At 41.2% G+C, this 112,055-nt stretch overlaps 10 protein-coding genes and 6 pseudogenes across 17 annotated transcripts; 9 read left to right on the top strand and 7 right to left on the bottom strand.

The window, feature by feature from the left end:
- The first annotated feature begins 1,217 nt into the window (after positions 1 to 1,217).
- On the top strand, positions 1,218 to 3,392 carry LOC115681278 (ras-related protein RABA1f). The gene is made up of 2 exons (XM_030605177.2): positions 1,218 to 1,589; positions 2,551 to 3,392. The coding sequence occupies exons 1-2, from the start codon at positions 1,366 to 1,368 to the stop codon at positions 2,981 to 2,983; spliced, it is 657 nt and encodes a 218-aa protein (XP_030461037.1). The 5' UTR covers positions 1,218 to 1,365; the 3' UTR covers positions 2,984 to 3,392.
- Positions 3,393 to 4,162: 770 nt separating this feature from the next.
- LOC115681271 (probable E3 ubiquitin-protein ligase ZFP1) lies at positions 4,163 to 8,969 on the bottom strand. Of its 2 annotated transcripts, none has more exons than XM_030605159.2 (6): positions 8,766 to 8,969; positions 6,034 to 6,856; positions 5,248 to 5,633; positions 5,066 to 5,164; positions 4,759 to 4,926; positions 4,163 to 4,633 (listed from the first exon to the last, which is right to left on the bottom strand). In XM_030605159.2, the coding sequence occupies exons 2-6, from the start codon at positions 6,827 to 6,829 to the stop codon at positions 4,487 to 4,489; spliced, it is 1,596 nt and encodes a 531-aa protein (XP_030461019.1). In that variant the 5' UTR covers positions 6,830 to 6,856; positions 8,766 to 8,969; the 3' UTR covers positions 4,163 to 4,486. The 2 variants fall into 2 exon arrangements, with proteins under 2 accessions (XP_030461019.1, XP_056172970.1); XM_056316995.1 differs by having other exon boundaries at positions 8,707 to 8,969.
- Positions 8,970 to 13,724: 4,755 nt separating this feature from the next.
- LOC115681243 (protein SAWADEE HOMEODOMAIN HOMOLOG 2) lies at positions 13,725 to 18,960 on the top strand. Of its 4 annotated transcripts, none has more exons than XM_056317356.1 (10): positions 13,725 to 13,907; positions 15,771 to 15,856; positions 15,947 to 15,989; positions 16,062 to 16,227; positions 16,733 to 16,762; positions 17,108 to 17,180; positions 17,308 to 17,359; positions 17,485 to 17,628; positions 17,730 to 17,849; positions 18,453 to 18,960. In XM_056317356.1, exons 1-10 carry the CDS (start codon positions 13,854 to 13,856, stop codon positions 18,825 to 18,827), a joined length of 1,143 nt encoding a protein of 380 aa, XP_056173331.1. In that variant the 5' UTR covers positions 13,725 to 13,853; the 3' UTR covers positions 18,828 to 18,960. The 4 variants fall into 4 exon arrangements, with proteins under 4 accessions (XP_056173331.1, XP_056173332.1, XP_030460974.1 ...); XM_056317357.1 differs by having other exon boundaries at positions 17,120 to 17,180; XM_030605114.2 differs by lacking the exon at positions 16,733 to 16,762 and having other exon boundaries at positions 13,726 to 13,907.
- A 5,063-nt stretch (positions 18,961 to 24,023) lies between these two features.
- LOC115681244 (uncharacterized) lies at positions 24,024 to 24,495 on the top strand (annotated as a pseudogene).
- Positions 24,496 to 25,435: 940 nt separating this feature from the next.
- On the bottom strand, positions 25,436 to 28,876 carry LOC115681160 (putative pentatricopeptide repeat-containing protein At1g09680; annotated as a pseudogene).
- Positions 28,877 to 30,068: 1,192 nt separating this feature from the next.
- Positions 30,069 to 30,687, bottom strand: LOC115681159 (uncharacterized; annotated as a pseudogene).
- A 5,538-nt stretch (positions 30,688 to 36,225) lies between these two features.
- Positions 36,226 to 41,016, top strand: LOC115681147 (uncharacterized). The gene is made up of 6 exons (XM_056317084.1): positions 36,226 to 36,416; positions 38,340 to 38,444; positions 38,790 to 38,853; positions 39,748 to 39,813; positions 40,619 to 40,895; positions 40,987 to 41,016. Exons 1-5 carry the CDS (start codon positions 36,301 to 36,303, stop codon positions 40,736 to 40,738), a joined length of 471 nt encoding a protein of 156 aa, XP_056173059.1. The 5' UTR covers positions 36,226 to 36,300; the 3' UTR covers positions 40,739 to 40,895; positions 40,987 to 41,016.
- A 63-nt stretch (positions 41,017 to 41,079) lies between these two features.
- Positions 41,080 to 44,443, bottom strand: LOC130139651 (uncharacterized). Of its 2 annotated transcripts, none has more exons than XM_056317086.1 (6): positions 44,337 to 44,443; positions 44,066 to 44,166; positions 43,715 to 43,793; positions 42,401 to 42,466; positions 41,618 to 41,686; positions 41,080 to 41,255 (listed from the first exon to the last, which is right to left on the bottom strand). In XM_056317086.1, exons 1-6 carry the CDS (start codon positions 44,370 to 44,372, stop codon positions 41,217 to 41,219), a joined length of 390 nt encoding a protein of 129 aa, XP_056173061.1. In that variant the 5' UTR covers positions 44,373 to 44,443; the 3' UTR covers positions 41,080 to 41,216. The 2 variants fall into 2 exon arrangements, with proteins under 2 accessions (XP_056173061.1, XP_056173060.1); XM_056317085.1 differs by having other exon boundaries at positions 41,080 to 41,547; positions 41,614 to 41,686.
- LOC130139650 (glutamine synthetase-like) lies at positions 44,174 to 51,860 on the bottom strand. 2 transcript variants are annotated; one of them, XR_008817754.1, is made up of 10 exons: positions 50,482 to 51,860; positions 49,825 to 49,864; positions 49,199 to 49,716; positions 49,007 to 49,080; positions 48,446 to 48,574; positions 48,255 to 48,329; positions 48,128 to 48,181; positions 44,914 to 45,104; positions 44,724 to 44,827; positions 44,174 to 44,443 (listed from the first exon to the last, which is right to left on the bottom strand). XR_008817754.1 is itself a non-coding variant. In XM_056317083.1 (9 exons), the coding sequence occupies exons 3-9, from the start codon at positions 49,293 to 49,295 to the stop codon at positions 44,776 to 44,778; spliced, it is 672 nt and encodes a 223-aa protein (XP_056173058.1). In that variant the 5' UTR covers positions 49,296 to 49,716; positions 49,825 to 49,864; positions 50,482 to 51,860; the 3' UTR covers positions 44,505 to 44,775. The 2 variants fall into 2 exon arrangements, 1 of the variants encoding a protein (XP_056173058.1); XM_056317083.1 differs by lacking the exon at positions 44,174 to 44,443 and having other exon boundaries at positions 44,505 to 44,827.
- LOC130139678 (dehydrogenase orf1-like) lies at positions 51,139 to 52,636 on the top strand. Its single transcript, XM_056317204.1, has 5 exons — positions 51,139 to 51,390; positions 51,890 to 51,963; positions 52,066 to 52,225; positions 52,295 to 52,447; positions 52,526 to 52,636. The coding sequence occupies exons 1-5, from the start codon at positions 51,139 to 51,141 to the stop codon at positions 52,634 to 52,636; spliced, it is 750 nt and encodes a 249-aa protein (XP_056173179.1).
- A 7,925-nt stretch (positions 52,637 to 60,561) lies between these two features.
- Positions 60,562 to 62,865, top strand: LOC115665212 (protein CUP-SHAPED COTYLEDON 2-like; annotated as a pseudogene).
- Positions 62,866 to 67,555: 4,690 nt separating this feature from the next.
- On the bottom strand, positions 67,556 to 68,272 carry LOC130139679 (uncharacterized). Its single transcript, XM_056317206.1, has 4 exons — positions 68,226 to 68,272; positions 67,967 to 68,126; positions 67,745 to 67,897; positions 67,556 to 67,666 (listed from the first exon to the last, which is right to left on the bottom strand). The coding sequence occupies exons 1-4, from the start codon at positions 68,270 to 68,272 to the stop codon at positions 67,556 to 67,558; spliced, it is 471 nt and encodes a 156-aa protein (XP_056173181.1).
- A 633-nt stretch (positions 68,273 to 68,905) lies between these two features.
- On the top strand, positions 68,906 to 69,867 carry LOC130139680 (uncharacterized). Its single transcript, XM_056317207.1, has 5 exons — positions 68,906 to 68,952; positions 69,052 to 69,211; positions 69,281 to 69,433; positions 69,512 to 69,605; positions 69,686 to 69,867. The coding sequence occupies exons 1-5, from the start codon at positions 68,906 to 68,908 to the stop codon at positions 69,865 to 69,867; spliced, it is 636 nt and encodes a 211-aa protein (XP_056173182.1).
- A 621-nt stretch (positions 69,868 to 70,488) lies between these two features.
- LOC130139681 (protein CUP-SHAPED COTYLEDON 2-like) lies at positions 70,489 to 77,094 on the bottom strand (annotated as a pseudogene).
- A 16,010-nt stretch (positions 77,095 to 93,104) lies between these two features.
- On the top strand, positions 93,105 to 99,860 carry LOC115666772 (uncharacterized; annotated as a pseudogene).
- A 5,405-nt stretch (positions 99,861 to 105,265) lies between these two features.
- On the top strand, positions 105,266 to 109,343 carry LOC115681298 (uncharacterized). 2 transcript variants are annotated; one of them, XM_030605207.2, is made up of 7 exons: positions 105,266 to 105,527; positions 106,074 to 106,301; positions 106,459 to 106,532; positions 107,058 to 107,217; positions 107,536 to 107,655; positions 107,735 to 107,843; positions 109,070 to 109,343. In XM_030605207.2, exons 1-7 carry the CDS (start codon positions 105,267 to 105,269, stop codon positions 109,249 to 109,251), a joined length of 1,134 nt encoding a protein of 377 aa, XP_030461067.1. In that variant the 5' UTR covers position 105,266; the 3' UTR covers positions 109,252 to 109,343. The 2 variants fall into 2 exon arrangements, with proteins under 2 accessions (XP_030461067.1, XP_056173057.1); XM_056317082.1 differs by having other exon boundaries at positions 108,641 to 109,168.
- Positions 109,344 to 112,055: the final 2,712 nt, after the last annotated feature.

The raw sequence follows: 112,055 nt of genomic DNA on the forward strand, positions 1-112,055 counted from the left end.
CAAGTTAACCACTTTTATTTGGAAGTTTTCGAATTGTATTCGTCTTTTATCCCCCTAAGTTGAGCCAACTTTTGTTCCCTCTCCTTATTTTCTCGTTCCATGTGTTCAAGCATCCTTCTCAAAAAAGATGTTGTCAAGGTCACTCATTTTTACTCGACTACCTTTCTCTCTCCACGACAAAACAAGCCCGCTCGGCCACCAGGCCCGATGGGCTCAAGGAAATTTGGGCAAGCCTGAACGAACAAGATTTAGCCCAGCCCGCCTAGCCCGTCAATTTCATATAGTAAGGCTGCGTTTGGTCGACCGGATAAAAGCCAGGATATGATATGTTTTATCCTATCCTGTGTTTGGTGGTGGTCCATGATAGGATAAGGTCGGATATAGACCGGATATAGCCCGGATAAAAAAATCCAAGGGAGGGTGGGATAGATTTGGATAGGATTTCTAATGCCTATTTTTCCAAAAACCCTACGCTCCACTCGCCGTCATCTTCATCTCCACAACTTGTGCGCTTTCACCAAAAAAATTTCTCAGCTTTTTTTCCTTCACCGACTCCTCCGGACCTGTGAATAGCCAAAAAAAAAAATTATCCTATCCGACTTTAAATCCGTAGTCCACCAAACAGTGGATAGGATATGAAGAAATCCAATGATTTCTTATCCTATCCTATCCAGTCCTATCCTGTTTAGAAATACGGACAACCAAACGCAGCCTAAGAGTATAACGATGGGAAAATGACACAAACAGTCCATGAACATTGGCCCAATGTTCAATGTGGTCCTTGAACTTTTAATTTGTTTAATGTGGTTCATAAACATTAACCTAATATGTAATGTGATCCCTGAATTTTCAATTTGTTCGATGTCATCTCTAAACTTTTGGTACATATTCAATTTAGTCCCTGAACTATATGAAAATGTTCAATATAGTCCTTTCATTAATTCAAATTCAAGAACTAAATTGAACATATACCGAAAATCCAGAGACCACATTGAAAAAATTAAAAGTTCATGAATCACATTGAGCATTAGGCTAAATTTTAAGAACCACATTAAACAAATTAAAATTTCAAGAATCATATTACACATTAGACCAAAATTCAGGAACTGTTTTTGTCATTATCTCTATAACAACCGATTATTATGGGCTGAGAAAAGCCCTAAGAAGCGAAAGAGATTGGGCCTGAATCGAGATAAACTGGCAATAACTTCGTGCTTTGGTCATCTTCTCCATTGTTTTTAATCCTCTCTCCCCCGTCTTCGAGCATCACGATTTTGATTCAATCGAAGCTGAAAGCCTGACAAAATCCTGTGCCCGGTCTCCGTTTTTGAGCTCCGATCCGCAGGGAAGGGGAAGCTCGGAGCAATGGCGGGCGGCTACAGAGCGGACGACGACTACGACTACTTGTTCAAGGTGGTGCTGATCGGCGACTCCGGCGTCGGCAAATCCAACCTCCTGTCCAGATTCACGCGGAACGAGTTCAGCTTGGAGTCCAAGTCCACCATCGGAGTCGAGTTCGCCACCCGGAGTATCCGCGTCGACGACAAGGTCGTCAAGGCCCAGATTTGGGACACCGCCGGCCAAGAGAGGTTCGCATTTCCCTGTCCTCGTTCTCTTCGTGTCGATGTCTCGCAATTTAGCGGCTCAGAATGAGATCTCGAATGAGACAAATTGTAGCAGTTTAATGAATAGCATGTCGAATCGGTCGTAAATTGAGATCTGAGACGGTTTCGATCTTCTTCTGAGGATTGGATTGGATTCTATAGGCTTGGAAGATTTGAATATTCATGGGTTCTACACTGGGTTTGGAAAATGCGGATCTGGGAGCAAACGAGAGAAAGTAGTGAAATTGAGGTTTCAGGACTAACTCTGCGTTGGTGTATGAGCTCAAGTTTCTCGATTTCCGAGTTTGCATATATAAGATCCAGCCACTATGGACGTTCAGTGTCAGTGCGTTATTGTGTTCTGTGTGGATCATACTCCGTATGACGGCAGATGCTATGTCTTTTACAGTGGATGGTTTGTGTCATCAACTGTTAAGGTCTCTGTCCCCAAGGATTCTGGGATTATAGAGTGCTACTCTAGTTTTGACTATTCCAAGACAATATCTCGCGTGTCGTTCACCACGAATTAAGAACCTAAAACATGGGTATTGACACTTGATCTACTGGTTATAGGGATGATAAATTTGCTTCATATCATTGCCACTTCGCGTATCTAATCTTCTTTCAATAGAATCAAGAGTATATGGATAGTTTTTATGCTTTAGATGATGAGGTAAGGGTTTAGACTGATAGAATATAAAATTGCCGGCTTTCTTTTTGTTTATTTACTACGACATGTAATGTCTAGTAGCATAAACCTGAGGGTTGGCCTGTTGCGGATGTAGTTCCTCCTAAAAGATCAGCAATACTAGGCAGGGAGAGTAATAGCAATTGGCAGTCTTTCGAAGTTTAAGACTAGCTATTATTTATTTTCTCTGAAGCTTTCGATATTCAACATGACATTTTCTCTTTAAGTCTTGAATTTTCCTTTTTCTTCTTGATGAAGATATCGTGCAATCACAAGCGCCTATTACAGAGGAGCGGTTGGTGCATTGCTTGTTTATGATGTCACAAGACATGTCACCTTTGAGAATGTCGAAAGATGGTTGAAGGAGCTGCGGGACCACACGGACTCTAATATCGTGATAATGCTGGTAGGAAACAAGGCAGATCTGAGGCACTTGCGTGCCGTTTCTACAGAGGACGCCAAGGCCTTTGCAGAAAGAGAGAGCACTTACTTCATGGAGACTTCTGCCCTCGAGTCTATGAATGTAGAGAATGCATTCACCGAAGTGCTCACACAAATATACCATGTCGTGAGTCGAAAAGCACTTGATGTTGGGGACGATCCAGCGGCCCTTCCCAAGGGACAAACTATCAATGTCGGCTCAAAGGATGACGTGTCCGCAGTCAAGAAAGTTGGCTGTTGCTCCACTTGAAGTCAAGAGTAACAGTTTAAAGATTTTGGGGAATTCTTATTGAATCCTAATCTGCTGCCTGGAGAATTGGAAGATGTTACGCGGGAAGTGAAGACCTTCTATCTGACCTTGCACCACCATCTCCATGCATGGCGATGCTTAAGCTTTTGCCGGATCAGTTTAAGTTTGAAGTCCAAGGAAACTGGATGTTAGGGTTTCGTATCTATCATTTGTTTCAGTTCCAGATGCTTAATTTTCTATTCCCATCCTGTATTGATTTGTTTGTTGGGCTCTCTAGTTTTTAAGCTGAATAGGTCATGTCACACAGGGAACTGTCTTCGGGCGAGTTTAATCATGTATCTGTTTTACGATTGTTGTTATGAATGTCGGATCCTGAGAAGATACAAGGAAACTTTCATTTTGAACGACAGGAACGGTGAGAGACTGATGTCACTCCATTGAAGACGCACCTTCATGCTCTCAAGATGTTCATACTCTTCTCACGAATACTGTGCATGCGATCTCATTTGATGTCACTCCGAAGGAAACAACCATTGCCGGGATGACGAGGGTAAGAATTGCTTTTGCACGTCATTGGTAGAGTAATGCCACGTTCTTAAAACTGCTCTTCGCCTCCTTGGTCGATGTCGAATTTTTGGATCATGGTTGGTATAATTTAGTATCATATAAATTTGACTAAGTAATCTTGTGGAAATGTATGACAATATTGGTATAATTTGGTAGAATAAATTTGATTAAGTAATCTTGTGGAGATGTATGACAAGATTTTGAACGGCCATTTTTCCTTCTAATTGCAGGCTTCCTTGACTTGTTTTTAGGTACCCTAAAAACTCTACACTCAACTCAATCCCCGACGAATCAATCACCCCCTGAAAGTTAACGAAATTCATAATATTTAACAAGCATTGGTCGGCTTGTTGAATTGCTTGAGGGCCAATGAGTACTGAAAAGAGGAAACGCCACTTGCTAAAAAAAAACCTAATTAATTCCACTAAGAAGCTGGTTATTTTTTAATTAATGGCTAATCAAGCTAGTGTAGAGACAGAAAATCTCCTCAATGTGATTAAATTAGCATCCATCACAAACCATTGTCACGCTTCTGATGATGAAGCTACCAAATTGAAGGAAAATCATGCATCATGCTTCAGCCACTACCTGGTCAGACCTCCAAAATATCGGTTTGCAACGAAAAGTAGCTACCATATATTCCAAACATTATCAACGAACACAAAAGCAAAAAACACATACACATTTTTAAAGTCTGTACAAGTCATTAACAGGGCAGAAGCATCCATCACGAGGATGCAAAAAATTAGTTTGGGGACGGGGGGATCGCTAGATCATCCGGAACACAACAAATATCGTTACCGGAATATCTACAAGTACACAAATGAATTACACGACCGACATCCGAATTATGAATTAGTACTTTTCCTCTCTTATGGAGGCAGAAAATGGCAAGTTTTGCCGAATCTTAAGGCGATATCGATGTTGCCCATCCACCTACAATCCCGTTTTCGCCATGGGCACCGCTTCAGATTTGCATACAGGGCAAACATTCTTCACAAGGAGCCACTTCTTCAAGCAATCAGCATGATACTCGTGCCCACAATTGAGAGTGCCTATTTCATCTTGGTGCTCATAAGTATCCTGCAACATTTCAGCAATGGAGCAATCAGATCTACATAGATCATAATTTGTTTGGGATTGGTACGTGTGATGCGTGCGCAACCGGTCAAAATTCCATGAATCCAAAACCATGAACAGGAAAGTACCTGGCATATGATGCAAGAAGCTGCTTCCTTTTCCAAACTCGGCACCTCTTCTAGATTAATAGAGAATGACAGCAACAAATGTCTTCTTGTTTTTAGCTGACTGCTTATTGTTTCCTCAGACAACCCGGTTTTTACATTGCCAATCCGCTCCCCCAATGCAAGGAGTTCCTGCAGTAGAACAGGACAGTCCGTTTGACATGAATCAGCTACACTCATTTAAAGAAAATAATTATGCCATCATTCTCTCTATGTGAGACACGGAAATATATTACCACACTAATACTATACCAACATTTTGTGCACTTACCTCATAAGACATATCCTCTATATCCATGCGCATATCCCTGTGATGGTCAATGTGATTACCCACTCTGTAGTAATCAGGAAGATCCAGTATTGCAACTTCCTGCACATATCAAACAGTAAGCACATCACAATCCGTTCGCATAAAGAAAAAGAGAAGCAAAGGTCGTCTAGATAGATGTTTACATCAGCGGGCAACATTCTCGGTTGGGGAACATTGCAATGTATCGGGTTTGTCTCAGGAGCTATTCCCTCGACGAGAGGTTGGTACATCCTGAATCCGGGCAATGCAAAAGATCCCACATGTCTAGGGCCCCTAACACCGTCTACAGGGATGTTCATGGTACCATGTGGAACCGGAAATGAAGCTGCTGGAACTTGAGGGGAAAATGGGGCATTAAGGTCTCTGATTCCATGCACATGAGGCACTTGGTGGTGAATGTTATTATAGCCCATGTGGCCAAAGTGTGAAGAATGCAGGAAATTTGGCGCCCTTCTTTCTCTGTCTGTCTCATGAGATCCTCGCACACCCATGTTGCCAACTTCTACAGGAATTCCATCCACAGGGCCCGCTGAGAGAGAGAGAGAGAGAGAGAGAGAGAGAGAGAGGTCTCCATTAGTCACAAAGATATAAACTTAAGCATAAAAGCTCTTCATCAAAGGATAAATATTTTATATTTCAGGTTTTTACTCATGCAAGAATGGCATGAAAAATGGCAACAATACATTGCTTAAACTTAATGGAGTTGAGATGTTTCAAACATGACCATGAACACATGGAAACTACTCTCTACTGAACCTCATTGCCACTATTCTTCTTATAAAGAATAACATAAATCACCAGTAAGTCCTTATAGATGTCGCCACGTCACAGAGACCAGATGAATTTGAACTTGCGTAAAGAGGCACTAGGAACTTTTATGACATAGTTGATCAATTTAATGTGCAATATCAACAAAATCAGGAACTCACCATGCATATAAGAAATTACAGGCGCCTGATTCCAAGCCAGAACACCTCCAGCAAGGGCATTACTTCTCGATGGTTGGTCAAATGAAAATGCACCTGTTGGCTGAATAGACCGTGCAACAAAACTTCCTGGCATCAGATTGCTACCATTATGTGGATAAATAGAGTTTATCCCGAGAGCACCTGATCTAACTCTCACGCTCCTGTCAAATCCATCGTCCATGACTGAAGGACCATCATTTTCTCTATACCCAGGCAATGCGTGAGGTGGAGGATCCATGATGGTCGCACCATCAGTGCTCATATCTACAGGAGCAGTGAAAGAAGTGCTCGTGCTTTCGGCGTTCTTTCTCTTAAATGAACCTCCGAAATGATCCTTATAGTGTATCCTTCCATACTCGTCAGATGAACCTCCAATAAACCCAGAATTGCTGAAGGATATCACCTGATCGGGCGACCCATAATTCATGGGAACAGCGGATACTCTGGGAACAGCTAAAGGGGCTACATATGGATAATAGACAATTGAAGACATTGAAGCGCCCATATCAAATCTTGCGGCATGATTTTGAACACCATCATATGGCAGCATCTGATACAACGCAGAACTGTCATGTCCTTCCGCTAAATGATTGAGATTTATGCTACTTCTGACCCCTGAAGCTGTCGCAGAGTGCATGTTAGATTGCCAGGCACCCCCCATGAGAATGCTGGGTTCTGGATGTGCTGCATAGCTTGAGACTCCTCGCTCCATTTGCAAGTCGACAATCTGACTTGTATAAGGCATTCTTTGGCTCATGTTTTATATTTTAGCAGAAATATTTCCCTTCAAATGTAGCAAAGATAATTGAATACAGTCAGAATTACATGGAGCAGCAAAACAAAATTGGAAGAAGTATAGTATCAGAAGCAAAATCTCTAGGTCTTTAACACTAAGTTGGCAGACTCTTTCGAAAGAGAAATCCCAAAAAAAAAAAAAACAAATCAAACTGCAAATTCGTTGCCGATCCAACATTTGCACCTGCTCAATTAGGAAGTTACATAAACAAGCCATTGTTAACATCGAGCTGAAGAGATGTAGCAGAAATGAGACAAAGATGGAATCAAAGATGATAGGCACTGCTAAGAAACAACATTTCCATCTTGACATGCAATTTACTTATCCAATCACCTGACAACATAAATTATACCCTCCGGTCTGCATTATCTCAGGAAAAAGATGTACGGCAGGCATTTTTCACCTAAGCAACTACATCCGCGGGCAATAAATCATGGTGACAATATCCCCAATCTCGAAATGAAGCATTCCTTGCCAATAAATGACTAATGATCCGATAAAACTAGCTCGCTTAATCAGAAAATCTCTCAGCAGTCAGGACAAATCTTACTTCCCAATGGCAATTAAAATGCTATCAATCCTCATTTCAACAAAGAATTGCCACTCTCTGCACATACTTACCTCCTTACTTCTGTTGGCTTAGTAGCAAACATGAAGCTGTCTAAATACAGAAGCTTTTTAGGGTAAGGGTAAGGATAGGCTGATATTTTTCCCTTTTGCTCAGATTTAAGAGGTCTCCATGAATCCAAAGGAGCACTTACCCCGCAGCACTAGATTGACATAAAGCAACTCTCTTTATATACTTCTTGAATTCAAGCAACCATCCCAAGAGATGCCTCAAGTAACCTCTACTCTTGAAGTTCCAGAAGACAAAGATCTTAAAAATTAACTTGTAGAAACTAGGCACAAGTTCACACTTCTCACCCGTTGATTGCAAGAAAAACTGCAAGGCGAAAACTTTTCTATCCTAAACATTTGGGTCTCACCCCTTCTTTCTCTCTCTAATTTGGGATGACACCATCTTCTCGCGTTTCACTTTCTGCTCACTAGCTTTGAATTAAACTGCTTAGGCCGGTGCAGATGTTGTTTTAAACTAGCAGTTTGGATCATCAACTATCAAGACACGATGAACTTTTTAAACTGATAGAGTATTCATCCTCCTAACTGAAATCACATGAATCCGAAAAAACAAAAAGCCCATGATCTTATCAAACTTTAAAATACCCCAAAGTGGCAGAATGCATCCACAGAACACGAGAATTAGACATCTTTGGAGAAAGAAGTGGGACAAGTTTGTTTTACCAAACAAACTTGTTTTACCGACCAAACTTGGCAGCTATAACATCAAACTTGTGACTATATGCTCGGATTAAAAATCAAAACTTGACCATGAGATCTACAGATAAAGTCTCCAATTATACGGGGAAAAAATACAGACTCAAGACACTGAAAATAAATTCTTCAGACAGAGCTAAATTGAGAAACTGATGATATTTACGCGCATCAAAACCACTTTCTTGGAAATCCACAAAAGCATCGGATGAAAAATCAAAACTTGAAATCATCTTCCAAACGTTTCCCACACAATATTCACAACATGCGGCTACCCATAAGTCATTGATTCAGAGCATGCATGTTACGCGGACCAGAACAGGTCGAAACGAAAAAAGGGAGCGAACTACAAGCGTTCAAGAAAATTTCTCATAAAAAGGTCGAGGGAAAAAAGAAAAAGAACAAAAAAAACCCAGAAGCGAAACGGCGACAGCATCGATGATCGCGTAGTGGGTATGCCGGAATCGCAAGCAAACAACAACAAAATCCTCAAAGGAACACCGTACCACGAAATTCAACGGATTACAGAGTCGGAAAAATCGAAGGATACCCCGCAAAAACTGACCCGTTAAAGAGTGACGAAGAATCCGTCGATCGTTGTGGGTCCTGAAGAATTTCGCAGACTGGAGATAAGGAGAGAGCGAGAGCTCATAATGCAAGAGAAAAATCTCTTGTTCCTCCTCGATGCTGCCGGAGAGATGGAAATTCTTTCTTCTTTTTAGGTTCTTGAAAACAGAGAGCTTTCTTTAACCGCTCATGGAGTTTTCTCCTCTTTATTAATAGCAGTAAGTCCCACCCCCCCACCTCCTTGAGACAGGGGAAGTTACCAGTACGCAGATAATAAATCAAATAAAAATTAATTTCTTTTTTTTATTTCCTATCTCATCAACTTTCCTATTTTGAAATTCCCCCAATTTTGTTATTTCTTATTTACGCACCTCCCTTTCTTTTTGTCTAATTTCACGATTATTTCTCATGGGGGGCTAACGTACTTTCCTTTTGCTAGAACAGGTGAAATACAGGAAAGTCTTGGTTATTTCCTATTTAATCCATCAAGTTCTATTTCTTATCTCATCAAAAGAGAATGACCCGTAAAATTTTTTTTTCGAAAAAAGGCCCGATTTATTACAATCATTTAAAGAAGTCCAACCGACTGTTGGGTGAATTTCCTGCTCAATCATGAGCTCTACATATGACTATCTATGCATATTAATGGAGGTAATGAGTTAGATAAAACAATAAATAAATTATTCTGCCCGCTCTTAATTACAGGAAAAAGAAGGCCTTCTCGAAGCTCACCCACGAAAAAAGAAAATCCCATCGAAAATCGAAAAACGAAGAAATTCTAAAAAATTTCAACCTGGGCCATTAGGTTCCTAAAACCATCACACCACTTGGGTTTGACAACCACCCACTATCTTATTACCACCTTAGAATTCGGAGGCAGGTGAATCTTGTTGACCCTTCAGGGCAAAAAACAAGAGGAAAAAAGAGAGAAAGAACGAAAAAGTTGACCCTATAAAAGAAATTACTCCCTTTTTTTTTTCTAATTTTATTTTATAAATATTTGGAGAATTGAATGGAATATAGAATCTAAGTTTTTTGTTTTTGTTTTTTTTTTGGTCGAAAGAAGCTAAGTTAAAACGGTCAGCATTCGCAGCAGAGAATATACCTAAATTCATCGATGAATACTTCGACCCAGCTTTTTTATTGCATAAGCAAAGGTTGATTTTCGGTATATAAACATTACGTAATGCGAAGAGCGAGGACAGGAAGAGGGGAGACCATGAAAAATGCTGAAAGCATATTCCCCTAATGCAGAAAATACCTCTCTTTCTTCAGATGGGTCCTCGGCCTTCAGCCACAAATTTAAGGTTCACGACCATCCCGTGTTTGATTCGATCGTTCGATCCTCTAAAAATCGGTGGCTTTTTTTTTTTTTTTTTTAAGTTTTGACTTGCGTGGTGGTACTAAAATAACGCGGGAGCTCACGAATTTTGCAATTTAAGTCCAATGCGAGAAGAAGGAATTACCGGGGAAATCGATGAGGTCACTGGAGATTCGCGTGGCGCGGTCCGAGGATCGATGCTAACTCCACGGGGAGAGCTGGGCTGCCAAGAAACCCACGATGAATGAGAGCTCACTCGGAAAACCCACCGAAATAATATCGTAACACTTCTCTTGTTTACTCTTGTATATGATAGCCGAGTAGAGTTCGATCACTTATAATATATGTGCCCAAAATAAAGAACCCCTTTTAAGACACCGGCTAAAACTTGGAAACCTACTTAAACAAGGAAATTACTCAAAATAGGAAAACTACTCACATAAATTTATCTACTTCGATTAAGTTTTCTTCATGAGTTCAGATTCAAGACATATCTCAACACTACAAGTCACCGGAAATTCTTCCATCTTATAATTTGCGAGGTGAACAATTTTAAATGTACCCATCGGGCCGTTAAACATGGGTAGCAATTACGCCGCGGTAAACAAGTGAATCTCAACATTAGCCATGCTTATTCAATTCGGTTTAATGTCGATTATACAGGCGATTCCATAGATGACGCCAACATAGTAATGCGCACGAGCGCACAACAGGAATCAATCAGATCAATCGTCGATCGCTTCGTAAATGGGTTTCGGCTTCACGTGCTGATTTTCACGTCGGTCATGATAACGATTTCTTTATATCAATTGGAAAGGGAGAAATATATATAAACGAATTCAATATCCTAACTCATTGCTGACTAAATCAGCAAAGCCACATGAATGGGCAGTGGTTTAGGTTAATTTGCTGCAATGGAGACCAAGGTCAACACGTTTTGTGCCGGGGAAGAACATGGTCAATGAATAACCGCTAACCGCTAACTACATCCGCTTTCCTGGGGATTTCCGAATTCAATCACGAGCTCAATACGAAGTTTATCGAACTGTCGGCGTCGTGTTTTCTTGTACGCTCATAAACGAGCTCGTTTCTTCCACCCCTTTGGACGCGGTAAAAGAAACGAACGACGAGGATCTTCGATTGGCTCGAATGAATTCTAATTGACACGTGAAAAACGACCTCAGCATGTTCAGCTCGCGCATTCCTTGTCGCTTCTTTTACTCCATTATCGGCATTCTAGTCGGGCTGTTTCGAACGAACTACCGTGACCGTATTGAACTGTTTTTCGCTGCCCTTCTAATTAGAGGTGAAAGCATAAGGAATGCCCTTGTCGGGACTCGACTCCAAGAGATTATGCGCGAGAATAATGAGATGTTCTCGCACTTTTTCAACCAAAGGAACTCAAATTGCTCTTTTCGATAACGATAACGCTTGAACTAATCCATTCAAATATATGAGAAGGGTCCTTTTTTTTAAACACCGTAGAGATAATTTCTTAGGAACTAGGCACCCATTACAAGTCTGGTTATTCGACCGACCAACCAATCGAAAACCTACCATCCGATCGAATTTGGTTCGCTTCCTGTATCACTCGAAAGCCAGAGTGAAATATCTCGCGAGTAAGTAATTTACCTACTCGAAGCGTGCGCATGTCGCTTTGTAACAAAAAAGAATAATTATATAAGTGGCAATGTCTAGTCTCGATTAACGCTTAAATCTATTAAAATAATACCAAGACAACAAAATTCACGGACAAGCATAGCTGGTCACCTCATTGCAATTCATGACCAAGTGACGAGAATTGGCCACCTAATCATCATTCGAAGGTACCTTCCGTTTCCCTTACCTTTTCTATCTATTATGCTTTTCTTCTTCTCTTTTTTGGGGGAATTTCGGAGCTCGTCAGTTTTAGCTTGAACAGGAGGTGACGAATGAAGGATCAGATTCTCTCGTTCTCTTCTTTATCCTTATCCCACACCAAAAGACAAATGAACGTGGCCGGTTCTGTTCTGGTTTTGGGAGGTTGACCCTTACCTAGGCCACCACTGCCACCACTCCATCTTCCCACATGAAAATTTGATGCTGGGCCTTTGGCCTTTCTTCACTTGAGCCCGGCCCCGCTTGCCCACCTCTCTCGCGAAGCCGCCTGCCCGCCCGCCCGCCCGTAGATGGGGATGGGCTCGACGGGCCAAGCACAAAAGATTTTGAAAAATATACAAAAAAAAGTTAATACTACGAAAAATCCTAAATCGGTTCACCTATAATAAATTTATCCCCAAATTAATTTTTTGATTACAAAAAATTCCAAAATAATATACCTTTGATAAATTTACTCTAAATTGATTTTTTGAACACCAAAAACCAGACTAGTATAGTTGTGACAAATTTACTCTCCGTTAATTTCCGTTAAATTGGATTAATATCACGAAAAATCTCAAACTGGTACATTTGTGACAAACGAAGATTAAAACCCCAAATCAGTACACCCGTCAATTGCCACGTATTATCAAACTCAGCAAATTGACAATAAGATTTAAAGGAAACTAACGGAGGGTAAATTTATCATATGTGTATCGGTTTAGGATTTTTGGTGGTCAAAAAATTAGTTTATGGTAAATTTATTATAGACATACCAATTTGGAGTTTTTCGTGGTATTAATAAAAAAAAATAAAAAATACCACCCTTCAAATGCATTTCCTTATTTCAGTTTGGAAACTAGTAGTTAGATCTCCATCGAGGAATAGACTAGTTGGTGGAGACGAGTTAGCGACAATGGTGATACGACAAAATGCAGATACCGATGGTAACATCTTACTCTTGCTACTAATCAAAAGTTCTAAATGCCCGTGCCTATTAGAAGACCCTAAAACTAAAATGGTCGTGCTCGTTGGTTTTTTGTTTTAGACAAATGTAAATACAAGACATTTCGCTTTAGGTGATCGACAACTGTTATCATGATTTTTGCACCAATGGAAGGCCTAGTTTACAGCTAAATGAACCATCTTTCTGTCGCCATTTTGTGTTGGCTATCAATTACAGATGTGCGCACGAGACATGCTTTAGGTGATCAACAACTGTTATCCGGGTATTTGCACTAAGGGGAAGACCTATTGATGAACCATCTTTCGGTCGTCATTTTCGTGTAGGCCATCACTTTCAATTTAGTACCGTGCAAAACATTTGCGTCTACTCATCTAAATGTAAGTCGCGCGCACGAAGAGTGAGAGAAACGATGGGAGTCAAATTATCATTTTACGAAGGTCTTTTTGTGGAATATCATGGTAAACTTTGAGAATAACACTTTTTTTCTTTTGTTCTATCTCTAACTTTCCTTTCTTGGTTTGATTTTTGCGTAGCCTCTTACCGAGCGTGGGAGTCCCCACCCACCAATCCCTTTACCAGCAGACCTGCATGCATATTGGCCGAGAATGAAACTTGCCTCCTAATTAATTGCGTCAGACCTCTTAACGGGCCTTGGGCCCAAAACCTCTTAATGGGCCGTAGTAACGGGGCAAACGTTGCCATGAAACGGGCCGAATCTTCAAGGCCCATTTTCCCCCGCCCTTCGTCTCCCTCCTCCCCCATTTTTTTTTTAGGATTTTTAACCTGCAAAAAATGTAAAGCCAACGTGTTCCCGTCTCTCCCAGCTTCACGTGAAGCAGAAGCACTTTCACATACGAAATCGAGCGCCCGAGCACCGTCGTGAGCGTCTCTTGGCTGCGCTCTCTCTCTCTCGCTCGCTCTCTTCTTCGGCTCTCTTCACCATGGGAAGACCTCCCAGCAATGGCGGCCCTGCCTTTCGTTTCTCGCCTCCCGAGGTAACAGATTTCGCGTACTTCGTTTCTCCTCTCTCTCTCTCTCTCTTCTTTGCCTGTCCTTTCTCCCGCTCGTTATCCGTCAATTCTTTGTCCGTCTGGGCACGGCGAGGTTGATTTCACATCCTTTGATTTACGCTGGTCGCGCTCTTGAGTTGAATTTATGTGGAGAGTCCTGTGGGATTCGTCGACCCTATTCTTGTTTCTCCTTTTGGAATGTAATTTCGATGTGCGCGTCTCTTTTTTATGCCTTCTCGATCGACGATGATCGGCGTATCGTGTGCAATGCTGGATTACAACGGCTGACGCTGATTGTTTTGATAAGGAAATTTCTGCATCGTTATCCTGAAACTGAACCTGGGATTGCTTTGTTTAGCTATTACGTTGCTGAAAGATTTGCTCTTGATGGGAAGTTCGAGCTATTGATGATCCCGTGGCGCGTCTTCTTTTTGTTATAATTATTAGGGAAAACTCCAAATCCCGTGAAGTGGTGCATGTTTAATAGCTTATGATGATCCGTGGCGCCCGTTTCGTAGAGTTTCCCCAGATCTGACTTTGTTCTAAAATTCTTGATCAATTTTACCTAATAATGTCTGAGCTCATCGTCGTGGAAATAATGGCCGGTTTACAAACAAGTGCTCGTCATGCACATTTCGAGCCTTACCAATACCCTAAAACCCTCAACTGAAATAGGGACAAAAACCCTCGATTGACCTTGCCCCGTACTTCTCGCTTGCAAGAAAGAACCTAGCTAGTTTCACTTCAGTCCACAATATTCTCGTTACAACTCTTCACCAAGTTGAAGTGATCATCCATCTCCAGATTTTCAATCTATGCTCGAGAAGTGCTAGCCATTTCATTCGGATTTGTAAAGCTGGGGCAAATTTGGGGCCTTTTTAACGTTTGTCATACGCACGTGAGTGGCAGGGGAGAAATGTGTTTTTTCCGATTAACATGCCCCTTTAAAAGGCGCAAATAATGCACATGACGAGCGCATATTCATTGGCCAACCATTATTATCAACGGTGATAAGCTCCAGGGGTTATTGGATGAATAGACCAAGTCTAGGGGTGTTTTGAAACAAAATCAAGTCTGGGTTAACTTTAAGAAACAAGAGCCCCTTCAGGGGGATTTTTGGAATTTTTCCTTTTTGTTATTGTTGTTGCTTTTTAACTTTGTTGGAATTACATGTTTGAAATCTGTGAAGGGAATTCATTTTACCGAGAGCGACATAGTCAAGTTTCGATTGACAAGTCCCTTTGATCGTTCGCATTTGTAGACGTAGTGTGATCCATTTTGCAGTTTGGCTTCAATGCTGGGGAATTAAGTAAATTTAAGCTTTCTTTTAGCTGTAATTACGGGGCAGGAATGACCGTTTGGCTCCACCAGGAAATCTGTAACGGCCTAGAATCATCTAGTTAGATCAGCCTTTTTATTACTCTTCACTGGTCAATTTTTGAATGCTTAATCTATATAATGACCTTACAGTAACATAATATGGAAGTGTGGACATAGGATATATTGTAGTGGCCCGAAAAAAAGAAAAGGACATGTAGTTCCCCATGGCCCTGCTATATATGCATGGCTCTCTCTAGTAGACTTGGAAGGGATGGTTAGCTTCTGTTAGCCTTTATTTTGTATCCATTTTTGAACTTTTCCACAAGTAATGATGGTCCTTGGCCATATTTTTGCTAAACACGTAAGGCAATAGGATGTCCAGAACAGGGCAGCTGTTTGATAATATTATGCATTACCAATATGCAGTTGGAAGAATCTTCACCCAATCGTTGTGGAATCAATTGGTTTTCTTATAGCTTTTTACTGGAGTTTGAAAATTCCGCTAATGTAATGGCATTCTTCGTCAAGGTTACTGAGATGGAAGCTATTTTACAACAACACAACAATACCATGCCGGCACGTGAAGTTCTTGTAGCTCTTGCGGAGAGGTTTAGGTATGTCCCATTTTAAGAATTGATTTCTGGATGATTAGTTCTTCTCTGTTAACTGCAGTTGGAACTCAGAGCCCTTCTTATATTATGCAGTAATGCACCCGAACGGAAAGGGTTAGCTGTGCAGATGAAGCAAGTAAGAATTGCACTTTCAGGTCATGGCATTATAGTGTGGTTTTACCACTGTTGTTCTTTATGCTTTGTGTAGGTCTGGAATTGGTTCCAGAATAAACGGTATTCAATCAGGGCAAAAACAACTAAGGTTCCTGGAAAGTTAAATGTTTCTCCTTTTACTCGGGATGACTCGATTCCAGTGAGGAATGTCATGCAACCTATGGCTGCTCCAGTTTCTGCACCTATTCCTGCTCCAACTGGTAGGACTTTATGAATTGATACGAAGATGTGCCGTTTAAAGCTTTTGTAAATGCTGATGATGAGCATGATGTGGCCCTCTTGCTATTCCTAAGTCAGTTGCATTGATTGATATTTTGAAAGTGGGCCGTTGCTTTTAACTGTTTTCATGAATTTTTTCCCAAAGGCTTGATCCATTCATCTAGATAATTCTACAAGCTGATAAATTGGTCCTCTGATAGTGATAGTTGATTGTTTTCAGCCAGTTTGTGGTGACTGTAAAGGCCAGGATGAGACGTAATCTGAAAAATACGATTCTACTATAAAGATAGGTTCTCTGATACTCCTCTTCACAGACGGCAAGCTTTACAAAGCTTCCCAAAGAGTCTATTGTTTCATCACTCCCTTTATCTCGTTATTCTCTTCAAACATGGCTAACTGAAATTACACAATTTGATGATTGCCACCGATTAGTAGTTGTGCTATCATTTATTCGGAACACTCTGGAACTTATTTATGAAACAATAGGTAGGCCCCGGCATGTTTCAGGATGGATCAGTACATGTTACCGTATTACTTTGCGGTCTACTCTATATTCTAAGCCTTGCGTCTTGTGATGCTACAAACTGTCTTTGAAGTACCACCCCTTCGTCTAACATTAGTTGCCTCTTCAAATGGAATGCATTTAGTTGGTGCTTTCAATGAATATGCTTTATGAAGGAATCTTAAAGAGTTTTGTAATCAATTTTATGGGTAGTCTGCTCCCATATGTTGTTTCATGATCTGTGAAACTAACCACACTAGACATGATAAAGAAAAAAAGGATAATAGTTTTGTCTTCTTAACTTTTTGTTCTGTAGTTTTAAGGCACTTTGAAATCTAGTCGTCTCATTTTTTAGCCAGTTCCAAGTGCAGGAAGGGCTGCTTCGGATAATGTTATGGAGTTTGAAGCTAAGTCAGCTAGGGATGGTGCATGGTTGGTATTTATAGTTTTTGAGATCTAGAATTTTATGTGCTTCGTTTATTGTGCTTTCTTGGTTGCTTGTTCTTTTATCACATCCGCTTCTTTTGCGTGTTGTTTGTAATTGGTTGGTTGTCCCCAGGTATGATGTTTCGACCTTTTTGGCACACAGGAATTTGGAGACTGGTGACCCGGTAAATTTGCTGCTCTGCGTCTTGATTTCATGAAGATCTGCTCCAGTGTCTGGAAGCACGTTAACTTGCTTTTCTGCCTTCTTTCTTTATATTCTAGTGCGGTAAACTTCGGAAGCTTTTTTCAGGAAGTATTAGTAAGATTTTCTGGTTTTGGAGCTGAAGAGGATGAGTGGGTTAATATTCGTAAGCATGTCAGGATGCGCTCTCTCCCTTGTGAAGCATCGGAATGTGTTGCTGTTCTTCCGGGAGATCTCATACTTTGTTTTCAGGTATCTCAATATACACCCTGTATGCTGTATTGCTTATTTTTGAAGGACAAAAGAATTTGGTTGTTAATAAATGTCCTGGAAACTTTTGATTGATGTTTCAGGAAGGTAAAGATCAGGCACTGTACTTCGATGCTCATGTCCTTGATGCACAAAGACGAAGGCATGACGTAAGAGGTTGTCGATGTCGATTTTTGGTGCGTTATGACCATGATGAATCAGAGGTAAGAGTCTATCTCATCCAACTGGCCAAAAAAGATTATGCATTGATGCTCTATTTTCCTCAATGAAATTCTGCTTAGACAACCATGGATTTGTAATTTGTCTCTAGTTGTTTCTGGAATAGAAAATTAAGCGTCCTCACTGATTGTCATTGGAACTGTTGTCTTGTTAGTTTCTTTTACCTCTTATTTTATATTTCTGATTTAAATAAACAGTTTTCTCTATGAATAAATTTGTATCTTATAGGAACAAAAGAAAAGTCATCTTGTTAGTCTTCATCCATGAGAATTGAACCATACGATCGTGTATATACTTTAGGCTGCTCATCAAGACATTGTGATGGCTTAATACCGTATGTCCGTGAGAAACATAGAAGTTGTTGGCCTTGAGGTTTATAATGTTTTTGTTTCCACTCTTATAGAATTAGTTAACTATGACTAGACCTATTTAGACGCAGATGCTTCTGAGGTAACTTTTTAATAGTAATGAATTGCTCAAGGACTTAATCATGTGTTGCTTGAGGATTTAGTCACCTGCAGTATAGTTGAGAGGGGCTGAGAAGATGATCTTTGTGTTTCTGACAATTACTTTGTCCTATATATCAGGAAATCGTGCCCTTAAGAAAGGTGTGCCGGCGGCCTGAAACTGACTACAGGCTGCAGCAGCTGCATGCAACTGATTCGGCCACTGCAGACCAGCCGAAAACTGGCGTAGGCTCATCAACTGGCTTGACCCCTCGAACTGTCAGTTCTTCTGCTGAAATGCCACAAAAGCAGCAAGTGACAGGCGCATCTCCCATAACCCCTATTTCGCACGAAAGTGTGCCATCAGCTATTGTAGCAGCTAATGTGGAAAGAAAAGCTACTCCCGAAGCCAGCAGCATAATCCAAGCCGGAAGTCCTAACATGCCTGCCAGCGTTGTTACGGTTAGCAGCGCCGCTCCTGCCGTCTCTGCTGACCAAGCACAGGAAGGGAAATAGGTCTTTTGTCATACAAATTCTCGCACAAAAAAAGAAATTCTTCCTCTTCTTTTTGCGCTTTCATTTCTGTGGATAGCAGCGATACTCTTGAACTCTTTTGGTGGCCGAGTGATCATTCTGCTGGTGGCCTTCAGCTTGTGGATCATCGTGGATCTCTATGTTCACAAGAATTTGTACATCTGCCTTTAGGAGCCAAAGTTAGGTCCTTTCTTGCCTGAGATGTTCTTACGAGTCGAAAGACAAAGGCTAACTGTATGAACGTGCCGATGCGTTTTCGAGCATTGTCTCATCTGTCTTGCTTTAACAGAATCCCATCAAACTGAAGAATCTTTGTATGGAATCCAGTGACTGCGACCGGTTATGAGATGAGAAAATCAACAAACAATTGTAATTACCTTTGAGAAGTCTGCTGGCAAATATAGATTGCCCAAGCCCTTTTCTTTTATTTTTTTTTTACTTTAACTTTGAAATCATTTTTTTTTTGTAAAGAAAAGGTTCCAAAAATATCAAAAGAACTTTAAATTTATAAATTGCAATATTGAAGAGCAATTGCACTCTTGGGCCATCACAAGTGTCCCTACATGACCCTGTTGACAGCAGTTTGCACTCTTGTGCCGTAACAAACGTCCCTTTTCCTTGTTCAGGTCATACGCAAAATTGTGCATCCATCGTTTGCACACTGCACGACAGCTCAGGTCTGACCTTTCTTTACAATCGAACAGTTTCCAAGTGTCGATGCCTCTTTACTCTGTCGATTACTCAACCCGTGTACATTGACGTTTAAACGGGCTACCTGTTGTTTTGTTTGGTTGCTAACGTGAAGAGCGTAAAGTTTCTCGACTTTTGAATGTTGATTTAGGTGTTTCTTCACTTGCCTCTTCCTTTGGTTTCAGTGCTCAAAACATAGGCAGATTGGGTTGGTATTTTTATTTGTAGCGGTTGGTCAACAGCTATATTTGTGCCTTTTAATTTAAAAAATTAATTCGGTGTCTTCGATGCTATGACCGTCCCTATGATTGGGACAATTGTTGCCCTCTTCTTCGTGTTCAGCTGGAGACAATTCTTGCGATAGCCAATCATGTCCACGGACAATTATTTCTAGATTTTTCGCAGTCATATACAAGTAGTGTTAGAAGGTCACGAGCCATGGTGGAAAGCATTGGAGAACGTGAAGCTCTGCTCGTTCACTACATAAGAATGTTGACGTTGTCTTCCTTAACTCTTTTAATGTACTCGAAGTAGCTCATTCTCAAGTACGTATCAACTGCATTGGTAGATTACAACTAAGAGCTACCTTGGTCGGAGGGGTATTCTTCTTCTTATAAAAGAAAACGAAAAAAAAATCGCACCTAGGTCGAGCCACTGGGCCACAAACCCACTAGTCAACTGGGCGCATGATTGCTGGGTGGCTAGCCCTAGTTTTTTTATATACTAATTATCCATTTATTTCGCGAAAAATGAATAATTTAAAAAATATTTATCTAAAATTAATTACATGTATCTCTTATAAAAATGAATGAATGAAAAATATTGTCATTATCCATGAAAATGTTTAGATATAAATTATTGTCGATTATGAAAACATAAGTGTGGAGCGAATAATTAGTAAAAGCATCTAAGTAGTAAGCCCACCCCAAGATGAGTGCTCTCCTATTCTGACTAGGGGTGTGCAAAAAACCTGATACCCGCCCAACCCGCCCAGGACCGCCCGGAACCGGACCAGGACCGGTGGGTTCTAAGGGTTTCGGTCTGGTTCCCGGTTCCAATTTTTTCGAACCAGGTGGGTACCGGTCCGGTTCCCGGTTCCGGGTGTGGAACCGCCCACCCGCCCACCCGGATCGGACCGGTATAATATATATAATATAATATTTTTTAGTTTTTCGTTCGAGTTCGCATCTCGAAGAATTTTCGTCGTCCGCTTCGAAAAATTTCGCTTCACGCATCCGCTTCGAAAATTTCTCCGTCGGCGTCGAATAATTTCAAACAGAACTTAGATTATGTGGGTCTTCAATAATGTATTTACCAGCTTGTAAAGTTTGAAAAACTTCCTTCTGAGCTTCCAGAATATACATACCTGGAATAAATTAGTTCAGAATAAGTATCAGATTTACAATAACATGGAAGGTTTTGTCAACTTCAAAATCAATAGGAGTTTTCCTCAACAGCCACTCACTGCGCTCGGTCCGGTCCGAACCCATTGGGTCGGTTGGTCTCGGGTTAAACCTGGTACAAAAAATGAAATAAAAAAATTATCGGTTGGTCCGGGTTGACCCTGGACCGGACCGAACCCATTGGGTCGGTTCGGTCCTCGGTCCTAGGCTCAATAGGATCGGTCCTCGGTCCCAAAAATTGAGGACCAACACTGTGCGGGTTGGTCCTAGGGTTAGGGGGTGGACCGGCCCAATCCGGACCATGCTCACCACTAATTCTGACTTCCCTAGAGCCTCCGGTAGCACAGCTTAGATAGTGATGGGTTTTCTGCCCTTGCGGGGATGGAGCAATAAAAGTTTGAAAATTCAAGAGAAGGTCATGGCGAGACGAACTATTTATCAAAGTAGATTTACCAATGAATCATATTTTATTGGCTAATCATTTCAATTGATACAAGTAATAATTTTCAAAAAAATATTTTTTAATTAATTTATTTTTCATGAAATAAATGGAGTCTAAGCTGAAAAAGTTGATATTGATAGCACATTGGAATTTTGAGTTACCCGACCAAAAAAAATAAAAAATTCTGAGTTGACATGCCCGTTGCCTCTATATGTGGACACATGGTTGGGTCGGGTTTCCCTCCTACCCAAACCATATTTGTGTTCTCTCTTAACCGAACCCAACCCAAATCGCATAGGACCCAAACTGATAATCTAGATAGGGTTGGTCCAGGTCGGATTTCAGGTTTTTGTTTTTTCTTTTTAAGGTTAAGATGAACATTTTTTTTTTCAAATCGTTCATGGGTCTAACCATCACACATCATAGTGAAGCCAACAGAACATAAACGATGATGCCTCACCCATACATGCTTCTGTATATTTTCAAAGAACAAGATCTTGTCCAGCTCCTTCACTGCTAAAACAGACATCAGTGGAGGACTAACGATTTCGAGAACTAGCTGCTTCACTGCTAAAATGCCTTGTTCCCCATTAATGACAGAGGACACAGGAATTAGAAGGATCAAGGTAAGGCTCTTGTGCTGATAAGCACAGAGATGTATTTTCTCTTCAGTCTGCTGGAGCCAAATTGATGGAGTGACAGAAACTAAGCTTCCAGGCTCAGCTTGCCAGATATCTGTGATAAGAAAACCATCCTTTCCTTTGGACCATCTGTCATGCTGCAGAGGTCTCATGGCATGACTGCGATCGTCACCTGTGGACGTACCACATGAACCATGGAAAGGTTCTGAAAGAGAAGTTGCGCTTCCCACGGCAGGCCCTGTCACGGCAGCGGATGCAGACATCCCTTGCGTAGATAGGACAAGGAACTTGACCCCAATCGAGAGAGCACGAGGAATCAATCATAGAACAGCATATGTATATAGATTGATGGTGTCATCCTGAGAAAAAGGAAAATGATGACAGCTAGGTTAAGATAGAAATTTACTGTAAACCATCATGTCAAATTTAAGACAAAAAACCCGCACAAAAATGGATTATGGAAAAACAGAAAATTGAAATATGCTTTACAACTATAACATACCGGAGAAAGTGTCGTACAAACTAGAAGGTCCCGAAACAAGAGCAACGAGTGGCATGTTGGGTTTCCAGTGCGCGATTCTACAACCCTGACAAGCGACTGACAAAACAGCAGTATAACTGTTTGAGAGAATCCAACATCGGGAATGTAAGCATAGCAAAAATTGCAGATATAACGAAGCATTACAGGAGATGCCCGATTTGTCAGTGCATTGAGAAGGCCCTTTAATTCCCACCCGTGTTTAATTCCCACCCGTGCATCGTGGTTGGCAATGAAAAAGTATCGGTGCGCAATGTCAATAAAAATCAAGTCAACTGGCTTCTACATTCCCCAGAGAATCGTGCAATAAGAAAATTATACAGCTCTTACTTTCTTGGTCTTTTGAATGTGTTTCTTGAGTTCTCCAGCTCTTAATCATTATGAGTTGTGTAAGGTAATGAATTGCGTAGCTGGGTAAACGTGCAAAAATTTCTTGATGTTTTTGACACGACATTTCTAGATGGCCGCCGGGCTCAGAACACAGCTTTATCATGTGAGGACTGTCCTTGCATATGCCAAAACGGTTCTTTTCCATAAACAAGGACCTGAAGTGGACTACGTGTCAAATAAGAGTCTAAAGTAGATTTTATGCCAAATAAAGGTCTAAAGTGGCTATTTCTATTTTAAAGAAGGGCCTAACTTTCTTAATGGTGGGGGCATTTACTTTTTTTTTTTTTTTACTTTTTTTGAATTTTTCCTTTTTTTTCTTTTTTCCATTTTTCTTTCTTTTTCTAGTTACTCTTTGTTCTTCACCGGTGGCCGGCCAATGACAAAGCCCAAAAAGGGCTGGGCAAGGGACCCTCACTCGATCTGGCGAGGGCCACCCTCACTGGCAAGAAGTCGTCGACCATGGGCAAGTCGGCCCTCACCAGATCTGAGCGAGGGTCATCCTCACCGGCTGTTGGCGAGGCGACCCCCACCCTGGGTGAGGCCACCCTCGAAAGCCACAAGTGAGGGTTGGCCTCGCCTGGGCGACGGCAAGACCCTCGCCCGAGTGAGGCCGGCCCACACCTGTGGCTTTCGAGGGCGGTCTCATCCAAGTGAGGCCATCCCTCGCCGGCAGCTAGCGAGGTGACCCTCACCCAGCCCGGCCACCGACAAAACAAAGAGAAGATCAGAAAAGGAAAAAAAGAAAAGAAAGGAAAAACAAAAAAAAGAAAAGATAAAATTATTTAAAATTATTTTTGGACAAAAATGCCCTTGACCTTGCTAGTTGCCGGCCGGAATATTTCGCCGTCCAATGACCAGCAAATTTAGGCTCTTATTTGAAACTGTCATGATCATTTCAGGCCCTTATTTGGAATTTTCCCGATATATCTTGTTTCTGTAATGAGATGCTACTTCCTTTCCCATAGAGTATTTATAAATCAAATTGCAACTTATCTTTATATATTGACTGTAGTGAAGATCGACCTAGATCCTTGCACTGGCCATTGCACCTCCGGTGAAATAGAACATGCGGTTATGGAATCTGAGCTGCTACTTCATAACGGTGGATGCCATTGCAGGAGAGTAAGGTGGAAGTCCAAGCACCGACTAGCGTAGTTGCTTGGAAATGCAATTGTTCAAATTGCTCCATGAGAGGCAATATCCACTTCATTGTTCCTTTTGAAAGATTCATACTTTTGGGAAATTCAGACCAATACCTTACAGCCTAAACTTTCGGCACTCACATGGCAAAGCATACTTTTTGCAAAAATTGCGGTATAACGTCATTTTACATGCACGCCAAGATCAAATCCAGATGGAATCGCTGTTACTTATAGGCGCATGGACCCCAGGACTCTGGCTCATGTCGAGATCAAGCAATATGATGGGAAGAACTGGGAAAGCTCAAATGATTTAACTGGCATTTCTTCATGTTCTAAAGTGGATACCGAAAAGGCAAATCTAGGCTCCAGTTGAAAATTGCTCTGATGCTACTAATGTCAAGTATATACTCAATATCTCCGAGTAATCCGTGCGTTTAAAAACAGGCACGAGGTTCCAAAAGTGTACCATTATGTAATACTTTGGTTGGTTCACAGTGAATCATACATGGTAGGCCGTTGAGTTGAATAGGAACAAGATACTTGACATGGTATTTCATGAAAGTCTAATCTCTTTCCCAAATGGTTGAGACAATCAAACCCCCTTGGCACTGAGACTGGAGAATGACTAGGACTAAATCTTGCTAAGAGTTACAAAACCATTCTGCTCGAATCTGTGCTGGATCCTATTCAATGGACTATTTATATTGATATTGGTGCAACGTTCTTTCTAGATATTTACTTGAGTAACTGCTGTTCTTAAATTGTCTGCATATCTCGCCAGATGTACCCAACCAACTTGCAATGTCTATGCATTATGAAGGGTAGGAAATATGACTACTTAGATTTCTCATGTCTAAGTGTGTCAAGTACTATCACGAAGTGTTATGATTGGAAGCTGAAATTTGGTCAAGATCTCTCGATTTCTTGCTAGTATACCGTTCGCCATTTGGGACAGACAGAGACATGACCATTGAAGTTGCAGCCAGAGGACTACATTCCACCATATATAACAGATGGTTTCTGCTGCAAACAGAGTCAAACAAATTCACATTGCAAATTTAATTATGAATTTCTCTCATGCCTTTTTTTTTTATTAGGATCTCTTTGTTATGTTTTAACTACCTATAACTGGCGTAAACTCCTATATTGGAGTAAAAATCTTATGAAGTTATAGGCCTTCTTTAGTGGATACCACTGCCTAACTTTCACTGTTCGACAATCGCCGCTCATTGACAAGCCCAAAGAGTGAACTTGAGTCTTGAAGCATCCACAATGCCCCCAAGACCCCAGAAGCATTACTATCCCAAGGAACTATACTAAAATGACTCCAACAAAAATCATCAAGAAATCTGAGAACTACCTCTGCTTAGTTCATTTTCAGGTTCCACAGGCAATTGCCTCAGCCACTCCTTGAACAAGTATAGTTGATCCCCTGATATTACATTGCCAAGCTGCTTTAAGGGGCAAATGGAATGAAAAAAAACAGTTCATGTAGTCTGATGATCCAAGAACTAGAACAAAGAAAATACAAGATGGAACTGCCAGAAAGCTTTCAAAATCCACCACCATCGTTAGAACTTCCATCTAAAGCCTGAATTTGCTCGTGATGATCAGTCCATTGAATGCGCAAGAGTCTCTCGTCATCAAGCAAAAGTTTCCGTAAACACTTTGATCTGTAGGAGACTTCAGCACATGAGTCTGCAATAAAGTGGACTAAGCAGCTTGAAATAACACCTTTATCATTACCAAATTCTAGAGGAGAACCAAAAATGCAGCTTTGAAGACGAGCTCCAACAAGAGAGTGATTCTGCCCTATGCAAGCCATATTTAATAGGAACCAATAATATTTAAGCATATTAAAAGCATCATGAAGTTCATTGTAGATGTTTTCAAAAAGTCATTGCCCTAACAAAGCCCTAAAGCACAAAGAGCATGTACACCGAGATGCTTAGTATATCCATGGCTATCAAGTGATAATACTTCATGTGATAACATAATGACTTGAACACGGGTCAGTGTGGATTCTGAATGTTATTCATGGAATATGAACTTGACAGATGACCATATAAATTCAAAGCCATCTTTCTTTTCATATTGTTCTCAAACCAATGAATGATAACCTCATTGATGGTTTTTACAGCTTGAGCTATCCAAATTCAAACTTAACGCTATAATTGCAAGCAAGAACATAAAAGCCTGAAGATATGGGCTCCCATAGGGACAAGACCCTCCAAATTATCTACAAAATAAACTTGACTTGGCGGATAAAGCAATAGGACACAAGCAGGCCCAATTTTGCCACCATATAAGGATTAAAAATCCTATAAATCACGTGTATGGTTTTAACACACTGGAAAACGATTTGAAGAGAAATTTCACGCCGAGACATCCTATATTTGATTGCTATGCAAGCAAATTCAGAGTGATCTGTTTCACTTGTACCGTGTGTGCACTCATTCAATCAAATGTCATCATTCCTCTGGTAAGGGTCTTACCTATGGGATTTGCTCCCAGATTAAGTGAAATGGAGCAACATGAAGCCTTCACTTCCAATCAAACTTGCAATGGTAAATTACAGCACCATCGGGGCAATAGCAGCAGTACAGACTGCATCCCAGCCAGTCCGTGCCTCGAGCACCTAGATCATGTTTTACGATTTTTTAACTTAACTGACCTATTTCAGCGGAAAGATCAAATTGCATCCTTGATCTGTGGAGTAGCTGACATTCTGATGCTTTTATAAAACAGGGAAGCAGGAATTCACTGCGCATCATAGTCCATTACTGACATAATGAGAGGTTTTCCATTTTCTTCAATCAAGAATAGGCACATGCTTTTGATTGTCATTGCCGAACCAGCTTCGTGTTTATCCAAAGCTTTAGAAAAAGCTGGGCTCGATACAACAAATTATTTAGCTGTCTATTCTGTTTTGCCCGTTGAACAGAGAGATCAAATATAGTTCAGAGAAGTTGCAGTCATCCATTTTGGGGAGATTTTGAAGCTTTAGTCAATTCGTTAACCAATTAAGTATACGAGGCATAATGTTGAACAAGCCCTTTTTCATCTCTTATTTTACCAAAATTTACAAAGTTTCCATGCTTGCAATGCCCATCCAACAAAACGTTGCAGGTAATGTCATCTGGAACCACACCCAAATTCATCATTGCATCTAAGAGCATCTTGGCATTTTTCATCTGACCTTGTTTACATAGTCCATTCATAAGCACATCGTATGTCACAACACCTGGTACATGACCATTGCTTTGCATCTCCTTAAGCAATTTAAAGCCCATCTTTGAGTAACCCTTCTTACAAAATCCATCCATGATCATAGTATATGTTGCGTCATCTGGTCTAATTCCCACTTTTAACATCTCTCTCAGTACTCTTTCTGCATCTACAGTGCGTCCTGCCTTGCAGAGCCCTGATATTAACGCAGTAAATGCAACGTTATTAAGCTCAATTCCCTTCTCAACCATTTCCTTCCTAATATCTAAAGCAGATTCTATGTCTCCCTCTTTGCATATTCCATCAATGAGCGTAGTGTATGTGATCTGTCAGGATTTAATCCTATCAATTTCATTTCTTCCAAGCTTCCTTGCTTTATTTAAGTCTCCCACCCTACAATGGCCATTGATGAGTGTGTTATATGTAACCAAATCAGGTCTTACACCAGTGCTCAACATTTTTTGATAAATATCTGTCATATCGATCTTCCCATTCTTGCACTGCCAGTCAATTAAGGTAGTGAAAATAACATCATTTGGAACAATACCTCTCTCCGACATTTCCTTCAGCAAGAGATTTGCATCCTCTATCCTGCTCTCCTTACACAAGCCATTTATCAAAGTACCGTCAGTGAACACATCAGCATGAAATCCACTCTTCTCCATGACTCTCTTTAACCCAAGCCCCTCCTCTATTTCGCCAACCTTACAATATCCACTGAACAATGTATTGAAACTAACGACACTAGGGGCCAAACCACGCTTTGGCATTTCATTGAACAATAACCGTGCAGACTTAACTTTACCCACTTTACAAAATCTGCTCATTAAAATGTTAAAACTATATATATTAGCAGGGTATCGAGCATTCAAAATCTCCATATAAAACCCCCAAAGCCACCTCCGGCAAGCTATTTTTCAACATTCTATTGAGCAAATGCCCACAACCACGAAATGGGACAGGAAAATTACGCTTACTCATCAGCCTAAAGCACTGAATCGCATCAGGCACGTAATTGGCATCCGCATAAGCGATGATCAAAGCATCAAATACGAAAACGGATTGATCGGCACTTCTAGTTTCGAGAAGCAAGTGAAAGAGCGAGGAAGAGGAGTCCTTCCCTTACGAGAGGTGACGAGATTAATCACGGACTGGGCCTCAGGGAACATTTTGCGAGAGCAGAGGAAGTGAGCCACGGCGCAGCAGGATCCGACGGCGAGGCGGAAATGGGGCTGCGCGGAGACGAAGTTGAAGAAGGAGAAGAGAGAGGGAGGAGAGAGGTTGTCAGGGTTGCGAGCGATGAGGTCGGTGATGTGGTCGGAGCGGAGGTGAGAGAAGGGTGGAGTTTGCGGAGGGGGGAGGAGTTGGAATGGAGGGGCCTGGTGGGAGAACTGGATATGGCTTTGGATAGGAGAGAAAGGGTCGGGTCGGGTCGTGCGGCTGGCACGGTAGCGGAGGCCTGTACCACATGGCGCCGCTGGACAAGGCGGCGGCGGCGGAGGGAGAGGAGGCGTCACGGCGGAGGCGGCAAATTTTGGAGAGATTGAGGTTGGCCATGATTGCCCCCAAAGCATGGAGACGAAGGACTAACTAATGGTCAAATCAGCAACGTAACCGGCGATCCTTTCATTTGTCTGAAATTCGAAAGTCACCCATTTACTTTTTCTTAATTTCGAAATTACCCTCATATTTTTTGAAATGTTTTGCCTTAGTCCTCTAGGTTAAAATTTTTCTTCTGTCGGTTAACTCTTACGGACATGAATTGCCGGATTGCTCATGTAGACTGTCGAGTAAACATGTGATGTCAGAATTCGCTCAAAACATTGTCCGGGTGGAGCCTTAGCACCACAAGCTCGGTGACAACAAAGATTCGTCGATGATGGGAGTGAAACTCGTCAGTGACAAGCGTTTTCATCGCATCCGCCATAAGCATTCAAACTCGAAACTAATGAGATGATAAATAACTTACGAAATATATTGTCAAGCGACATAAACAACCAACAAGAAGGTGACGAGACGATTGAGAGAGAGAGAGAGAGAGAGAGAGAGAGAGAGAGAGAGAGAGGATCTGGAACCCACAAGACCAAAACATCAGTCCCAGTGGTATGCCATGACGAGGAAACCTCTCTCCACCGCATGGAGACCACGTATACGAGCAGACCCTCTGCATATCATCAACTTTAGCATTGGCTTTTTTCTTATTTGGTGCGTGAAAAATAAGTTGACTCGATTTATACCTTGTGATCATGACTTGTGCTGTGTAAAGATGCATCTCCATCACTAACGGTTTATCAAGGCATGATCTAAGGGCCTAAACCAAGCCAATCGCTTGATGGTGTGTACCGGCTTCTGCATTGTTTTTCATCCGTCGTTTGATGGGTGTCAAAGAACCCTTCTGTGTTAGGAGTTACTTGCTGTTATGGATCGGGTAGCCCCCTTCTTTGACTCGTCCTTAAAGGGATAAGGATAAGGATTCACGGGCGAGGAGGATATTGGATTCACGGAGAAGTCAGGCGACAGAAGGAACTGATTGCATTATCGCATTTGTGGGGGTTGAATCCCCTCTCCTGAGCGATTCCACTTCTAACTCCAGCAATCTAGTTCAGTTTCCAAGTGATGAGAAAGAGAGAATGGGTGAACTCACCTGTTATGCCCACGCTCGTATCACAACCACGCCTTACCCATTCACAGCGCATAGATGCAAACCTCATGATATAACCAAAGATCAGAGGACAAAATACTCTTCTTGATTTGCTAAAGTCACTCATTTTGATTATTGTGCAAAAAGCCCAGTGTGATCATACTCTGGACATCTCATCTAACTACTGGAACGTGCTTGTTGTGCCTTGACCTGGCCTCCCTGAAAACTGATGCCTCCACCACATCTTCTCTTGTCCCACACATCACTCCATGCTTCTGCCAAAACCCCAAACTCTTCTTCTTCTTCTTCTTCCGCGTCTTGCTGCCGCTACTTCTCTTGCTCTCCGGCAATGACACGTCGTATTCCAGTGATTGTGATGAAGCCCGACCTTGGCAGAACCGGCGTAGTTGTTATCATAGATTCGACTAGACTCTATGAATCGATCTAGTTGCCTCGAAATCATGTGCACTTCGTATGGATCCATTAGAGAGTTCTCTTTCTCCTTCTCCTTATCCTTCTCATCCTGAACCTTGGCAAGTTGAGCCAATCTCTTGGCTTCTTGCTTGTATTGCGACGGCCTCAGGGCTCGGGGAGTCCCCATGATGTCGTACTCTCAAATCGGCTTCCTTTCCGACCCCGACCCGCGTTCGTACCACGCCCATGTGGCCGCTTTGGCCAGAGCCAATTCATATGCGCTTCCTCTGCGTCCCGATTTCTTTCTCTCCATGAATGAGCTGGAGGAGAAAGAGGAGGAGCAAGAAGAAGGTGGCACGAGAAAGGTGTATCACAAGAGGGAGTTTGAGATGGAATATTTGGAAATTTGAAGCTCCACGCTTATTCACGATAAAACGTCGGTATTTCGCTGGCATCTTACGCGATGTTTTCTTTCCTTTTCCTGGTGAAAGAAAGAACGACGGCAGCCCAACGAAAGGATCTTTTATCATGTCACTTTTGTGGAGAAACTCTTTCCACACAAGCACTGTTTAATCGCTTTGACTCGTATGAACTATGAAGTCGATCACTGTAACAAAATCATCTAAATATATATATTTTATGAGAAAATTTCTAGTAACGGTGGACCACACATAAATTGAATGAGAAAATAGAGAAGAAAAAAGAGGGGAAATACAGAATTTTTCGTTTCTTTCATTGTTGTTATGTTGTCAGCAATAAATACGATTTTGAGGGTTGGCGAATTGGTTAAGTTTTGAATCTTCATGTTAGGTGGAGAAGTCTGGGGATGGACTCCAGCTATTGAGTTCTCTAGTGAATGAACTCTTCTGACTTGTCTTTATAGTCAGGGAATTGTTTTTCCATGGAAAAAATTGTCCTTATCAGGGGCATTTCCTGGAGGTGAAATAGAAAGCCTGCGGGAAACTTTGAACTTTTTGGCTGGATTTTAGGGAATATGGCGCACGGGATCGACGTGCTTTAGTCGTCGATGTTGCCTTCCTTTTCGCGATCGACAACTAATGTCAAGGTGGACCGCAGATGTTTCCACAAGTTGCAGAGTAGATGGTCCAAATACTCGTAAGACCGGGCAACGTCGAAAGCACATGGCGCTTCGGAATATGGTGACGAATCAACACATTGAGAATGTTACAGACCTTATATTACCGTCTTATGTTGGACGATATTCGCAGACACAAAAAGCTTTCAGAACATGCGCATTACATTTTAGTACATACTAGCGAATTCCACGCGATCCTACTTATCTACTAGTTGAAGTATCTTCTTTTTTAGTGTTTTTGCTTGTCTAGTTCAAGTATCATCACCTGTTATGCGAAATTGCGGCGGTCCGATTTTGAGTGACACGATCGAGAACCGATCAAATGACAAAAATCGGCATTGAACCCTCCCTCATCAACTTGAAGACTGTCGAACGCTGAGAAACTAGGATCATGATTCACACCTCTTGTCAATGTAGAATAGACCTGTCAAAATGGGTCATAAACCTATTTGTTAACCATATATCAATAAATGAGTTAATTATATTCAATAAATGGGTCATAAATGTATATAAACATAATATGAGTGTTAAATAGATCATAAATGGATCGTAATGGGTCATAAATGGGTTTATAGCTTATTTAAACTCGACTTATTTCTCTCAACTTCACTCAATCTCGCACTAACCACTCCCCACTCTCATCTTAGTTTGGACATAAGTTTTCCTAAATTGAGATAAATATAGAAGTATTTTAGCAATATGGACCAGGTCGAGTATAAATTGGGTATGGGTGGGGTCAAATATGGGTCATTAGATTTGTATTACATGAAAATGGATCAAAACGGGTTTAATGGGTTTATTTGGCTTGAACCATTTTCAAATCAACCCAAACCCAGCCCAATCCGGCCCATCCGTTTGACATATCTAATGTGGAACCTCTACTGTTGGGCTTTGTCATGAAAACCAGATGTTGGCCTTTTTTGCTTCCCCAGTCTGAAATTTTATTGTGAGCTACGACTGAACGCGACAAACATTAATCTACGTAATGTATTTGATGAGCGATTGTCACTTTTAAGGAATGTAGAGAAAGCATAGTCTAATGACAGTTCATCGATTGATATTCAAGAATGCTTCACCATTGAGGAGGGGGCTCCTATACCAGAAGGAAGATGTTTATATTGATGGATACGTTAACTTTATAGGAAATTTTGAGCATGTAATCGTTTAGATTTTGTGAATATTAGATTTTTCTGTCACCCCAACTTGTTGACCATGGGATTGACCCAGAAAACTTATTGACCATAGGCACGAACATGTCTGTAGTGTTTATTTTGAGTTTTCAGTTTAAAACTCTGATCTTACATTGTGAATGCTTTCACGGTACAAACTTTTGATTTGGGCACCACTTTTGTGAATTTCTTGGATGACTTGGGTTCAATGAACTTTACAGAAATGATCATACTCTACAAATGATATGAAATACTTATAGGAAATGATATTAATGTATTAGTATAACTTCCACTTTGCCTTTTAGGTGGAATGGAATAATCACAACAAAATCGAAAGCATGACAGGTTCTAGCTAAGTTAAATGACATGACCTTGTGATGTATATGTTTCTTTCACAATAGCTGTAAGTATGTTAGATATATATAGTTCTCTATACTATCACAAAAGGGTGCATTTATCCCAAAAACCAAAACCTAGCGCGTTACGAAACCAAGGACTAAATTTTTTGTACAGTTATTGAGTGCCATCGTCCAATCACAATTCACAAGACACCGTGAAACCTTCTGATATTTGATCTGCTCTTTGGCCTGTACCTTGATTTTTATTTTTATTTTTTATGCTACCTTGATTTTTTATCTTTTGAATAATAAAGTAGTTTGTATCTTTCATCTAAGGAAACATATCATTGCCCTTTGCCTTGTTTAGATGTATTTAAAGTCCATTCGATTTGAGGATGCCGAGAATCTGCAGAGAAAGATTCTTCATATGTTGGAGTTGTCGGGAAAAGTGTCAGAAAAATTTTAAACCCAATGTGTTTGTGATAATTTAGTCATAACCCTTTTGTCTTTGTGCTAATTCAATCTTTCTAGCTAATTTTTAGCTGAATTTTGCTAACGTGAACGCTGGCCGGCCTACGTGACACGGTCGACACTGATGTGGACAACTTTTAATAATATTTTAATATTTTTTGGGATTATCTATTTCTTTTCTTTTCTTTTTTGCTTCCCTTTCTTTTTCCTCTGGTTGGTGAGGCTCGGTAGAGGCTACGACCTTGTAGCCTTTGCCCTCCCCGGATCGGGCGAGGGCTCGAGCCTCGCCCAACCATGGCAAGGCCGCTCTTGTGGCCATCCGGTGAGGGCGAGCCTAGCCGGCCAGAGGAAAAAGAAATGGAAAAAAAAAAGAAATAAAGAAAAAGAAATAAAAATTTTCAAAAAAATATTAAAATATTATTAAAAGTTATCAACGTCAACGCCGGTCGTGCCACATAGGCCGGCTCAGCGTCCATGTCAGCAAAATCTAGCCAAAATTAGTCGGAAAGATTGAATTGGCACTATATCAAAAGGTTTATGACTAAATTGGCACAAAAAAAAGTTTAGGGCTAAATTGGCATTAATGCAATAAGTTTATGACTTTTCTGACACTTTTCCTAGAGTTGTCCAAGGTTTGATTTTACATGAAACTTTCGTCCTTGATTATGGTATATTAGAATTCGCTATTCAATTTTGAGACATGTGTGATTCAGGTTGTTGTACCTTTCAAATGTTCAATCATGTCATTGAACTTTTGAATTGGCTTCAGTTGAGCGATACGTACATATAAGTACCTACCTACTTGTGGAAAAGACAAGAAAAATGAACATAAGTATCGCATTTCGGATGAAAAATTGCAGACTAGGTCGGGCACAAGTTTTGCAATCATTGAATACTCGTAATATACTTTTGGTGATATGTTAATATGTTTGTCCAGTTGTCAACAATTCATTTTTGCCAAAAAGGAAATAGGTGGCCTAGTCATATAAATGTCTACTAGCTCCACAGCCCATGCATGCGCTCGGACGAAAAAGTCGAAGGAATTTTATTTGTGCAAAAAATGAAAACTAGGGTATAGATATGATGGTATATTAAGTCTGCTATCACGAAATTACTTTTGTGACATCAATTTAATTCAAGAATCCATTGATTAAAGGGAGTGCATTTTTTTCTATTAAACGTCCTTATGATAGATAGTCTCAATATGTAAACTCTTAGTGCAAACATCTTAGTTTAGTTATAGGGTAAATTTAATTTGTTTCAAATGATTATTTTAGAATATACATTACATTGGGTAAGTGCAATCATGGTTTTCATCTTAAATTATTTTCAATAGCAGCATTTGACTTATTTAGGTTCATTCCACATTTCTTGTCTCTTTCTGGAATAGTTCATTTTATGCCTTCTATCGTGGATATTTTATAGTTTTAATTTATATTTAAAACTTGACTTAAAACTTTTGGCTTGATAATTTGTGTCATTTTAATTTTATTTTGGGACTTTTACTTGCTACAAGCTTAAAAAAAGTATATAGTTGGTTTGGATTTTAAATTTTTGGAGCTTGTGCTTGATTTAATATAAACTTAAATTTAATTTAATCTCATTTTAATATAAAATTCTTTCATTATTTTATTTGAAATTTGAAATGAAATTTTGTCCTATTGATATTATTTTGGACCAATGATAATTGGCAATGTGTTCATATACGGCAACCATAAAATTTGCCAATTGTCAAAGTAATGATAAGGCTTAGTCATACACTGCTTTGATACCACCGGAAGCCACCATGGTTCCCTCTATGATGTTCGACATATTCCTCCACTGTCTAATTAATGTACAATGGACTACAAGGCATGGCATTCTGTGGAGACTGTCTTGGCTGCTGAAGGACTTACCCTGACACTACAGAGCTGGAAAGTTGAGCGAAGCACAAAAACTTCTTGAAAGGTGAGTTATCATATCAATATTTGAAAATGACAATTCTCCATAACGTTTTCCAAACAAGTTCCGGAGATATTGTTCCTATAGGTGTCTGGAAGCAAGGAAGACTTTGCTGAAAGAAAGCCACAAACAGTATTTACTATCATCGACTCTCCAAATTTTGACCCAGCATGATTTAGAATTCTCGATTCTTCTCGATACCTGGATCTCTTACTGATGCCTTTTCTCTCCATATTGTTTCTGTAAATGGAGAAATGTATCGTCCATATAAACCTTGCACTTCTACTTGTTTAGTTTGTCTGAGGTGCCACAATTTGAATCCTTCGATGGCTTTGCTGTACATACTTGCAAAATTTTCTACAAGGAGGTACTCTGGTCAAACTTCCGATGTGCGATTGCTGGAAGTGGACATGTCTTCATGATCTCGTTGATATGTTAAGGAACGTCGCTTAATAATCTTTTGTTCCCATATGCGTGATTTTCGAATTGTTGAAGATAATAATGTAGAAGTTGAAGCCCTGCCTTATGTCATTTGTCAGATCTCATTGTTCGTTTGAATTAGACTTGGTGTTCTACATATGGCAACAATTACACCACTTTGCATTGAGCATGGACCATACTTTCCCCTTTTTCCCGGGTTCGGATTTTAAGTTGATTACATAACTATCCCGAAGAAAAAGGTACTAGATCTTCATTTTTTTTTTTTGGTAAGGATACTAGATCTTCATTTATTTATATGTAAAATGTAGAAACGCCAAATTGTTCCCAAAATGAGTTCATTGAGGGCTTGGGTTACATGTACTGATGTAGTTTATTCTCATCGAGTACTATTTTTAAGCTTGGAAGTGGAAAAACGTGTTGCTGTTCGAATAGACAAACTATTTTTGCTCCTTGGGCAGGTTGCAGCCAACATGCTTCGCTTGGCTAGGGTGGGAATGCTAATTTCCAATCAGTTAAGGAAGAGAATTCCAGCAGAAGCAATTGTTGAGCTAGACAAGGCGAAAGGTTTCCTAGACAACTCGATAAGGTCTTAAATTGCTTCTTCGTTAACTCTTCGCTAGTAGCTTGAGCTTCAACATACTCTCTCTCTCTCTCTCTCTCATACACATTGGTTGGAGCCATAAAAGTTATGGGTATCGAGTATCTAACTTATTTTAACTTGTGCCATCTGTTTTATGTATGGCAATGGCGAATAATTTACTAATACAATCATAAGTTGTAATCTTTAATCTTAGGCTCTAACTGTACAGTTGAATTCCATAAAATTAAGTAAAAAAATAGTAAGCCACAACTAAATCAGAATATCTTGTGATCGACCTTGACGCTCTCTGGATGTTCATGATTTTGTCTTTTATGTCCTGAACAGGAATCATGCTCCTCCTGCTGCAGAGGACAATAAATATTATGTTGCTCTTGATGGGAGTATAGAGCTCGGAGGAATTTAACAAGATGGCACGCTGAATGGCTCATGTACTTCTAAGTCAATAGTCAATGATTGTCATACTTTGTCTACTTAACCTTTTAGGGTGCGCATGATAATTATTCCATTTCTTTATTTTTAAATTTGAAACAAAAATCTATTTGATAACGTAATTTCATTTTTTCAATTTCTGTAACAAATTTTTACTCCAAAAATTGATTTGAAATGGAAATCAGAAGTAAATAATTTTTACTTTTCTATTTCCAGAATAGAAATAAGAAATAAAAATTCTTCTCATTGCTCATCCTCGCTATTAGCCGGCCACTCACCGACCGCTCGCTGTTGCCATCACTTGCCTCCTGACGCCTCCCCCCGACGCCGCCCACCTCCTATCGTCGCCCGCCAGCCACCGACCACCTCCTTTCGTCAGTCGCCGCTCGTCGATCACCTCCTGTTGCCATCCTCTGTCGCCTGCCAGCCATCGTTCGTCGCCATCCTCCGTCGTTAGTTGCCTCCCCCCGCCATCCGCCTCTCGCCACTATCCACCACCATCGCTTGTTGTCCCGCCGTCTGCCATTTCGTTCTCTACCGCCTAACGCCGATTGCCTCCCACCATTGGCTGCCGCCTCCCACCATCGGCCACCGCCTCCCGCCGTCATCCACCACCATTTGCCACTGCTCGCTAGCCACCTCCTACCGTCCTCCACCGCCACCCACCTCCTGCCTGCTACCACCCACCTCTTATCTCCGCCCACTTGCCAATCGTCCGGGAGGGAGAAATTTTGTGTCGTTATCAAACGAATTTCTATTTCAAGAATAGAAATTTTGTATTGTTATCAAACGCGTATTTTGGCTCAAAAATTCATCCATAAAATAAAAATAGAAAAATAAATTTCTGGCCAGAAATTTATTTCTAGAACAGAATAGTTATTATTCACGCCATTAGGGTCCTACTTGGTAATCTTTTACCAAAATCTCTTCTCTTTCTTAGATTCTCTGTGGTTTGGCCAGGAACTTGATTTTGAAGGCTATGATGCAGTATTTGAAAGTCATATTATAGCTTTGCACTTAGTTTGAGCGTCCGGTAATCTTATTTTCCTTAAATATATACCTACATGAATTTTCATTCTTGAAGGCTGCTGATGTATATTCCATCAATCTTCTATAGGACAATTCCCTCTCTGTCCACCTTGTCAGGGCACCTTTCTTCTTCTCGATCACCAAATATCTTTCCTTCATGCAAGAGACCCTTTCTTTGGAGAGACTACATTACTTGGCTATGTAATGCCTATATTTCCTTTCCATTTCATAATAACAATTTCAAAAAAATTTGTGGGACTTTGGGAAGTCAGGTCACTTAGAAGGTAAAGATCATAAATGTTATTGAAATGTTTGTTTAGAATGGATTGAATAGGGACATACAAAAAACATATGGTTCTTATTTTTATGATGTTTGATTAATTTCCACATTTGACAGGGTCAATTCTGTCTTGCTTCAATGTTTATTAAGATTTTCACTTCCAATGACAGAATAGCGAGGGAAGTACCTATCAAATCAGTGAAGCAGAGAGGTAGATTGAGAAATGGAAATTCGGCAGAGAGTGGAGACAATGGACGCGTAGCAATGACCATACTGGTAAGTCTTCATTATTTCATTCTCTCGATGTCTTGACATTGAAGGAAAAGCTTGGGGTTAGGGAAGTCCACTGACTGTCACCTTCTCAGATTTCTTCATTTTGTCTTAAAAAACGAGACATGTGAAAGAACTTGTTACGTCATTCTATCGTCAAATTGAAATAAATCATTTAATTAGTTGGGTCAAAGTACTCCTGGTTAAAACTTTAAAACTCTAATGTTGGCTTTTGTCAAGTGCACAAGTAAAAAAAATTAAATAATTTTGGGTCCCTTAGGTTCATTGATTCTGGCATTAGCTTAACCTCGTTGATTGAGGCATTTTTCTCTTTCATGGGCTTGTTTCCGGCTGCAGTCGTTTGATTTATTAGGGTTCCTGAGCCTCGCCAAGCAAGAATTGCAAGAGTCACGGGTTAGTATTGCAAAATCAACTTCTTATTTTACTTTTACTTTTCCAAATTACTCAAGTGATGCATCTTCACTTTGCATTAGGCAACTTGATGATTGTTGTGTTATTTCCTTCTAATGGCATGGTGTGGACTTTGGAGCATCAGGTTCAATTCGAACATTCATGTGTTCTGGAATTGGGCTACTTATTGGGAGTATCATGCACTCTTTTTCACTGATCGAAAAGAAAAAAACCACTTACTTCTTTGATTAACTGTATTTTCTCTAGAAGTGGTTAAACTTCACGATTACATTGAACTCAAGAAGATCAGATGCTCAAATTTGACATAGATGTACAATAGAATCACGCAATGCTGCTTTTCAATGATCATAGGTGGCATATGTATCCTGAATTCATTGCATCGTATCTGTTTTGGTTATCTTATTGAGGAACTTAGCCATTATGTTGTCTATAACAGCTACGCCGACTGGTATCCTGGGTGCACACATTCTATACTTGAAGCTCTTGTCCTTCTAACTTAATAACAATGTCGTGATAGACAATCAAACTTCAGGAATAATCGTGAATTCTGGTCCCCGGTGAAAATTGATGTTCTTGTCTTCTTTCACAAAAAAGTTATAATTTTCTTAACATTTGAAATAGAATGCCGCATTACGCCTTAACTTGAAAAGTGGAACAGCCGGTCATCTTCCTATCATACTTTTCTTTAAATCTATTGCAGCCTTCTTCCTTGCAAGTTTGCAAATCAATGGCCAGGCTCTTACCTTTCTGAGACTGATAGCGTTCACTGCATATGCCTATATTATGATTTTGTACGGTACTCCTTCAATTATGCAAGTACCCTGTTGAGCTACTTCACTGCAGTTGACTTGTCATATGTATTGCTCTATTGACCAGGATGAGAACTCACATCTTGTTGAAGCTGAAGACGCCCTTTTAGGATGCATGTCTTCTTACAAAGAGGTTAATCGCTCTACTCTTCAGTGGACTAAGCCTCATCTTTTTCTTTGTATGTTGCTTTGCTGGGTTTTAAAGAAATACATCGTTGGCTTGATGCTTCGTGGTCACTGAGAAAAAGGCTTCCTTGTCCAGGGATGTGTGCTGATGTTATTTTTGTACATATTTCCTTTTCTAATGCATAGCCTAAGTGGGACATTTCTAGGTGATTTGTCCTCGTACGGTTAGAATTGGGATTGTTAGCAACTATCGAGGTAATGGTACTGGTGAAGTGAATCTTCTAATATCCTCATATTACAGCACTCTCATTTGTATTAGCAGCTAGAACGGGAGTAAACTCTTTGCCTCAGATGTATGAGGGCAACAAAAAATGTGGAAAATATGTTACGTGCGGTGCAGAGTATTACTTGACCTCTTGCCACTAGCTCTCTCATTGTCGTGATAATTTAGACCTTTCATTTTTCTTCCTGCCATAAAACTGATTATGGGAGCATAAGCTGTTGATCAATACTAAAAAAAAACAGTCTGTCAATAAAGCAGAGCAACCAAAAAAATTAAGCAGAGAAAACTATTGAGATTTAAACTATATAGAAGAGAAGATTACTCAGAATGTGGGCTAGCTTGGCAATATGGTAGTTCAGTAAAATTAGCGACGCCACTGTTGGTTAAAAGTTCATAAGTGGGGGTAGCCCACTATGATCTTATAACTTTAGATTGATTGTGATATTTTCTCATTATGGGTGAATCATTCTTTTGGTTAGCTAGTGAAGTTTTCTCAAACAAATCAGGTTTATCTTATGTTCACGTGCAGTTCGCTCATGAGAGGTCGGTCTGTGGTTTCATTGAGGCGAAGGTTGAGCATCTTTCATGCTTAAAGCATCCAGCAAGCTTGATTGAGGATATCGCTCGGGCAGGGATGCAGCATTCTTAAAAAGTCAATATGCATGAGCTGAAACACGAGAAATTAGTCAAGTTGAAAAGGAAATTTCTCAAATGAGGAGACATCAGAAGTAGACAGGACCTTCTTAATGCCGGATCTGGAGTTACTCTGTCGAGGTATTAAGGCAAAACAGAACTTTCTTGTGCAGGTTCAATTTAGTAAATGTATTCTACTAAGCACATCCACTATTTTCACCTACATTGTTTAATTAGCTAATTTGCAATGCTCCAAAATAGCAGGTGTGTTCAACACTAACATATTTTAGGGAATGCAGCTAGACGGTCCAACATCAAGATGGAACCCTGCGGATTCTGAGGTTGATCTGGTTCTGATAAAGCAATAAATTGGTGATCATCACAACTGGTGAGCTTCCGCATGATTACTGAAGACATTGCAGAACAAAGTGGTATACACTTAGGAATATCGTGCCATGTTGTCTTGATGATCCTCTCATATTTAGCGGAGAAGTTCATTGATGTACTGAGTCACGAGGGCGCTTGGAAGTTGTCTACAAGGTAAGGCATAGAGATATGTGGAGTCATTGAGATCCTAGAAGGTTCAGGAAGTCTTGGATTTCATGTGCCTGCTATTTAGGTGGCTTTTGAAAGGTTGTACGTCCTAGTTAAACAGAGGCAACAAGGTTTTGTATCTAGTTGCTTAGCTTTTCATTTTCCACATTGCAGAGAGTTTAGTTAGCTACTCATTTAGTCAACAAAAGACCAAGTACAAATGAATGAGACGAGTCATCTGAGCTAGACGACGCAATCTCTTCAAACATACCGTAGATTCTCCTTGACCAGCTTCTGTGTGCTATAATTCCAGTCAGAAAGGAGAACAGAATAAAGAAAATCAGCATGTTTTCCTACGTACCTCCAAAATCCGGATCGAATCGAAGATAAGAACCTCAGATTCCTTTTGTTTTCCTTGTAGATGTAGCACCTGCAGTTCAATCACATAGCCCTTTCCAGATTATGTTGGCTCGAGGAAAAAAATAACATAATCATAGGCACATAGCGCAGTGAGTCTTCCTTCTGGAATGCTACAAACAAGTCAACGAGTCTTCATGTTCTAGAAATGCATCATCATTGCAATTGGAACCGTCAAGCAACATTAGATAAGCGTAAATGACCAGAAAACATAAATTAAGAAACCATAAAGCACCTGAACTTAAATTGCTGACAAATTTAGAGTTCAGGGGTAAAAGACAAAAGTTAATTTGTGCAAAAGAAGTACAGTCAGAAAGAATAGTCACCAATGTACAAAGATCTTAACATGAATCCGTTATGGCCTCATAAGCTTCAGGCGTCTCACAAAAATTGGTGTTTAGTGCTGCTTCAAACAAGTTATTCTCTGTAATTTCAAGTTCATGAATATATGTATGCAGGAGAAACGTGAAAAAAAAAATTGGAAAGCAATTAATAAACCTCTCATGAAATAATTAAAGTGGAGGGGAGAAAGGACACCTTCACCAAATACGACTTTGATAGACTAAGGTCACGCAGCTAATGCACAAATGGAGTAAAGAACAGGATATAAATGCGGCATACTTGTGCTTGAGAACTACCAAGAACAACATATTGCAGACATAGGCAATTTAAGAAGCGGAATTATCAAAACAAGCAGAAGAATGGTACTAGAAAACTGCGAGTTTACCATTCCCAGATGATACATGGTGTCTGCGTAATCCGGATGACCATATCCCAAGACTCTCCCTCTTATCTGAATCATTTCGACATAGCACTGAGCTAACAGTTTCACATAATGGGCAATTGCTTCATCTGCAACTCTAAGCATATGCATATTAAAGAAATGAAACTCTGTTATGCAAACTCTGGTTCTTGCTTCAGATATCATTATCATGACTACTACAGAAGAGCTTAAACTGTAAACAAACATTTCCAAAGAGTGAAATTCAAAAAAAATTTAGGTGCCTGTTATAAGCTTGAGCTGGTCGAGCCACCGACAATGAAGCACGTGACATTGGAAGAGCTCAAATGTTGGAAAAGTGGTAGCTCTCTCACTTCAAGAAAAAGTGATATCCAATTTAGGGAGTTGAGACAATCGACCATGCAAGTAAGTACAGATGAATCCATCAAGTGCTTGCACATGTAACCATGCGAGAATGTATGTATGACTCCTTCAAGTGCTTGGAAACAACATTAAAACGTATGGCTCACATGACATACCTTTTGAACTCTCTGTCCAAATAATCATTCCGGGACCCAGAAGACCAAAAAAAAAAAAAACACACACACACACACACACAATGAAATGAAAAAAAAGAGAAAAGGAAGACAATTTGCGTTTGTGTTGAAAATATTATGTATAAACGGCTCAAGTAAGTAGCAATTAAACATTTGACCAAAAAAGAAGTAGCAATTAAACAGGAATTAGAGGAGCATGTAGCTACTTAGAAAACAACTATCGAATCAATTTAGTAAAAGCCAGACTTTGGCTGACGGTTGCAGCAAAAACATTTCAATGATGAGGAGAAAAGATGCAGCAGACTGACAGTGACTAATCTGATACAAAGATAATAAAATCACCTCCTTCATTATATGGCATTTTTCAACACACTAACAGAGCGGAGAGACACTAACCCCCCCCCCCCCCCCACCCCCCACCCCCCACCCCCCCCCCCCCCCTCTCTCTTGCCCTCCCTCCTTAGAATGACCTACCTTTGATGGAAGCAGACCCATAAAATGTGACAAAAATCTTATAGATAAGAATGACAGTGTCAAACTGTCCAACCAAAAGAATTTTCTTAAACTGACCCAATACAAAGTCAACCTTTCCATTTCCTAGGCTAAGTTACCGAGTAAATTAGTCATAAAAATGAAAAATTCCTTTCTCAGCATTAAATTGCCACAGTCTGAGTTCTCCCTATCAGATATAGGCATAGATTCAATACGCACATCATAGAACAGCCAAGAATCTAATGCCACCATTATTGAATATCTTAATTACCTCATAGTGGATTTGAGCTTCTTCTAACTTACGCTGTGCAAGATAAAACGGGCCAAAATTGTGAAAGGCAACTCCAACTCTGCATTTTACAGGTCCCGGAGAGCAAATCAGTTCATATTACATGCAACAGAGGACCCACTCAATAGACCTCCCAATCAAAGCAAAGCAACTAGCGGAAGCAAAACTGTCGAACAAACAGAGCAAGACAACATGTCATGCATTTTGCACGTATCAGCCAATGCATGATTCTGTCACTTCAATAATATTTACTATCATGGTGCAAAGATGCCACGATAAAAGTTATAATGGTGAGCAATCTACCGCAAGTTTGACATAAGTATCAAGCTATACCGTATATCCTGAGGACCAAATGACTCTTCAAGAATATTGACTGCCTCCAAGTACAGTGGCTCAGCTTTATCAAATGCCTTCATAACCTCATAAAGCTCTGCCTGAACAGAATATTGTAACCAAACAGATTATTATTCTGCACCACAGTTTCACAAGTGACATAGCTTGTCATTGATTACTCAATATAACAATTGCATTCAATTTATTCAATCCACCGTTCCCAGATATGCTAACCAAGAGAGATGGGATAGTTGTAAGGGGACAACATTACATTGATTCGGGGCATTGAACTAAGGGATTCCAACATCCTCTAATAAATGTTCTTAGAAAACCCATATAAGTTCAATCCTTGAGTATCCAAATAGGAGAGATGTAGTCCTGTTTATACACATCAAATTATTAGTATTGAGTGAATGATTTAGATAATGGTTAGAGGAAATGTCACAGGCAAATCTAGCTTTAAACTTCACCAATAAATTCAAAAGATACCATCTAATTTGTCTTCTTTCCATCAGTTAATACAAATGGAACACAAACATGGTTACCGACATTGATGAGTGAAAGCTCCTTCAGCACAATTTCTTATTCAACTTTTCAGAGATTTGGAACAAGGCAAGCATATATATAGGCAAAGGAAGCATCTGATTAGTTGACCCACGAGATTGTTGCATGAGGATGCCACATGCTCGTCCCTCTGTCCAAACCCTTCTTTAGCTTCTTGCAGTGCAGAAAGGAAGAATCTTCAGCTTCCTCCAGTTTACCCTAGCATGTTAAAAAAATGAAAAAGATAAAACAACATCAAAAATACCAGATTCAGAACAATAGAGTATATCACCAAGGAAGCTTGCCTGAAGAAATGAATCTCTCCCATTATCAGTGAATACTCTCCACTTGGCCGTATGGATATTCGATACAACTGAACCGTCATCAATCCTGTGGAGTCCAACAATATCAGCGGCTTCTGCATTATTTTCAGAGTTTGACTTGCCTGAAACCCCATCTGCAACAGCTGGATTTGAACTTGTCCCAAGAAATATTGCTGCGTCAATTATTATGCAGGAGATAATCAATTAGAGTAATACCATCACTACATATAATGACTTATCATTCAATATATCAGGCATATACATTGTTAAGAGAAGCTACGAGATCAACCAAGATTTTCGCCATAGTAGAAGGAAAAATCCACGGTGAGACTCACTTTACTAAGAATTAGAAAGATATGGAACAATTCTATTTTGAAGAGACAATCACATAGAAGATGCAAGATAAATTCAAGGAATAAACAGTTGAAGCATATTGTGTTGGCATCAGTACTGTACTGCATATGCTAAGAGCTAGTCTCAAGGGAAGCAAACAAAAATTAAAATAAGGGAAAATGCCACCAAAAACCCCAAACTTTACCCTCTGTGACACATTTACCCCGAACTTTTTTTTGTGACACCAAAAATCCCAAACTTTCCTATTTGTGACACATTTACCCCAATGTACACTGTCCATAGGCATTTTCGTCTTTTCCGCTTTTTCTTTTTTCTTTTTTACTTTTTTTTTCCTTTCCGGCGAGGGTCGCCCTCGCCAGATCCGGCGAGGGCGAGCCTCGCCGGCGTCGGGCGAGGCTCGCCCTCGCCTGGATTTGGCGAGGCGAGCCTCGCCGGCGTCGGGTGAGGCTCGCCTCGCTCGCCCAGCGAGGGCGAGCCTCGCCCGACGCCGGCGAGGCTAGCCCTTGCCGGCGAGGCTCGCCCTTGCCGGCCCAGGCGAGGGCGAGCTCGCCCAACGCCGGCGAGGCTCGCCCTTGCCGGCGAGGCTCGCCCGACGCCGGCGAGGCTCGCCGACGCCGGCGAGGCTCGCCCGACGCCGGATCTGGCGAGGGCGAGCCTCGCCCGACGCCGGCGAAGGCCGCCCTCGCTCGACGCCGGCGAGGGCCGCCCTCGCTCGACGCCGGTGAGGGTCCCCTCGCCGGAAAGGAAAAAAAAGTAAAAAAGAAAAAGAAAAAGCGGAAAAGACGAAAATGCCTATGGAGAATGTACATTGGGGTAAATGTGTCACAAATAGGAAAATTTGGGGTTTTTGGTGTCATAAAAAAAAGTTCGGGGTAAATGTGTCACAAATAGGAAAGTTTTGGGTTTTTGGTGTCACAAGAAAAAGTTCGGGGTAAATGTGTCACAGAGGGTAAAGTTTGGGGTTTTTTGTGGCATTTTCCCTTAAAATAATGAAATGTAGATTGTATGACCACAACAGAAGTGCATTTTCAAGGACATAGATGTGCTCAGAGGAAGAACAACCTTGAAACTACCAAAAAGCAATAGTAATTTTGTTACTTTCCTTTCCTAGATAGCACATCTAATATTTCGTCTCAGGAAGTATTTGAAAGTTTAAAACAGGGTTTCTAGAGAGTAAATCTGCCAATTTCACAGAGTATCGGCAACAAGACAAGAATATACTACACTAAATGTAAATGCACCAGTTCAATGATAAAGCTTCAGTCTTTGTCCAACTTAAACAAGCATAACAGATACATGGCCCATGGTTGCAAACAGTTAACACAACTCAACAGCAAACAAGAAGCTTAAGAATTGTTTGGGACATGACTACATGAGATGTAAAAAGAAATTCAAAAGAATGGAAAGTGTCTAAGAAAAACAGGAATGCAGGATTCAACTAAGAAATCGTTTTAGCATAACTGAGTGGTAGAAAGATCCCAAGAAAAGTTATCAGCTTGAGCAGCCACAACAACCCACCAAGAGAACTCCTCATGCTCCTTTCTCCATGCATCGCCACCCAATCGGAACATATGCAAACCCTTGTGGGGCCTACCGCATTCTTTAAAAGGCTGACTAGCCAATTGAAAGACAAGATCCACAATTCCTTCATGACAATAGATAGGCAAACAAAAGAAGCAAACCACTAGTACAATTAACAACATAGTATTAGAACATACAGTCCAAAAGACTTAAACCATTGAATTATGGGTGAACTAGGTATTATCAATTGCTTCACTGTACTCCAACCCCCCAATGTGGGATTCTTCTTTATTTCACACCTCACTCGTGCATTCGACAAAAACTTCATAAAATGCAATGTATGTGTCAAACAATGCTTTGCGATGACAGTCCACAATACTGTCAAAAGAATGAGGCCTAACTAAGCAACACACATAATGCAACAGTGAAAAGATTTGAGCAACCGCTCCAATCAATCACAAGCAGCAGCATTCTGCCAAAAGCTGCTCAATTGCTGCTCCAAACTAAAACTTTTGCAGGTAATCACAACCTCAAGAAATCGTCATTCATCAAAATCATTTTCACGCCGGACATCAGTAATAAGCTTTTTCTGGCAGATATCAAAATTTTCAAACTGACAATGCTTGAGGCAACAAAAAAGAATCGTACTTGGAATTGGAAGAGCCCAAGGGTCAGTGAATGGTGATCGGGAAGGAGGAAGACGCAAACTAGAATAACGCCTCTCGCCAGCATCTACTCCACGGTTAGACAACCTTCACATTGACCCCAAGCAACAGATCAAACTTTTTAGCTTTTGCTTCTTGAGTTACTTGTCCATGAAAGTCAAGTCATAGAGTTGTCCCCAAAATTCATCAAAATGGCAGCTAATTTTCTCTGGCGAATTCGTCAAAGAAAATTAGTTGCTTGTCGCCGAAGCATCGCTCTCTTTCCCTCTCTCGATCGAGATTAATTCCGTAAGAAACGAAGCTCCAAAGCTGAATAGAGATGGATTGTAAATGCTCCGGCAGTGAACCGCATGGCGTTGCCCAGAAAGTCAAACCCTTTGACTCTCAGTTTGGAGATTCTGTCCCCCAGGCATTCTTGCGTATCCGTGCCTCTCAAAGATAGGTCGAAGCGGTAGATTAATCCCTTTAAAACCTAATTTACCCATTTAATTTGGTTTAGATAATGTAGTTACTGTGAGCACCAGCTCCATTCCAATCGCCCTAGAACGGATAGGTGCAATAAGAGGAAAACAAATGAGTCCGTACAAAGTTGAAATATTTCCAAAGTAGACATTACCGAGATGAAGACTAAATAACATGAAGGAAGATCGACTATCCTGAATAGGCTTGGGGTCGAAGGAAAGGACCACTCCAGCTATCTCCATTATCCTCTGTTTACAGACAGCATGTCAACATCAACTAAGGAAAAACAAGAAGCAGCAGAATCTTTAAATGTTAAAATACCTCCAAAATGTAACGGGCGATCCACAATTCATCTCCAGCTGAAATTCCCACAGATGAACCAACTTGGAATTCCCACTACATTAAAGGTGATAAATTATTTGCATGTCTAATTAATAAATATAATACAACTGCAAAGTCCCACATAATAAAAGTCATTATGTAAATCTTTTCTCCCTGATCTAGTCTCTTACCTGGCCAGGCATCACTTCCCAATTAATACCACTGATCTTAATACCAGCATACAAGCAAGCCTTATAACGAGCGTCAACAATATCCCTGCCAAATGCTTTATCAGCACCAACACCATAGTAGTAAGGTCCCTGAAGCATCATAGCAGAAGTCCAAAATGACATAGCCAGCACAAGTAACGGGCAAATACCTTTGGTTTTAGCAAAGACAGGAGTGAATGGTAAAAAGGTTACGGTTAAGCCTCCACAATCAAACTCTCCCACTCAAGAAAGGGAATGTGCGCCCCACTCCTTATGGAAAAAAGAAAGGGAAGAAAAGAGCAGATACTTCACAGTCAATTGACCCTGATCATGCTGAAAAATAGATGATTGACAACAACGGGACAGCTATCCTTGCTTCCACTTGGCATTCCATTGATCGTTCTTTAGTTTTAGCATGGACAACTAGTCTGGATCCAAAGCTAATGAAATGGCTAAGGAGAGTGCCAAGCCCAGACCATACACCAACAACCGTGTTCAGTTTTATAGCTGTTGACTTTACAAGCTAAAAAAAAATTGCAGTACCTGGGGACCAGGATAGCCACCAATAGGCCACCCTAGAGGCCAGTTAACACCTTCTACAATAGGGTGTACTCTTGCTCAAGTCCATACATATTTCCACGAGATTGAAATTTGACGATAAGTTTGGATGGATGGAAAAGAGGTAATTGTCAACCAACAAACTAATAAAGAAAAGATTGTGGCTTTGAAACATACCAGGTCTCTTCAGCAACAACGTTAGGATGGTTGAAGATCTTGGCAGCAGCACACCTCTTATCTGTGGGAATTGGTTCTCCCCCAGGAGTGTAGGCATCACAAATTACCTAAAACCCAATTAGGATTTTAGACGGCAATTAAAGGATGCTATGAATGTAATACCCAAGGAAAAAAAAAAGACAACGATGCATCGCATCGTGTATAGATAAGGGGAGAAAACTCCGAAGAATGTTGTTGCCCCCCCGAAAAGATCATTGAAAATTTCTGGAGGACTGTTTGATGAAATTTCCAAAGAATAAGACAATCATGTCAATTCAAGCACCAATAATCGACGAGTTAACAAGCGAAATTGCCAACATATGACCAAGCAAAGCGCTAAAAATTGCTCGTGAAGAAGATAAAGCAAAAAACTCAGTATAAAATCACTTCACTGTCCTCTCCAGGAACCTGGTTTGTGCTGGATCATCGTAGTTCCACTTAGGAAGCTTTGAAGGATCATTAACAGGACCAGAGAGTGTCTATATCATCAAAAGTAGCTAAAGTTAAGCAGAGCATGTGCAGTGAAGATTACCAACAGCAGTAACAACTCGTTCGCTTGTCAACTACTCGCGCACAGAGTTACCTACCCTTGCTTTGCTCCTCATGTCCATCACAGATCCCCCAATCCTATTCAATCAAACAATACACGTGATAGGGATTAGCATAGTAGAATTTGATCTCAGGGTTTAAAACGAGATAGCACGTATCAGTTGAATTATTTTAATGGAAGCTAAAAGTAAACCAAGTAAGATGACAGAATACTCAGATAGATGCGCGAGAAGGATAGAAAACAGAAAACAGTAACTTAGGAAAGACATTAATGTTTGACAAATAATCCCAACAGTTAGAATCTTAAACATATGACCGGAAAGCGTAAACAAATGACAAATCTATGAACTATAAATCAAGCGGAAATGCTATCTTCTATCAGATAGACCCACAAAAGGTGATTACTAAGCCTTGGTCGGATACTTCAGCGATTTCTCTTGATGCTAGTACCTTTTCCGGATTAAAAAAAAAATTAAACTAGCACAACAGAGGAAAGACTCCATTTCCATGCTCATGTTTCGAACAAGAAAACGGAAGAAACAAAAGTTTGAAGAAACGCAATACCTCAAAGAGGGAAAAGAAACAAGCATTCACAAGTGAAGAAACCAAACCAACGACCACAATCTTCAAACCAATAATTTCTTTCCTAGGATCTTACACACATCCTAGCTACCGCTAATAAATTTTGTAGGTACCTGCCGTTTCCCGAGAGCTGTGCTGAAACTCTGACATTTCAGAGGATTTTGCAGCTTCCGGCAGCTTAATCGAATTTTTTTGTTTCCACACTTTCGACCTTTGTCAAGAGGTGCGTTTCCCCATCTGCATAAAGAAAGAGTCAAATGATAATTGCATCCGCCAGATCCCCGAAAAAACACTAGATTAGATCGATAAGATGTTTGGAACATCAGATCATTCGCAGCGAGGAACAAGGACACTGAAACATCACGTTGAGCAAAAAGAGTTCCAACAAACCTATTAGCCTGGGAAAACGGCATTTTATCGATGGCAGATTCTAAATCAACTCCAAGAACTGGTTCCTTCTTCAAAAAGATCATGCCACCGCCGGGCCGAGCTCAGGTCCGTCGCCGATCAGCTCGGCTCAGATCTAGGGTTTCGCGGAGAGAGAGAGGGGGAGATCGGGGCAATCGGGCCGTGCTCTGGGTAGGATCATAACCTAACTTAAACCCGACCCGAACAATACTTACATCTAAAAATCCTGCCGAAAATGCCGGACCCCCACAAACCCGAAATACTCGGGTAAAAATTTCGGATCCCCGTAAAAAAGGCATATAAATCGTTTCGGCTCCTTCTTCGAAGTTCTCCACCACCATCGCAAAAAGAAGTTCGAAACCATGGAGAAAGTGCTCCTTCGTCTTCGTCTCTCTCAAATGCTCGACAGGCGCGTTCCCCGTCGCATGCCTCCGTCGCTTAGGAGGCCTCCTCCGCCTCTCAGGAGGCTCATCGGCGGTTGCAGACAGGTCATGGTGTCGCGGTTCGGCGGCCCCGTGGGGTTGGAGCTCCGAAATGTGGAGTTCCCACCTGTTTTCGAATACGACGTTCTGGTTCGCGTTCGAGCAGTTTCCATCAACACCATCGATTTGGCGGTGAGTTCCATCAATCCGATCGTTAAGTGCTGAAAATACTTGGATGCTTAGCATGTTTTAGGCATTAGATCTGGCGTTCGGTCATTACGTGCTGAAAATGCTTGGATACTTAGCCATTGGATGTGGCGTTCGGTTGTTCAGTGCTGAAAATGCGTGGATGCTTAGTTTGGGTGTGTTGTGTTAACTCTGTTCTGCTTCCAGACATCTTATGGACTTCCTTCCCGAGCACATCTACCATCGCCACCTTTCGTTTTGGGATACGATTTCAGTGGCGAGGTACTAGAAGTTGGACCTGACGTTGAGGGAATAAGAGCCGGAGAAGATGTTTTTGGGGTTCAATATAATCTTCGATGGGGGGCACTTACTCAGAGTACTTGAACTTTGGGGTATTCAACCTCATACAAAAACCAGATAACATTACCCATGAGGTTAGCAGCGAGTTCTTTTGTGAAGTTTTTGATTGAAAGAGCATCGTGGCCTCACATGTATAATCTTGTAGGAAGCGTCAGCGATTCCATATCCTGCCATGACTGCGTGGGCGGCATTACTAGAATTTGCTAAGATGAAAATCGGGTACATTCTGAATTTCTACTGCATGTCCAGTGAAATCAATTTGTTTCCCATTGGGAAATCCATTTAGCTGTCTATTTTGACCTTGTTGTTTCCTTTTGGTAGAGAAAGGGTGCTCATTGTGGGCGGTGACGAAATAATTGGTTATTCAGCAATTCAGCTTGCTGTGGCTCACGGATGCCACATCGTGACCACATGTCGTGGTGAAAACATTGCTCTAGTGTTAGCAGCTGGCGCTAACCAGGCAGTTGACTGCTTGAGCGAGGTATGTCATTGTGTGTTTGCTTTCATCATTGGCAATTAAGGGGAAATTTGATTACTCTTTGCTTGACAGGACATCCAATTGGCAGTTAAAGGGAAATTTGATGTTGTTTTCGATACTATCGGTGCAGTAAGGACCGAGAGAATAGGCCTCGGTCTTCTGAAAAGAGGAGAGAGAATAGGCCTCAGTCTTCTGAAAAGAGGAGGACGCTATGTCAACCTCAAGGTAAAATTAAACGCAATTGTATGATTTCTCTTTTCGCAAAGTGTTTCAAGCTGAAACTTATCTCAACCTCTATTGCAGGAGAATGTTCCACTGGATCATCCTGATAATTTGATTTACCCATTTAGAGATAACTCGGAGTTGATTGCAGATCTCTACAAAAATCTTGGAATAGGTATGGTGTCCAGCTAGTTTGATGATCTTCACTTGACCGTGTCACTTCATAAAAAATATTAATCTTCTGTATGGCGGCAGTATATCACACTATACGCCGGCCGTCCTCCCGCCCTAGTTTAGAGGTGATCAGCAAGCTAGTTGGAGCCGGATGGATGCGCATACCTATTGCTAAAACGTTCCCGATCACACAAATTTCCGGGTACGTCAATCCTAACACTTCCCCTTTATTTCGTTTTAATGAAAAAACTTATAAGGAAGAATTAGGCAAATTTATTTCCGTTGAGCATTTAGCATTTAATTTTGGAGAAAGATTTGGTTTTAATGAATTTGTACAAAAAGCATGTGCTCCACAAGCAAAACGTGTTCCTAGAAATTCAATTAAACGAGTAATTAAAGATCTTTACAAAAATGGAAAAAAAGATTTACAAAAATTTTTTATGCAATTTAATGGATGCGTGCATATAGGTAGTGATATTTGGAGTGATCATTGGCAAAATCATTCTTACATGGGCATAACATGTCATTGGATAGATGACGAGTGGACTATTCAAAAAAGAGTTATTGCATTTAGAGTTTTCGATGATCATCATACGGCAAATAATATTTATAGAATAATTAGGCAAGTTTTAGAAGAATATTATCTGCTTAACAAAATTTTTTCAATTGGTTTTGATAATGCCGCAGGAAATACCGCTTCAATTGCCGAGTTAGAAAATATTTGTAAACCTGCTTTTGGCGGAAAATTTTTTCACATTAGATGTGCTTGTCATGTTTTGAATTTATGTGTACAAGATGGTTTGAAAACTCTTGATATTTTTCTTCAACCAATAAAAACAGCGATTCAATTTTTATGGAAACATCCCCAAAAAATGAAAGAATGGGGTAAATTTTGTAGAGAAAATCGCGTAAAGCCAAAAAAATTTCCAAGAGATATTCCAACTCGTTGAAATTCTACTTTCCATTTGCTTAATGAATGTTTACCATATAAAGATTTATTATGTGCATTCATTTTTAATAATATACCTCAGATTAATTTATACCCACAAGAGTGTCATATTTGCCAAAAATTTTTAGATGTTTTAAAGGTTTTTAATGATGCAACTTATACTTTGTCCGGTGTTTATTATCCTACTACACATTTATTTTTAGTAGAGTGTACTAATATTGTCGGAACTTTTGATGAATATGAAAATGATGTTGAATTACAACATACTATAGTTGCAATGAAAATGAAATGGCTTCATTATTATAGTGAAATTCCCATTATTTATTTAGTTGCTTGTATTTTTTATCCACGTTGCAAATTGGATGGCTTAAATGATTTTTTGCGTGTATATTATCAATGTTTACATTATGATGTGACAAATGTTACAACCATAGTACGTGAGGTTAAAAACTTAGTAATAGAATTATATAATGAATTTTATACTAAATATAATTTAGGTGATATTGGATCTTCTCAATCTAAGGAGATACAAAATGACAATACAGGTAAAATTAGTAGAGGGTACAAACTTTTATTACATAGACAAAAAAAACAAAAGGGAGTAATGGGAAATATTTCTGAATTAGAGAGTTATCTAACCATTTTATTTGAGTTTACTGAAGCCGAAGGTGGTACAGATTTTTTAATTTTGGATTGGTGGAAGAGGCATGCAAGCCAATACCCAATCCTTTCTCTTATTGCAAAACAGATTTTTTCAACCCCTTGTTCCACAGTTGCGGTCGAACAAGCATTCAGTGCCGGAGGTAATATTTTGAACGAACATCGTTCAAGATTAGATCCAGAATCAGTGGAGATGCAAGCTTGTGTTGCTGATTGGACGAAGGCTCAATACCGGCAACAAGAGATAGATCGGAATAATGAATCCGAATTCTTTAACGACGGAGATACTACCGCCACCAGTATCGGTACTGGAACGAGTAGTGACGATTGAGGGTAAAAGAACTATTGGAGTTGGCAAATATTTCGGGAACTCTTGTTTCTCATACCGGGTACGCTCACGTGAGCTTAGAGAAATCGAAATATAATCCGACGATATGTGACCTCTGGTCCCCTGCGCACGGAATGCTTAGGTTTTGGGATAATTTTAGGGTATATATATTGTACTCCTTTTTTTTTTTAAGATCGATGTAACGAATTGTAATGTGTTTAATGATAATTTATTAAGTTGAAGCCCTCTCTTTCTCTCTTGTCTTTTTGTCCCAAAATTTGAGTACAATTTACATTTTAATCACAATTTATATTGAATAATGTTCTATCACAAGAATAGTATTTTTTTTATTTTTTTTATTTTCATTTCTGTTTTTCCTTTTCTGTTTTTCTTCTTTTTCTTTTCCTTTTCTGTTTTTCCTTTTTCTCTTTTGTCTTTTTTCCTTGTTTTGTTTCTGTTTTTTAAAATTATAATTTATATTTTATTTTTTTTTCTTCCTCCGCGGCCGGCCATGGCCGGGGCCGGCGCGGAGGTCGCCGGCCTCAGGCGAGGCGACCCTCGCCGGCGTCGGGCGAGGCCGACCCTCGCCTGGGCTGGGCGAGGCCGACCTCGCCTGGGCTGGGCGAGGCTGGCGAGGCTCGACCTCGCCAGAGGAGGTTCCGGTTCCGGTTCACACTTGGCCACGAACCGGAACCGCCGGTTCCGAACCGTGGCCACCACTAGTTACGGCTCCAATAATTTGAGATTTTTTTGTGTTTTTTACCTTATTAATATCAAGAAAAAATTGGTCATTCCTTTTATTTGCTAGAAAATGTCCAAGTTATTTTATTTTTTGGCCTATTGTGATAAAAAAAATATATTATTTTCAACACTCTTTCCATTCTCAATCTCATCCCCGCGTTTTTAAGCTATTGAAATAAATCCACGCCTTATAAAAGCATATCAAATTTATTCCATGATCGGATTCGCTCCCAACACCATAGTTTAATCATCAATTTCCCCTTTCGGGATCATGTCTTTACAAGATTCCTATCGAGTTCGTACTGTATTTAAATGAGCCTAATCTGTTTACATCATGTTTATGGAAATAATTCAAAAGATTATAGTATATAATCATGCGAAATACAATAAATGAAAGTCGTGGCAAAATTAGAATTGGAAAAGTAATCTAACTGAATATTTCCTTGGAAAAATGGTGCTAGAGGGTCTGAGATGCAATTGAAATAGACTTGAAAGGTGGCTTATTTCCCTAATAGGATTAAAAAGTCGGAATAAAATTGAATACTATCGTAAAGGGCGGCATTTGTTTTGTCGTTTGTCTTCTTTTCTTAGAAAGATGGAGCAATAACCGGTTTCGATAGGATTTTTTTTTTTCTTGCAATCACATTGGTGCGGCGTAAGTCACAAATGCTGCTAATTTGAGTGAACCTACATTGTAGACACCTCCAAATGTGAGTTTAAAGTAGAGCTCGAGCGGTCTCTACAATGAACGCTCGAGCTCTCCGCTATAAATAAATGTGCATCTCGTGAGATCGTTAAGGGCGCGTATGAAATTATTTCTGTTTCTCTATTTTTTTTATTTTTCTATTCTTAGGAACAGATTTGGAACAGAAATCCGTTTGGTAACGTAATTTCATTTTTCCATTTCTAAAATAAATTTATATTCCAGAAATAGGTTTGGAACAGAAATTATAAGTAAAAAAATTTATTTTTCTATTTCTAGAATAGAAATGAAAAATAAAAACTATTTTTATCGCTCTCACTCGCTACTAGCCAGCCACTCTCTTGCCGCTCGCTATAGCTGTCGGCCGCCTCTCGCCATCGCTGGCCGCCTCCCATTGGTGTCCTTCGCTGACCGCCTCCTCCCACCGCCATCCTTTATCGTTCACCGCCGCCCAATGCCGACCGCAACCCGCCCACTGCCGCCAGCTATCGTGCTCCACCACCCGACGCTGGAGGCCACCCGGTGCCGGTGGCCTCCGGCCACTCTTCGCCGCCGGTTGCCTCCCGTCGCCTCCCGCTGCCGATCGCCCCTCGGGTGGCCGGGGGCCACCCGCCACTGACCACCATCCTCCACCGCCGGCTGCCGTGCTCCACTACTCGACACAGGTTGCATCCGGCCGCCATGCTCCACCGCCAGACTCTGGCTACCTCTCGCCGCCGGCCGCTGTCATCCGCAGTTGCCCGACGATCGCCGCCGCCGACCATCGTTCTTCACCCCCTGCTGCCACCTACCATCCACCGCCGACCGTTCGGAAGGAAGAAATTTTGTGTCATTATCAAATGAATTTATATTTCGGAAACAAAAATTGTGTCGTTATTAAACACATATTTTTGCTCAAAAACTCGTCCACGAAATAGAAATAAAAAAATCTATTTCTAGTCAGAAATTGATTTCTGAAACAGAAATGTTACCATGCACGCCCTAAGTAACTTGAGGATTTGAACTAAAATGACACATTTATCCTAAATTTTTCTCAAGGATACAAGTTTAAGGTTTTTTGCGCCAAAAAAAAATATGGGATAAATATGTCGTATGGGTACAAATTTAAGGTTTTTTGTGTCATGATAAAAATGTTAGGATACATGTGTCCCAGTATGTATGATTTAGGGTTTTTTGTAGCTTTTTACATTAAAAAATATAGGTTTATTAAATGAAGTTTTAGACTATTAGTGGACCATGTGCAAATAAGTAGCCCGACACTTCCAGCAATGTACCAATTTTACAAATCAGTCTTGCTAAGCACGACATTTTCCGTGTCTGTACACTGTTCTCGTGTGGACATTCGGGCAAATCTGGGCGAACTTTGAGTACGTGCAATTTGGGGGAAGAGGCGGGAGGGACTTCGTGGGGACAAATAGCGACGACGATGGCCATGATTTCGTCGAAAGCAATAGACCCTTTTTGCCATATTTGATTGGGATGGAAGGGGTCGCATGACAAAGATGTGGCGGAGTGACGTGGTTTGTTTCGTTTCAGCATTAGGAAACCCACCATCGATTTTTTCCCCTTACGACCACGGCCATTTCACCGAGGAATAAATGCAGATGAAATCAATCAGACAAAGCGAGACAACGTGGAGAATCATTCTTGGCTCCCTTGTTTTTTACCCTTTCTCTTCTCTGTTAGCGCTCGAGAGACGATCTCGAGAAGTACCCGATGTCGAATACCCAATGAGATTACAATTTCACGAGTCGTGGAAGGTAAAACGAAACGATCGAAACAGTAAAAGCAAAAGCGAAAGCCGCTCGAGACACATCGAGGCTCGTTACCAGGACTTAGGCAAATTGTGCACATTCAATCTCGCGCGCCATTGATCACGTGGAAGACAATATTAACGATGGAATCGAACTCTTCATCCTCAGCAATAGAACACGTGTGCCTCCTAACATCTCTCTCCAGCGAGACCAAAATTAATATGAGACTATACTTTGTTCGTGCCGCACGGATTTTCACATGCTTGCCGTGAATTGCAGCTTAGCAAAGAAAACAAGTAAAAAGAGGCCAAGCACGGAGCCTACAAAAGCGTAGCGGGTAAATCCTAAGTTTCGATTTTCACCGCCTGCTTTGCTACGGTACAACTCAAGGTGGTCCATGTGCACATTAGGCATTGCAAATTGCGTTTGGGTGCATGATCATTAGAGTAAATAGCAACAGCGCGAGAAAAGAATTGACGTCGCATGTTATGCCAGGGTTTATGATTCATTTGTGTCATTTTTCCGCTCCAAATCTCAAACCATTTGGCCAAAGAAAAAATGATTTTTTTTATTTGGCCAGGAAGATAAGGTCTCGTGTTTCTTTTCTTTTTAAAAATTAAATTTATATATAAAGCCTAAAGTATCGAGAAAACTATCCAATGGACAACGGTTAACAAACAAAATCAACATGTTCATTGGACAATAATACCGCATGGATAATGTCGAAATTATGTGTGGGTTTTTCTATAGAATTGGAACTAAACTTGATTAATATTCGTCCTTTGTTGAGGCACGCCCATACTTAAAAAATGTTATATTTTTCCTTGGGTTAATTCCCTATAAAAAAAATTCCAAATATCAGCTCCAATCCCAATTTTGCCCCAAGTTTTTTTATTTAAATAAAAATCTTCAATTTTCACTCTAATCTTGAATCTGCCTACTTGTCCAAACATCGCCACAGATTTTATCAAGATTATCAACATGAGCCTTTACGGGTTGTTGATGAACGCAAATACTGTTGGTGAACCTCTAATTAGCCATGATGTTGATAATTTTGAAGAAATCAGCGACAAATTTTCCGACATGTCGACAAATTTAAGACTAGAGTGAAAGTTGGTGATTTTTATTAAACAAAAAAAAGTTCAAGGTGGAGTAAGGATTGGACCAGAGTTTTTTTATTTTTATCGAATTATGTCTATTTTTCTTTCTATGAGAAATTTGCTGAGTCTGAGTGTGCCAAGATGAGCGAACCAAGTCGATAAAGGAAATTACTTGCGCAGCCTCGTACGTGTTGCCATTTTATCCACTCGGGCCTAAGTGGCATAGCGAGTTGCCCATTCGTCGATCAAATTTAATTCAACCAAATTATAATTAAGATATAACCTCTATATGTTTATTATGTACAATTAGTTTGTTTTGAATTTCACGAGTTTGTTATACTCACTTAAATAGTGCTATAAGGTAACTAAGTCCAGTTTATGAGTGGATATACATAAATAAGATGTTTAAGTTTATCGAGTGTCAAAAATAGCCTGTCTAATTAAATGAATAATCGCGATTTAATTTTCAAAGTCTACTCAAGTTAAATGCTTGATGCTTATTGAAGCTCCATCGAACTTGACTTCTCGAGCTCAATTTAATTAAGTTTTCAATAAGTTTGAGACCGTTTTCAATAAATTTTACACAGTTGTACTCAAATACTTAAAAGCGGAAAAAGAATGGAAAACAAACTTTTCTCATCTATCTAATTGCTTATAAATGAATTTTTAAGATACAATTACTCGATTCGATTTGTGAGCTTTACGAACAAAATAATTTTTCGAACGTAAGTTTGGAGATACTCGAATTCAACTCGAGCCGGAAACTCGAAAAAGAAGTTGGGAGTCAAAGCAATAAAACTTGCAGAGGTCTAAAATAATTTTCTCATTATTGTCATTATAAATAGCGAAGCTATTGACCTATTTCTTCAATCCATCTCAATAATGCGACAATTTCGCAAAATATTTTTTTGCCACATCTGCCCCGGCTTGATAGTAATGTTTCTTTCCTGAAAATAAAATGCTGTACTGTGCTGACACATTTGAGATACGAAACAGCTTTTATTGATCCATGCACAGAAGGAGGGCGGGGTGAAAATTGAAGTTTTTTCTTGAAAATCAAAGGGAAAAAACAGAAGAACAGGAAGAAAGCTGTGTCTGTTCATCTGGGATTAGGCTCGCTCGCTCGCACGCACGCACGGAAAGACTACTTTCTGTTCCCAACCCAAATTAATACATGAATAAACGAATGATGATTATATTTTTCCTCCTTCCTTCACCGACACAGAAATACCCCCCTCCACACTTCCTCACACCCGCACGCATTCTCTCAGCAAAAACTGGTGTGCCCCACTGCCCACTCCATCTCTCTCTCTCTCTCTCTCTCTCTCTCTCTCTCTCTCTCTCTCTCTCTCTCTCTCTCTCTCTCTCCCTCTCTCTCTCTCTCTTTCAGACACATGCATCATCTCTCTCTCTCTCTGGGGAGAGCTATGGATATGATAAGGGCCGTGTTGGCAGAGAAGTTGCACAGGACAGAAGAGGTCACGGAGCTTAGAGAGCAACAGAGATTTTCTCAACCCTTCCTCTCCCCCTGTTTTTACTCTCTCTGTCACTCTCGATTCATCAAATCCCTCCTCCCCTCATCAGCTTCATATAATAACACCCCCATCCTCTCCCTCCCTCCCTCTTCTTTTAACCAAACCCTAGTCAAGAACCTCTCGCGAGTTCAAAGCACACACCGCAAGCAGTCCACTCAGCAATGCATGTGACCTGTGGTCTTACCCTTCTTCCACGCTTTCTGAGTCGTGGGTCAATCTAGGTCTTTCGTGAAGTCAATTTAGTTTCGGTTTCTTGAACCCTCCGAGTTCACTCAAGAGTCGTTTCGCTGTGTTCGCTCGCTTTTGTCTATCTCGACATGGACAACTACCACCAGTTCAACAGCCACCACCTCGCTAATGGCGATGGGCATTTGCCTCCGGGCTTCCGGTTCCACCCCACCGACGAGGAGCTCATCACGTACTACCTACTCAAGAAGGTCCTGGACAGCAGCTTCACCGCCGAGGTCGACCTCAACTAGTGCGAGCCCTGGGAGCTTTCCGGTAAGACAAATCCTCCGCAGGGCGCCAGCAGCGACGGCAGTTTCATTTCGTACAAGTCTCCTGACTCTGTTTCTTGCAGAGAAGGCGAAGCTGGGGGAGAAGGAGTGGTACTTCTTCAGCCTGCGGGACCGGAAGTAACCCACGGGGCTCCGGACCAACCGGGCGACGGAGAAGGACCGGGAGATCTACAGCGGCAAGACGGGGTCGCTGGTGGGCATGAAGAAGACCCTCGTCTTCTACCGGGGACGAGCCCCGAAGGGCGAGAAGAGCAACTGAGTCATGCACGAGTTCCGCCTCGACGGCAAGTTCGCCTACCCCTTCCTCTCCCGCTCCTCCAAGGTATACTACTCGTTTTCACTTCCAGCGTGGTCTCATCGTATCGTTTGGTCGGGGACATTTCGGTCTCTCTGTCTCTCTCCGTGTCTGCCTCCGAGGTGTGTTTTGATTATGCGGTTTAAGTGGTTTTTCTCTTTGAGTTTAATGCGTGTCAGTGATGATCTTAGTCGCATTTTTCGCTGCGCTTGGAAGCTTTCTCGAACCCTGTTGTCTTGCCCTTTAACTGCTTTCATGAAGATCGCAGATGCTCAGTGTATGGAACAGCTAGTTTGTATGCATGGCATGAGAGACTTCAGTCGAGTTTTGAAGTTTAAAGCGTCGTACTACAAAAAAAAAAAAAAAAAGAAGCTTAACGTGTCGAAGTGGCATTCTTATTTTGCTGCATTTTTTTGGATTTATATGTCCTCTCGGAGTTGTGGGGTTTTTTTCTTTTTGCTGATAGTGATTTGCTTATTCTTAGAATTGTAATTGTTTTTAACTTATAGTGATTAATTTCACTTGATGAACATGAGTACTTAGTGTATAGATTGTAGATCCAAGAGTGATGCCACCGGCGATGAGAACTTCTAAACTGTATTTGACAAGTCCATGTAAGTTGCGAGTCATGTTTGGAAACAGCTTTGTAGGATGACTGAATTGAGCAATTTTATCAACGTATTGTTTTGAGTTAGTGGCTTCTAATCGTTAGAATTGTTAAAGATGTTTCATGCTCGGGTTAATGCTAGGACAATTCGCCGAGCACACTTTGTATGTATAATTTTAACTTTGAAATCATTAACTGCACATCTTATGAACAGGTAAATATTAGGTACAGAAACGAGAACGCAAAAGATTAGTTAACTTTTTGGTTCTTATAAGGCAACATCATCGTCAACTTTGCTGGATTTCCATAAAACCCTAGGTTGATCAGAGTGTTCTTACTACCAGAGGCCGGCTCCAAAGAATGACTATTGCATTTATGCTATGTGTGCTAAGGCGCAAAATGGTACCCAATGCAGTTCCCAAAAAGGATGTCTTTTTTCTCTATGTAAACGGTTTTGGTTTTGCAGGACGAGTGGGTGATCTCCTGCGTTTTCCGGAAGTCCAGCAACGGCTGCGGCGCCACCATCCCTTGTGGTGGCAATAAGACTCGCTTGGCCTCCCACATGAACCTCTACCCAGAAATTGGCTTCCCCTCGGTCTCTGTCCCGCCACTGCTCGATTCCTCTCCTTATACCTCCACCACTGCGGCATTCATCGACCACGTCCTCAGCTCTTATGAGAGCTCAACCCCTAAGGAGCACGTGTCCTGTTTCTCCACGGCTGCTGCCGCCTCCTCGGCAACCCACAATTTCGGCAGCAACCCTAGCTTCCAGTTGGCTCCTCCCACAGCTTCCCTGATCAATACGACTGACCCAATGGCCCGACTCTTCAGGAGCATCAGCGTCTCGGCTTTCCCGAGCCTAAGGTCCCTGCAGGAGAATCTCCAGCTGCCTTCTTCTCAGCTAACCAGCATCTTAGTGGTGGAATCGGCGAATTGGTCGGTTCGATTTCAAGCTCTTTGGGGAATTGGTCATCTCTGGATGATGACCTCGGCAGCGGACCTCGGCAACTGTACGGGATTGGGCTCATCGGAGCTTGACTGCATGTGGAACTTCTGATGTCGCACTGCATGCGTGCTAGGGTTTCTAAGTTAACTTTCTTTATGTGTGTTATGTGTGCTGTCTGTTAAGGTCAAGTTATTATTAGGGAAGTGTGTTTGGTATTGGGGTATTTTTAAATAGCTTAGTGTTAATACCTGAGGGATTGTTGTTGTGCCAGCACGTAAACTGTACTGCGTAAGAGTTCCCAGTATTATATTATGCAAGTTGGAATCCGTATGTATGATGCATGCGCTGGAAAGTGGTCCGCAATCACAGCATTGAATAGGACCGTTTCAAGTGGTTCGCACGACAATGTATTTGAGAAATATAGCAAGTTTCAGATTCATGTGGAGGGAAGTTACGGTTAATGTTGCTCCTCGTAAGATGAATCTTGGGGGACAACCATAGCTGCCATTTTCTTAGAAAAGAATTTATGACTCATAATAAATTTCTGATCATGGACATAATGAGATTCACGTGTCGAGAAGATGCCTTACATCTCTCAGCGAAGAGCTACGGCATTGAATGTCGTTTGTAGATAGCTTCCAAAGCTTCCTCACGATTCGGTGTGCTCATCAATGCACAAAATGTGCGTCACTGTATTCAATCATCTTGCGGTCTCGTATGAGTAAGATAGCAATGCCATAACGTCGACATTGGTATTTATAGGACCTCTTTGAGTTATTGCACCTTTGAGATGTCTCTGTTGCGTTTCAATAATTGGACATGCCAAGAACACTAGTTTGTAACTGTTTTGGCAATAATTCCATTCACCAAGGAGATGCAATGATATGAAATGTTCTATCTAGTCAATCAGGAAAAAGCGTGCTTTCATATGGACAAGTTAAGAACACTAGTTTGTAACCGTTTTGGCAATAATTCCATTCACCAAGGAGATGGAATGATATAAAATGTTCTATCTAGTCAATCAGGAAAAAGTGTGACATTCCGAAATTTCCACCAATTGGGATTTATTGAATAATTGAGTTTTATGAAATGTGCTCGCAGTAAATTCTCGCCCGGAACTGATCATTCCTGGGAATGCTAACCATTAGGGAAAAGCTAATAGGGGAATTAAATTCGCGCGACTAAAGAAAATTCGACCGTGAATGGACTTCGACCATTAAATCGCGTAAGTGATATTTTGACCCACTGTTGGCCGATCCAAGGATAGTTATGGGTCAGTTCGCCACTGTCCTAGTAGTGGATCGCGGGTGATTCCGTTGGACAACGAAACGACTTGACGAATGATTCCGAAATTATACCGAACGATCGTACCCCTCGGATCAAGTGATTGATCTTCGCGATTTTTATGACAACCGAGATCGTCACGCATCGAACGGACTTGCACGTGACTCGATTCAGTATCAGTCATGAGTCGATTCTGCGAGTTTCCCCAGCAAGCCGCCCGTTAGCTTGAGAAACGCTCGAGTTGCGTTTAATAGAATTTAATTATGAAATTTTTGTCCAAATTGGACACCGGAAAATTAGGAAGTCACGCCGGAACATTAGGACGACGTTGTACGTGACACGTGTGAATTTTTGGTGTGCTCAAATTCTTCGGAAAAATTCAATTTGGACAAGAAACGAAGAAGTTGACTGTTTTGCCCTTAAGGATTAACAAAGGGCATGCTTATGGAAGAAGGGGTATTTTAGTCATTTTTGCTTTAGATATTTTTTTTTGGGTCAAAGTTTCTAGATAAGACCCTCTCCTCTCTCTCTCCCTCTCCTTCGTGGACTTCCCCCCCCCCCCCCCCCCTTTTTTCTTTTTTGGCCGTGAGTTTCCCCTCCTCCACCGTGAGTTCTTCCTTGGCCATTTTCTCCACCGCCGGCGCCGCCGCTCTCCGCCACCACACCGGACCACCCTCAAGCCACCGTCCACGCCGCCGTACGCCACCATCACCCCCTCCTGCCGTCCCTCTCTCTCTCTATTTCCCTCCCTCTCTCTCTTGGCCGTGAGGCCCTCGGCCACGCGCAAGCCACGCCATCGCCGTCCAAGCCGATCGCCGCCACCCGGAAGTTGTACGTCGTCACTGTTGTCCCCGATTAAGGGCCGCCGCTTTCCGTTCTAGCCAAGGAAGTCTAGAACGCGGGTAAGTCGCGCCTCAACCTAATTTAGGACTTCGGGTATCGACGGGTAAATTCGGACGAAATCAGTATGAAATTAGGTGCGGAATTACATGGATAGGGGGTGAAAATTTTATGGCGGGCCTTAGGAATTAATTCGGGTAATATTTATTGGAAATTCAGAAAATTAGGGGCTGCGAATACTGTTCATATGCCTCGAATCACTGTTCACTGGCTGTGGATTACTGTTCACCGAGCTGTGATGGTCCGATTGGGACGCAAGTTGAATTTTTGGAACCTAGATATTATGACGAGAAAGTCCCGTGAAGGATCGGAATTAATCCGACGCCGTTTGGTTGGAGAAAAATGGGAATTATCGTATTGGATGCATATTTAAATTATTAGTAAATTGTGGTAATTAAGTTGAGCATGCTGTGGCGTGCTGTTGGGTACGAGAATGATACCGTTGAGTCCGGCTCGGAGTTTCATGTAAGTGTCGGGAAGAGTCGGTGGTGTGATTTTGTGGTTTGAGTGCAAAAATTACTGTTCACGAGCTGTGAGAGTACTGTGCACTATGCTGTGGTGAGTCGTTTGATGCATGTTTGGTACCGTTAGGTCCGTCTTGGAATTTTATGAAAATCCCGTGAAGGGCTGAAAATGATTTGAAAACATTTGAACAAAGAAAAATGTTGTTTTATGCGAAAATGTGCTTTTGTGTGAAAATGGTGATGTGGTGAAGTGTGGGGTGCAAGTGTGCACGGAATTTGAGGCAATGGCATGAGAAAGTGAATGTGGGATCGGACCGAGGCGTGTGATGCTCGGGGCGCGATCGAGGGGCCTGAGGCGTGAACGAGTACGCGGGCCGGATGTGGTGAGTGGTCGCAGTGTACCTGAGGCGTGTACGTTTACGCGGGTCACTGGCGAAGAATGAGAAAGAGGAAATGAGAATGGACGGAATAATGGGATAAGAGTGGTATATGCGCGTGTTTACATCTGACAGGATTGAGCTTGAATGATGTTGTGCGCATGTTTGAGCCTGGCAATATTATTTGTTGTGCCTGCAATGTGATGTTTCAGCGTGTGGTGATATTGAGTGTTTGAATTTAATTAGCGCTCATGGTGCATTGCATTGCATAACATGGACACGCATTGTGTATGCCGAGAGTGAGGTATGTGATGAAATTGTGTGAGAATGCGTGTCTGCCATGAGGATGTGATCACCTAAATTGCCCTGAAGCGTTATACGCTGGGTTCAGATAATAATAAGTTGTGTGATCACCGAAGGACCTTCGGGTCGTGACCTTCGGGTCGATACCGTCCTCATGCACTTGGAAGCAGGACGATGCCCGGTACGTCCGGAAGACGACCATCCTCATGCACTTTGAAGCAGGCTCTGGTTCGTAAGGACATCAGTGTTGCGCCTCATGCACTTTGAAGCAGGCTAGACGCACCGGGCCGTTAATAATGTGGACTCGAGTCGTAATTAATAATAAATTAGGAAATTGCCAGTGTGCCAGTGTGGGCCAGTGGGCCGGAGAATGCGTATGACATGTAGATGACATTTGCATGCATGGAACATGCATAGACTGGCATGCGAATGTATGAGAATCGGTGCATGAACGTGTGATTGACATACGTGTGATTATGCGTGCCACGCATGTGCCGTGACTATTGTATGTTGATCTGCCTAACCTGCAGGGTCAGATAATTGTCTGACTATTGTGGTATTGTGATTTGAATAATTGTTTCCAGTCGGGAGATTGCACGCTAGCCTAGCCTAGGTTGGGTTTAGGGGTGAACTTACTGAGAAGTGTTCTCACGGTTGTTTCAACCAACAATTTCAGAACCCCGACAGGACCCATGAATCTTCCGCCACCGCCACCAGAACGTTTTGGAGTCCTCAGTGGATGGGACGGTATAAAGGGACTCAGACTCAGAAGACAAGGAATCAGACTCAGAATGGGTTTTTGGCGAGCACCATTTTTGGAGTAGTAGTAAACCCAAGTTTTCATCCTTGGAGTATCGGTTTTTGAGAAAGGCGATATGCATGTACATGTATGGGACAGTTTATAAATGTAAATATTATGGTATAAGAAGGAAATGAAAAAGATATGTATATTCTCCCTGATTTTTCTCCCAGTTTTAATTGTCCGGGTTTAATTGTTGATATCCGCTGTGGTAGTAAATCTCTGATGGCGAATTTGAGGTCAGCGATATTCCTGGGACGTCGCTTGAATCGACCAGAGGCGGTGTCGCGTGCCGTAGGGGTTCGGGGCGTGACAAAAAGTGTGCTTTCATATGGACAAGTTCCAAAATGAACGGATATTTTGAATCAACTGAATGATGGTAATCGTGTGACTCCATTAGAGAGCTAGAAGTACCTGCTTCCACGCAATTCAATCGAATGTGAGAACCATTTTACCGAGAGTTCGCAGGTTGTCTGCAGCCTCAAACGCTTCCCTCACTTGTGTGATCGGGAACGTTTTAGCAATAGGTATGCGCATCCATCCGGCTCCAACCAGCTTGCTGATCACCTCTAAACTAGGGCGGGAGGACGGCCGGCGTATAGTGTGATATACTGCCGCCATACTGAAGATTAATATTTTTGATGAAGTGACACGGTCAAGTGAAGATCATCAAACTAGCTGGACACCATACCTATTCCAAGATTTTTGTAGAGATCTGCAATCAACTCCAAGTTATCTCTAAATGGGTAAATCAAATTATCAGGATGATCCAGTGGAACATTCTCCTGCAATAGAGGTTGAGATAAGTTTCAGCTTGAAACATTTTGCGAAAAGAGAAATCATACAATTGCGTTTAATTTTACCTTGAGGTTGACATAGCGTCCTCCTCTTTTCAGAAGACTGAGGCTTATTCTCTCTCCTCTTTTCAGAAGACCGAGGCCTATTCTCTCGGTCCTTGCTACACCGATAGTATCGAAAACAACATCAAATTTCCCTTTAACTGCCAATTGGATGTCCTGTCAAGCAAAGAGTAATCAAATTTCCCCTTAATTGCCAATGATGAAAGCAAACACACAATGACATACCTCGCTCAAGCAGTCAACTGCCTGGTTAGCGCCAGCTGCTAACACTAGAGCAATGTTTTCACCACGACATATGGTCACGATGTGGCATCCGTGAGCCACAGCAAGCTGAATTGCTGAATAACCAATTATTTCGTCACCGCCCACAATGAGCACCCTTTCTCTACCAAAAGGAAACAAGGTCAAAATAGACAGCTAAATGGATTTCCCAATGGGAAACAAATTGATTTCACTGGACATGCAGTAGAAATTCAGAATGTACCCGGTTTTCATCTTAGCAAATTCTAGTAATGCCGCCCACGCAGTCATGGCAGGATATGGAATCGCTGACGCTTCCTACAAGATTATACATGTGAGGCCACGATGCTCTTTCAATCAAAAACTTCACAAAAGAACTCGTTAATGTGTCACAAATAGGAAAGTTTGGGAATACTCTGTTATGCTTGTTTAAGTTGGACAAAGACTGAAGCTTTATCATTGAACTGGTGCATTTACATTTAGTGTAGTATATTCTTGTCTTGTTGCCGATACTCTGTGAAATTGGCAGATTTACTCTCTAGAAACCCTGTTTTAAACTTTCAAATACTTCCTGGGACGAAATATTAGATGTGCTATCTAGGAAAGGAATGTAACAAAATTACTATTGCTTTTTGGTAGTTTCAAGGTTGTTCTTCCTCTGAGCACATCTATGTCCTTGAAAATGCACTTCTGTTGTGGTCATACAATCTACATTTCATTATTTTAAGGGAAAATGCCACAAAAAACCTCAAAATTTACCCTCTGTGACACATTTACCCCGACCTTTTTTTGTGACACCAAAAACCCCAAACTTTCCTATTTGTGACACATTAGCGAGTTCTTTTGTGAAGTTTTTGATTGAAAGAGCATCGTGGCCTCACATGTATAATCTTGTAGGAAGCGTCAGCGATTCCATATCCTGCCATGACTGCGTGGGCGGCATTACTAGAATTTGCTAAGATGAAAATCGGGTACATTCTGAATTTCTACTGCATGTCCAGTGAAATCAATTTGTTTCCCATTGGGAAATCCATTTAGCTGTCTATTTTGACCTTGTTTCCTTTTGGTAGAGAAAGGGTGCTCATTGTGGGCGGTGACGAAATAATTGGTTATTCAGCAATTCAGCTTGCTGTGGCTCACGGATGCCACATCGTGACCACATGTCGTGGTGAAAACATTGCTCTAGTGTTAGCAGCTGGCGCTAACCAGGCAGTTGACTGCTTGAGCGAGGTATGTCATTGTGTGTTTGCTTTCATCATTGGCAATTAAGCGGAAATTTGATTACTCTTTGCTTGACAGGACATCCAATTGGCAGTTAAAGAGAAATTTGATGTTGTTTTCGATACAATCGGTGCAGCAAGGACCGAGAGAATAGGCCTTGGTCTTCTGAAAAGAGGAGAGATAATAGGCCTCAGTCTTCTGAAAAGAGGAGGACGCTATGTCAATCTCAAGGTAAAATTAAACGCAATTGTATGATTTCTCTTTTCGCAAAGTGTTTCAAGCTGAAACTTATGTCAACCTCTATTGCAGGAGAATGTTCCACTGGATCATCCTGATAATTTGATTTACCCATTTAGAGATAACTCGGAGTTGATTGCAGATCTCTACAAAAATCTTAGAATAGGTATGGTGTCCAGCTAGTTTGATGATCTTCACTTGACCGTATCACTTCATCAAAAATATTAATCTTCTGTATGGCGGCAGTATATCACACTATACGCCGGCCGTCCTCCCGCCCTAGTTTAGAGGTGATCAGCAAGCTAGTTGGAGCCGGATGGATGCGCATACCTATTGCTAAAACGTTCCCTATCACACAAGTGAGGGAAGCGTTTGAGGCTGCAGACAACCTGCGAACTCTCGGTAAAATGGTTCTCACATTCGATTGAATTGCGTGGAAGCAGGTACTTCTAGCTCTCTAATGGAGTCACACGATTACCATCATTCAGTTGATTCAAAATATCCGTTCATTTTGGAACTTGTCCATATGAAAGCACACTTTTTGTCACGCCCCGAACCCCTACGGCACGCGACACCGCCTCTAGGCGATTCAAGCGACGTCCCAGGAATATCGCTGACCTCAAATTCGCCATCAGAGATTTACTACCACAGCGGATATCAACAATTAAACCCGGACAATTAAAACTGGGGAGAAAAATCAGGAAGAATATACATATCTTTTTCATTTCCTTCTTATACCATAATATTTACATTTATAAATTGTCCCATACATGTACATGCATATCGCCTTTCTCAAAAACCGATACTCCAAGGATGAAAACTTGGGTTTACTACTACTCCAAAAATGGTGCTCGCCAAAAACCCATTCTGAGTCTGATTCCTTGTCCTCTGAGTCTGAGTCCCTTTATACCGTCCCATCCACTAAGGACTCCAAAACGTTCTGGTGGCGGTGGCGGAAGATTCATGGGTCCTGTCGGGGTTCTGAAATTGTTGGTTGAAACAACCGTGAGAACACTTCTCAGTAAGTTCACCCCTAAACCCAACCTAGGCTAGACTAGCATACAATCTCCTGACTGGAAACAATTATTCAAATCACAATACCACAATATTCAGACAATTATCTGACCATGCAGGTTAGGCAGATCAACATACAATAATCACGGCACATGCGTGGCACGCATAATCACACGTATGTCAATCACACGTTTATGCACCGATTCTCATACATTCGCATGCCAGTCTATGCATGTTCCATGCATGCAAATGTCGTCTACATGTCATACGCATTCTCCGGCCCACTGGCCCACACTGGCACACTGGCAATTTCCTAATTTATTATTAATTACGACTCGAGTCCACATTATTAACGGCCCGGTGCGTCTAGCCTCGCTTCAAAGTGCATGAGGCGCAAAGAATCGATCCGGCCCAGTGTCTCTAGCCTCGCTTCAAAGTGCATGAGGCGCAACACTCGATCTCCTTACGAACCAAAGCCTGCTTCAAAGTGCATGAGGATGGTCGTCTTCCGGACGTACCGGGCATCGTCCTGCTTCCAAGTGCATGAGGACGGTATCGACCCGAAGGTCACGACCCAAAGGTCCTTCGGTGATCACACAACTTATTATTATCTGAACCCAGCGTATAACGCTTCAGGGCAATTTAGGTGATCACATCCTCATGGCAGACACGCATTCTCACACAATTTCATCACATACCTCACTCTCGGCATACACAATGCGTGTCCATGTTATGCAATGCAATGCACCATGAGCGCTAATTAAATTCAAACACTCAATATCACCACACTGAAACATCACATTGCAGGCACAACAAATAATATTGCCAGGCTCAAACATGCGCACAACATCATTCAAACTCAATCCTGTCATATGTAAACACGCGCATATACCACTCTTATCCCATTATTCCGTCCATTCTCATTTCCTCTTTCTCATTCTTCGCCAGTGACCCGCGTAAACGTACACGCCTCAGGTACACTGCGACCACTCACCACATCCGGCCCGCGTACTCGTTCACGCCTCAGGCCCCTCGATCGCACCCCGAGCATCACACGCCTCGGTCCGATCCCACATTCACTTTCTCATGCCATTGCCTCAAATTCCGTGCACACTTGCACCCCACACTTCACCACATCAACATTTTCACACAAAAGCACATTTTCGCATAAAACAACATTTTTCTTTGTTCAAATGTTTTCAAATCATTTTCAGCCCTTCACAGGATTTTCATAAAATTCCAAGACGGACCTAACGGTACCGAACACGCATCAAACGACTCACCACAAAGACAGTGCACAAGTACTCCCACGGCTCGTGAATGTAATTTTTGCACTCAAACCACAAAATCACACCACCGACTCTTCCCGACACTTACATGAAACTCCGAGCCGGACTCAACGGTATCATTCTCGTACCCAACAAAGCACGCCACAGCATGCTCAACTTAATTACCACAATTTACTAATAATTTAAATATGCATCCAATACGATAATTCCCATTTTTCTCCAACCAAACGGCGTCGGATTAATTCCGATCCTTCACGGGACTTTCTCGTCATAATATCTAGGTTCCAAAAATTCAACTTGCGTCCCAATCGGACCATCACAGCTCGGTGAACAGTAATCCACAGCCAGTGAACAGTGATTCGAGGCATATGAACAGTCGTATTGATGAGGGAAGCTGTGGGAGGAGCCAACTGGAAGCTAGGGTTGCTGCCGAAATTGTGGGTTGCCGAGGAGGCGGCAGCTGTCACGCCCCGTACCCTACGAGCACGCGATCATCCCTCGAAGGTCGATCATTAAATGCGACGTCCCAGGCACGTCGCCGACCCAACCCAAACATCAGAGATTAGGCACGCGCGGAAACAAATAGAAACAACCCAGACAATTAATAATGACAAGGGGTAGCAATAGCATGAAATAATAACTGCAATTCCTACACTTGGCAGATACATACGACGTCCACAAAAAGACAATCCCCAAGCTAGGCCACAACAACAAAATCACATTCCTCAAAAGGGGCAATGGTTCGCAAACTTAACTCCTCTACAAAGGGGGGGACTCAAAATACCGAGTACTTGACCCGTCCTCGATCTACGAGATACCCTTGCAGCGTCTCCAGTCACTCATGGTTGCGGATCTGAAATGGTTATATAATAACCGTGAGAACGAGTCTCAATAAGCAACCCCCTATACCCCACGTAGGCCAATGCGTACCCAGACAAGTCGTACATGCAATCTACCCCATAACATATAAAATTCGCATCATTGTACTTACCTCGTCATCAAGCCCATGCCAACTATACACGTTAGTCACAACGTGATAATACAATAATAGTAATTAAATAACACATCACAATCGCTCAAACACCAACCATATTTACACTCAATCAATCCAACTAATTCAACCAGCCAATTCAATCACACGCTCAACCAGCCAATTCAATCACACGCAATTCGCATACGTGGCCGAACATCTTTCTCACGACCCGCGCCACTGCGCCTCAGGTCCATTCTCACTGCCCGCGCCACTGCGCCTCAGACCCACTTGGCACATCGGCCATTCATGCTTTCACACGGACCGCCGTCAACACGTCCCAAGTCCGTAGCCCTCCGATCAATCCGGGCTCAATTCTAATGACCGACGTAAACACGTCCCGGTCCAACACACCTTTAACGGGCCACCGTCAACACGTCTCAAGCCCGCATCCATTTGGCACACCGGCCATTCATGCCTTCACACGGACCGCCGTCAACACGTCCCAAGTCCGTAGCCCTCCGATCAATCCGGGCTTGTCTCATGCACATGCACCACAACACAATTCGAAATTCTCACAAGTCATACCAATCAAACTCAAGGCATGCTCACCACAATATTTCACCAACCCGACATTCAAGTCGGTCACATTCAGTTATCAATTCCACTCACAACCGCCACGATAAGCCAATCATTGACTCACCACAATAGCCACAAATATGCACCCACAATCATCCCAATTTCAAATCACAAGCTCACGATTCCGACATTCAAGTCAACACATTCAATTAATCCAATTCACCCACAAGCGCCACGACAATTCAATCATGCTATTTATCTCAGTCAATCACTAAATTAGCCACACAATTACCGCCACAATAATTCACAAATTGAGCACAATCAGTCAAATTAGCCCACGCCTAATTTAATTCCTAACCCGGTACCAAGCACATCTTAAACAAGTCTAAAAATACCCATAGTCCTAAATAAGGAATAAGAGGTCACTTACTTGGTTTTGGCCCGGAGAAAACCGGCTCGGGCCTAAAATGGTCCGGGTGAACAGTGCCGAACTAGGCGCGGGCGCGGGCCAACGAGCGCGCTGGCCGGCTAACACAGGCACGGTGGCCGAACGGCGTGCCTGGCGCACGGGCGCGGTGGCCGAACGGCGTGCCTGAGGCGCACGGGCGCGGTGGCCGAACGGCGTGCCCGGGGACGCACGTGCGGCTGGACGGGCGACGTGCCTGGGCGACGGGCCGACTGGATGGACGACGTGCCTGGGCAACGGGCCACGGCCGAGCGCGCGGCTGGGATGCGTGGGCAACGGGCCGGCCACGGCTTGGGCAAGCCCAGGCACGGCTGGCAAGCGGCCTGAGCTGGCCTGGGCTACTGGCTGGCTGGCTGGCTGGCTGGCCAGCCGGGTCGAGCGAGCGGCGGGGGCGACGGTGACGCGGCGGCGACGGCGCGGAGGGGGAAGGGAAGTCAGCCGGGGGTGGTGATGACGAGAGAGAGGAAGGAGAGAAGTTGCGGGCTGAGAGGGGGGGCGACGGCCGGGCGGCGAGCTGGGCTGACGGCGCGGCGGCGGTCGGGCGGGGCGAGCGGCGCGGGACGGACGAGCTCGGTCCGGCGAGCTACCAGGCGAGCAGCGAGTTGAGCTCGCGGCGACGAGCGGCTGGGCAAGGCTCACGGCGGCGAGCTGCTGTTGGGCGGCGACAACGACGGCGACGGCGGGGCTCGCGGTGGCGCAAGGCGGACGGCGAGTTGCGGGCAACGGTCGGGCGGAGGGAGAAGCAGAAGCCAGAAGCTGTGGCGTCGGGGGAGGAGAAGGAGGGAGAAGGAAGAAAGAAAAGGGAAGAAAAAGGAAAAGAAAAGAAAAGAGAGAGAGAAGAGTAGGTAGGGGTTGGTCAGCGGGGAATGGGGGTGTCAGGCGCATGGGGGAACCGGCGGAAAAGAGGGGAGGAGAGAGAGAGGAAAAGTCAAATCGTAATAATCGCGATCCAACGATCACGATTCGAATCCAAAAACGATCTAACGGTTCCCGAAAAATCCTAATTAAAATATAGGAAAAAGGCCCAAAATAAAATAACTCAAAACAAACTACGAGAGAGGTCTACTAGTCTAAATTCGCATCCGGTCAAAAATCCACTTTTCACATATTCCTGGCAATAGCGACGCTGGCCACAATAATATCGACACCGTTCAATTTAATTCGTCCCGAAACTCCGAGAAATTCGACACCAAAGTTTGGGTTCTAAATAACGGCCAAATTCGATCGAGTGCGATTATAACGAAATCTCTAATTTAAAAACAATAACCGGGAGTGATCAGTTCCCGGGCGAGATTTTACTACAAGTACACTGACGAATTACACGTTTATTAAATCCCAAAATTGAGTCAAAATCCGGGATGTCACAGTAGCAGCCGTGGAGAAACAGGACACGTGCTCCTTAGGGGTTGAGCTCTCATAAGAGCTGAGGACGTGGTCGATGAATGCCGCAGTGGTGGAGGTATAAGGAGAGGAATCGAGCAGTGGCGGGACAGAGACCGAGGGGAAGCCAATTTCTGGGTAGAGGTTCATGTGGGAGGCCAAGCGAGTCTTATTGCCACCACAAGGGATGGTGGCGCCGCAGCCGTTGCTGGACTTCCGGAAAACGCAGGAGATCACCCACTCGTCCTGCAAAACCGAAACCGTTTACATAGAGAAAAAAGACAACCTTTTTGGGAACTGCATTGGGTACCATTTTGCGCCTTAGCACACATAGCATAAATGCAATAGTCATTCTTTGGAGCCGGCCTCTGGTAGTAAGAACACTCTGATCAACCTAGGGTTTTATGGAAATCCAGCAAAGTTGACGATGATGTTGCCTTATAAGAACCAAAAAGTTAACTAATCTTTTGCGTTCTCGTTTCTGTACCTAATATTTACCTGTTCATAAGATGTGCAGTTAATGATTTCAAAGTTAAAATTATACATACAAAGTGTGCTCGGCGAATTGTCCTAGCATTAACCCGAGCATGAAACATCTTTAACAATTCTAACGATTAGAAGCCACTAACTCAAAACAATACGTTGATAAAATTGCTCAATTCAGTCATCCTACAAAGCTGTTTCCAAGCATGACTCGCAACTTACATGGACTTGTCAAATACAGTTTAGAAGTTCTCATCGCCGGTGGCATCACTCTTGGATCTACAATCTATACACTAAGTACTCATGTTCATCAAGTGAAATTAATCACTATAAGTTAAAAACAATTACAATTCTAAGAATAAGCAAATCACTATCAGCAAAAAGAAAAAAACCCCACAACTCCGAGAGGACATATAAATCCAAAAAAAGGCAGCAAAATAAGAACGCCACTTCGACACGTTAAGCTTCTTTTTTATTTTTTTTGTAGTACGACGCTTTAAACTTCAAAACTCGACTGAAGCCTCTCATGCCATGCATACAAACTAGCTGTTCCATACACTGAGCATCTGCGATCTTCATGAAAGCAGTTAAAGGGCAAGACAACAGGGTTCGAGAAAGCTTCCAAGCGCAGCGAAAAATGCGACTAACATCATCACTGACACGCATTAAACTCAAAGAGAAAAACCACTAAAACCGCATAATCAAAACACACCTCGGAGGCAGACACGGAGAGAGACAGAGAGACCGAAATGTCCCCGACCAAACGATACGATGAGACCACGCTGGAAGTGAAAACGAGTAGTATACCTTGGAGGAGCGGGAGAGGAAGGGGTAGGCGAACTTGCCGTCGAGGCGAAACTCGTGCATGACTCAGTTGCTCTTCTCGCCCTTCGGGGCTCGTCCCCGGTAGAAGACGAGGGTCTTCTTCATGCCCACCAGCGACCCCGTCTTGCCGCTGTAGATCTCCCGGTCCTTCTCCGTCGCCCGGTTGGTCCGGAGCCCCGTGGGTTACTTCCGGTCCCGCAGGCTGGAGAAGTACCACTCCTTCTCCCCCATCTTCGCCTTCTCTGCAAGAAACAGAGTCAGGAGACTTGTACGAAATGAAACTGCCGTCGCTGCTGGCGCCCTGCGGAGGATTTGTCTTACCGGAAAGCTCCCAGGGCTCGCACTAGTTGAGGTCGACCTCGGCGGTGAAGCTGCTGTCCAGGACCTTCTTGAGTAGGTAGTACGTGATGAGCTCCTCGTCGGTGGGGTGGAACCGGAAGCCCGGAGGCAAATGCCCATCGCCATTAGCGAGGTGGTGGCTGTTGAACTGGTGGTAGTTGTCCATGTCGAGATAGACAAAAGCGAGCGAACACAGCGAAACGACTCTTGAGTGAACTCGGAGGGTTCAAGAAACCGAAACTAAATTGACTTCACGAAAGACCTAGATTGACCCACGACTCAGAAAGCGTGGAAGAAGGGTAAGACCACAGGTCACATGCATTGCTGAGTGGACTGCTTGCGGTGTGTGCTTTGAACTCGCGAGAGGTTCTTGACTAGGGTTTGGATAAAAGAAGAGGGAGGGAGGGAGAGGATGGGGGTGTTATTATATGAAGCTGATGAGGGGAGGAGGGATTTGATGAATCGAGAGTGACAGAGAGAGTAAAAACAGGGGGAGAGGAAGGGTTGAGAAAATCTCTGTTGCTCTCTAAGCTGCGTGACCTCTTCTGTCCTGTGCAACTTCTCTGCCAACACGGCCCTTATCATATCCATAGCTCTCCCCAGAGAGAGAGAGAGATGATGCATGTGTCTGAAAGAGAGAGAGAGAGAGAGAGAGAGAGAGAGAGAGAGAGAGAGAGATGGAGTGGGCAGTGGGGCACACCAGTTTTTGCTGAGAGAATGCGTGCGGGTGTGAGGAAGTGTGGAGGGGGGTATTTCTGTGTCGGTGAAGGAAGGAGGAAAAATATAATCATCATTCGTTTATTCATGTATTAATTTGGGTTGGGAACAGAAAGTAGTCTTTCCGTGCGTGCGTGCGAGCGAGCGAGCCTAATCCCAGATGAACAGACACAGCTTTCTTCCTGTTCTTCTGTTTTTTCCCTTTGATTTTCAAGAAAAAACTTCAATTTTCACCCCGCCCTCCTTCTGTGCATGGATCAATAAAAGCTGTTTCGTATCTCAAATGTGTCAGCACAGTACAGCATTTTATTTTCAGGAAAGAAACATTACTATCAAGCCGGGGCAGATGTGGCAAAAAAATATTTTGCGAAATTGTCGCATTATTGAGATGGATTGAAGAAATAGGTCAATAGCTTCGCTATTTATAATGACAATAATGAGAAAATTATTTTAGACCTCTGCAAGTTTTATTGCTTTGACTCCCAACTTCTTTTTCGAGTTTCCGGCTCGAGTTGAATTCGAGTATCTCCAAACTTACGTTCGAAAAATTATTTTGTTCGTAAAGCTCACAAATCGAATCGAGTAATTGTATCTTAAAAATTCATTTATAACCAATTAGATAGATGAGAAAAGTTTGTTTTCCATTCTTTTTCCGCTTTTAAGTATTTGAGTACAACTGTGTAAAATTTATTGAAAACGGTCTCAAACTTATTGAAAACTTAATTAAATTGAGCTCGAGAAGTCAAGTTCGATGGAGCTTCAATAAGCATCAAGCATTTAACTTGAGTAGACTTTGAAAATTAAATCGCGATTATTCATTTAATTAGACAGGCTATTTTTGACACTCGATAAACTTAAACATCTTATTTCTGTATATCCACTCATAAACTGGACTTAGTTACCTTATAGCACTATTTAAGTGAGTATAACAAACTCGTGAAATTCAAAACAAACTAATTGTACATAATAAACATATAGAGGTTATATCTTAATTATAATTTGGTTGAATTAAATTTGATCGATGAATGGGCAACTCGCTATGCCACTTAGGCCCGAGTGGATAAAATGGCAACACGTACGAGGCTGCGCAAGTAATCTCCTTTATCGACTTGGTTCACTCATCTTGGCACACTCAGACTCAGCAAATTTCTCATAGAAAGAAAAATAGACATAATTCGATAAAAATAAAAAAACTCTGGTCCAATCCTTACTCCACCTTGAACTTTTTTTTGTTTAATAAAAATCACCAACTTTCACTCTAGTCTTAAATTTGTCGACATGTCGGAAAATTTGTCGCTGATTTCTTCAAAATTATCAACATCATGGCTAATTAGAGGTTCACCAACAGTATTTGCGTTCATCACAACCCGTAAAGGCTCATGTTGATAATCTTGATAAAATCTGTGGCGATGTTTGGACAAGTAGGCAGATTCAAGATTAGAGTGAAAATTGAAGATTTTTATTTAAATAAAAAAACTTGGGGCAAAATTGGGATTGGAGCTGATATTTGGAATTTTTTTTATAGGGAATTAACCCAAGGAAAAATATAACATTTTTTAAGTATGGGCGTGCCTCAACAAAGGACGAATATTAATCAAGTTTAGTTCCAATTCTATAGAAAAACCCACATATAATTTCGACATTATCCATGCGGTATTATTGTCCAATGAACATGTTGAGTTTGTTTGTTAACCGTTGTCCATTGGATAGTTTTCTCGATACTTTAGGCTTTATATATAAATTTAATTTTTAAAAAGAAAAGAAACACGAGACCTTATCTTCCTGGCCAAATAAAAAAAATCATTTTTTCTTTGGCCAAATGGTTTGAGATTTGGAGCGGAAAAATGACACAAATGAATCATAAACCCTGGCATAACATGCGACGTCAATTCTTTTCTCGCACTGTTGCTATTTACTCTAATGATCATGCACCCAAATGCAATTTGCAATGCCTAATGTGCACATGGACCACCTTGAGTTGTACCGTAGCAAAGCAGGCGGTGAAAATCGAAACTTACGATTTACCCGCTACGCTTTTGTAGGCTCCGTGCTTGGCCTCTTTTTACTTGTTTTCTTTGCTAAGCTGCAATTCACGGCAAGCATGTTAAAATCCGTGCGGCACGAACAAAGTATAGTCTCATATTAATTTTGGTCTCGCTGGAGAGAGATGTTAGGAGGCACACGTGTTCTATTGCTGAGGATGAAGAGTTCGATTCCATCGTTAATATTGTCTTCCACGTGATCAATGGCGCGCGAGATTGAATGTGCACAATTTGCCTAAGTCCTGGTAACGAGCCTCGATGTGTCTCGAGCGGCTTTCGCTTTTGCTTTTACTGTTTCGATCGTTTCGTTTTACCTTCCACGACTCGTGAAATTGTAATCTCATTGGGTATTCGACATCGGGTACTTCTCGAGATCGTCTCTCGAGCGCTAACAGAGAAGAGAAAGGGTAAAAAACAAGGGAGCCAAGAATGATTCTCCACGTTGTCTCGCTTTGTCTGATTGATTTCATCTGCATTTATTCCTCGGTGAAATGGCCGTGGTCGTAAGGGGAAAAAATCGATGGTGGGTTTCCTAATGCTGAAACGAAACAAACCACGTCACTCCGCCACATCTTTGTCATGCGACCCCTTCCATCCCAATCAAATATGGCAAAAAGGGTCTATTGCTTTCGACGAAATCATGGCCATCGTCGTCGCTATTTGTCCCCACGAAGTCCCTCCCGCCTCTTCCCCCAAATTGCACGTACTCAAAGTTCGCCCAGATTTGCCCGAATGTCCACACGAGAACAGTGTACAGACACGGAAAATGTCGTGCTTAGCAAGACTGATTTGTAAAATTGGTACATTGCTGGAAGTGTCGGGCTACTTATTTGCACATGGTCCACTAATAGTCTAAAACTTCATTTAATAAACCTATATTTTTTAATGTAAAAAGCTACAAAAAACCCTAAATCATACATACTGGGACACATGTATCCTAACATTTTTATCATGACACAAAAAACCTTAAATTTGTACCCATACGACATATTTATCCCATATTTTTTTTTGGCGCAAAAAACCTTAAACTTGTATCCTTGAGAAAAATTTAGGATAAATGTGTCATTTTAGTTCAAATCCTCAAGTTACTTAGGGCGTGCATAGTAACATTTCTGTTTCAGAAATCAATTTCTGACTAGAAATAGATTTTTTTATTTCTATTTCGTGGACGAGTTTTTGAGCAAAAATATGTGTTTAATAACGACACAATTTTTGTTTCCGAAATATAAATTCATTTGATAATGACACAAAATTTCTTCCTTCCGAACGGTCGGCGGTGGATGGTAGGTGGCAGCAAGGGGTGAAGAACGATGGTCGGCGGCGGCGGTCGTCGGGCAACTGCGGATGACAGCGGCCGGCGGCGAGAGGTAGCCAGAGTCTGGCGGTGGAGCATGGCGGCCGGATGCAGCCTGTGTCGAGCAGTGGAGCACGGCAGCCGGCGGTGGAGGATGGTGGTCAGTGGCGGGTGGCCGCCGGCCAACCGAGGGGCGATCGGCAGCGGGAGGCGACGGGAGGCAACCGGCGGCGAAGAGTGGCCGGAGGCCACCGGCACCGGGTGGCCTCCAGCGTCAGGTGGTGGAGCACGATAGCTGGCGGCAGTGGGCGGGTTACGGTCGGCATTGGGCGGCGGTGAACGATAAAGGAAGGCGGTGGGAGGAGGCGGTCGGCGAAGGACGCCAATGGGAGGCGGCCAGCGATGGCGAGAGGCGGCCGACAGCTATAGTGAGCGGCAAGAGAGTGGCTGGCTAGAAGCGAGTGAGAGCGATAAAAATAGTTTTTATTTCTCATTTCTATTCTAGAAATAGAAAAATAATTTTTTTTACTTATAATTTATGTTCCAAACCTATTTCTGGAATATAATTTTATTTTAGAAATGGAAAAATGAAATTACGTTACCAAACGGATTTCTGTTCCAAATCTGTTCCTAAGAATAGAAAAATAAAAAAAATAGAGAAACAGAAATAATTTCATACGCGCCCTTAACGATCTCACGAGATGCACATTTATTTATAGCGGAGAGCTCGAGCGTTCATTGTAGAGACCGCTCGAGCTCTACTTTAAACTCACATTTGGAGGTGTCTACAATGTAGGTTCACTCAAATTAGCAGCATTTGTGACTTAAGCCGCACCAATGTGATTGCAAGAAAAAAAAAATCCTATCGAAACCGGTTATTGCTCCATCTTTCTAAGAAAAGAAGACAAACGACAAAACAAATGCCGCCCTTTACGATAGTTTTCAATTTTATTCCGACTTTTTAATCCTATTAGGGAAATAAGCCACCTTTCAAGTCTATTTCAATTGCATCTCAGACCCTCTAGCACCATTTTTCCAAGGAAATATTCAGTTATATTACTTTTCCAATTCTAATTTTGCCATGACTTTCATTTATTGTATTTCGCATGATTATATACTATAATCTTTTGAATTATTTCCATAAACATGATGTAAACAGATTAGGCTCATTTAAATACAGTACGAACTCGATAGGAATCTTGTAAAGACATGATCCCGAAAGGGGAAATTGATGATTAAACTATGGTGTTGGGAGCGAATCCGATCATGGAATAAATTTGATATGCTTTTATAAGGTGTGGATTTATTTCAATAGCTTAAAAACGCGGGGATGAGATTGAGAATGGAAAAAGTGTTGAAAATAATATATTTTTTTTATCACAATAGGCCAAAAAATAAAATAACTTGGACATTTTCTAGCAAATAAAAGGAATGACCAATTTTTTCTTGATATTAATAAGGTAAAAAACACAAAAAAATCTCAAATTATTGGAGCCGTAACTAGTGGTGGCCACGGTTCGGAACCGACCGGTTCCGATTCGGAACCGGCGGTTCCGGTTCGTGGCCAAGTGTGAACCGGAACCGGAACCTCCTCTGGCGGTTTCGGTTCCGGGCCGGTTCCGATTTTTTTTTCTGTTTTTTTTTCTTTTCCTTTTCCTTTTCTTTTTTTTTCTTCCTCTGCGGCCAGCCATGGCCGGGGCCGGCGCGGAGGTCACCGGCCTCAGGCGAGGCGGCCCTCACCGGCGTCGGGCGAGGCCGGCCCTCGCCGGGCCGGGCGAGGCCGACCTCGCCCGGACGCCGGCGAGGTCGAGCCTCGCCCGGCCTCGCCCGGCCCGGGCGAGGGCCGGCCTCGCCCGACGCCGGCGAGGGCCGCCTCGCCTAAGGCCGGCGACCTCCGCGCCGGCCCCGGCCATGGCCGGCCGCGGAGGAAGAAAAAAAAATTATAATATAAATTATAATTTTAAAAAACAGAAACAAAACAAGGAAAAAAGACAAAAGAGAAAAAGGAAAAACAGAAAAGGAAAAGGAAAAGAAAAAGAAGAAAAACAGAAAAGGAAAAACAGAAATGAAAATAAAAAAAATACTATTCTTGTGATAGAACATTATTCAATATAAATTGTGATTAAAATGTAAATTGTACTCAAATTTGGGGACAAAAAGACAAGAGAGAAAGAGAGGGCTTCAACTTAATAAATTATCATTAAACACATTACAATTCGTTACAACGATCTTAAAAAAAAAGGAATACAATATATATACCCTAAAATTATCCCAAAACCTAAGCATTCTGTGCGCAGGGGACCAGAGGTCACATATCGTCGGATTATATTTCGGTTTCCCTAAGCTCACGTGAGCGTACCCGGTATGAGAAACAAGAGTTCCCGAAATAGAGGAAAATATGATTTTTCATACCAAACAGTGGAAAATATTTTCTAGTTCATTTCTAGATTTCAGCCAAATATCGAAAAATAAAGTCATTTTCCTGAAAATATTTTTCAGAAATGTCATATTTTCCGCAAAACATATGGAGCCTCAATTTTTTAAAAAGATTTGTATTGCATGAAGATTTTGTAGCAATATAATTTTTTAAAATAATTATCAGAAATAAGATTTCCTAGATTTAGTTAAATGGGTCGGGTCGGGTATGAGTTAGGTATGGGTCGAGAAATTTGCCTTGCGATAAATGGGTCATAAACGGTTAAATGAGTCAAGTTGGGTCGAACCATTTATGATCCAACTCGACCCATCCGTTTAACAGGTCTACATGCTGGGCCGACATAGCCCGATGGCTAGCCCTAGTTTTTTCTATATATTAAGCCAAAAAAGTTGATATTATGCTCCGTTTAATTGTGAAAAATAAATTATTTGAAAAATATTTTTCTAAAAATAATTGCACGTATTGTTTAAAATAATTAGTCGATGAAAAATATCGAAATATTCTCAGATGTGATAAAAATATTTTTTATTCGTTTATTTTTATAAGATATATAAGCATTGAAATTTATAAACCACCAACCGAGGTTCACAACCACTAGTAAATATTGTGTAGACCGGCCTGTCATCAGGGGGCCGGCCCACTCAGTGTTTGACACATGGCGTCTAGACCTTGTCTCTCTTTCTCTTCACTGACCACTTTTTTTCAAGATACTCTCGCTGCCAAGAGCCCCGCCGGTGGTCGCATCCCGAGCCCAGAACTGCCGCCTCCGACACGTCGCCTCCGCCTTCACTGTCCTCCGACACACACTCTCTCTCCCCTCTTCAGCCATTCGTTTATCACCACCTCCCTCCCTTCCACCACCACAGCCAATCATCCTCACTCTCGCCTAGCCGTAGCTTGTCCTCGCCATCGAAGACCTCGAGCTCGGCCGGCACACTCGAACATCAGATTTTGGATCTAAGCTCAAGCTGTCCCTTGACCTCAGATCTCGATTGATTCGAGGTCAAGCAGGGTATATGGTAGCCACATTTGGATTTTTGAAGGTCGATCGCCATTGTCGACCCTAGTGTACGAGTTCTCGTGGCATGGAGGCGATGGTAGAGAGACATAGGGTTGGGGCGGAGGTAGAGCCGTTGAAGGCGAAGTGGAAGAGAGAATGAAGAAAGAAAGAACAAAAAGAGAAGAAGAATTAATCTTTATTCACTATAAAAGAGATTAAGGAGTTACATCTGAAAGAAAGCTCTACATTTTCACTTGACCCTGTTACTTAATGAAATTCTTCAATTACAACATTGTGTTAAATCACGTTGTCATATTCCTGAGCCATGAGTTTTTTTTTTCTTTTGATTATATTTTCAATATTTTCAAATCATGATTATCACTTGTTTCCATCTAACATGAATTGTTAGGATTTGGTTAGATAAAGGTTGAGATGCCCTCTCTGCTATCCGACACATGCATCGCGAAGAGAATAGTGTGAAAAAACCTTTATATTACCTTTTGTTCCTTTTCAAACATGTTTGATTGGGCAAAACTTTGGTATGACTCATTGCTCTGACATTTTTTCGAGTGATCTGTTTTTTTTTTTTTATTAACTATTTGTGGGCTATCTAAATTTGATAGTTAATGACTTTTTGTTTGTTTCCCAATTCACTCGATTATTTTTTCAACGGAAAGCTCACGACCTAGTATTTTTTAAATGAGATTCGATTTTTACGACGCTAGGCAACCTCCCTTCCCACGTTTTCATGACATGGTTGACCAAACAAAAAAAACCATTTCTTCACATGAAAATAAGGAAGTTCCATACCTATTAAAAGAGCAATATATATTTTCTCATGAAACTTCCTGATAGGAATCAATCTGTTTGCTTTCCCTTGACCTCAGATCTCGGTTGATTCGAGGTCAAGCAGGGTATATGGTAGCCACATCTGGATTTTTGAAGGTCGACCGCCATTGTCGACCCTAGTGGACGAGTTCTCGTGGCATGGAGGCGATGGTAGAGAGACATGGGGTTGGGGCGGAGGCAGAGCCGTCGAAGGTGGAGTGGAAGGGAGAATGAAGAAAGAATGAACAGAAAGAGAAGAGGAATTAATCTTTATTCACCATGAAAGAGATTAACGAGTTACATATGAAAGAAAGCTCTAGATTTTCACTTGACCCTGCTAATTAATGAAATTCTTCAATTACAACATTGTGTTGAACCACGTTGTCATATTCTTGAGCCATGAGTTTTTTTTTTCTTTCGATTATATTTTCAATATTTTCAAATCATGATTATCACTTGTTTCCATCTAACATGAATTGTTAGGATTTGGTTAGATAAAGGTTGAGATGCCCTCTCTGCTATCCGACACATGCATCGCGAAGAGAATAGTGTGAAAAAACCTTTATATCACCTTTTGTTCCTTTTCAAACATGTTTGATTGGGCAAAACTTTGGTATGACTCATTGCTCTGACATTTTTTCGAGCGATCTGCTTTTTTTTTTTTGATTAACTGTTTGTGGGCTATCTAAATTTGATAGCTGATGACTTTTTGTTTGTTTCCCAATTCACTCGATTATTTTTTCAGCGGAAAGCTCATGACCTAGTATTTTTTAAATGAGATTCAATTTTTACGACGCTAGGTAACCTCCCTTCCCACGTTTTCATGACATGGTTGACCAAACAAAAAAGACCATTTCTTCACATGAAAATAAGGAAGTTCCATGCCTATTAAAAGAGCAATATATATTTTCTCATGAAACTTGTCAATCTATCTGCTTTCCCTTGACCTCGGATCTCGGTTGATGCGAGGTCAAGCAGGGTATATGGTAGCCACATCTGGATTTTTGAAGGTCGACCGCCATTGTCGACCCTAGTGGACGAGTTCTCGTGGCATGGAGGCGATGGTAGAGAGACATGGGGTTGGGGCGAAGGCAGAGCCATCGAAGGCGGAGTGGAAGGGAGAACGAAGAAAGAATGAACAGAAAGAACAAAAAGAGAAGAGGAATTAATCTTTATTCACCATGAAAGAGATTAACGAGTTACATCTGAAAGAAAGCTCGAGATTTTCACTTGACCCTGCTAATTGATGAAATTCTTCAATTACAACATTGTGTTGAATCACGTTGTCATATTCTTGAGCCATGAGTTTTTTTTTTCTTTCGATTATATTTTCAATATTTTCAAATCATGATTATCATTCGTTTCCATCTAACATGAATTGTTAGGATTTGGTTAGATAAAGGTTGAGATGCCCTCTCTGCTATCCGACACATGCATCGTGAAGAGAATAGTGTGAAAAAACCTTTATATCACCTTTTGTTCGTTTTCAAACATGTTTGATTGGGCAAAACTTTGGTATGACTCATTGCTCTGACATTTTTTCGAGTGATCTGTTTTTTTTTTTTTATTAACTGTTTGTGGGCTATCTAAATTTGATAGTTGATGACTTTTTGTTTGTTTCCCAATTCACTCGATTATTTTTTCAATGGAAAGCTCACGACCCATTAAATGAGATTCGATTTTTACGAAGCTAGGTAACCTGCCTTCCCACGTTTTCATGACACAGTTGACCAAACAAAAAAGACCATTTCTTCACATGAAAATAAGGAAGTTCCATGCCTATTAAAAGAGCAATATATATTTTCTCATGAAACTTCCTGATAGGAATTAATCTGTCTGCTTTCCCTTGACCTCGGATCTCGGTTGATTCGAGGTCAAGCAAGGTATATGGTAGCCACATCTGGATTTTTGAAGGTCGACCGCCATTGTCGACCCTAGTGGACGAGTTCTCGTGGCATGGAGGCGATGGTAGAGAGACATGGGGTTGGGGCGGAGGCAGAGCCGTCGAAGGCGGAGTGGAAGGGAGAATGAAGAAAGAATGAATAGAAAGAACAAAAAGAGAAGAGGAATTAATCTTTATTCACCATGAAAGAGATTAACGAGTTACATATGAAAGAAAGCTCTAGATTTTCACTTGACCCTGCTAATTAATGAAATTCTTCAATTACAACATCGTGTTGAATTACGTTTGTCATATTTTTGAGCCATGAGTTTTTTTTTTCTTTCGATTATATTTTCAATATTTTCAAATTATGATTATCATTTGTTTCCATCTAACATGAATTGTTAGGATTTGGTTAGATAAGGTTGAGATGCCCTCTCTGCTATCCAACACATGCATTGCGAAGAGAATAGTGTGAAAAAACCTTTATCTCACCTTTTGTTCCTTTTCAAACATGTTTAATTGGGCAAAACTTTGGTATGACTCATTGCTCTGACAATTTTTCGAGTGATCTGTTTTTTTTTTTTGAATAACTTTTTGTGGGCTATCGAAATTTGATAGTTGATGACTTTTTGTTTGTTTCCCAATTCACTCGATTATTTTTTCAACGGAAAGCTCACGATCCAGTATTTTTTAAATGAGATTCGATTTTTACAACGCTAGGTAACCTCCCTTCCCACGTTTTCATGACATGGTTGACCAAACAAAAAAGACCATTTCTTCACATGAAAATAAGGAAGTTCCATGCCTATTAAAAGAGCAATATATATTTTCTCATAAAACATCCTAATAGGAATTAATCTGTCTGCTTTCTCTCCTCTTTAAACAAATAATTACTGTTGCCTGACAGGCTGTCGAATTGGCATTAAAATGGGAGTTTGATGCGGTTTTGGATACTATTAGTGGATGAAGGACCGAGAGTATAGGCATTGATTTTTTTAAAAGAGGTGGACACTATGTGACAATCAAGGTCGGATAAAGCGCAATTGTATGGTTTCCTCTTTTAGCAGAGTATTGCAAGTTCAAACTTCTCTCGACCTCTGTTGCAAGGGAATTTACCATTACAAGAAGATGTTACTTTTGGATCCCTGATTGTATATTTTTTACATAACCTAGTGGCATATCTTGTTAACCATGTTAGTTATGATTCAGTATACATATTAATCTTGTCTCTCCTCCTAATGGCGGCAGAATATTCCCATACACACATGTAGCCCGACTACCAAGGTTTACTGGCGATCCGCAGGCTATCTCAAGCCGGAGGTTGTATATACCTGTTGATAAAACATTCCCAATCACACAAGTGAGGGAAGCAAAAACACTGATTTATCAATGAAGGAAGAAGAATATGAAGATTCCAGAGATATCAATCAAAATCACGAGATGATTTTGATTGATATCTCTAGAATCTCCGGTAAAAGAACAAAGGAATTTGATTCTTGATTTCAACATACCATTGTTGAGATGATTTCCATTATGTATAGATATTACAAATGTTACACTTCGTAAGAAAACAATACAATAATGGAAAATAATAAATGAAAATATCATTATATTACAAGAGTTGTCAATTACTTGATTCTAGCATCTCCATTAATCATCTCATGATTTTGATTGATATCTCTAAAATCTCCAAATTCTTCTTCCTTGATTGATAAAGCAGTGCCTTTACTCCCCCTCAAATTGAGAATAGGACAATCCCAAATTCCCAATTTGCGACATAAATTTCCAAATGCATTTCAAGACAATGGTTTCGTGAAGAGATCAGCAATTTTATGCATAGACGAAACATACTTAGTTACAAGTGTTCCAAGAGCCATCTTTTCGTGCACGTAATGATAATCTAATTCGATATGTTTAGTTCTTGCATGAAACACTAGATTAATCGACATGTAAAGTACACTGATATTATCACAAAATAATATTGGTGGACTAGAGAGACGAATCAAAATCATTCAATGATTACTCGAGCACATGCTGGTATTGTGAAGCCTAATCCAAAATATGTCAATTTACATATGATAAATTCTATACCGAAGGAGCCGAACAATGTACATTATGCTTTGAAGCATCTAGGGCGATCAGTAGCAATGAAAGAGGAACTCGAGGTACTACATCGGAATAAAACTTGGACTCTTGTTCCATGTCCTTTAAATACTAATGTTGTGAGATGTAGATGGGTTTTTAAGTCTAGGTTAAAGGCCAATGGGACATTAGAAAGATTAAAAGCAAGATTGGTCACCAAGGGATATACTCAAGTAGCAGGAGTAGATTTCCTTGAGAGTTTCTCGCCAGTTGTTCGACCAAGAAGTATAAGAATGGTCCTCACCATTGCTATTGCTAAAGGTTGGCCCATCAAACAATTAGACGTTAAAAATGCCTTCTTACCACGGTTTTCTATCGCAACCTGTTTATATGGAGAAACCGCCAGGTTTTGAACACAAAAATCACTCTTCTTATGTTTACAAACCGAAGAGAGTTTTATATGGTCTCAAGCAAGCACCAAGAGCATGGTTTGATCGCTTTAGCTCATTTATTTTGGCATCCGGTTTCTTTTGCAGCATTGTAGATCCTTCTTTATTTATTCAAAAATCAACTCATGCATTCTGGCTCTACTTTTATATGTAGATGACATGATTGCTACTAGTGATGATCCAAAATTCTTGACAAGTTCATCTCCATGAATCATCCTGTAATTTTGATTGATATCTCTAGAATCTCCAGATTCCTCTTCCTTAATTGATAAATCAATGCCTTTATAAGAATCTGAAAATTCTAGAGATATCAATCAAAATCAGTGCCTTTAGGAAGCACAAGAGGCTAAAGAGAAAAAGGCAAATTCTCGGTAAAGTGGTGCTGCAACTCAATTGAAATGTGTAGAAGCAGAAGATTTTGGCTCTCTACGAAAAAACAAGTCACACAACAATTACTAGGAATTTGTTTGATTCAAAATATTCATTCACCTTAGCACCTGTAAATATTTGAGCACATTTTTTTCAGATTGACTTTGTGTTGACAGAACATCTCATGTCATTCTGTTTCCCTAAAAGTTCAGTAATGCTTACGAAAAAACAACAGTACCGCCGCTTTTATGGAATAGGTATGGTTACGCTTTTCTCTACTTGAACCTTCCACACTAGATGATTCAATAGTAGACAAGATGATATCCCTCAGCATTATTATGGCTTTACTGCTAGTGTCTTAACACTCATTTGCATTGTCCAATTCTGTCTTTTGTTTTTCACCAAAATTACAAGAGCCTCAAGGTAGAAGTACTTAGTGATATGGCCCTATTTGGTAAATCTGGCGCCTCGGCCAGTTCTGCTTGACAAAATATGGCAAACTTTCCTGGTTACCTTGCGGGCTTACACTTCCTTTGTTTAAAATTATTAATTTGCTGAACCATTTCTTGCTTGGGAAGATTTTGTTTTCATTTTCAAATTCATGCCCCTAGTTCATTGGATACAATGTCCGTCTTTACTATATCGTTCTTTCCTCCCTGGTGCTAGTATACTTTTTACATAACCTGGCGGCATATCTTGTTGACCGTGTTAGTTATGATTCACTATACATATTAATCTTGTCTCTCCTCCTGATGGCAGCAGAATATTCCCATAAACACATGGAGCCCGACTACCAGGTTTATTGGGATCCGCCGGCCATTTGAAGTCAAGAGGTTGTATATACCCGTTGATAAAACATTCCCAATCACACAAGTGAGGGAAGCACACGAGGCTAAAGGGAAAAGGCAAATTCTCGGTAGAGGGGTGCTGCAACTCGATTGAAATGTATAGAAGCAGAAGTTTTTGGCTCTCTACTGAAAAACAAGTCACACAACAATTACTAGGAATTTGTTTGATTTAAAATATTCATTCACCTTAGACCTTGTAAATATTTGAGCACATTTTTTCCGGATCGACTTTGTGTTGATTGAACGTCTGTCATTCTCTCTCTTTTGTGAAGGATGAATACTTGCAGATGTCGAGGCCTCTTTACCCTATTGATTACTAAACTCAAGTACATTGGCGTTTAAACTGGCCCTCATAGGTCACGCTTTTGGAAATTGGAAAAATAAAGTAGAAAAAAATCACACATCCCTCCCTCCCTTAATTGAGATTTATTAGGTTAATTAATTCGGTTCTTGGGTTTTGGGATTTGTAATTCGTGGGCAAATTGGATGGAAAGAGGCTCCTGATCGGGTCTTGGAAGGACGTAAATCGAGATTAATTAGCTGCAAAAATAGTGGGACAAGACTTTTTGCAAACTTCCTTGACCTAGTGGGCAAATTAAGTATGTTTAAAATTCGTGGTTAGAGCCAAAACGATACCTCAAACCTTCAAACAAAAAAAGGCATGATCAAAGTTAGTAGACTTTAAGGACGTACGTTTTGTATTTTCATCAATGAGCCTACACGTATGCCTTGTTTTATTAAGGTTATGAAAAGAATGATCAAATTTTGTTATTTCATGAAAATTACCATTCAACTTCAATTATCGAGAAACCTTTTTTTTTTGCATTTTGCGGGAAAAAAAAAAGGCTTAATAGCTGATTTGTTAGTTATTGTGAGAGCAGGAACTTTGACATGGAATTTGACAACTGACCCCTTCCTATCTAGAACAAGTAATAGAATAACGGTTCGTGAATAAGTAACGTTTAAAAGTTCGTCACAATGAATCAATTGGATTGTAGCACTCAAATAGCAATACTCGAGACTGAATCTCGAAGAGGAGACGAGGGCCTCACATGATTTTATTTGCGATTCACGAAGCGAGTCAATCAAGATTTTCCATAATATGATACCGTACCGTTCGTGACATTCATGTCTCGACATAATTAAATATAGAGACATCATAACATGTGATGATTATCATTTTAGGACAGTCACGGTGGTCCATTCTAATCATGTGTGGGGGTGTCGTAAAGTGCAAAATATATGATACGATATTGTGCGGTACAAAATCCAATTTTTCTTGCCGCTATCAGGGGAGAGAGCCGTTACTTGCCTAAGCCATAGAGGGATTTATCGACTTATTGGCAAGTAGGCAGATTTGTCTGAAGGAGAAACGAAATTTAACTATCAAAACCGTGAGTTTGACAAACAGTCCCACAGCATCGAACAACGACAAACCTAATGTGATCTATCAAGGCATCCCTTAATTAATCCCATAATCTTTGCTCCTTAGCAAGACTAAACGCCAATAACTAGTTTTAAGACATTGCATTTTTTTGGACATATTCCACCTGGTCCGGTCCATTTTCGGACAAATTGATCCGAAAAGCATGCTAAATGCCTTGACCGTAGCTAGGATGAATATCGAATAGGTTTCTTGAGAGTATTTTATTCGAGAATTTGTGATGGATATGATCTTGCATTGCAGTGTTCGTTAGTGCATAACCAGGTTGCAGACGAAATTACCAAAGGATCGTAAACCTATTTACACGGATGTCCAGTGCAGTTCCACACTTTTTGATCGCTCTAGCGATTTTTGGCAAGGATAGCTAAGATTTAGGACAAAATTGACAAAATTGAAAAGGTTTTGCACTGAACCGGCATCCATCTAATAGGTTCAAAACTTATTGGATAATTTTCCCGCCAATTGCAATCGTATCACGTGATGGTAACAGTCTCAACACGTCTACAAATTTCTCGATATTGTTAGTAACTTATCCTTAGCGACTTTCATTATCCAGTTCGTAACTTTTCAACCGGAACAAAGTGAAGGGCACGAGACACGGTATTATCAAATATCCGATCCATTATCTCCGCCATGAAATCAGTTCTCTTTGATGTGTGTTGCAGATTTACTATACGTGCATGTAAAAAATGTCCCTAAAATCATTGGCCTCTTCTCTCCTAATATGTCATTGAGTCCCTTTTGTCTAATAATGTCTTAAAAGCATATGATTTTCCGTTTGAACGCTAATTAGGATTTCTTGCTAGCAAGCGGGGCAAAGAGGGAAATAGAAAAATTGGGCTTAGCCTTTTGTTTAAGACCTATGCGAGTCGTTGTGGGTCCCGACCCGAAAGGTATAAAAGCCGCCCTTCGAAGTTCCCGACCTATGCGAGACTATAGGGGACTGATAATTACAGGATTTGCTAAGCGGGTGGATGCTGGATCAGCTCTGGAAGTGGAAAGAAAAGCAGTGCTGGAAGCGTTCTGCTATCTGCATGAGGAGGCTGTGAAGGAGGGCAAAATCGCAGAGAAGATTTCTATCTTCACAGACAACGCTGCCACTGTGACGTTTTCTGCCCAACCGGCCCTCAGCCCATGGGCTCTAAGAAAACTTTTTGAGGAATGCAATTTTCATCTAAACCCTTCGCAAGGTATTTCTCTAGCCAATTGCTCACATGAAGCTACTCATGTCGCAGATTGGATCGCCAAGTCTCACCGCAAAGGGACACTCTCCTCTAACTGGTTGTACAAACTCCCGCAACCTCTCTGGGACTTATTATGTAATGACACTAGTCATCTTCACTCTTGTAATCCGTCGTTATTTGAATGAAACGGTATTTGCTTTCGACCAAAAAAAAAAAAAAAAAAGTTCGCAACCGCCATCGCTTCCTTTCGTTGTCATCTCTCATGTTCCTCGGGCTCCCTCCGTCAACCGACCGACGAACGCGCCATGAGATTCTTGCAGTTGCAGCCACTACAAAAAAACTGATTTTTTCCGACGAAATTTCCAACGAAAAATTCGTTGGAAAACGAATTTCCAACGAATTTTCCAACGAAAAAAAATTCGTTGGTAATAGGTCGTTGGAAAATTTTCCGACGAAAATTTTTAATTTTCGTTGGAAATTTGCGACGAAAATATTTTCGTTGGAAAACTCGTGACTAAATTCGTTGAAAACGAATTTTTTTTTCCGACGAATTTTTTTCGTTGGAAATTACAAATTTTTTTTTGATCGAAAAATCGTGGAAAGTTTTTTTCCATCAAATTTTTTTTTTTTTGGTCGAAAAATTTCAATTTCAAAAATTTTTTTTTCGGCCGAAAAATGGCCCTCGGCCCTCGCCATGGCCGGCGAGGCCCGCGGACCGGCGAGCGGCGGTTCCAAGCAGCTCACGCGGCCGAGAAAGGAAGAGAGAGATCAGGTCGGTTGGACGGTGGCGGTGAGGCGGGATGGGTGGCGGCCTCGCCGGCCATGGCGAGGGCCGAGCTCGCCCAGATCTGGGGGAGCTCGGCCCTCGCTGGCGACAAGCTCAAGCTCGCCCGGATCCGGGCGAGCTCGGCCCCCGCCGGCGACGAGGCGTCGGGGCGTCGGGGCGGCCCATGGTGGCGTCGGGAGCGCCAACCGCCGCGGGGCGGCCCTGGATGGCCGCAGCCGACGCCTTCGGGGACGGAGCCGACGTCGCGGATGACCTGGATGCCGATCTTGGTGTCCATGGCACCGGAGCCGAGTCGGAGGAGGAGGGGGGGCGGCGGGGGAGGCAGCGGGGAGAAGGTGGAAGGCGAAGGAGAGACCGAGAGAGAGAGAGGAGGAAACAGGGAGCGAGTCAAGCGTCGAATGGACTCAGCCGAGTTGAGGGAGAGAGGGACTCGGAGAAGGGAGGCTTGGGGGGGAAGGAGATGAAGGAGACGGCCATGGCGGAGCAGAGGGAGCGAGCGAGAGAGAGACGCTAAAATAATTGCCCGGAAAATTAAAATTCGTTGGAAATTTCCAACGAAAAAAAATTCGTTGGAAATTTCCAACGAATTTTCCAACGAAAATTGTATAAACTGAAATAATTGCTCGGAAAATTGAAATTCGTTGGAAAACGAATTTTCCAACGAATTTTAAAAATGCCGAACGGTACCGGTTTTTTTTGTAATTCGTTGGAAATTTCCAACAAATTTTTTTTCGTTGGAAATTTCCAACGAATTTTCCAACGAAAATTGTATACAATGAAATAATTGCCCAAAAATTGAAATTCGTTGGAAAATTTGTTGGAAATTTCCAACGAATTTTCCAACGAATTTAAAAAATGCCGAACGGTACCGGTTTTTTTTGTAATTTGTTGGAAAATTCGTTGGAAATTTCCAACAAATTTTTTTTCGTTGGAAATTTCCAACGAATTTTCCAACGAAAATTGTATACAATGAAATAATTGCCCAAAAATTGAAATTCGTTGGAAAATTCGTTGGAAATTTCCAACGAATTTTCCAACGAAAATTGTATACAATGAAATAATTGCCCGAAAATTGAAATTCGTTGGAAAATTCGTTGGAAATTTCCAACGAATTTTCCAACGAAAATTGCACAAACTGAAATAATTGCCCGGAAAATTGAAATTCGTTGGAAAATTCGTTGGAATTTTCCAACAAATTTTCCAACGAATATAAAAAATGGCGAACAGTACCGGGTTTTTTGTAATTCGTTGGAAAATTCGTTGGAAATTTCCAACGGAAAAAAATTCGTTGGAAATTTACAACGAATTTTCCAACGAATTTTGTTTCGTTGGAAATTTCCAACTAATTTTCCAATGAAAATTTTTTCGTTGGAAATTTCCAACGAATTTTACTTTTCGTTGGAAAATTTGTCGCAAATTTGCAACGAAAATTTTTTCGTCGCAAATTTTCGTGGCAAAAATCCAGTTTTTTTGTAGTGAGCGTCGCGTGATCAAGAACCCTACCCGTAGTAGAATCACCACTATCGTGGACGGAATCCGCAATTGCAGAAGTGTCGGCGAGGAATCGCTTCCTCGTCCGCCTTCTAGGCCCCCATCACCGATTGCAGGGCCGTGTTGTTGCGGCGGTTTGGCGGCCCAGAGGTGTTGGAGCTCCGAGACAATCTCAATGTCCCTGAACTTGTGCACTATGAGGTCCTCGTTCGCGCTCACTCTGTGTCCATCAATCTGATCGATTTTGCAGTGAGTTACCACTTAGCTGCTTATTATTATTATTATTATTTTAATTGAAGTTCGGTTTTGCTGTCATTTGGTTGCTTTTTTGGGTCGTTCAGAGCTTATGTGATCTGAAAGTCGTGATGAGCTCGATCCCTTTTGCTTTAGCTGTATGGTGAACTCTGGTGCAAATTCGAACTAGGACTTAGGTTACTGAATCTTTTCTCCGAAAGCTAGAAACTCTTCGCTGAGCACGAAGCAAACTCGAAGTGTGTACCTATCTCGGGTTGCAGCCTGTTATGTATTGGTTGTTGCCATTGGTAATCGCGGTCCCATTGATAGGACGCTGAAGTGTATTGCCAATGCCTACGGAATTTTGTCCGGCATGGATTGGGGTCAATTAGACAGTGAGCTTTGGTTTGATATTTAGTCTAAGTAGCAAAGGCACATAATTCACTAGCTCGATATAATTGGTGTTCCCTTGGAAACTGTTTATTTGGTTAAATTGTACACGCGAAAATGCTTAGCATTTTAGGCGTTAAATTGGTTTCACCATGTATGATTCGGTGACTTGAGTGTTGATGGAGTTATTTTCACAGTGCGCAGCTGTTGTTTTATGATAAAAATTCGTTCTATTTGTAGATGCGTTCTGGTTACGGCCACTCAACATTTGAACGACTTCTACCTCTCATTTTGGGTCGCGATATTAGTTGAGAAGTGTAGCAGTTGGAGCTTCGGTTCGGTATTTAAATGTAGGCCAAGAAGTTTTTGGTGCTTTGCATCCTACCGCTAGTAGGGGTACTTACACTGACTATGCAATACTCTCGGAATATGATCTCACTCAAAAACCTAAGTCAATTACACATGAGGTAGGCGTTGACTTCTTTTATGAAGTTTTATGTGAAAGTATTTTTCACGCTTGTATGGCTCTCGCAATTATGCATGTGGTGCTCTTTAGCATTGTGCTTATTAGCTAGCATTGGAAAATGACATCGGAAGACTCACATCTTATAGGAAGCGTTGGCCATCCCTTTTGCTGCATTGACTACATGGAGAGCTTTAAAAAGGACTGCTAGGATAAGTGAAGGGTACGTTTTGAATTTCTATGCATCTTCAGAATATTTCCATTTTGGACTGAACTTCAAAGAAAGTTAACAATTTGCTTCTAGTTGCCCGATGCTGTGTCTGACTTTTCTCTAGTTGATGTCCTTTTTCTATTTTGACCTTTATGGCCCGTCTTTACAAAGTTTTGAACAACAATCAACTTGTTAAGAAGGAAGGTGCGTGAAAGACAGCTGGACTATCTTTGATATATGGTCCAAAATGAGGATACTTCACAGTTTGTTTGATTTTCCTAGCATGTGATGGAAAGATAGAGTTATTTAACATATTCTGTCCTAGTGAAACCAATTCGTTTCCCATTGGGAATTCCAATGAGGTTTCTATTTTGAGTTAGGTGGTGTAGCTCTTATTCATGGTAAGAAATGATCTTCTAGTAACTCATCTATTCTGATCAACTTAATGGACAACTCCTTTTACCTGTTCTAAGAGTTGCCTTCTTGTTTCCTTTTGGCAGGCAAAGGCTGCTAGTTATTGGTGGTGGTGGAGCTGTAGGTTTTGCAGCAATTCAGCTTGCAGTAGCTAATGGATGCCAAGTTGTAACCATTTGTGGCAGTCAAAGCATTCATTGAGCTTTGGCAACTGGCGCTTAGCAGGCTGTTGGCTACATCGAGGTATGCCATTGGTTGTTATTATATTTTCTACATTTCTAGATTTTATAGTGGAGAAAATCATTTATATGATAAAGCATCGAGATTGCTCAACCATGGAAACTCATTCGAATGTGGGCACTTGTCTGTTGTACTGTTGAATCTATTTATTCATTTTGTGTTTGCTTTCACCATTTCATGACATGGTTGGCCAAAAAAAAAAAACCCCATTTCTTCACATGGAAATAAGGAAGTTCCGTGCCTATTACCGGAGCAATAAATATTTTCTCGTAGAACTTCCTCATTGGAATCAATGTGCCTGCTTTCTCCTCTTTAAACAAATGATTACTGTTGCTTGACAGGATATCGAATTGGCAATAAAAGGGGCGTTTGATGCGGTTTTGGATACTATAGGTGGACAAAAGACCGAGAAAATTGGTATTAATTTTTTGAAAAGAGGTGGACGTTATACGACACTACAGGTAGGATAAAGTGCAATTGTATGGTTTCCTCCTCTCGCAGAGGATTGCAAGTTCCAACTTCTTTCGACCTCTGTCGCAGGGGGATGCAAGATCAATGGTTTTAGATGCTGTTGGGTTTCATGCATATTCGAAAGTGTTTCTGCGGAAAAAATTTCTCTACAGCTACTATCATGGAATAGGTATGGTTATGCTTTTCTCTACTTGAACCTTCCACACTAGACGATTCAATAGATAGACAAAATGATATCCCTCAAACATTATTCTTTTTATCCAACCAAAAAAAATATATTATTTTGGCTTTACTGCTAGTGTGTCTTAACACTCTTTTGCATTGTCCAATTCTATCTTTTGTTTTTCTCCAAAATTACAAGAACCTCAAGGCAGAACGACTTGGTCATATGGCCCAATTTGTTAAATCTGGGGCCTCGGCCCGTACTGCTTGACAAAATATGGTCAACTTTCCTGGTTACCGTGCAGGCTTACACTTCCTTTTTTTGAAATTATTAATTTGCTGGACCATCTTCTTCTTATTTGAAAGATTTGATGTATAGATTGAAATAGTGGTCAATAAAGAAAAATACGAAGAAATGATGGTTGTGACATACTGGAAATGTTGGGGATTACTTTTCCTTTTGTATGGGAGATGACTGGATGTGGTACAGCCGTTGCATCTCCATTTTGTTCCAAAAGGCGGCTTGAGTCCCATAGATTTCTTTCCAGGTACATTACTGTTGACTGCACTAGAAGTTCAAAAGGTCTTATAGCAGTGAGTTGTGCATATGCCAGTCGTATGAAACTTCCCTAATTCAAACTCAGCCTTTATAGAATGGGCTAGCCCTTTCATTTAGAAGATTACAGGAAACTTGATAATTTGATTTCAAAGTAGGTTGAGACCTCCTGGAAACTTCAGCCTGTGATGTATTCTCGGATTCTTCCACATACATTTTGCAAATTATTATCTATCTTCCTTAATGGTTAGGAGCGATCGAGTGTTATACATAATCTGCATAAGTCATCAATTTAAAGAAATTGACCGAAGAAAGGGAAAGCTGGTGTATAGGTGTAGGGATTAAGGATCATGATGTGGGCAGATCAATTAGCTTCTGAACTTGCTAGCTGTCACTTCCCCTGTTTTATGTATCTCCATTCTTCCATTTCTTGCTTGGGAAAGTTTTGTTTTCATTTTCAAATTCGTGCCCCTAGGTTCATTGGATACAATGTCCATCTTATAAATCTCGTTTTCTTTATATAGCGTTCTTCCCTCCCTTGTGCTAGTATACTTTTTACATAATAGTGGTTTATAGAGGAAACGGCATATCCTGTTGATCATGTCAGTCATGCTTCACCATGCATATTAATCTTCTGTCTGCCCTCCTGATGGTGGTAGGTTATTATTATGCATTCATGGAGCCCGACTGCTTAGGTTTAAGGGAGATCTGCAGGCTATCTAAAGCCGGGAGGTTTCATATATACCTGTTGATAAAACATTCCCAATCACACAAGTGAGGGAAGCGCACGAGGCTAAAGAGAAGAGGCAAATTCTCGGTAAAGTGGTGCTGCAACTCGATTGAAATGTGCGGAAGCTGATGATTTTTGCTCTCTACTGAAAAACAAGTTACACGCCAAATACCAGGAATATGTTCGATTCAAAATATAAATAGTCAATTACCTTGGAACCTATAAACGTGTGAGCACATTTTTACAGGTTGACTTTGTGTTGATAAAACATCTGATGTCATTCTATCTCCTTTGTGAAGAATGACTACTTGCATATTTCGATGCCTCTTTCCTCTGTCGGTTACTCAACTCGGGTTCGTTTAAACTGGCCGCTTGTCGTTTTGCTGGGATGCTAACGTGAAGAGCTTAGAGTTTCTCGACTTTTGAATGTTGATTTAGGTGTTTCTAGATTTGCCTCTTCCTTTGGTTTGGGTGCTCTATAAATAGGCAGATTGGGTTGGTGTTTTTATTTGTAACGGTTGGTCAACAGCTATATTTTTGCCTTTTAATTTTAAAAAAAAATTATTTAGAATAGTTCTAAAAATTTAATCAAAAAAAAATTTTTGGTAAGGGTAAGGTATTTAATCAAAATTTAGTAATTGAATTAAACAAAAAAGGAATACAAGTACATTATATAACAAGTGTCATAATTTGATTAAAAACAAAGCACACCCAAGAGTATATCAAATTAACTCTCTGTCTTTGACGCTTCCACCGTCGCTATGATTGGGATGATACAATTTTTGGTCTCTTCTTCACGTTTAATTGGAGTCAATTCTTGCGATAGTCAATCATGTCTACAGACAATTATTTCTAGATTTTTTGCAGTCGGAAAGAATCAGCGAAGGTGAAACTCTGCTCGTTCACAACGTTGTCTTCCTTAACTTTTTAAATGTATTTTGAGTATTTTGTCCTCAAGTATGTGTCTACTTCATTGGTAGATTACAATTAACAGCTACCTTAGTCGGAGGGGTATTCTTCTTCTTATAAAAGATAAAGAAAAAGATAATCACACTTAGGCCGAGCCATTGGACCATGGACCCACTAGTCAACTGGGCTGATGATTGCCAATCAAAACAACAAAAACGAATGATTTGAAAAATATTTTTCTAAAGATGATCACATGTATCAATTATTAAAATGAAAAATACTTTCGTCATCACAAAAAGTTTAGATATAAATTATTATTGATTATGAAAATATTTTTTATTAATTAATTATTTTAAACGATACAAACGATTATTTCAAAGAAACGATCGATAAAAAAAAGGAAAAGCTGGTATAATGAGCATAGGGATTGAGGATCGTCAAGTGGGCGGATCAATTAGCTTCTGAACTTCCTAGCTGTCCCTTTCCCTGTTTTGTTTGTCTCCGTCCTTCCATTTCTTGCTTGGGAGAGTTTTGTTTTCATTTTCAAATTCATGCCCCTCAGTTCATTGGATACAATGTCCATCTTTTAAATCCCGTTGTCTGTGATACTATGTTGTCTCGTGCCAGTATACATTTTACATAACCTGGTTTATATTGGAAACAACATATAATGTTGACTGTGTAGTCATGCTTCACTAAACGTATTAATCTTCTGTCTGTCCTCCTGATGGCGGCAAAATATTTCTACGGACTCCGAAGGTTTAGTGGAGACCCACAGGCTATCTGAAGAGGCTGTATATGCGTATTGATAAAACATTTACAATCACACAAATGAGGAAAGCACACGAGGCTAAAGAGTGAAGGCAAATTCCCGGTAAAGCGGTGCCGGAACTCGACTAAAATGTGTAGAAGCTGATGTTTTTGGCTAGTCTTCGTAAATGATTCTCTACTTCGGAGGAGAAAACAAATTGCACTGTGCTCCCTCCACGCAACAATTACCAGGAATTTTGTTTGATTCAAAATATCAATTCACCTTGGGAACTTGTGTGAGCATAGTTTTTCCAGATCAACTTTCTGTTAATAAGGGTGCGCATGAGAACGTTTCTGTGCCCCGGAACTATTTCTGAACAGAAATGATTTTTTTTTATTCTGTGCCCGGAAACAATTTCTGAGTATTTGAAGGCGTTTGATAAGCTGTCGAAAATTTCTATTCCTAGAGTAGAAAGGAACAGAAATACGTTTGGTTAACTACACAAAATTTCTGTTCCCAAATAATATTTTAATAATATTTTGAATTATTTAATTTTTTTTTCTTTCTACTCTTTTTTTCTTTGGCCATGGCCGGTCGCCGGCGACCGGCGGCCGAACACGACCCAGGCCGGCGAGGGCGTCACGGCCCTCGCCGGCCGCCGGCGGAGGCGAGGGTCGCCGCTCGCCGCCGCGGAGGCGAGGGTCGCCCTCGCCGGCGAGGGCGAGGGCGGACCCTCGCCGCCCGGGCGAGGCGGCCTCGCCCAGATCGGGCGAGGCCGAGCCTCGCCGTCGCGACCCAAGGCGAGGTCGGCCTCGCCGTGGGTCGTGACGGCGAGGCTCGGCCTCGCCCGGATCTGGGCGAGGCCGACCTCGCCGTCGCGGATCGACGGTGAGGCTCGGCCTCGCCCGGGCGGTGAGGGTCCGGCCCTCGCCTCGCCGGCAAGGGCGACCCTCGCCTCCGCCGGCGGCCGGCGAGGGCCGTGACGCCTCGCCGGCCCTAGCTAGCCGGTCGCCGGCGACCGGCCATGGCCAAAGAAGAACAGTACAAAAATAAGAAAAGAAAAAAAAGAAAAAAAACTTATTCTCAAAATTGTGCCGAGAAATAAGAAGCAACTTTTTTTTACTTCTTGTTTCTCTTCCAAAACTGTTTCTCGGCATAAATTTTTGTAAAAATGTGCCCGGGAATAAAAAATTTACCAAACGCATTTCTGTTCCCAAACTATTTCTGGGAACAAAAGAACAGAAATTTTCACTGTTTGGCACATTGCCAAACGCGCCCTAAAACATCTCATGTCATTCCGTCTCGTTTGTGAAGAATGAATACTTGCATTGTCTGGGTTAGTTCCCTCTAGAAAATCGGAATCTAGCTCTAGACTAGATATGAGTACATATACTCCCACCAAGAGAGGTTATGCTCGGACTTGCTAAATTTTTTCTTCTTTTTCTTTTCTATTTCCTTTTTCTTTTCCCCCTTTTCCCTTTGCCACCGATCAGCATGACTTGTCAATGGCCGACAAAGGTCGCCAATGTCAAGCAAGGGCTGCCCTCACGAGTCTAGGGAGGGCCACTGTCACTAGCCTTGAGCACGGGTCACCCTTGCCTTTGGCTAGCAACTTCCGCCAGCCAACAATGAGGCTCGGCTGAGGGAAAAAAGAATAAAGAAAGAAAGAAAAAGAAAAGGGAAAAAGAATAAAGAAAGAAAGGAAAAGAACAGGAGAGAGAGAGAGACAGACACAGAGAGAGAGAGAGAGAAGAATTCATAAAATTAAAAAAATTGCAATAATTGTTCACAGATCATGCTACTACATAAAATAGCCGGCACTGACTAGACTGCCACGCCAGTGATTTTTTGCCAAAATTGACAAAAAAATCTAAATTGACAAATTGTCAAAAAGTTAAAGATTAAATTGATAAATGATCAAATGTTCAAAAAATAAATTAGCAGTAGTAAAATGTTTAGAACTGAATTTGCTATTATACAATAGATTTAGGACTAAATTAGCATAATTAAAATATTTAAAACTTAATTAGTCGCTGTACAATAGATTTAGGATCATTTTTCCTTGTCTCTTGAGCATATTTGCTTACTAAGGTAAAGAAAAGATTATAAGCTAACAAAGCATCGCATTGATGAACTCGTATAAGCTCCGTACCATTTTGCATTGTCCTGAGACCGACTTAATGTATGTAGCATCGATTTATTTAGGGTTAATACCACGAAAAACCCTAAACTGGTACACCTGTGACAATTTTACCTCGAACTATTTTTTTTACTATAAAAAATCTCAAACTGGTACATCTGTGACGAATTTACCCCGAACTATTTTTTCAACCACCAAAAAACCCAAACTGGTACACTTGTGACAATTTTACCCCGAACTATTTATTTGACCACCAAAAATCCCACACTGATACACCTGTGATAATTTTACCCCCGAACTAATTTTTTGACCACTGAAAACCCCAAACTAGTATATTTGTGACAAATTTACCCTCTGTTAGTGTCCGTTAAATTATATTAATATCACAAAAAATCACAAATTGGTAAACTTGTGACAAACAGAGGGGTAAAACCCAAAATCGGTACACATGTCAATTACCACATGTCATTAAACTTAGCAATTTGATAGTAAAATTTAACGGAAACTAACGGAGGGTAAATTTGTCACAGGTGTACCAGTTTGGGATTTTTGGTGGCCAAAAAATTAGTTCGGGGGTAAAATTGTCACAGGTATATTAGTGTGAGGTTTTTTATAGTCAAAAAAATAGTTCGGGGTAAAATTGCCACGGGTATACCAGTTTAGGGTTTTTTGTGGTAAAAAAATAGTTTGGGGTAAATTTATCATAAGCGTACCAGTTTGAAGTTTTTCGTGGTATTAACCCATTTATTTATATTTTCTTGATGTAACCGTCAAGACATTTAGTGACTAAATCCTGCGAAAATGTATACTAAAGTGAAAGTTTAATAGTTATTTAAGGGTTGCAACGTACTTAAGCTGTTCTTTCCGCAGAAGATTTGGAAGCAGTGTAGCTATGTGTCTAAGCGCATGAAAACAGCTCCTGTCAGTAGCTCCTTCGGTCAGAATGGGGGGTATGGGTTCAAGCCTTTGCCTTCCGAGTACTTTCAGACTCATTTATCATCCCTTTTAAGCTGCAGTTTCGACCCCATCTGTGATTACAAACAATCAGCAACCAGATCAGAAGTGACAGCATAATAGCAGTTCTTGTACCTGATAAGCCTCCAGTCCCAACTTTGCCAAATGAGGACTAAAGAGGCTCGACATTAGAGCACCCTTCCATGAGAACCAGGTAAAACTCCATTCAGAGTTCAATGTTCGAGATCAGTTCATTTCGCCCCGCGAAGACAGAACTCCATTAGATTCGCGATTTACACATGCCTAATTTGTCTCTCCACCAATTAAAGCCAAATGAGTCCATTTTTCGATCCTCCAGATTAATAAATGAATCAAGAACTATCGCTCGAAATTAGTATACCGTGATGTGACGGATTTTAATTGGGTATTGAGTCGAAAACAAAGACCCGACCCACCTATTTAAATGCTCACTTACAATCAATTCGGAGGAATTGAATATTATGTATAGATAAGGCATATATGTTGTACGTCCAAAAGGCTGGCCCAATCCGTGGCCCAGCTATGGGACTGGATATCTTAGCCCGCTGTGGGTGGGCATAGCAGCGTAAGACCAAGAAAGGGGTTAACATTAGTTGATAAGATTATAAAATAAACACACGGATTTGCGCGTGCGCCCCAAGGAATCACAACCGTTAGATCATACGGATCGCATCGGCTGAGATTCACTTGGGCTCAAATACCATCTTCGATCCACATCAAGTCAACCCCGGCTTTCCCCCGTTACAGCTGGCATTAGCAGAAGTGGGCCGTCGCCTCTATGCGGACGCAGAACCGTCCACGTACTGGACCAATTCCCCGCGAAAAAAAAGGGAGGCCCACACGAATCATTTCGGGTCCCGACCCGAATGATGTAAAACCCGCCCATCGCAACGCGCATCGATACTCTGCTTCTCGTGATCTCGGACTCCCTCCTCAAACTGACCGACGAACGAACGCAGCCATGAGTTTCTCGCAGTCTCGCGGATTCGAGAACGCTGCCCGGAGAATCACCGCGCTCGCGGACGGACTCAATTGCAAATGCGCCGGCGAACCCCGTCCCCATTCTAGGTCCATCGCCACCAGCTGCAGGGCCGTGTTGTTGCCGCGGTTCGGCGGGCCGGAGGCGTTGGTGCTCCGCGACAATGTGGAGGTCCCTGATCTTAAGCCGAATGAGGTTCTCGTTCGCGCTCGCGCCGTGTCCATCAATCCGCTTGATACTAGGGTGAGTTGGTTTTGCTAGGTTGCTGTTTTTTTTGGTCGTCCGGAGACGCGATGAGCCCGATCTTTAGCTGTTTGGCGAACTCTGGTGCAAATTTCGAACTAGGACATAAAGTTGCTGAATATGTTGGTTTCTCCGGAAACCTAGAAACTATCCTTTGAGCACAAAGGTAGAAGTGAACTCAGTGTAGCTTTCTCGGGTAGCGGCCAGTTATGTATTGGTTGTTGCCATTGGTAACTGTGGATAGGATGGAGAAGTGTAGTGCTAATGCCTGCGAAATTTTGGCCGGCATGAATTGAGGTTAATTAGGCGGTGAGTTTTGGTCTGATACTTTATTTAAGTAGCACAAGGCATATAATTTAACTAGTTCAATATGATTGGTGTTCCCTTGGAAACAGTTTATTTGGTTGTATGCGCGAAAATGCATGATTGCTTAGCCGTTAAATTGGTTGCACCAGGTATGGTTCTGTGACATGAGTCTCGATTTGTTTTGGATTACTTCCACAGTGTGCAGTTGTTGTGTGACAGTCTCATTCTGTCTGTTTGCAGATGCGTTCTGGATACGGTCGCTCAATATTTGAACCACTTCTACCTCTCATTTTGGGTCGTGATATCAGTGGAGAGGTTGCAGCAGTCGGAGCTTCAGTTCGGTCTTTAACTGTAGGCCAAGAAGTTTTTGGTGCATTGCATCCTACTGCTGTTAGGGGCACTTACACCGACTATGCAATACTGTCGGAAGATGAGCTTACTCAGAAACCAGAGTCAATTACACACGAGGTGGGCTTTGAGTTTTTTTTTTTTATGAAGTTTTACGTGAAAGTATTTTCCACGCTTGTATTGGTCTTGCAATCATGCATGTTTACTGTAGTGCTTTTTAGTATTGCATTTATAAGCTAGCATTGGAAAATGACATCAAAAGCTTCACACCTTGTAGGAAGCGTCGGTCATCCCTTTTGCTGCACTGACTGCATGGAGAGCTTTAAAAAGCACTGCTAGGATAAGTGAAGGGTACGTTCTGAATTTCTACTGTATTCATCTTTATAATATCTCCATTTGGATTGAACTTCAAAGAAGGTTTGCTTCCAGTTGCCCGATGCCATGTCTGACTTTTGTCTAGTTGATGTTCTTTTTCTAGTTTGATCTTCATGGTCCATCTTCACATGGTTTTGGAAAACATTCAACTTATTGAGAAGGAAATTGCATGGGAGACAGCAGGACTGTCTTTGAAATATGGTCCAAAATGAAGATACTTCACAGTTTGTTTGATTTTCCTTGCATGTGATGGAAAGATGTGAGTTATTTAACATATTCTGTCCCTGTGAAACCAATTGATTTCCCATTGGGAGTTCCAATGAGCTTTCTGTTTTAGTTTATATGTGTGTAGCTTGTACTCAAATGCTAAAAAATGATCTTATAGTAACTCATCTATTCTGATCAACTTGGTGGAACATAGTATAAGGTTATGAATTTATAGCTTTTAATACAACTCCCTCTGCCTATTCTAAGAGTAGCCTTGTTCTTTCCTTTTGGTAGGCAAAGGGTGCTAGTTATTGGTGGTGGAGGAGCAGTAGGTTTTGCAGCAATTCAGCTTGCAATGGCTAATGGGTGCCGAGTTGTAACCACTTGTGGCAGCCAAAGCGTTGATCGGGCTTTGGCAACTGGTGCTGAGCAGGCTGTTGACTACACAGCCAAGGTATGTCATTGCTTGATATTATATTTCTATATTTCAGATTTTATGGTGGAGAAAATCGTTTATATGGTAAAACATCTCGGTTGTGGAAGTTAATTTGTATGTAGGCACCTTTGTTTGTTCTACCGTCTATTTATTCTTGCTTTCACCACTTCATGACATGGTTGGCCAAAAAAAAGAAAAAAAATCATTTCTTCACATGGAAATAAGGAAGTTCCATGCCTATCACAAGAGCGATATATTTTTGCGTAGAACTTTCTGATAGGAACAATGTGTTTGCTTTCTCTCCTCTTTAAACAAATGATTACTGTTGCTTGGCAGGATATCGAATTGGCAATAAAAGGGAAGTTTGATGCGGTTTTAGATACTATAGGTGGACCAGAGACTGAGAGAATCGGCATTAATTTTTTGAAAAGAGGTGGACACTATATGACACTCCAGGTAGGATAAAGCATAGTTGTATGGTTTCCTCCTTTCGCAGAATATTGCAAGTTCAAATTTCTCTCGACCTCTGTTGCAGGGGGAAGCAGCATCATTGGCCGATAGATATGGATTAGCCGTTGGGCTCCCTGCAGCTACAGCAATGTTACTTAAGAAACAATTTCAGTACCGCTACTCTCATGGAATAGGTATGGTTCTGCTTTTTTTTTAATTGAAACTTCTACAGTAGATAATTCAATAGATAGACAAAATGATATCCCTCAACATTATCTTGGCTTTACTGCTAGTGTGTCTTAACACTCTTTTGCATTGTCCAATTCTATCTTTAGTTTTTCTTCAATATTACAAGAAGAATGACTTAGTGATATGGCCCTATTTGGTAATGCTAGGGCCTCGGCCATTACTGCTTGACAAATTGTGGCAAACTTTCCTGGTTACCTACAGGCTTACACTTCCTTTGTTTGAAATTATTAATTTGCTTGACCATCTACTTGTTTGAAAGATTTGATGTATTTATAGATTGAGATAGAGGTCAATAAAGAAAAATACGGAGAAAGAATAGTTGGAACATACCGAAAATTTTTAGGATTACTTCTCCTTCTGTATTGGAGCTGAACGGATGTAATACAGCCGTCCCCATGTCCATTCTGTTCCAAAAGGCAGCTTGAACCTCATAGAGTTATTTCCAGGTACTTTACTATGTATCTGTTTCAAACGGTCTAATAGCAGTGAGTTGTGCATATGCCAGTCCTCTGGAACATGCCCAGTCCAAATCCAGCCTTTATTGAACGGGCTACCCCTTTCATTAAGCAGATTAGAGGAAACTTGAGAAATTGATTTCAAAGTAGGTTGAGACCTCCTGGAAAGTTTAGCCTGTGATGTATTCTCGTATTCTTCCATATATATTTTGCAAATTAATTATCTATGTTCCTCTATGGTTGGAAGCAATAGTGTGTTACTTGACCGGTCTATGTTGTTTAACCAGGAAGAACATAGGACTGTGCTCAGGAGTGTTGTGTATAATCGGCATAACTCGTCAATGTAAAAAAATTGACTGAAGAAAAGGAAAAGCTGGTATACTGAGTATAGGGATTGAGGATCATCAGGCGGGCAGATCAATTAGCTTCTGAACTTGATAACTGTCACTTTTTCCTGTTTTTTTATTTGTTTCAGTTCTTCCATTTATTGCTTGTGAAAGTTTTCTTTTCATGTTCAAATTCATGCCCCTAGGCTCATTGGATAGAATGCCCATCTAATGAATCCCGTTGTCTTTGATACTACATTGTTGTTCCTTCCCTTGTGCTAGTATACTTTTTACATAAACTGGTTTAAGAGGAAAAGGCATGTCCTGTTGAATGTGTCAGTCATGCCTCACTTTACATATTCATCTTCCTTTTGCCTCCTGTGGTGGCAGAATACTTTTGGACATACATGAGGGCCGACTCTGAAGGTTTAGTGCAGATCCGCAGGCTATCAGAAGCCGGGAGATTGCATATACCTGTTGATAAAACATTCCCAATCACACAAGTGAGAGAGGCTCACGAGGCTAAAGAGAGAAAGCAAATTCCCGGTAAAGTGGTGTTGGAACTTGACTGAAATGTGTAGAAGCTGATTTTTTTGGCTAGTCTCTGTAAATGGTTCTCGGCTTCTTCTTTTTTTAATTGAATAAAATTCCTGGTAATTATCTATGTCCCTTCCTTGATGGTTGGATTTGTACCCACAAACGATGCAAGTTTTAATTCCTCACAAAGGAGATAGAACGACATGAGATGATTTATTAACACAATGGTCATGTGAACAAAATGTGCTCACATATTTACAGGTTCCAAGGTGAATGAATATTTTGAATGGAACAAAATTCCTAGTAATTGTTGTGTGGAGGGAGCACGGTGCAATTTTTTTCCCTTTCCAAAGTGGTACTAGAACTCGATTGAAATGTGTAGAAGCTGATGTTTTTGGTTAACCACTTTGGAAAGGGAAAAAAAATTGTTCTGTGCTCCCTCCACGCAACAATCACCAGGAATTTTGTTCCATTCAAAATATTTATCCACCTTGGGAATGTAAATATGTGAGCACATTTTTTTCTAAATGACCATTGTGTGATCTCTTGTGGTTCTCTCTTTTGTGAAGAATGAAAACTTGCATCGTTCATGAAAATTCAGAATCTAGCTCTAGAGTCGATTTGAGTAAATATCCTCCCACCCAAAAAGGTTATGCTCGGACTTGCTAATGTCACTTAAGAACCTCGTAGCGTTTTGCATTGTCCCAAGACCGACTTAATTTGTGTAGTGTTGATTTATTTTTTTCTCGGTGGAACTGTCAAGACGTTAAGTGACTAAATTTATGCTTATGCGAAAATGGATACATAAAGGGAAAGCTGAATAGCTATGTAAGGGTTGCATCGTATTTAAGCTTGTTATGAAACTGGTGAAGGGTTACAGAAGTCGAAAACAAAGTGAGTAATGTAAGGCGGTCAAGCATACGACACAGCATTAGCTTCGTTCTTTCTGAAGAAGATTTAGAAGCAGTGTAGCTATGCGTAAGCGCACGAAAACAGCTCCTGTCAATAGCTCTTTTGGTCAGAATGGGAGTACTTGATATGGGTTCAAGCCTTTGCCTTCAGAGTACTTTCAGACTCATTTATCGTCCCTTTTAAGCTGCAGTTTCGACCCCATCTGTGATTAAATGCAGTCAGCGACCAAAAATCAGAAGTGACAGCATAATAGCAGTTCTGTACCTGATAAGCGTTGAGTCACAACTTTGCCGGATGAGGACTATAGGGACTTGATATTATTTTATAGCACCCTTAGATGAGAACCAGGTAAAATTCCGTCCAGAGTTAAATGTTAGAGATCAGGACATTTCACCTGCAAAGTTAGAATTCCGTCTGATTCACGATTTACACACACAGTAACCGAGCAGCCTAACTTGTCCCTCCACCAATTAAAGCCGAATGTGTCCATTTTTCGCGCTCCTGGGTAAATAAATGAATTGAGAACTATGACTCGCTCGCTTAAAATCGGTATACCGATAGACTTTAATTGGGTTTAATTGGGTATTGAGAAAATCGGTATACCGATAGACTTTAATTGGGTTTAATTGGGTATTGAGTCGAAAACAAGATTCAATCGGCATATTTAAATGCTCACTTACAATCGCACGGGTAATCTTCCATGGAGCGTTGTTAGCGCCTGTGGGATTATCCTGAATTTGCAGATAACGCAATATAAATACGCCCAAAAGGCTGGCCCAATCTGTGGTGGACTGTATGGACTGTATATCTTAGCCCACTTCCGGTGGGGACCACGGGCATCTTGTAAGACCAAGAAAGGGGTTAACATTAATTGAAAAGATTATAAGACAAATACACCGGTTGCGCATGCGCCCCCAATGAATCACAACCGTCAGATCATATAGGTCGCACGTGAAATTCATTCCATTCACCAGCTGAGATTCACTTGGGCTTAAGTTGCACCCGTTTCGTGCAAGTGTTGCTGCTCGTAAGATAAAATATACCATCTTCGATCCACATCAACCCCTGCTTTTTAGGGGTAAGCATGGTTCCAGAGTAGAACTTGGAACTAGAGAACCTGACCAGTGAGAACTTATAGGTTTTAGGTTAGTAAGTTCCAAGTTTTAAAATTGGGAGTCCTGTTTCGACGAATAAGTTTCAGGTTCTAGGTAAGTGGAACCTGAAAACTTAGAACCTGAAACTTAAAACCTAAATAAGTTTTTGTGTTTTTTTTTTTTGTATATGTCTTTGCGTGATCCTGCGGCGTTTCGTGACGTTAGATGATAAGTGTATAAACTGGAACTACTAGTATGAGTTTTCATTTTATGACTTGTTAATATTTCATATTCTTCGTATATCTAAATATAAATTGTGGTTAGTGGATCATAACAATAAAATGGTGATCATTAAAGTTGATGATTCACTGCAATTGTTCAATTAATAATACAAGTGAAACCTAGGTAGACCTTGAAACCAACCTCAAATCTATGATAGAGTAGGTTATAAGTTCAAAAAAATGAGAAACCTATTATCATGGGTGGAACCTATATGGAACATGGAACCACTCACCGTAGTATCGATTCTCGTAATGACTTATCATTTTAATTATATTTATCTGAATTGTAATGCCAGAAAAGCTAGTCTTTTGTATTTTATTTGGTGAATGATAAGCTTGTTTGGTATTTTTGTGTTCATTTTTATTTTATTTAACTAAAAATAAAATAAAAAAAAGAACATGTTAGATCTTGGAACCTGCACTGGAACGTGATAGGGTAGATTTTAAGTTTCAAATTCTGACGAGTAAATTTCAAGTTTCAAAAAATGAAAAATCTGTATTCGAAAATAGGTTTCAGGTTCGTGCGAAACCTATAAAGAATACGAAACTACC

This window comes from Syzygium oleosum, unplaced genomic scaffold, assembly GCF_021117445.2.
Source record: "Syzygium oleosum isolate NSW1041296 unplaced genomic scaffold, Sole_v2.1 Sole_v2.13, whole genome shotgun sequence".
NCBI classification, from domain to species: domain Eukaryota; kingdom Viridiplantae; phylum Streptophyta; class Magnoliopsida; order Myrtales; family Myrtaceae; genus Syzygium; species Syzygium oleosum.

Coding starts and splice junctions, on each gene's coding strand:
- LOC130139678 (XM_056317204.1), top strand. CDS start 51,139: ATGGAGAAAGTGCTCCTTCGTCTTCGTCTCTCTCAAATGCTCGACAGG. Junction 51,964..52,065: donor TTTGCTAAGATGAAAATCGG/GTACATTCTGAA, acceptor TCCTTTTGGTAG/AGAAAGGGTGCTCATTGTGG. Junction 52,448..52,525: donor GACGCTATGTCAACCTCAAG/GTAAAATTAAAC, acceptor CCTCTATTGCAG/GAGAATGTTCCACTGGATCA.
- LOC115681298 (XM_030605207.2), top strand. CDS start 105,267: ATGAGTTTCTCGCAGTCTCGCGGATTCGAGAACGCTGCCCGGAGAATC. Junction 107,218..107,535: donor CTGTTGACTACACAGCCAAG/GTATGTCATTGC, acceptor GTTGCTTGGCAG/GATATCGAATTGGCAATAAA. Junction 107,656..107,734: donor GACACTATATGACACTCCAG/GTAGGATAAAGC, acceptor CCTCTGTTGCAG/GGGGAAGCAGCATCATTGGC.
- LOC115681278 (XM_030605177.2), top strand. CDS start 1,366: ATGGCGGGCGGCTACAGAGCGGACGACGACTACGACTACTTGTTCAAG. Junction 1,590..2,550: donor GACACCGCCGGCCAAGAGAG/GTTCGCATTTCC, acceptor TTCTTGATGAAG/ATATCGTGCAATCACAAGCG.
- LOC130139679 (XM_056317206.1), bottom strand. CDS start 68,272: ATGACTGCGTGGGCGGCATTACTAGAATTTGCTAAGATGAAAACCGG. Junction 68,127..68,225: donor TTTGCTAAGATGAAAACCGG/GTACATTCTGAA, acceptor TCCTTTTGGTAG/AGAAAGGGTGCTCATTGTGG. Junction 67,667..67,744: donor GACGCTATGTCAACCTCAAG/GTAAAATTAAAC, acceptor CCTCTATTGCAG/GAGAATGTTCCACTGGATCA.
- LOC115681243 (XM_056317356.1), top strand. CDS start 13,854: ATGGGAAGACCTCCCAGCAATGGCGGCCCTGCCTTTCGTTTCTCGCCT. Junction 13,908..15,770: donor TTCGTTTCTCGCCTCCCGAG/GTAACAGATTTC, acceptor TTCTTCGTCAAG/GTTACTGAGATGGAAGCTAT. Junction 17,850..18,452: donor ATGACCATGATGAATCAGAG/GTAAGAGTCTAT, acceptor CCTATATATCAG/GAAATCGTGCCCTTAAGAAA.
- LOC130139680 (XM_056317207.1), top strand. CDS start 68,906: ATGACTGCGTGGGCGGCATTACTAGAATTTGCTAAGATGAAAATCGG. Junction 69,212..69,280: donor CAGTTGACTGCTTGAGCGAG/GTATGTCATTGT, acceptor TTTGCTTGACAG/GACATCCAATTGGCAGTTAA. Junction 69,606..69,685: donor CTACAAAAATCTTAGAATAG/GTATGGTGTCCA, acceptor GTATGGCGGCAG/TATATCACACTATACGCCGG.
- LOC115681147 (XM_056317084.1), top strand. CDS start 36,301: ATGCTTCGCTTGGCTAGGGTGGGAATGCTAATTTCCAATCAGTTAAGG. Junction 38,445..38,789: donor CGCGTAGCAATGACCATACT/GGTAAGTCTTCA, acceptor GGCTTGTTTCCG/GCTGCAGTCGTTTGATTTAT. Junction 39,814..40,618: donor GCATGTCTTCTTACAAAGAG/GTTAATCGCTCT, acceptor GTTCACGTGCAG/TTCGCTCATGAGAGGTCGGT.
- LOC130139651 (XM_056317085.1), bottom strand. CDS start 44,372: ATGTTGGAATCCCTTAGTTCAATGCCCCGAATCAAT. Junction 44,167..44,336: donor GTTCAATGCCCCGAATCAAT/GTAATGTTGTCC, acceptor TATTCTGTTCAG/GCAGAGCTTTATGAGGTTAT. Junction 41,548..41,613: donor GATCCGGATTTTGGAGGTAC/GTAGGAAAACAT, acceptor AGCACACAGAAG/CTGGTCAAGGAGAATCTACG.
- LOC130139650 (XM_056317083.1), bottom strand. CDS start 49,295: ATGCCTACACTCCTGGGGGAGAACCAATTCCCACAGATAAGAGGTGTG. Junction 48,182..48,254: donor TCGCCCGTTACATTTTGGAG/GTATTTTAACAT, acceptor GTCTGTAAACAG/AGGATAATGGAGATAGCTGG. Junction 45,105..48,127: donor TCGACCCCAAGCCTATTCAG/GATAGTCGATCT, acceptor TAATTGACGCAG/CAATATTTCTTGGGACAAGT.
- LOC115681271 (XM_030605159.2), bottom strand. CDS start 6,829: ATGAGCCAAAGAATGCCTTATACAAGTCAGATTGTCGACTTGCAAATG. Junction 5,165..5,247: donor CGAGAATGTTGCCCGCTGAT/GTAAACATCTAT, acceptor TGATATGTGCAG/GAAGTTGCAATACTGGATCT. Junction 4,634..4,758: donor CTTCTTGCATCATATGCCAG/GTACTTTCCTGT, acceptor GAAATGTTGCAG/GATACTTATGAGCACCAAGA.